Genomic DNA, 121896 nt, shown 5'->3' on the forward strand with positions numbered 1-121896 from the left:
AACCCTTCACCTGAAGAGAGTCTGCTGCTGTCAATACCTCTAACCCTTCACCTGAAGAGAGTCTGCTGCTGTGAATACCTCTAACCCTTCACCTGAAGAGAGTCTGCTGCTGTGAATACCTCTAACCCTTCACCTGAACCCTTCACCTGAAGATAGTCTGCTGCTGTGAATACCTCTAACCCTTCACCTGAAGAGAGTCTGCTGCTGTGAATACCTCTAACCCTTCACCTGAAGAGAGTCTGCTGCTGTGAATACCTCTAACCCTTCACCTGAAGATAGTCTGCTGCTGTGAATACCTCTAACCCTTCACCTGAAGATAGTCTGCTGCTGTGAATACCTCTAACCCTTCACCTGAAGAGAGTCTGCTGCTGTGAATACCTCTAACCCTTCACCTGAAGATAGTCTGCTGCTGTGAATACCTCTAACCCTTCACCTGAAGATAGTCTGCTGCTGTGAATACCTCTAACCCTTCACCTGAAGAGAGTCTGCTGCTGTTCTAACCCTTCACCTGAAGAGAGTCTGCTGCTGTGAATACCTTTAACCCTTCACCTGAAGAGAGTCTGCTGCTGTGAATACCTCTAACCCTTCACCTGAAGAGAGTCTGCTGCTATGAATACCTCTAACCCTTCACCTGAAGATAGTCTGCTGCTGTGAATACCTCTAACCATTCACCTGAAGAGAGTCTGCTGCTGTGAATACCTCTAACCCTTCACCTGAAGAGAGTCTGCTGCTGTGAATACCTCTGAAAGAGTCTGCTGCTGTGAATACCTCTAACCCTTCACCTGAAGAGAGTCTGCTGCTGTCAATACCTCTAACCCTTCACCTGAAGAGAGTCTGCTGCTGTGAATACCTCTAACCCTTCACCTGAAGAGAGTCTGCTGCTGTGAATACCTCTAACCCTTCACCTGAAGAGAGTCTGCTGCTGTGAATACCTCTAACCCTTCACCTGAAGAGAGTCTGCTGCTGTGAATACCTCTAACCCTTCACCTGAAGAGTCTGCTGCTGTGAATACCTCTAACCCTTCACCTGAAGAGAGTCTGCTGCTGTGAATACCTCTAACCCTTCACCTGAAGAGAGTCTGCTGCTGTGAATACCTCTAACCCTTCACCTGAAGAGAGTCTGCTGCTGTGAATACCTCTAACCCTTCACCTGAAGAGAGTCTGCTGCTGTGAATACCTCTAACCCTTCACCTGAAGAGAGTCTGCTGCTGTGAATACCTCTAACCCTTCACCTGAAGAGAGTCTGCTGCTGTGAATACCTCTAACCCTTCACCTGAAGAGAGTCTGCTGCTGTGAATACCTCTAACCCTTCACCTGAAAGAGTCTGCTGCTGTGAATACCTCTAACCCTTCACCTGAAGAGAGTCTGCTGCTGTGAATACCTCTAACCCTTCACCTGAAGATAGTCTGCTGCTGTGAATACCTCTAACCCTTCACCTGAAGAGAGTCTGCTGCTGTGAATACCTCTAACCCTTCACCTGAAGAGAGTCTGCTGCTGTCAATACCTCTAACCCTTCACCTGAAGAGAGTCTGCTGCTGTGAATACCTCTAACCCTTCACCTGAAGAGAGTCTGCTGCTGTGAATACCTCTAACCCTTCACCTGAAGAGCGTCTGCTGCTGTGAATACCTCTAACCCTTCACCTGAAGATAGTCTGCTGCTGTGAATACCTCTAACCCTTCACCTGAAGAGAGTCTGCTGCTGTGAATACCTCTAACCCTTCACCTGAAGAGAGTCTGCTGCTGTGAATACCTCTAACCCTTCACCTGAAGATAGTCTGCTGCTGTGAATACCTCTAACCCTTCACCTGAAGAGAGTCTGCTGCTGTGAATACCTCTAACCCTTCACCTGAAGAGAGTCTGCTGCTGTGAATACCTCTAACCCTTCACCTGAAGAGAGTCTGCTGCTGTCAATACCTCTAACCCTTCACCTGAAGAGAGTCTGCTGCTGTGAATACCTCTAACCCTTCACCTGAAGAGAGTCTGCTGCTGTGAATACCTCTAACCCTTCACCTGAAGAGAGTCTGCTGCTGTGAATACCTCTAACCCTTCACCTGAAGATAGTCTGCTGCTGTGAATACCTCTAACCCTTCACCTGAAGAGAGTCTGCTGCTGTGAATACCTCTAACCCTTCACCTGAAGAGAGTCTGCTGCTGTGAATACCTCTAACCCTTCACCTGAAGAGAGTCTGCTGCTGTGAATACCTCTAACCCTTCACCTGAAGAGAGTCTGCTGCTGTGAATACCTCTAACCCTTCACCTGAGAATTCCACCCTGGATGCAGACTTATGGGATCGTCTAAAAGCTATCTGTGAATCTGAGGAACAATTCTTATCTCCAGATCAACAACCTCACTCAGTCAGACTCTGGGCATTACAAGGTGTGCTGGACAAATGGCACAGGGTCCAAACAGAAGAACATAGACCTCACCGTTTGCAGAACTACAGGCAAGAAGCCAGTTGTAACATTTATCTAGTTAGGAGAGACAGTAGACCTGTTGTGTGGGAAGGCAAGGGGTGGTGACAATGTGACTGCCCGGTGGTTATATTTGAATATTTGGGACATCATTAGTTCCCTAGCACCTTTCTTGGAGGACGAAATGGGATGGCAAATGGTTGAGAACAGCTCCACTCTACGTATCACCAACTTCACCACTGAGGACAAGATATCTTTTGTTTTAATGGTACTGGAGCCCCAGCAATGTGTTTACAGGGAGTTGATGGAAGTGAGGCCTGAGGCAATGTATCTCCATTGCTCATTGGGAGAAAATGCAGTGCCTTGCTTTAACACTGACCCCAGTGGAGAAGAGTTGCATACTGGCAGGTTTAGAGTGAAAACACCTCTGAGGATAACCTCAAATGTACATGGTGGATGGTGGATGGTGCATGGTGGATGGTGGATGGTGCATGGTGGATGGTGGATGGTGGATGGTGCATGGTGGATGGTGGATGGTGGATGGTGGATGGTGCATGGTGGATGGTGGATGGTGCATGGTGGATGGTGGATGGTGGATGGTGCATGGTGGATGGTGGATGGTGCATGGTGGATGGTGGATGCTGCATGGTGGATGGTGCATGGTGGATGGTGGATGGTGGATGGTGCATGGTGGATGGTGCATGGTGGATGGTGGATGGTGGATGGTGCATGGTGGATGGTGGATGGTGCATGGTGGATGGTGCATGGTGGATGGTGCATGGTGCATGGTGGATGGTGGATGGTGGATGGTGCATGGTGGATGGTGGATGGTGCATGGTGGATGGTGGATGGTGGATGGTGGATGGTGCATGGTGGATGGTGGATGGTGGATGGTGCATGGTGGATGGTGCATGGTGGATGGTGGATGGTGGATGGTGCATGGTGGATGGTGCATGGTGGATGGTGGATGGTGCATGGTGGATGGTGCATGGTGCATGGTGGATGGTGGATGGTGCATGGTGGATGGTGGATGGTGGATGGTGCATGGTGGATGGTGCATGGTGGATGGTGCATGGTGGATGGTGGATGATGGATGGTGCATGGTGGATGGTGGATGGTGGATGGTGGATGGTACATGGTGGATGGTGGATGGTGCATGGTGGATGGTGGATGGTGGATGGTGGATGGTGCATGGTGGATGGTGGATGGTGCATGGTGGATGGTGCATGGTGGATGGTGGATGGTGGATGGTGGATGGTGGATGGTGGATGGTGCATGGAAGAGTGTCAGGGAATAACACCCTGGTCATCCCATCACTGATGCTGAACCACACAGGCTTCTGTATATGTTTTAACGGTTTCAGGATTCTTCAATGCTGTGACCTGCTGGTGTGCTGCAAGTCCGAGTCTCCTCAGAGGGAAGGGAAGCTGCTCTCAGCTGTAACGCTGATCTCACTCAGCCTGCTGAGGTTGTATGGTACAGACAGAGCGATCTGGTGGACGATGTCATCATGGACACACAAAACACACTGTATGTCTGCCAACGCAGAAATGATTTGAGGATATGGAGGGCCGAATGAATGCGTCTAGTCCTCACTCCTCTTTGGTGCTCTCTAACGTCTCACTGGAGGACCATGGGAAGTACTAGTGTGCTGTCATCTATGAAGACGCGTGTGTCAGTGACTAAGACCCATCTGATTTATGTTGAGAGAGATCCCTTTGTTGACGATTCCACTTACTATGCAGTGTTCTCGTCATTGCTGGGCTGTGTTCTGCTGGGGATGGCCTGCACTGTGATCACTGTGAACATGAAGACCACGAGAAGAGACTGTGCGTCTCTACAGACTCTGAGGACTGCAGCCCAGACGCAGGGACAACAGAGCAATGGAGAGGAAGAGGAGAGGGAGGAGAGAGAGAGGAAAGGGGAGGAGAGGAGAGGGAAGAGAGAGGGGAAAAGATAGAATAGAGAGTGAAGAAAGTGAGTTATAAGCGAAGAGAGAGGGGAGAGGGGAGGAAGAGAGAGAGGAGAAAGAGAGAGGGGAGGAAGAGAGAGGGGAGAAAGAGAGAGGGGAGGAAGAGAGGGGGGAGAAAGAGAGAGGGGAGGAAGAGAGAGGGGAACGAAGAGAGAGGGTAGGAAGAGAGAGGGAAGGAAGAGAGAGAGGAGCAAGAAGAGAGAAAGAGAGGGGAGGAAGAGAGAGGGTAGGAAGAGAGAGGGGAGGAAGAGGGAGAGGGAAAGAGAGAGGGGAGGAAAGAGAGGGGAGAAGAGAGAGGGGAGGAAGAGAGAGGGAACGAAGAGAGAGGGTAGGAAGAGAGAGGGAAGGAAGGAAGAGACGGAAGGAAGGAAGAGAGAGGGGAGGATGAGAGAGGGGAGCAAGAGAGAGGGAGGAAGAGAGAGGGGAGAGTGAAGAGAGAGGGAAGGACGAGAGAGGGGAGAAAGAGAGAGGAGAGAAAGAGAGAGGATAGAAAGAGATAGGAGGAAGAGAAAGGTGAGGAAGAGAGAGGACAGAAAGAGATATAGGAGGAAGAGAGAGGGGAGGAAGAGAGAGGGGAGGAAGAGAGAGGGGAGGAAGAGAGAGGGGAGCAAAGAGAGAGGGGATGAAGAGAGAGGGGAGCAAAGAGAGAGGGGATGAAGAGAGAGGGGAGCAAAGAGAGAGGGGATGAAGAGAGAGGAGAGAAAGAGAGAGGAGAGAAATAGATATAGGAGGAAGAGAGAGGGGAGGAAGAGAGAGGTGAAGAAGAGAGAGAGGAGGAAGTGAGAGGAGAGAAAGAGAGATAGGAGGAAGAGAGAGGAGGGAAGAGAGAGGGGAGGGAAGAGAGAGGACAGGATCAAGTTATGAGAGGGGGCAGGGAAGAGAGAGGACAGGATAGAGTTATGAGAGGGGGCAGGGAAGAGAGAGGACAGGATAGAGTTAGAGAGGGGAGGGAAGAGAGAAGATTGTGCAGATCATTCTCAAAACTCAGCTGAAAACATTTATTTTTCAAATTGCCTTGAATGATTCATATTAATATTTTTCAATGTGATACTTTGGTCCCATCTTTTGACTTACTTCTATGTGAACTCATGCTGTATAGGTCCCACCTCTGTTCTTATCTGTGTCTCTCCAGCAAAGTAAACATCATCCTCTTTAAAATCACATGTCCTTCATAAAGACCCTGCCGTGGTGCAACCTAACCTCGACTGACCAAAGGACTTCAATCATCCTCTTTAAAATCACATGTCCTTCAGAAAGATCCTACCGTGGTGCAACCTAACCTGGGCTGACCAAAGGACTACAGAAAGACCCTGCCGTGGTGCAACCTAACCTGGGCTGACCAAAGGACTACAGAAAGATCCTACCGTGGTGCAACCTAACCTGGGCTGACCAAAGGACTTCATAAAGACCCTGCCGTGGTGCAACCTAACCTGGGCTGACCAAAGGATTACATAAAGATCCTGCCGTGGTGCAACCTAACCTCGACTGACCAAAGGACTACAGAAAGACCCTGCCGTGGTGCAACCTAACCTCGACTGACCAAAGGACTACAGAAAGACCCTGCCGTGGTGCAACCTAACCTCGACTGACCAAAGGACTACAGAAAGACCCTGCCGTGGTGCAACCTAACCTGTGCTGACCAAAGGACTTCATAAAGACCCTGCCGTGGTGCAACCTAACCTCGACTGACCAAAGGACTTCAGAAAGACCCTGCCGTGGTGCAACCTAACCTGGGTTGACCAAAGGACTACAGAAATACCCTGCCGTGGTGCAACCTAACCTGGGCTGACCAAAGGACTACAGAAATACCCTACCGTGGTGCAACCTAACCTGGGCTGACCAAAGGACTACAGAAATACCCTGCCGTGGTGCAACCTAACCTGGGCTGATCAAAGGACTTCAGAAAGACCCTGCCGTGGTGCAACCTAACCTGGGCTGACCAAAGGACTACAGAAATACCCTGCCGTGGTGCAACCTAACCTGGGCTGACCAAAGGACTACAGAAAGACCCTGCCGTGGTGCAACCTAACCTCGACTGACCAAAGGACTACAGAAAGACCCTGCCGTGGTGCAACCTAACCTGGGCTGACCAAAGGACTACAGAAAACCCTGCCGTGGTGCAACCTAACCTGGGCTGACCAAAGGACTACAGAAAGACCCTGCCGTGGTGCAACCTAACCTGGGCTGACCAAAGGACTACAGAAAGACCCTGCCGTGGTGCAACCTAACCTCGACTGACCAAAGGACTTCATAAAGACCCTGCCGTGGTGCAACCTAACCTGGGCTGACCAAAGGATTACATAAAGATCCTGCCGTCGTGCAACCTAACCTCGACTGACCAAAGGACTACAGAAAGACCCTGCCGTGGTGCAACCTAACCTGGGCTGACCAAAGGACTACAGAAATACCCTGCCGTGGTGCAACCTAACCTGGGCTGACCAAAGGACTACAAAAAGACCCTGCCGTGGTGCAACCTAACCTGGGCTGACCAAAGGACTACAGAAAGACCCTGCCGTGGTGCAACCTAACCTTGACTGACCAAAGGACTACAGAAAGACCCTGCCGTGGTGCAACCTAACCTGGGCTGACCAAAGGACTACAGAAAGACCCTGCCGTGGTGCAACCTAACCTCGACTGACCAAAGGACTACAGAAAGACCCTGCCGTGGTGCAACCTAACCTCGACTGACCAAAGGACTACAGAAAGACCCTGCCGTGGTGCAACCTAACCTCGACTGACCAAAGGACTTCAGAAAGACCCTGCCGTGGTGCAACCTAACCTCGACTGACCAAAGGACTACAGAAAGACCCTGCCGTGGTGCAACCTAACCTCGACTGACCAAAGGACTACAGAAAGACCCTGCCGTGGTGCAACCTAACCTCGACTGACCAAAGGACTACAGAAAGACCCTGCCGTGGTGCAACCTAACCTCGACTGACCAAAGGACTACAGAAAGACCCTGCCGTGGTGCAACCTAACCTCGACTGACCAAAGGACTTCAGAAAGACCCTGCCGTGGTGCAACCTAACCTCGACTGACCAAAGGACTACAGAAAGACCCTGCCGTGGTGCAACCTAACCTCGACTGACCAAAGGACTACAGAAAGACCCTGCCGTGGTGCAACCTAACCTCGACTGACCAAAGGACTACAGAAAGACCCTGCCGTGGTGCAACCTAACCTCGACTGACCAAAGGACTTCAGAAAGACCCTGCCGTGGTGCAACCTAACCTCGACTGACCAAAGGACTTCAGAAAGACCCTGCCGTGGTGCAACCTAACCTCGACTGACCAAAGGACTACAGAAAGACCCTGCCGTGGTGCAACCTAACCTCGACTGACCAAAGGACTTCAGAAAGACCCTGCCGTGGTGCAACCTAACCTCGACTGACCAAAGGACTACAGAAAGACCCTGCCGTGGTGCAACCTAACCTGGGCTGACCAAAGGACTTCAATCATCCTCCAACTGGGAGCCATATTTCCACCTAGTTGCACCATGAGAACAAGACAAAGACCTTCAGTGCTTTGGTGTGTCAGGTCAACATGTTACTGAGATATCCAAGGATATCGGTCGTGGTCATACAATTTCTCAGCTGTTGTTTTTTTCCACCATATAAATACATTGAAATAATAGTTGGTTATCCAGAAGGTCAAGACAATATTTACCCATCCTTGAGCAGGACCATGTTAACACTGAAATGACTCTGTCAGGAGTCCTGTATAAAAGGGAAGACCAGAGTGAAAGGTGATTTTTGGGAGGACAGGGAGAGTAAGACTTAAAGCCTGCATAATGACAGCATATGTGTCAGTGGTGATTGTGGGTGCTGTGGTCATGCTTACACTGTTATGGATCCTGCTCATCTACCTCCCTGGAAAAGGAGACAAAGTTACACAGGGAGAACCCAATGGATATCGGTCAGCAGGTGATCAATACAATGCTCTTTCTTCCTGTATGTACTGTACAGTCTATGTCCTACAGGTAATCAATACAATGCTCTTTCTTCCTGTATGTACTGTACAGTCTATGTCCTACAGGTAATCAATACAATGCTCTTTCTTCCTGTATGTACTGTACAGTCTATGTCCTACAGGTAATCAATACAATACTCTTTCTTCCTGTATGTACTGTACAGTCTATGTCCTACAGGTAATCAATACAATGCTCTTTCTTCCTGTATGTACTGTACAGTTTATGTCCTACAGGTAATCAATACAATGCTCTTTCTTCCTGTATGTACTGTACAGTCTATGTCCTACAGGTAAAGGGCCAATTAGCTGTAGAAACACAGACAAAGTGTTTGGTTTAAAAGCTGAGAGATGTGGCTGGAGAAATGTCATCTCTCTCAAATTCATAGACAGAGCTATCAATGATATCAACATGATAGTTGTAACCATGTTTTGACACTCTACAGTGTTTGTTGACATTCACTTTGTTTACAAACATCGGAGTAAAACGATCTAATATTTTGGGTTCTGATGTGGAACGACAGTGGAACTAAGCTCATTAAGGCATTTCTAAGTTGTATTCTATAAGAATCAATGGGTACATATCCTTAATATCATACATTGATGGATGTAGCAACTGCTGATTGGCCCTTCAAGGGTCCAGGACAATCAATGAGTCTGTTCAACAATCTATTTTAGCTGCTTAACCTGGAACTCAGTTTATCATTAGATTATATATAGGCTATGAATAGGCCTTATGTAAACCTCAATGTAAATGGTAGTAGGACAAGTCATTTTCCATATGGGCACGTGGCTTTGCTTGATTAGCAATGGTCAACAGTAACATTATGAAGAGAATGACAACCAACTTTCCCTTTGTGTTCCTGTATGTTATCCACCTCCTCCATCCTAGCTGTTGGGTCTAGACTTCTGCACTCTTTCTATCAGTTCTTTCCCCGTTCTCTCTCTCCCTCTCTCCCTGGCCCTCTCTCTCTCCCTCTGCTGGGCAACATGCTGGAGCTGGCACACGACCACCTGCCCAGTCACCTGACCTCCCTGGCACGTCGCTATGGCAACATCTACCGCCTCAAGTGTGGCAACACAAGTAATGAAGTCACTTCCAACCAAGTGACTCAAGTTAACTCTGTTTCAAGACAGTTAGAATAGTTGTTTATACATGTAATATCCTCAGTATGTGAATGTTTTCAGTATTACAGAACTTTTGTCTTGACTCTGTATGTTGTGTTTGCTGCAGCCATGGTGGTATTAAACAGTGGTGACATCATCAGAGAAGCCTTGGTGAAGAAATGGTCGGACTTTGCTGGGAGACCACATTCTTACACCGGTGAAGAACACGTTACTAGAACCACCCAAGTTTTCCCAGCAACCATCACTCACTTCTGTTACTCTGAGAACATGTTACTAGAACCACCCGAGTTTTCCCAGCAACCATCACTCACTTCTGTTACTCTGAGAACATGTTACTAGAACCACCCGAGTTTTCCCAGCAACCATCACTCACTTCTGTTACTCTGAGAACATGTTACTAGAACCACCCAAGTTTTCCCAGCAACCATCACTCACTTCTGTTACTCTGAGAACATGTTACTAGAACCACCCGAGTTTTCCCAGCAACCATCACTCACTTCTGTTACTCTGAGAACATGTTACTAGAACCACCCGAGTTTTCCCAGCAACCATCACTCACTTCTGTTACTCTGAGAACATGTTACTAGAACCACCCGAGTTTTCCCAGCAACCATCACTCACTTCTGTTACTCTGAGAACATGTTACTAGAACCACCCGAGTTTTCCCAGCAACCATCACTCACTTCTGTTACTCTGAGAACATGTTACTAGAACCACCCGAGTTTTCCCAGCAACCATCACTCACTTCTGTTACTCTGAGAACATGTTACTAGAACCACCCGAGTTTTCCCAGCAACCATCACTCACTTCTGTTACTCTGACAACATGTTACTAGAACCACCCAAGTTTTCCTAGCAACCATCACTCACTTCTGTTACTCTGAGAACATGTTACTAGAACCACCCAAGTTTTCCCAGCAACCATCACTCACTTCTGTTACTCTGAGAACACTTTACTAGAACCCCCCGAGTTTTCCCAGCAACCATCACTCACTTCTGTTACTCTGAGAACATGTTACTAGAACCCCCCGAGTTTTCCCAGCAACCATCACTCACTTCTGTTACTCTGAGAACATGTTACTAGAACCCCCCGAGTTTTCCCAGCAACCATCACTCACTTCTGTTACTCTGAGAACATGTTACTAGAACCACCCGAGTTTTCCCAGCAACCATCACTCACTTCTGTTACTCTGAGAACATGTTACTAGAACCACCCGAGTTTTCCCAGCAACCATCACTCACTTCTGTTACTCTGAGAACATGTTACTAGAACCACCCGAGTTTTCCCAGCAACCATCACTCACTTCTGTTACTCTGAGAACATGTTACTAGAACCACTGAGTTTTCCCAGCAACCATCACTCACTTCTGTTACTCTGAGAACATGTTACTAGAACCACCCGAGTTTTCCCAGCAACCATCACTCACTTCTGTTACTCTGAGAACATGTTACTAGAACCACCCGAGTTTTCCCAGCAACCATCACTCACTTCTGTTACTCTGAGCCAACAGTGCTTTTGATTCATATGATTTACCCTTCACCTCACTCTCTTTCTCCACCCTCCATTTCACCCCACCTTCTCTCATCTCTCCCTACCTACCTCCCTCTCTCCTTCTCTCTCTCTACCCCTCCCTCCATCTCTCCCTACCTACCTACCTACCTACCTACCTACCTACCTACCTACCTACCTCCTTATCTCTCTCTACCCCCTCCCTCCCTCCATCTCTCCATACCTACCTCCCTCTCTCCTTCTCTCTCTCTACCCCTCCCTCCATCTCTCCCTACCTACCTACCTACCTACCTACCTACCTACCTACCTACCTACCTACCTCTCTCCTTATCTCATCGCTCCCTCCATCTCTCCCTACCTACCTACCTACCTACCTACCTCTCTCCTTCTCTCTCTCTACCCCCTCCCTCCCTCCATCTCTCCCTACCTACCTCCCTCTCTCCTTATCTCATCTCTCCCTACCTACCTACCTCCCTACCTACCTACCCCTCTCCTTCTCTCTCTCTACCCCTACCTCCCTCCCTCCATCTCTCCCTACCTACCTCCCTCTCTCCTTCTCTCTCTCTACCCCCTCCCTCCCTCCATCTCTCCCTACCTACCTCCCTCTCTCCTTATCTCATCTCTCCCTACCTACCTACCTCCATCTCTCCCTACCTACCTACCTCCCTACCTACCTACCCCTCTCCTTCTCTCTCTCTACCCCTACCTCCCTCTCTCCTTCTCTCTCTCTACCCCCTCCCTCCCTACCTACCTCCCTCTCTCCTCTCTCTCTCTACCCCCCTCCCTCCCTCCATCTCTCCCTACCTACCTCCCTCTCTCCTTCTCACTCTCTACCCCCCTCCCTCCCTCCATCTCTCCCTACCTACCTCCCTCTCTCCTTATCTCATCGCTCCCTCCATCTCTCCCTACCTACCTCCCTCTCTCCCTCTCTCTCTACCCCCTCCCTCCCTCCCTACCGGTCTCTCAGGAGACGTGGTGTCAGGGGAGGCCGCTCCATCTCTCTGGGGACTACAGTGAGGAGTGGAGGGCCCATCGCCGTCTTGCCCATAATGCACTGCAACGCTGCTCCCAGCAGTCGCTCCACGGGGTCATCCAGAAACAGGCCCTCCACCTGAGACAAGTAAAGATGAAACACATGACAGTTCTAAACCTGTTTTTGCTTTGTCATTATGGGGTAGTGTGTAGATTGATAAAATGTGTATTTATTTAGATTAAGGCTGTAACGTAACAACATTGGGGAAAGAGAAAGGGTCTGAATACTTTCAGAATGACCTGCATATGTACAAATTCATTGTTTTACACAATATTTGAACACATTTGATCAAAGGAAAGATTCCTGACCAAGATGGATGAATGTTTGTCATGTTGCTAGGATCCTAATCTGGGTTAAACCAGAACTAAAATATTTTGTCATTTGTTCAGATGCTTGATTAGGTTCTGTGGGTAAGCCTGTTAGAAATAAAGATTTTGGGTTTGTGAAGTATCCACCCTCACAAAAGAATCTCTCAGCTTCAGTATTCTAGAGTTCTATGTGTAATTATATGGTTGTATGCTCCTGTATAGTTTATTGCAATGTCTACTCCACGAAGACCTTCGACCTTTCTGGGGGTCAAAACATTGTAATGAACTATAATGGAGCATACACCAATGTGCAGGTATTTGGAACCCTTGCACAGAACACAGAACACTTTCTCTACCAAGGGAGGGAACAGCAGCATGGAACAAATACACTGTGTTCTGAGAAGGAATGTAAACCAGCATGTACCAGTACACTGACTGACTCAACTGGAGATTACACAATGCAACACAACCTCAGCAACATGCCAACCACAACTTCATGATGTATCACTTGTTGTACTTCTTGTTTGTGGCCTTGTGTAATGACGATGTAGTGGTTTCAAATTGGAAAAGTTGAAGTTACAAGTCAGCGGGGTAACTCCTCTTCTTAAGTTGAGCCAATCGATATTTAGTTTACAGTGAGGGAGTTTATATCTGAATATGTAATCTGTGATCCATCAGGTGCTGCTGGACTATAACGGCAGAGCTGCGGATCTCTCTGAGGATTTCACTGTAGCAGCCAGTAACATCATCACCACACTGGCCTTTGGGAAAGAGGTGAGGATCACACCTGGGTTCAAATAGTAATTGTTGTCTGCGCTTGATTGAGCTTGCCTGGCACAACGGAATCAATGGAACCGTCCCAAAAAAAGAAACCACACCCATTTGATCCGGCTGCTCCAGGCAGGCTCAATCAAGTATCTGGAAGAAACCACACCCATTTGATCCGGCTGTTGCAGGCAGGCTCAATCAAGTATCTGGAAGAAACCACACCCATTTGATCCGGCTGTTGCAGGCAGGCTCAATCAAGTATCTGGAAGAAACCACACCCATTTGATCCGGCTGTTGCAGGCAGGCTCAATCAAGTATCTGGAAGAAACCACACCCATTTGATCCGGCTGCTCCAGGCAGGCTCAATCAAGTATCTGGAAGAAACCACACCCATTTGATCTGGCTGCTGCAGGCAGGCTCAATCAAGTATCCGGAAGAAACCCACACTATTTGAAGCCAGCTATCTGTCAGTTCTTTGAGTCTGCGCAGTGTATCTGGAAGAAACCACACCTATATAGTGCACTACTTGGGCTTTGGTGAAAATCTAGTGCACTATATAGGGAATAGGGTGTTATTTGGGACATAACCCAGAATTGGAATGAAGAGAGACATCAGGTTTGGCCAAGGGATAACCATGGCGGAAATATAGTCATGTATTTGGAAGAAACCACTACATTTGGTAAGCTATCTAAAAGCAGAGACACGATAAGCAGTTATATATCACAGTTGGAAAATTGAACCAGGCTGGTTATCTAGTGGGGTTCGATCAAATCAAATCAAACTGCATTTGTCACATGTGCCGAATACAGCAGGTGTAGACTTTACAGTGACTTTACAGTGAAATGCTTACTTACAAGCCCATTTAACCCTTAATGCAGTTTTAAGATAAATACCCAAATAAATAAATAATGAAAGTAACAAATCAGTAAAATAGCAATAGCGAGGCCATATACAGGGGGCACCGGTACAGAGTCAATGTGTCTGGAGAACCAGTTAGTCCAGGTAATTGAGGTAATATGTACATAGAGGTAGAGTAGGTAGAGTTATTAAAGAAACTATGCATAGATAATAACAGAGATTAGCAGCAGTGTAAAAGAGCAATGCAAATAGTCTGGGTAGCCAATTGATTAGATGTTCAGAGTCTTATGGCTGGGGGTAAAAGCTGTTGAGAAGCCTCTTCATCTAGACTTGGCGCTCCGGTACCACTGCCATGCGGGCAGCGAAAACAGTCTATGACTGGGGTGGCTGGGGTCTTTGACAATTTCTAGGTCCTTCCTCTGACACCGCCTGGTATAGAGGTCCTGGATGGCAGGAAGCATGGCCCCAGTATCTGGAAGAAACGGACTACTCTCTGTAGTACCTATGCGGTCAGAACAGTTGCCGTACCAGTGCAGCTGTAAAACCTTTTGAGGATCTGAGGACCCATGCTAAATCTTTTCAGTCTCCTGAGGGGGAATAGGCTTTGTCATGCCATGTGCTTGCACCATGTTAGATTGTTGGTGATGGGACACCAAGGAACTTAGAATCAACCTGCTCCACTACAGACATCGATGAGAATGGGGACGTGCTCAGTCCCCCTTTTCCTGTAGTCCGCAATCATCTCCTTTGTCTTGATCACGTTGAAGGAGAGGTTGTTGTCCTTGCACCACACGGCCAGGTCTCTGACCTCCTCCCTATAGGCTGTCTCGTTGCTGTTGGTGATCAGGCCTATCACTGTTGTGTCATCGGCAAACTTAATGATGGTGTTGGAGTCGTGCCTGGCCGTGCAGTCATGAGTGAACAAGGAGTACAGGAGGGGACTGAGCACACACCTCTGAGTGGGCCCCGTATTGAGGATCAGCGTGGTGGATGTGTTGTTACCTACCCTTACCACCTGGGGGGGTAGCCCTTCAGGAAGTCCAGAATCCAGTTGCAGAGGGAGGTGTTTAGTCCCAGGGCCCAACCTGAAAGGGTTTATCAATCCTTTATAAAAGAAAAACCTATTGGTGCTTTATGAATAATGTAAAATCATGTTATAGAAGGTGGAAAAGGGTTATGCCACATATGGTAAAGCATCTCCTGTACTACTGTGTGTACTATAAATAATAATAATATTGATCATAATTATGATAATACTAGGATAATGATAATAATAATAATTATGATAATGATAATAATAATAACAAATGAGATTTTTTAAATAACTTTTCAAGGAAACAAAGACGCTATACATACAGTAGTATCAAATGGTAAATGGTATAAGTGGGACTTCCTGTAATATATTGATTAATTTGTCTGTGTTTGTGACCTTTGTCTATTTGTCTGTGTCTTTTAGTATGAGAAGAGTTCTGCAGAGCTGCAGAGACTGCATGGCTGTCTTAATGAGATTGTGTCTCTATGGGGCTCTCCCTGGATCTCTGCTCTGGACTCCTTCCCACTGCTCAGGGTCGGTCAAGTTTATACACTCATACTACACTATCAGACAGGGAAATTGCATGCACAGATAGCTACTCTGATACACAAATTAAAATGTCTAAAATGGTGCAAACAAAAGTGGGAATATGTGATTCTATTGTGTAGTTATATTGATCTGTTCCCATTTGTCCAAGAAATTGCCCAATCCGCCGTTCTCCCGTCTTCTGAAAGAGGTGGCCAGGAGAGATGACATCATCAGAACACATCTGGATGAGTACAAGGTTGGTGTGAATACTGTAGCTTCTTTTTCAAACTTATGTTCAAGTAGCCAGCAGCAAACACAAAGACAATCATGTCAAAGTTTTTAAAAAGCATCTGTAATGTAATATGGGTACATTGGTAGCATATGGAAGATATGAAATGTATTGCTGCCACAGATGCAGGCACCGAGCAAAACATCAGAGGAAGACATTGCCATCACAAGCGCTCTCCTCAACGGCCTTGGGAAGCCCCAGGACACAACACAGGGAGTGGTAGGTTCTTATCATGGTTTACAACCTGAACTCAGATGTAGACGTAAGATAGTGAAGTGAATCCGGGACACTACAATTAGTATTATAGGTTACATTTTGTATAGTATGTATTAACTGAAATTCGTACAATATGTTGTGAATTTGCAAAAATTATGATATGTTGCGTATTCTAATTTGTTGTGGCTAACGTTAGCTAGGTGGCTAAGGCTAACGTTAGAAAGGCTAGGGGCTAGGGTTAGGGGTTAAGGTTTGGAGTTAGATTAAAGAGTTCAAGTTTTGTTTAGGGGAAGCGTTAGCAAACATGCTAAGTAGTTGCAACGCATCTAAAAAGTAGTAAGTAGTTGCACAGTTGCTAATTAGATAAAAGTTATCCGTGACGAGATTCAAACACACAACCCTTGGGTTGCTAGACATTCGCGTTAAGTTACTTTCTTTCTTATGTAACCACACCAAACGTAACATATCATACTAATTTGGATTTTCCAGATTAACGTTTACTATGTCATGTCTCGTCTATGAGACCAGGCTGTGGTTTATTGTGGTAATCAATCAAAATCACATAGCAAATGCTTACAATATAAGCCTACTAATTGCTATAAATGTGTAATAGTAAGTGTTATATTGCGCATCCGAAATGGCACCCGATTCCCTAGTGCACTACTTTTGACCATGGCCCTGGTTAAAAGCAGTGCACTATATAGAGAATAGAGTGCCATTTGGGTCACACATATGCTCATGGTCTGCAGTAAGGACATGGTCCATTCACAGGTCCTGACAGACACTCACGTCCACATGGCCACTGTGGACCTTCTGATCGGGGGAACAGAGACAACAGCTGCCTGGCTCAGCTGGACTGTGGCCTTTCTACTGCACAGGCCTGAGGTACACTACAAAACTCTATACACTACACTACACCACAGAACACAATACACTACGCAACACTACAGAACTCAATACAATACGCAACATTACAGAACTCAATACAATACGCAACACTACAGAACTCAATACAATACACTACAGAACTCAATACAATACACTACACTATAGAACTCAATACACTACACTACAGAACACAATACACTACACTACACTACAGAACGCAATACACTACACTACAGAACGCAATACACTACACTACAGAACGCAATACACTACACTACACCACAGAACACAATACACTACGCAACACTACAGAACGCAATACACTACACTACAGAACGCAATACACTACACTACACTACAGAACGCAATACACTACACTACAGAACGCAATACACTACACTACACCACAGAACTCAATACACTACACTACAGAACTCAATACACTACACTACAGAACACAATACACTACACTACACTACACTACAGAACTCAATACACTACACTACAGAACAAATACACTTACACTACAGAACGCAATACACTACACTACACTACAGAACACAATACACTACACTACAGAAGAACACACATACACTACACTACACCACAGAACACAATACACTACACTACAGAACGCAAACACTACAGAACACAATACACTACACTACAGAACACAATACACTACACTACACAACACAATACACTACACTACAGAACTCAATACACTACACTACAGAACACAATAAACTACACTACAGAACTCAATATACTACAATACACTACACTACACTACAGAACACAATACACTACACTACAGAACTCAATACACTACACTACAGAACTCAATATACTACACTACACTACACAACTCAATACACTACACTACAGAACTCAATACACTACACTACAGAACTCAATACACTACACTACAGAACTCAATACACTAACTGCAAAACTCAATACAATAAACGACACTACAGAACTCAATACACTACACTACACTACAGAACTCAATACACTACACTACAGAACTCAATACACTACACTACAGAACTCAATATACTACACTACAGAACTCAATACACTATACTACAGAACTCAATACATTACACTACAGAACTCAATACACTACACTACAGAACACAATACACTACACTACAGAACACAATACACACTACACTACAGAACACAATACACTACACAACAGAACTCAATACACTACACTACAGAACTCAATACACTACACTACACTATACACTACAGAACTCAATACACTACACTACAGAACACAATACACTACACACTACATAACTCAATACACTACACTACAGAACTCAATACACTAACTGCAAAACTACACTACACAATACAATACACTACACCACAGAACACAATACACTACACTACAGAACTCAATACACTACACCACAGAACACAATACACTACACTACAGAACACAATACACTACACTACACAACACAATACACTACACTACAGAACTCAATACACTACACTACAGAACTCAATAAACGACACTACAGAACTCAATACACTACACTACACTACAGAACTCAATACACTACACTACAGAACTCAATACACTACACTACAGAACTCAATATACTACACTACACTACATAACTCAATACAATACAGAACTCAACACTAAACAAAACTCAATACACTACACTACACTAACTGCAAAACTCAATACAATAAACTACACTACATAACTGTATACACTACACAACTCTATACACTACACTACAGAACTCAATACACTACACTACAGAACTCAATATACTACACTACACTACACTACAGAACTCAATACACTATACTACAGAACTCAATACATTACACTACAGAACTCAATACAGAACTCTACAGAACACAATACACTACACTACAGAACACAATACACTACACTACACCACAGAACTCTACACAATACACAACACTACAGAACTCTATAAACTACACTACAGAACACTACACTACACTACAGAACACTACACTACAGAACTCAATACACTACACTACATAACAGATACACTACACTACACTACAGAACTCAATACACTACACTACACTACAGAACACTATACACTACACTACAGAACGCAATAGAATTAGATACAGAACTATACACTACACCACATATTATATACACTACACATCACTACACTACACTACAGAACTATACACTACACCACAGAACACAATACATACACTCTATAAACTACACTACATCACTACACAATCACTACACATAACTCAATACACTACACTACAGAACTCAATATACTACTACAGAACTATATATATACACTACAGAACTCAATACACTACACTACAGAACTCAATACACTATACAGAACTCAATACACTACACTACACTACATAACTCAATACAACACTACAGAACTCAATCACTAAACACAGAACTCAATACACACATAACTCAATACACTAACTGCAAAACTCAATACAATATATACACTACAGAACTCATCACTACACTACAGAACTCAATACACTACACTACACTATAGAACTCAACACATCACTACACTACAGAACTCTATACACTACACTACAGAACTCAATACACTATACACAGAACTCAATAAACGACACTACAGAACTCTATACACTATACTACAGAACTCAATACACTATACTACAGAACTCAATAAATACACTACAGAACTCAATACACTATACACAGAACTCAATAAAACACTACAGAACACTATACACTACACTACAGAACTCAATACACTACACATACAGAACTCAATACAATATGCAACACTACAAAACTCAATACATACACTACACTACAGAACTCTATACACTACACTACATAACTGTATACACTACACACTCTATACACTACATACAGAACTCTATACACTACACTACAGAACTCAATACTATACACTACAGAACTCAATAATACACTACATATAGAACTCTACACTACACTACAGATTATACTACAATACAATACACTACAGAAGTATATACACTACACTACACTGTTCTATACCACACTATAATACAATGCATTACACACAACACTACACTACACACATACAGAAATAACTACACTACACTACAATACAATACACTACACTACTGGCTTGCATGTTCTAAAACCAACTCATGTTTAATATGGGAGGCCAAAAGAGTGAATCTGCCTAGAATCCTATTCAGAAAGTATTCTGGGATGTCTTGTCTCTGAGGACCGCATTCATTGGGAACTAGAGGTCGACCGATTAATCGGAATGACCGCCTTGTTCAGGATTTAAGTTTTGGTGGTTGAAATATCTGTAGTTTGGGGCTGGTTTAAAGTTTGTATTTTTATTCCTTTTATTTAACTGCAAGTCAGTTAAGAACACATTCTTATTTTCGGATGGGGCCTTGGACAGTGGGTTAACTACCCCTCCTGTCTCAGGGGCAGAACGACAGATTTTCACCTTGTCAGCTCAGGGGATCAATCTTGCAACCGTACATAACTAGTCCAATGCTCTAACCATTGCACTCCACGAGTGCCTGCTTGTTACGCGAATGCAGTAGAAGCCAAGGTAAATTGCTAGTTGGCATTAAACTGATCTTATAAAAACAATCAATCATAATCACTAGTTATAACTACTAATCCAATTTAGCAGGCAATATTAACCAGGTGAAATTATGTAATTTATTTTGCAGAGTCAGGGTATATGCAACAGTTTGGGCTGCCTGGCTCATTGTGAACTAATTTCCCAGAATTTTACATAATTATGACATGCATTGAAGGTTGTGCAATGTAACAGGAATATTTAGACCTAGGGATGCCACCCGTTAGATAAAATACCAAACGGTTCCGTATTTCACTGAAATAATGTTTTGTTTTCGAAATGTTAGTTTACGGATTCGACTATATTAATGACCTACGGCTCCTTCTGTGTGTTATTATGTTATAATTAAGTCTGATTTGATAGAGCACCTGAGCCAGCAGGCCCGTAACCATTCAAACAGCACTTTCTTGCGTTTTTTCCAGCAGCTCTTGCAAAAACATCGCTGTTTTTCTGTCTTCAAGCCTATCCCTAATCCCTGGTATAACCAATGTGAAATGGCTAGCTAGTTAGCTGGGCTGCTAATACAGTTTCAAATGTCACTGGATTTGCCCTAGGACCCCGTCCCAGGCCGCTACCTTTGTGAGCATGGGATGATGCTTTGAGTTGGCTGTTGTCAATGTTTTCCTGGTTCGAGCTCAGGTGCGAGGAGGGGGAAATAGTTTTATTGATGTATATATTAAGTCCATGCTGGTCATTTATGAACATTTGAAAAACTTTTTTTTTTCTGTTATAATCTCTGCCCCTTTTGGCACAGCCAGAAAGGACTGGCCAAAAATCATAATTGGTCTACCTCTATTGGGAACTTATCCTCACATGGTTCTTAGCTCAGTTGGTTTGGCGCTTTCCAGGGAGTGGGTTCGATTCCTGAGACCACCCATACGTAGAATGTGCACACATGACTGTAACCTGTTTGGATAAAAGGCTGAAATGGCATATACATATACTGTACACTATACTACAGAACTCAATACATTACACTCCAGAACTGATGTACAGAACACAATACACTACAGAACACAATTACACTACACCACAGAACACAATACATGCAACACTACAGAACTCAATACACTACAGAAACATACACTACACTACATGTTCTGTACACTACACTACAGAACGCAATACACTACACTACAGAACACAATACACTACACTACAGAACGCAATACACTACACACAGAATGCAATACACTACACCACAGAACACAATACACTACACTACAGAACGCTACACTACACCACAGAACACAATACACTACACTACAGAACACAATACACTACACAACCAATCACTACACTACAGAACTTACACTACACTACAGAACTCTATACTACACCATAACTCAATACACTACACTGTTCAATACACTAAACTACAGAACTTAGGACACTACAGAACTCAATACACTAACTGCAAAACTCAATCAATAAACGACACTACAGAACTCTATACACTACACTACAGAACTCAATACACTACACTACAGAACTCAATACACTACACTACAGAACTCAATACACTACACTACAGAACTCAATACACTATTACAGAACTCAATACACTATACTACAGAACTCAATTGACACTACAGAACACTATACACTACACTACAGAACTCAATACACTATACTACACTCAGAACTCTACAATTGCAACACTACAAAACTCAATACACTACACTACACTACAGAACTCTATTACACTACATAACTGTATACACTACACAACTCTATACACTACACTACAGAACTCTATACACTACACTACAGAACTCTATACAATACACTACACTACAGAACTCTATAAACTACACTACAGAACTCTATACACTACACTACAGAACTCCATACACTACACTACACTACAGAATTAGATACACTATACTACATATTATATACACATCACTACACTACATAACGCTATACACTGCACTACACTACATAACTCTATAAACTACACATCACTACACATAACTCTATACACTACACTACATATTATATACACTACACATCACTACACTACATAACTCTATACACTACACTACATATTATATACACTACACATCACTACACTACATAACTCTATACACTACACTACATATTATATACACTACACATCACTACACTACATAACTCTATACACTACACTACATATTATATACACTACACATCACTACATAACATAACTCTATAAACTACACATCACTACACATAACTCTATACACTACACTACATATTATATACTACATATTATATACACTACACATCACTACACTACATAACTCTATAAACTACACATCACTACACATAACTCTATACACTACACTACATATTATATACACTACACATCACTACACTACATAACTCTATACACTACACTACATATTATATACACTACACATCACTACACTACATAACTCTATCCTCCTCACTACACTACATATTATATACACTACACTACACTCTCTATACCACACTATAATACAATGCATTACACAACACTACTCTACACACTATACTACAATAACCTACACTACAGTACAATACAATACAACACTGGCTTGCTGGGGCTCTGTGATCCCAGGGGGTGATTCACTGTTGTGGTCGGCCCTGTGGCTCCCCTACCTGGGTGCCTCATCTTTGTGGGCTATCAGAGACTTGTCTCAGGATGGAATGGTTGAAGATATCCCTCTAGTGGTGTGGGGGCTGTGCTTTGGCAAAGTGGGTGGGGTTATATCCTTCCTGTTTGGCCCTGTGTCCTCGGATGGGGCCACAGTGTCTCCTGACCCCTCCTGTCTCAGCCTCCAGTATTTATGCTGCATGTTTATGTGTCGGGGGCTAGGGTCAGTTTGTTATATCTGGAGTACATTCCTGTCCTATTCGGTGTCCTGTTATCTAATGAGTTCTCTAATTCTCTCCTTATAATCTCTCTCGGAGGACCTGAGCCCTAGACCATGCCCCAGGACTACCTGACATGATGATCCTTGCTGTCCCCAGTCCACCTGACTGTGCTGCTGTCCAGTTTCACTGTTCTGTATATCATTATGCTGGTCATTTATATTTGAACATCTTACGTTCTGTATATCTCTACTCTATATCATTACTGTATATCTTTACTCTAATATCATTACTGTATATCTTTCGGAGGACTGTAATATCACTACCTGTATATCATTACTGTATAAGATTACTCTCCAGTTTCAACATCTAAATAAATTCGACCATGCTGGTCATTTATGAACATTTGAACATCTTGGTCATGTTCTGTATAACTTTCAGCAGCCTAAAGGAGCTTAGCCCGGTTCCTTTAGGTTTCTTCCTAGGTTTTGGCCTTTCTAGGGAGTTTTTCCTAGCCAACTTCTACACCTGCATTGTTTGCTGTTTGGGGTTTTAGGCTGGGTTTCTGTACAGCACTTTGAGATATCAGCTGATGTACAGGGCTATATAAATAAATTTGATTTGATTTATTTATACACTGTATCACAGTGTCCTCAGACCTTTGATATACCTGCTACATAGTATTCCAAGATGGAACTAGACTGAAACCCACAGATGTGTTGTTGGCTTGCATTCCATTATAGACTGTAAGTCAAAACTTACGTTTGAGATCCTTAATGATGCTTCTCATTCTCTTGTCTCAATCTCTTCAGTCAGTCCCTTTATCTCTCCGTCTGTCTCTCTCCCTCCAAAGAATCATTTTTCTTTCCTCTGAGACGTCTCTCTCCCTCCACATTGATTGTCTCCCTCTGTCTCCTTATTCAGAGGGTCCATGGGCAAGACTCTCTATTCCATTGCCTTTAAATGGGGTCCCTCCATCTCTCTCTCTCTCCCTCTGTCTCTCTTACTCTCTCTCTCTCCCTCCATCTCTTTTCTCTCTCCCTCCGTCTCTCTTGGGTTTTCCCTCCACTCTCTCAATTTCCTGTAGGTGTATCAGAGTGTATGATGAGTTGTGTTCGTGCCACCACTCAAAGGACAGTGACAGACCAGGCTAGACACAGTGCTGTGTGCTGTGAACATTGAGGTCAACAGAGGCCAGCACCTGTGGCTCCGCTAGCTGTGCCTCACAGAGCCTTGTAGTCCAGGTGTCCCAACCAATTGAAGGCTGTTAGGACGGGCTAAAATGGAATAAAGGGGGTACAACTCAATATTAGGAAGGTGCTCCTAATGTTTGATATACTCAATGTATGTGCAATGTACAATTCTGTGTCTATTCCATATGTGTTCAGTATTGCAGGCTACTTCATCCCTAAGAACACTGTCATCATCCCCAATTTGTTTGGGGCGCATCATGACCCTGCAGTGTGGACGGATCCCTATTCCTTCAAACCAGGTGCTGGGCTATTGAGTGTACTGGCAATGTCCCAAATGGCATCATATTCCCTATATAGTGAACTACTATTGATCAGGGCCCATAAGGCTCAGGTTAAAAGTAGTGCACTATGTAGGGAATAGGGTACCATTTGGGATTCAGCCTAGAATTGCTTTCACTTGGCTCAGCAACATAGTTCCAGCAGCAGCTAACAGTAGACCCTCTCTCTTTCAGAGCGGTTCCTGGAGGGTGGGGGGGCCTCGACGCGTGCTCTCCTGCCTTTCGGCGGGGGCGCTCGGCTGTGTTTGGGGGAGGCTGTGGCCAAAATGGAATTGTTTCTGTTCACCGCCTACTTGTTGCGTGATTTCCAGTTCATACCTGCTGAAAGCCAGACCTCTCTACCAGACCTGACAGGAGTAGCCAGTGTGGTACTCAAAGCCAAGGCCTACACAGTCATAGCACTGCCCAGACCTGGGCCTTGACCTCTCACAGAGTTTGTTCATGTACAGTGATCACATTACATTTCTATCAATCATTCGGCTCTAGAGGAAGTATTCTTATAAGAGAAGGCATATATTGTGTAGTATTGTGCAGTAATGGTGAAGTAATTGGAATGTATAGAATAATATTTTCTACTTCTAATAAATACTTCCTCTTTTAACAACGAAGGATGCATTTCTGACTCCCTAAATTGATATACCATAGGTAGCCTGAATGAGAATGCTGATAGCTTTATTAGAAGAGGGTTGGGCTAAAGGTTAGGGGTTAACTCAGGGGTTAAAGGTTACTACTACTCTGGCAGGGCTGTAACAAACGGTTTGGGTTTGCGGAGGATCCTCATCAGGTTCCTGGACATGTAATAAGGCTTCTGCATAGTTCCATCATTCCTCTCTAGATCTTCCACTGTATGAGGGAGAAACACTGGAGTCACTCTACTACTCTACTACTCTGCTATACCTTACTATACTGTACCTTACCATACCTTAATATATTATACCTTACTATACTGTACCTTACCATACCTTAATATATTATACCTTACTATACTGTACCTTACCATACCTTAATATATTATACCTTACTATACTGTACCTTACCATACCTTAATATATTATACCTTACTATACTGTACCTTACCTTACAATACCTTAATATATTATACTTAATATATTATATACTGTACCTTACATATATACTGTGTACCATACCATAATATATTATACCTTACTATACTGTACCTTACCATACCTTAATATATTATACCTTACTATACTGTACCTTACCATACCTTAATATATTATACCTTACTATACTGTACCTTACCATACCTTAATATATTATACCTTACTATACTGTACCTTACCATACCTTAATATATTATACCTTACTATACTGTACCTTACCATACCTTAATATATTATACCTTAATATATTATACCTTACTATACTGTACCTTACCATACCTTAATATATTATACCTTACTATACCTTAATATATTACCATACCTTACCATATATACCTTAATATATTATACCTTACTATACTATATATTACCATACCTTAATATATTATACCTTACTATACTGTACCTTACCATACCTAATATATATATTATACCTTACTATACTGTACCATACCTTAATATATTATACCTTACTATACTGTACCTAATATATTATACCTACTAATATATTATACTATACTATACTTTACTATACTGTACCTTACCATACCATAATATATTATACCTTACTATACTGTACCTTACCATACCTTAATATATTATACCTTACTATACTGTACCTTACCATACCTTAATATATTATACCTTACTATACTGTACCTTACCATACCTTAATATATTATACCTTACTATACTGTACCTTACCATACCTTAATATATTATACCTTACTATACTGTACCTTACAATACCTTAATATATTATACCTTACCATACCTTAATATATTATACCTTACTATACTGTACCTTACCATACCTTAATATATTATACCTTACTATACTGTACCTTACCATACCTTAATATATTATACCTTACTATACTGTACCATACCTTAATATATTATACAATACCTTAATATATTATACCTTACTATACTGTACCATACCTTAATATATTATACCTTACTATACTGTACCTTACAATACCTTAATATATTATACCTTACTATACTGTACCTTACCATACCTTAATATATTATACCTTACTATACTGTACCTTACCATACCTTAATATATTATACCTTACTATACTGTACCTTACCATACCATAATATATTATACCTTACTATACTGTACCTTACAATACCTTAATATATTATACCTTACTATACTGTACCTTACCATACCTTAATATATTATACCTTACTATACTGTACCTAGTGGGCTAAACCGGCATCGCGGCTTGGTGGACAAAATGGGGAGAGGGGGCAGCTGAGAAGTCACTACAGAGTGATAATTATAACTATTGAAATGCCAATCCTTTACACATGAACGCTCACTCATTCGGGAACAATTGCAATCAATATATATATTTACGCTCAGTGTGTCGTCTTGATCGCTGTTGAAAAGTTTGTTTCTTTTGTAAAATTGTCCGTCTCTCTCTCTCTGTCGTGGTTATAGTGGATAGTTCAGAGTGACATTCATTCATGTTGTTGTAGAATGGATGTTTCGGCAGTTGTCGTTCTTCGCGTTCAATGATACCAAATTCCTCGCTGCAGACTAGTAATTAATATCAAAGACTTGTTCTTATTCTGTCGGTATCGATAGTCTAAGATTTTAACCATGTGGTATGGTTAAAAGATTCAGCAATGGTCGGCAACCTTTGTACTCCTGTGATTGAGAGAAACATGGTCTGCCTGAGAATTTCTCAAAGTTGGGTTTTATAGGGAATTGCAGAAAAGGGTCTGTCCCAGGATGCCCGACCCTAACTGGGCTCATGAGCAGTCCTCTGATTTAGTTAAACTCAAAAGGGAATTGGAGTTTCCTTCATTAAACAGTCCAAAATCACATTACACAATTTTACAAACAGTATCATACTCACTCATTCATGTTATACAACAATTAGATGTAAACCTCATATCTGAGGCTATTATATAAACAGCGTTATGGTAATGTAGCCACACCGTCTCCCATGAGCTTCCCCAAGTTGTAACAAACGGACCAGTTCGTAGCTGGATTCTTCACCGATCTTTTATACCTTCTCCGGAACATGTCATTTGTTTGGACCTCAAGTTCTGTGAGGTGGAAGAAATTCCTTTGTTCTCTGTGAAAATTCACTCTGTCTCTTATACTGTGTGACCATGAGGAGAACCTCAGGAATTTACGACCTCTCTCTGACCACAGCAGCTTATTTGAAGGAGGAAAGGGGGAGGCAGGGAGAGGGGGATGGGGCTTGCTATACCCAAAGAGGGCAACGTCATGACACTATATTATACTTTACTATACTGTACCTTACTATACTGTATCTTACTATATTATACCTTACTATATTACACCTTAATATATTATACCTTACTATAGTGTACCTTACTATACTGTACCTTACTATAGTGTACCTTACTATACTGTACCTTACTATATTATACCTTACTATATTATACCTTACTATACTGTACCTTACTATACTGTACCTTACTATATTATACCTTACTATATTACACCTTACTATATTATACCTTACTATATTGTACCTTACTATATTGTACCTTACTATATTATACCTTACTATATTATACCTTACTATATTATACCTTACTATATTATACCTTACTATATTATACCTTACTATATTATACCTTACTATATTATACCTTACTATAATATACCTTACTATATTATACCTTACTATATTATACTATATTATACCTTACTATATTATACCTTACTATATTATACCTTACTATATTATACCTTACTATATTATACCTTACTATATTATACCTTACTATATTATACCTTACTATATTATACCTTACTATATTATACCTTACTATATTATACCTTACTATACCTTACTATACCTTACTATATTATACCTTACTATATTATACCTTACTAGACCTTACTATATTATACCTTACTATATTATACCTTACTATATTATACCTTACTATACCTTACTATATTATACCTTACTATATTATACCTTACTATACCTTACTATATTATACCTTACTATACCTTACTATATTATACCTTACTATACCTTACTATATTATACCTTACTATATTATACCTTACTATACCTTACTATATTATACCTTACTATACCTTACTATATTATACCTTACTATATTATACCTTACTATACCTTACTATATTATACCTTACTCTTCCTTACACTACTGTACCACAAGACCACCTTACCCTGTTAGAGTTATAGTGGTGTAGGTATTGGAGGGTTAGGTGGTGTTGTGGTGTTGGAGGGTTAGGTGGTGTTGTGGTGTTGGAGGGTTAGGTGGTGTTGTGCTGTTGGAGAGTTAGATGGTGTTGGTACTCACAGAAGCAGAGAAACAGGGTATCAACACACATGCTGTAGACACTGAAGAAGCCCTGAGCGATGAGGTAGGCTCCGGCCATCACTGTCTGCAGAGCAACATTACGACAACATACCTGCATGAGTTCTAACAGCACCAATCAATACACTGCTGACAATACATACAGTAAATGTAACTTTAAAAATACACGGCAGTTAGCAACACAGGCTACTGCGTTAATAGTCTCATATCCGCCTCCCGAGTGGCGCAGTGGTCTAAGGCACTGCATCGCAGTGCTAGCTGTGCTGCTAGCTGTGCCACTACAGATTCTGGGTTTGAGTCCAGGATCTGTTGCCGCTGGCCGTGACTGGGAGACCTATGGGGCGGTGCACAATTGGCCCAGTGTCGTACGGACTAGGGGAGGGTTTGGCAGGGAGGGATGTCCTTGTTCCATCATGCACTAGTGACTCGTGTGGCGTGTTGGGCACAATGCACGCTGACACGGTTGCCAGGTGTACTGTGTTTCCTCCGACACATTGGTGCGGCTGGCTTCTGGGTTGGATGAGCGCTGTGTTAAGAAGCTGTGCGGCTTGGTTGGGTTGTGTTTCGAAGGACGCACGGCTCTTGACCTTCCCCTCTCCTGAGTCCGTACGGGAGTTGCAGCGATGAGACAAGACTAAGTGCCAAATGGAAACCACGAAATTGGGGAGAAAAGGGGCTAAAAGATAAATAATCATCTCATATCAAAGGAGGTTCTACTAAGTTCAACAGTGAAAGAAACTAAATGAAAATCAGCCATTTTCATGATCTCATTTCTAAATCCATTTCAAACCTGCATACAACATCTAATCCAGGGTTTCCCTAACTCGGTCCTCGGCCCCCAAGGAGTTCATGTTTTGGTTTTTGACCTAGCATTACACAGCTGATTCAAATGATCAACTAATCATCAAGCTTTAATCATTTGAATCAGCTGTGTGGTGTTCGGGTAAAAAACTAAAGTTGCACCCCTAGGGGTCCCGAGGAGCGAGTTTGGGAAACGCTGGTCTAATGTGTTCATGGAAAATAGAATGTCAATGAAGAACGGTGAGTGTTGAGTGTTTGGTAACAACACTGTCGCATGGACGTACCAGGATGGGAACCCAGTAATAGTTGAGCATGGACGTACCAGGATGGGAACCCAGTAATAGTTGAGCATGGACGTACCAGGATGGGAACCCAGTAATAGTTGAGCATGGACGTACCAGGATGGGAACCCAGTAATAGTTGAGCATGGACGTACCAGGATGGGAACCCAGTAATAGTTGAGCATGGGACCAGGATGGGAACCCAGTAATAGTTGAGCATGGACGTACCAGGATGGGAACCCAGTAATAGTTGAGCATGGACGTACCAGGATGGGAACCCAGTAATAGTTGAGCATGGACGTACCAGGATGGGAACCCAGTAATAGTGACCAGGATACCAGGATGGGAACCCAGTAATAGTTGAGCATGGACGTACCAGGATGGGAACCCAGTAATAGTTGAGCATGGACCAGGATGGGAACCCAGGATGGGAAGCCAGTAATAGTTGAGCATGGACGTACCAGGATGGGAACCCAGTAATAGTTGAGCATGGACGTACCAGGATGGGAACCCAGTAATAGTTGAGCATGGACGTACCAGGATGGGAACCCAGTAATAGTTGAGCATGGACGTACCAGGATGGGAACCCAGTAATAGTTGAGCATGGACGTACCAGGATGGGAACCCAGTAATAGTTGAGCATGGACGTACCAGGATGGGAACCCAGTAATAGTTGAGCATGGACGTACCAGGATGGGAACCCAGTAATAGTTGAGCATGGACGTACCAGGATGGGAACCCAGTAATAGTTGAGCATGGACGTACCAGGATGGGAACCCAGTAATAGTTGAGCATGGACGTACCAGGATGGGAACCCAGTAATAGTTGAGCATGGACGTGGGAACCCAGTAATAGTGAGCATGACCAGGATGGGAACCCAGTAATAGTTGAGCATGGACGTACCAGGATGGGAACCCAGTAATAGTTGAGCATGGACGTACCAGGATGGGAACCCAGTAATAGTTGAGCATGGACGTACCAGGATGGGAACCCAGTAATAGTTGAGCATGGACGTACCAGGATGGGAACCCAGTAATAGTTGAGCATGGACGTACCAGGATGGGAACCCAGTAATAGTTGAGCATGGACGTACCAGGATGGGAACCCAGTAATAGTTGAGCATGGACGTACCAGGATGGGAACCCAGTAATAGTTGAGCATCTCGGCCTGGAACGTGTCGCCAGGCAGGCGGATTTGTCCAGAGAAGAAGAAGAAAGCCAACACACCTGATAAAACAGAGACAGGTCAGCCATTAGATCATTATATTAGTCATACTTCCTTAGTGAAGGAAAACAAGATGCTGATACAAACAGACACAAACAGACTGGATTTCAGGTTTAATGAATACTGAGTTTAATATATTGTGTCTGGACTTCTGATATTATAAGAATCTTCATACACATGAAATAGTATAAGGCATAGTACTGTAACTATTGTGTTGGCCATTTTATCTTCAGTGGTTGAAGATATCAGAAGTCCAGACACAATATATTAAACTCAGTATTCATTAAGCCTGAAATCCAGTCTGTTTGTGTTTATTAGTTAACCTTTATCTATCTAGGCATGTGAGTTAAGAACAAATTCTTATTTACAATGACAGCCTACTCCAGTCAAACCCAGACAGCACTGGGCCAATTATGAGGTGCCCTATGGGACTTCCAATCACAGCCAGATGTGATAGAGCCTGGATTTGAATCAGGTACTATAGTGACACCTCTTGCACTGAGATGCAGTGCCTTAGACCACTATCAGGAGTCATAGTAACAAGTTTGGCATGACAAGGACTGGCAAGTAGAGGAATGTTGGCAGAAACAGACTGGATTTCAGGCTGCTATTCATACTTAAAGTTCAAACAAATGTGAGTTCAGGTAAACTTCTCTTACCAACTATTGCCACCACTAGTAGTTTGCCAAAGAATATGAGCATGTCTGTCACTCTGTCCAGTAGCACCACCCTGTGGCCAACGAGAGGATGACACATTAAAGAATCTTGACAACCCGGAAGCATCTTACATAGAAACCAATATCAATGTCTTTGACTATATTGGAAGTAAAGGAAAAATAAAAATAAATGAGAGAGCAGAAGATCGACCAACCAAATAAACCCAGTCTTACCGTCCGATGTGCCTCATCAACAGACTGTATGCATTTTTGGCTGACACACAGAAGCTCTCCCCGTAGATGGCGATCTATCAGTCATTCAGAATGATGCATTACTGACATTACTGACAAGGATGAACTGCATGTTCCTACACCAAGAATAAATGACCAACTGAGCTAGGTGCATGGATGTTAATGGCTGCTAAAAGGAATGCCAGACAGTCATGTGACTGACCATGATATAAGCGTTCCTGTTGAGTATCTTCAGGAAGTATTCCAGACACCAGAAGCAGCATCTGAGACAGTTTAACAGGAACCGACCACAGGCACTCTGAGAACCTGGAGACACATCACAACATGGGATTCCCTTTAGTCAATGACTGTGTGTGCATGTGTGTGTGTGTCGTGAGTGCATGTGTGTGTGTGTGCGTGAGTGCTATTTGTGTGTGTGTGTGTGTGTGTGTGTGTGTGTGTGTGTGTGTGTGTGTGTGTGTGTGTGTGTGTGTGTGTGTGTGTGTGTGTGTGTGTGTGTGTGTGTGTGTGTGTGTGTGTGTGTGTGTGTGTGTGTGTGTGTGTGTGCGTGTGTGTGTGTGTGTGTGTGCGTGAGTGCGTGTGTGTGTGTGGCCTTACCCCTGGTCTTATGGTTCAGGTACTCCAGCACCAACCTGACTAGCTGGAAGCAGGTGAGGAGGAGGGCTCCGAATGCCAGAGAGCCCACGTGGTACCTTCCAGGAATGGAAGAAATAAAGACATTTCATAATGAACTCCATATGAACACACGAGCAGAACCCTGCTACTGAAATACACCACATTAGACTCTCAGTCTAAAAAGATATGACATCAAACATCTCTTCACACTGACCCATCATTATCAAATCAAATCAAATCAAATTGTATTTGTCACATACACATGGTTAGCAGATGTTAATGCGAGTGTAGCGAAATGCTTGTGCTTCTAGTTCCGACAATGCAGTGATAATCAACAAGTAATCTAACTAACAATTCCAAAACTACTGTCTTATACACAGTGTAAGGGGATAAGGAATATGTACATAAGGATATATGAATGAGTGATGGTACAGAGCAGCATACAGTAGATGGTATCGAGTACAGTATATACATATGAGATGAGTGTGTAGACAACGTAAACAAAGTGGCATAGTTAAAGTGGCTAGTGATACATGTATTAGGGGGAGGGGATGCAGTCGATGATGTAGAGTACAGTATATACATATGCATATGAGATGAATAATGTAGGGTAAGTAACATTATATAAGGTAGCATTGTTTAAAGTGCTTAGCTTATCTACTACAACTAGTGCCCTCATATTCAAGGTAGGTAAGCTTTGTGGTATTTTGGTATTTTATTAGGATCTCCATTAACTGTTGCAAAAGCAGCAGCTACTTTTCCTGGGATCCACACAAAACATAATACAGATCATCAATAGACAAGAACAGCTCAAAGGCAGAACTACATACATTTAAAACAGGCACATGTAACCTACATATCAGTAGATACACACAAACTATCTAGGTCCAATAGGGGAGAGGCGTTGTGCTGTGAGGTGTTGCTTTATCTGTTTTCTGAAACCAGGTTTGCTGTTTATTTGAGAGATATGAGATGGAAGGAAGTTCCATGCAATAAGGACTCTGTATAATACTGTACGTTTTCTTCAATTTGTTCTGGATTTGGGGACTGTGAAAAGACCCCTGGTAGCATGTCCAATGGGATAAGTGTGTGTGTCAGAGCTGTCTGGCTTAAGGCACAATCCTATGTCCCCACCCACAGAAACCCTTAGTCCCTCATGTCTTACTGTAGAGTGCGTATGAAGCACTGGGACAGGGCGAAGGGTGAGATTTCTGCAGGCTTGCTGAAGGCCCAGTAGTATGAAGCGAAGGTCCCAGCCAGGGTACATTGGCCCAGGGCGATGACAAAGTTCACACACCACAGGAAGGCAAAGATGTTGAAGAGCTGCAGGTAAACCAGGTTCTGCTGGAACAGGCCTGTGTCATCGTACCTGAAGAAGATGCAGCGCACCGACGGGCAGTATGGGTAGGCCGAAGAGTTGAACGTCTGGGTAGGGAGAGGAGAGGACAGGGGAGGAGGAGAGAAATATGAGACAAGTGGGAGGCAGTGTTTCCCCTAGTTTACCTCATTTCAAGGTGGGTTGCAAACATGGGGTTCTGACATCAGAATCATTTGTCAATTGAAACCAATAGAAGCGAAGCCATCTACCTGTGGCTTGCAGGTCTCAGAGCCGTTGATGAGACTACACTTATCTACAGAGGGGTCGCTAAGAGACACCACTCTGTAGAGAGGGGCCCCTGATGTGACCAAGTATCTTTGGGGAGCCTCGAGTCAAGGACCCAACCAAACTAAGGGCAAAAACCAGGGGTTGGAAACAAAATGATTTTCCAATCATTTCGTTCTGAACAGAACCATCATTTTTTTGTTTCCGTTCAACTGTTCCAACCAGGAAACAAAAGTTCTGAATCGGTTCAAAGTCATTGTTTATATCGTTCCTTTCTCTTCCTTTTTAAACCTCTGAAATGTTTTTTTTACATTTAGCTCGACTTTACCAATCAGTGTGGATAGAGCAGCTTGCTATGGAGTGGGAAAACTATACAGTAGACTATACTTCAAAGGGGGAGGGGCTACAGTAGACTATACTTCGAAGGGGGAGGGGCTACAGTAGACTATACTTTGAAGGGGGAGGGGCTACAGTAGACTACTTCGAAGGGGGAGAGGTTACAGTAGACTATACTTCGAAGGGGGAGGGGCTACAGTAGACTATACTTTGAAGGGGGAGGGGCTACAGTAGACTATATTTTGAAGGGAGAGGGGCTACAGTAGACTATACTTTGAAGGGAGAGGGGCTACAGTAGACTATACTTTGAAGGGGGAGGGGCTACAGTAGACTATACTTTGAAGGGGGAGGGGCTACAGTAGACTATACTCGAAGGGGGAGGGGCTACAGTAGACTATACTTTGAAGGGGAGGGGCTACAGTAGACTACTTGAAGGGGAGAGGTTATACTATACTTGAAGGGGAGGGGCTACAGTAGACTATACTTTGAAGGGGGAGGGGCTACAGTAGACTATATTTTGAAGGGAGAGGGGCTACAGTAGACTATACTTTGAAGGGGAGGGGCTACAGTAGACTATACAGGGGTAGACTATACTTTGAAGGGGGAGGGGCTACAGTAGACTATACTTTGAAGGGGAGGGGGGTAGCTACAGTCGAGGGGCTATACTTTGAAGACTATACTTTGGGGAGGGGTTACAGTAGACTATACTTACTTTGAAGGGGAGGGGCTACTTTGAAGGGGAGGGGCTACGGTAGACTATACTTCGGAGGGGAGGGGCTACAGTAGACTATACTCCAGATGGGGAGGGGTTACAGTAGACTATACTTCGGAGGGGGAGGGGTTACAGTAGACTATATTTCGGAGGAGGAGGGGTTACATTCGACTATACTTTGGGTGGGAGGGGCTACAGTAGACTATATTTCGGAGGGGGCGGGGCTACAGTAGACTATACTCCGGATGGGGAGGGGTTACATTAGACTACACTTTAGGGGGGAGGGGCTACAGTAGACTATGCTCCGGATGGGGAGGGGTTACAGTAGACTATATTTCGGAGGGGGAGGGGCTACAGTAGACTATACTCCGGATGGGGGGGTTACAGTAGACTATATTTTGGAGGGGGAGGGGCTACAGTAGACTATACTCCGGATGGGGAGGGGTTACAGTAGACGATACTTCGGGGGGAGAGGGGCTACAGTGAACTATAAATAAACTCCGGATAGGGAGGGGTTACAGTAGACTATACTTCAGGGGGAGAGGGGCTACAGTGAACTATACTCCGGATAGGGAGGGGCTACAGTAGACTATACTTCGGGGGGAGAGGGGCTACAGTGAACTATACTCCGGATAGGGAGGGGCTACAGTAGACTATACTTCGGGGGGAGAGGGGCTACAGTGAACTATACTCCGGATAGGGAGGGGTTACAGTAGACTATACTTTGGAGAGGGAGGGGCTACAGTAGACTATACCCCGGATGGGGGAGTTACAGTAGACTATACTCCGTGGGGTGGGGGGGCTACGTAGCCTATACTTCAGAGGGGGAGGGGCTACAGTAGACTATACTTCAGAGGGGAAGGGGAGGGGGAGGTAGCCTACACACACTGGTAAAGATTTTCAGTTGGCAGGCAGACACTGGAATACGTTTCTGAGTGACAGAGACGCTTTGCATAGGTGCTTTGTTGCGTTTTTTTGTGGGACTGTAAAAAAATGCCTGGAACCTGAAAGAACGTTATTAACCGGTTCCCATACTTTTAAAATAACGGTTCTGGTCCAGAACAGTATAGATCACTTTCGTTCCCGATTCTCTCTCTGTTCCTCTAAAAATGTTGTTCTTTTCTCGTTTTCTGTTCTGTTCCAACCCCTGGCTAAAACACACATGACAAAATAAGCAGTGAAAATAACCAGTTAGCTTATACATTAGAAAGCATTGGAAATGGAAACCCCATGTATGATGGGTCAAAGGATACAGGGAGGTCATTCCCCAGTAGGCCACACACACCACCAGCAGAACAAAGGTAAACAGAGGGTAGAGCAGGGTGGACATCAGGTAACCCACCACCCTGCCGACAGAACACACACATTACACATCATTTCATACAGGATCAAACACTCAGAAATACAATAAATATAATCTGAGGCAATGTCCGACCTGCTGGACTCCTCCATGAGAGCAACAGCAACAGAGAGTCTCCTCCTGAGACAACTAAGCACCAGAATCAAAATGGACTCCCACACGCACAGGATGATCACTGAGGAAAGAAAGAAATAGTGTTTTTTATTGAGCTGGCCAGGTTTCCCTTGTAAAAGAGGTCCTCTGACCTCAATGGGACATTCTGGATAAAAAAGGTTCAATTAAATAGAAACATATGCCAATCTTTAGACACAAGAGGCTGGTGGCACCTTAATTTGGGAGGATGGGTTTGTTGTAATGGATGGAGAGGAATGAGTGGAATGGTATCAAATACATCAAACACATGGTTTCGCTTCGTTCCAGATACTATTACGAGCTGTCCTCCCCTCAGCAGCCTCCACTGATATAGGCCCAGTATAACCCATAGACAGTACATAATGATCAAACTCACAGAAAGCAAGCCAGGTCTCTTTGACTTGAAGGTAGACTGAGATATTTGTATTGAAGCTTAGATCACCGAACTTCAGTTTAGAAGTGCTGAAATGGTAGTATTCTGAGTAGCAGTGCCATATTCCTGGGGAGGAGAAGAACCCATTATGCAAATTCTGTCATAATTCTAGATTTAACAGAAAACCAGATAAGGCCAGTATGTGAGTAGAAAATAGTGATTGCTAGATACAAAAGATTGGAAAGTCAAAATAGTAAGCAAAGCATGTTGACCCTTGTCTTTCTTGTCTGCAAGCAGACAGACAGACAGACAGACAGACAGACAGACAGACAGACAGACACCACCACCACTTTATCCCTACATATGATCCACATAATCTAGTCCAGGCCAGGCTGCAGGGCTGTATGAGCCAGACTTACCGTAGCCTCCCACCACCAGAAGTCCTACCATGAGAATCCAGACCAGGACAATGGCCAGGTACCTCAGCAGCAACAGGAACACCACACTGACTAGCAGAGCCAGCGTCAGACCACTGCAAACACAGCACGCAGCAAACTGTTGGAGAGCAGCTGAGGCATGGTATGGGCATGCTAAACACTCTGACTGACTGGCATTAGTGTTGGTTGGTTGACAAGCAACTGTCCAGAGCAACCACCAGAGCAACCACCAACCACTGCAAACAACTAGACATCCAATGTCTATACTGACATACCACTTCTAATACATGGTCAACACATTGCTTCATACTAAGTGGTAGGATAGTGTGGATATTGGAACAGAGACAGCTCAGGCATGGTATAGACATACAGTGTAAAACACCAGTGGACTAGTTGGTGCTGGTAGACTGACAAGATTTACTGTTGGTTGGTATACTAGCGTTAGTACCGGTTGGCTGTTGACGGTTGGCGCGGCTGGTAGCCTAGCGGTTAAGAGCCGACTAGGGGAAAATCTGCCGCTGTTCCCTTGAGCATGACACTTAACCCTAATTGCTCCTGTAAGTCACTCTGTTTTTTAAAATCTGATTTTACTGCTTGCGTGAGTTCCTTGATGTGGAATAGAGTTCCCTGTAACCATGGCTCTATATAGTACCATGGCTCTATGTAGTACCATGGCTCTATGTAGTACCATGGCTCTATGTAGTACCATGGCTCTATGTAGTACTATGGCTCTATGTAGTACTATGGCTCTATGTAGTACCATGGCTCTATATAGTACCATGGCTCTATGTAGTACTATGGCTCTATGTAGTACCATGGCTCTATGTAGTACCATGGCTCTATGTAGTACCATGGCTCTATGTAGTACCATGGCTCTATGTAGTACCATGGCTCTATGTAGTGCCATGGCTCTATGTAGTACTATGGCTCTATGTAGTACCATGGCTCTATGTAGTACCATGGCTCTATGTAGTACCATGGCTCTATGTAGTACTATGGCTCTATGTAGTACCATGGCTCTATGTAGTACCATGGCTCTACATAGTATCATGGCTCTATGTAGTACCATGGCTCTATGTAGTACCATGGCTCTATGTAGTACATGGCTCTATGTAGTACCATGGCTCTATGTAGTACCATGGCTCTATGTAGTACCATGGCTCTATGTAGTACTATGGCTCTATGTAGTACCATGGCTCTATGTAGTACCATGGCTCTATGTAGTACCATGGCTCTATGTAGTACCATGGCTCTATGTAGTACCATGGCTCTATGTAGTACCATGGCTCTATGTAGTACCATGGCTCTATGTAGTACCATGGCTCTATGTAGTACTATGGCTCTATGTAGTACCATGGCTCTATGTAGTACTATGGCTCTATGTAGTACCATGGCTCTATGTAGTACCATGGCTCTATGTAGTACCATGGCTCTATGTAGTACCATGGCTCTATGTAGTACCATGGCTCTATGTAGTACCATGGCTCTATGTAGTACTATGGCTCTATGTAGTACCATGGCTCTATGTAGTACCATGGCTCTATGTAGTACCATGGCTCTATGTAGTACCATGGCTCTACATAGTATCATGGCTCTATGTAGTACCATGGCTCTATGTAGTACCATGGCTCTATGTAGTACCATGGCTCTACGTAGTACCATGGCTCTACATAGTATCATGGCTCTATGTAGTACCATGGCTCTATGTAGTACCATGGCTCTATGTAGTACTATGTACCCACTGTGAGATAGTTGGAAGCTCAGACTTACAGTAAGATCCAGTACCAGGAGGAGGCAAAGTCCTCAAAGACCCTCACTCCTACGGCCTTTCTGTTGAAGCCTGATATCAGTGAGCTGGAATAATGGAAAGATATAGTAGGTTTAGGGGACAGTGATGATCTGTTTAGCTACACATATTCTGTGTCCCAAATGGCACCTTATTCCCTATGGGTCCTGGTCAAAAATAATGCACTACACAAGGAAAAGAGTGCCATTTGGGACACAGGCATATAGTATCTACAGGAGAATATTAGTTCATTGGATGAATGATAACCCCATGGCACTTCTGATGCTGTTGACTGTCTCGTTGACGGAGGCCATTCCGGGCAGAGTGAAGTTGGAAGGAGCACTTTTGAGAGCATGTAGACTGGGCAAACACCTCCCCAGAGCTGTAGTGATTCAAACGGCAACATATGGACGAGTAGAGTGAGGAAAAGGTTCAGAGTGGATTCACCTCAGTTTCCTGCTGTTTCACTTCATCCTCTGTACCATGATTATGTAGATATCCTTTTTATTTGATTTAACCTTTATTTAACTATTATTTCATGTACACATTAACAGTCCTGTCAGTAGATGTGAGGATGGATGCCATGTTAAACTACTTCACCTGATTTACTTGGAACAAGGAAGGACGGACAAAGTTCAGCATCAAGGATCTCTTGGACAGTCTGAAAGAGAGAGTACAGGACCAAACATGACTAGAAGGATGGCCAATATACAGAAGCACTGTATAACATGACGCAATCATGTAGAAACTACGTCTGTTTCTAATCAATGCCTCAAATTAAAATGTTTTCCAATCAACCAAACCCTTTAACTCAGAATGAAACACAGACATAAGCTACACTGTAATGTAGCTATGCTTGACAGATTGCTTGGGACTAATGGTCCCACACACCCAGTTCCAGTCTCTACAAGCACATTGATAACAGTGTAAAATGCCCTGTACCCAGGTGGTGGTAGTCAGGTTGAGGCTGTGGTCACAGTACTGCTGATGGAAGAAGTCTTTGGGATTGGCGTCGGGGTCATAGGCAGCAGCAGACAGCATCCAGAAGTGAGACGGACACTTAGGGACACACACCTGCAGAGGAAGGGACAGAGAGATGGGAGGGACCAGACATTAGTGTACGGCAAACCTTGATTTCCTGCAGTCTCACATTTGACGTATCACAGGTAACGAAAGTGTGAGTGAAACCATCAAGAGAGAGAGTGAGTCAAATCTCAAATGAAACCCTATTCCCCAAATGATGTGGCCTCATACTGTTGACTATTACATGAAGTGGTATGTATCCTAAGCTACATGTTGTACCCTATGCAGTATGTCCTATCTGTGACTTCATATGTCCTACGTGACTCTGGTCAAACGGACGGGGACAGGTAGGATGTGATCGTACAGATACAGTTTGAGTCTGACCTGTGTGGTGGGACACTGTGTGCCTCCGAGCGCTGCTGCCATCACCTTGGTGGTCGTGGAACACTTCAGTATGTCCACATAGATCATCCTGGGCTGGTCTCTGACAAGACAAAGTTAAAAACAAAGACTGAGTTGTCTCAACTTGATCGCTTTCAGACACTCAGTGAGTTAGCATACTGCACATCCAGGTCAATGTTACAGCATCCTGACAGGCACCCTTTATCCCTTTAGAGTGCACCACCTTATAGGTCTGTTTAGGACTCATCCATGTTTTCTGATGCTTGGCCTGTAGCTAGGTACAGTAACATAGGACCTATAACTAGGTAGACATACAATAACATAGGACCTATAACTAGGTAGACAGACAGTAACATAGGACCTATAACTAGGTAGACATACAGTAACATAGGACCTATAACTAGGAATACATACAATAACATAGGACCTATAACTAGGTAGACATACAGTAACATAGGACTATAACTAGGTAGACAGTAACATAGGACCTAACTAGGTAGACATAACATAGGACCTATAACTAGGACCTATAACTAGACATACAGTAACATAGGACCTATAACTAGGTAGACATACAGTAACATAGGACCTATAACTAGGTAGACATACAGTAACATAGGACCTATAACTAGGTAGACATACAGTAACATAGGACCTATAACTAGGTAGACAGACAGTAACATAGGACCTATAACTAGGTAGACATAACATAGGACCTATAACTAGGTAGATATACAGTAACATAGGTAGACATAACATAGGACCTATAACTAGGTAGACAGTAACATAGGACCTATAACAGTAACATAGGACCTATAACTAGGTAGATATACAGTAACATAGGACCTATAACTAGGTAGACATACAGTAACATAGGACCTATAACTAGGTAGACAGTAACATAGGACCTATAACAGTAACATAGGACCTATAACTAGGTAGACATACAGTAACATAGGACCTATAACTAGGTAGATACAGTAACATAGGACCTATAACAGTAACATAGGACCTATAACTAGGTAGACATACAGTAACATAGGACCTATAACTAGGTAGACATACAGTAACATAGGACCTATAACTAGGTAGACATACAGTAACATAGGACCTATAACTAGGTAGACATAACATAGACCTATAACATAGGACCTATAACTAGGTAGACATACAGTAACATAGGACCTATAACTAGGTAGACATACAGTAACATAGGACCTATAACTAGGTAGACATACAGTAACATAGGACCTATAACAGTAACATAGGACCTATAACTAGGTAGACATACAGTAACATAGGACCTATAACTAGGTAGACATAACATAGGACCTATAACTAGGTAGACATACAGTAACATAGGACCTATAACTAGGTAGACATAACATAGGACCTATAACTAGGTAGACATACAGTAACATAGGACCTATAACTAGGTAGACATACAGTAACATAGGACCTATAACTAGGTAGACATACAGTAACATAGGACCTATAACTAGGTAGACATAACATAGGACCTATAACTATAGGACCTATAACTAGGTAGACATACAGTAACATAGGACCTATAACTAGGTAGACATAACATAGGACCTATAACTAGGTAGACATATAACAGTAACATAGGACCTATAACTAGGTAGACATAACATAGGACCTATAACTAGGTAGACATACAGTAACATAGGACCTATAACTAGGTAGACATACAGTAACATAGGACCTATAACTAGGTAGACAGTAACATAGGACCTATAACTAGGTAGACATACAGTAACATAGGACCTATAACTAGGTAGATAGACAGTAACATAGGACCTATAACTAGGTAGACATACAGTAACATAGGACCTATAACTAGGTAGACATACAGTAACATAGGACCTATAACTAGGTAGACATACAGTAACATAGGACCTATAACTAGGTAGACATAACATAGGACCTATAACTAGGTAGACATACAGTAACATAGGACCTATAACTAGGTAGACATACAGTAACATAGGACCTATAACTAGGTAGACATAACATAGGACCTATAACTAGGTAGACAGTAACATAGGACCTATAACTAGGTAGACATACAGTAACATAGGACCTATAACTAGGTAACATAGGACCTATAACTAGGTAACATAGGACCTATAACTAGGTAGACATACAGTAACATAGGACCTATAACTAGGTAGACATACAGTAACATAGGACCTATAACTAGGTAGACATACAGTAACATAGGACCTATAACTAGGTAGACATACAGTAACATAGGACCTATAACTAGGTAGACATAACATAGGACCTATAACTAGGTAGACATACAGTAACATAGGACCTATAACTAGGTAGACATACAGTAACATAGGACCTATAACTAGGTAGACATACAGTAACATAGGACCTATAACTAGGTAGACATACAGTAACATAGGACCTATAACTAGGTAGACATACAGTAACATAGGACCTATAACTAGGTAGACATACAGTAACATAGGACCTATAACTAGGTAGACAGTAACATAGGACCTATAACTAGGTAGACATACATAACATAGGACCTATAACTAGGTAGACATACAGTAACATAGGACCTATAACTAGGTAGACATAACATAGGACCTAACATAGGACCTATAACTATAGGTAGACATACAGTAACATAGGACCTATAGCTAGATAGACATAACATAACATAGGACCTATAGCTAGGTAGACAGTAACATAGGATATACATAGGACCTATCTAGGTAGACATACAGTAACATAGGACCTATAGACATACATAGGACCTATAACATAACATACGGCTACATCACCTATTCATAGACACTCAGTAACACAGAACATTAGGTGGAGTAACATAGGGAAGAGAACATGGCGAGGGTCTCCAAACAACCAGGCTGATGGAGGGAGAGAGAACCAGAGGAAATCATATCACACACTTCCATGACAGGGGTTTAATTTTGAGTTCCTGTGAACTTTCAGAGTGGTTCGGTCGATGTAGCTAGGCCTACTGTGCTGTACACTAAAAAGATGGCCGAACAGTATACAGGGGAATCGTCTCTCTCATTGTCATGTTGACATTGACAATCAGATACGGACTTTTTAGATGAGCAAGGGATAAAACAGATATCATATGATGACAGTCATGCCATCTTCAAACGATGATGAAGACTTCCCTACCCAGAACTCCCATGACCATGTAACCAGCTATGACAGCCAAGAACAGTATGCAGCAGATCAGATCTGTGCAGCTCCTGAAATGACACAAAGAAATGAAATCAGCTGATTCATATGCTTGAACAAGGTGGACTTAATCCACATGACAGCTAGCTAGCATGTCCGCATTCAAAAGAGTTGTACACAAATCTAAGATGTAATGTGAGCATGATTTTGTATGTGTGCTTCTGCATATGCTGTGATTTTAGCAGTGCATTTTTTAAATCTATGCTAGAACAAAATACAAATGGTATGTATATGTCCCAAATTTCAACCTATACAGACCCTGGATAAAGGTACTGCCCTAGTGTAGGGAATAGGTTGCTAATTGGGACGCAAACCATAAATAGGCCAAATGGAAATCGAGATTGAATGAAGGCAAACAACCAATGATGAGTCTGCACAAACCTCTTTCGTACTGGTCCACTGAAGAATGGATCGTAGGGAGCGGCATAGCCTAAAATGAAAGAGAACAGATTAAGCACACAGGGTTCTTTCGTACTGGTCCACTGAAGAATGGATCATAGGGAGCTAGGGAGCGGCATAGCCTAAAATGAAAGAGAACAGATTAAGCACACACAGTTCTTTCGTACTGGTCCACTGAAGAATGGATCGTAGGGAGCGGCATAGCCTAAAATGAAAGAGAACAGATTAAGCACACAGGGTTCTTTCGTACTGGTCCACTGAAGAATGGATCGTAGGGAGCGGCATAGCCTAAAATGAAAGAGAACAGATTAAGCACACAGGGTTCTTTCGTACTGGTCCACTGAAGAATGGATCGTAGGGAGCGGCATAGCCTAAAATGAAAGAGAACAGATTAAGCACACAGGGTTCTTTCGTACTGGTCCACTGAAGAATGGATCGTAGGGAGCGGCATAGCCTAAAATGAAAGAGAACAGATTAAGCACACAGGGTTCTTTCGTACTGGTCCACTGAAGAATGGATCATAGGGAGCAGCATAGCCTAAAATGAAAGAGAACAGATTAAGCACACAGGGTTCTTTCGTACTGGTCCACTGAAGAATGGATCATAGGGAGCAGCATAGCCTAAAATGAAAGAGAACAGATTAAGCACACAGGGTTCTTTCGTACTGGTCCACTGAAGAATGGATCATAGGGAGCAGCATAGCCTAAAATGAAAGACAACAGATTAAGCACACAGGGTTCTTTCGTACTGGTCCACTGAAGAATGGATCGTAGGGAGCGGCATAGCCTAAAATGAAAGACAACAGATTAAGCACACAGGGTTCTTTCGTACTGGTCCACTGAAGAATGGATCATAGGGAGCAGCATAGCCTAAAATGAAAGAGAACAGATTAAGCACACAGGGTTCTTTCGTACTGGTCCACTGAAGAATGGATCATAGGGAGCAGCATAGCCTAAAATGAAAGACAACAGATTAAGCACACAGGGTTCTTTCGTACTGGTCCACTGAAGAATGGATCATAGGGAGCAGCATAGCCTAAAATGAAAGACAACAGATTAAGCACACAGGGTTCTTTCGGATGGAAAATTGGTCAAAGGACTTTTACTTTTGCAGCAGTTTTCACTGTTGCTGTAGGTCTACTGTAACTGCAAAAACGAGAAGGCCAACAACATTGGCTTTGGTTTGACAAAAGAATTTCAAATATTGACAGGGGTGTAAAGAAATTAAGTAAAAATACTAGAAAGTACTTCTTACGTCGTTTTTTGGGGTATCTGCACTTTATGTTACTATTTCTATTTTTGAAAACTTGTACTTTTACTTCCCTACATTCCGAAAGAAAAGTATGTACTTTTAACACCATACATTTCCCCTGACACCCAAAAGTACTCGTTACATTTTGAATGATTAGTAGCACAGAAAATGGTCCAATTCATGCACTTATCAAGAGAACATCCCTGGTCATCCCTACTGCCTCTGATCTGGGGGACTCACTAAACAGAGAACATCCCTGGTCATCCCTACTGCCTCTGATCTGGGGGACTCACTAAACAGAGAACATCCCTGGTCATCCCTACTGCCTCTGATCTGGGGGACTCACTAAACAGAGAACATCCCTGGTCATTCCTACTACCTCTGATCTGGGGGACTCACTAAACAGAGAACATCCCTGGTCATCCCTACTGCCTCTGATCTGGAGGACTCACTAAACAGAGAACATCCCTGGTCATCCCTACTGCCTCTGATCTGATGGAATCACTAAACAGAGAACATCCCTGGTCATCCCTACTGCCTCTGATCTGGGGGACTCACTAAACAGAGAACATCCCTGGTCATCCCTACTACCTCTGATCTGGAGGACTCACTAAACAGAGAACATCCCTGGTCATCCCTACTACCTCTGATCTGGGGGACTCACTAAACAGAGAACATCCCTGGTCATCCCTACTGCCTCTGATCTGGAGGACTCACTAAACAGAGAACATCCCTGGTCATCCCTACTGCCTCTGATCTGGGAGACTCACCAAACAGAGAACATCCCTGGTCATCCCTACTGCCTCTGATCTGGGGGACTCACTAAACACACATGCTTTGTTTGTAAATTATGTCTGAGTGTTGGAGTGTGCCCCTGGCTATCCTTACATTTTTAAAAACAAGAAATTGATGCCATCTGGTTCGCTTAATACAAGGAATTTTAAATGGTTTATACTTTCACTTTTGATCGTTAAGTATATTTTAGCAATTACATTTACTTTTGATACTTAAGCATATGTTAGCAATTACATTTACTTTTGATACTTAAGCATATTTAAGTTAGCAATTATATTTACTTTTGATTCTTAAGTATATTTTAGAAATTACATTTACTTTTGATACTTAAGTCAATTTAAATAGTAATTTCCTGGGTGACTTTCACTTTTGATATATTATGGTATTTTACTCAAGTATGACAGTTGGGTACTTTTTCCAACACTGAATATTGATTAGTGACTGCCTATACTGAAATTGTTGAGATGGTTAGAATAACTCACCCTTCTCTTCCGTCCTTTTACTGGTTCCTTTCATTTTCATGACCTTGCGCCGAAGAAACGGAGCGTTTGACTCGAAATGGCCGCGCACGGGTTTACGTTCAAGGCCCAATTTAGCTTTGTTCAATCCAAACATCTGGACGTCTTTTCCGCGTTGATAAACGGTGACGTCATATAGGTCTACCTGTACAACCGTAGCCAACAGCGCGACCCTGTCATTATGACATACATTTTGGAATGTTGCTGTATGATTGCTAGGAAAACAGTTGAACTCGTGGCCCCATTCAAAACATGTAGCCTCTTCCTGCTATTCTGATTTAATTCAATAAATCAATCAATGAGCAGGCTGAATTGTTTAAATACAGCTAATAAATGTAATATGGGAGAATAGTAGAATATTCTTTACAGTCATGGAATTGATATAACATCCGTTTGGTGGGAAATGCCATAATTTTCTGCATGCATCTCAATTCGTTAATTTTTTTCGCCTCATACAGTCTTGTGTTTGTAGGCTAGGTTATAAAACATAAGATTTCAAATAGAACTGAATGGAAAGGGGAAGAGTGAAAAAAGCAGGCCTACTTGGTTGAAAAATACCAGGACATGATGGCTGGTATTTCTAGAAGTTGGTGAAAAAAGAGAAGATGAGTGAGAACTTGTAATTTCCTGAATGACAACACATACTGTCAAAAGAGAATCACAAGACGGAGAGATGTGTCTGTACATAAAACTGTGTCTCTGCATGCTTTTACAGACTAGACTTGGACTCCAGTCATCTGGTAAATAAGATTCCTTTAACATTATATATTTTTTTAACATATTTTAAATAAAATATTTATTGATTCCCTATTAATTTTGTTATGAGAAATGTTGTAACACTTGTTTTTACACTATTCAAAAGACCGTAGGCCCACAAGAATCTTTGCTTCAATTGGAGACAGTGTGCGTTTACCATGTGGTACATCCTACATCAATTCCTGCTCCTCTGTTACCTGGAGTATAGTGAAAGATGGGTTTCCTAACCAATTAGAACTATCAGGCAAGGTGAAAGCGGATGGTCCAAACTCAGGAAGAGCCAGTCGACTGAAAGTGGGACATGACTGCTCTCTACATATTCAAACTCTTGAAATAGACGATGGAAGAGTTTACACCTGTGGAGATGGGGCTACTAGTTCAAGTGTTTCTCTTCAGCTTCTCAACAGTATGTTACCATTTATGATCAACCTACATTGTCCGTCTTTATACACACTATTTCTGAGTGAGTGTTGTCACCATTATTTACATTTTTTTACCAGTTACTCTGGCAACAGACACCAATACAGCACCAGAGATGGATATCAAGCTCCAATGTTACCTGAATATATTCTCAGGCCTTGTCCCACAATGCAACGATAGTGAAATAAAGCTGAATTGGCTGAATGAGGCCAATACAGTGCTACAGGGAGAGAGATTTCAAACCGAACGTTCATCTGCTTGCCTCTCTACGCTGACCATCCGAGGTGTAAGGAAGACAGACCATCACAGGAAGTGGCGGTGTCAACTGATTGAAGGAGAGGTTGTGAAGACGTCCCTCAGCTATACCACAGAAATTACAGGTACGTTTGGAACTATGTATTATTGCATCATATTTGCATTAACACAGTAGTATATTGCAACCAAATTCCCCTCCCTCCTCTCTCTCTATCTCACTCTCTCTCTCCCTCTCTCTCTCTCTCTTTCAGGAGGTATAGAGGAAGTGTTTGTCGCAGTGGGTGAGTCAGTATCACTTCCCTGTGCCACCCACTCCTCTCTCGAGGTGGGCAGCAGATTCCAGTGGACTCTGGGTCAAAGGTCACTGTCCAGTCTGTCTCGGTCAGGCGATGTCTCAGCTGGAACTCAGGGTCACCTTCCTGCATCTCACATCAGCCAAGACGGGTCTTTGGTCATCAGCAATGTGAAAACACTGCATTCTGGGCTCTACAACTGCTCGCAACAGAACAGAATCCTACTACACACTCTGGATGGTGAGTGTCAATGGGTTGTACCATTGAGACATAAATAAGTGCCTTACACTATGTATAAACTTAGTAAATTAGGGTAACGGCACAAAGTACATCACTGATGTTGGTCCTTCTGTAGCTCAATTGGTAGAGCATGGCGCTTGTAACGCCAGGGTAGTGGGTTCGATTCCCGGGACCACCCATACGTAGAATGTATGCACACATGACTGTAAGTCGCTTTGGATAAAAGCGTCTGCTAAATGGCATATATTATTATTATTATATTACTGATTTGTCCTGATATCAAGTAGATCTTGTTGTTCTACTCAGTATCTGCAGAGTATGCTACCACAGACGGAAACAATCTCACCCTGACCTGCTCACTCACCTGTGTGGAAGATTGTGGAGACTTCAATTTATCCTGGATTCACAGTGGCCAGGATGGGTTGCAGAGTGGCCCTATAGGACATAACAACACCCTCATCTCCAAACTCTTCCTCCCTGACCGCCAGGGCACAGAGAAGATAGCCTGCGCCGTGCTCAGAGAGGGGTTGAAATGGCTGTAAAGGAGTGGACCATCCAGAGAGGTAAGACATTTGAAAGTAGTTTGGAACAATGCATAGCCATGATCTGTGTTGAGGCTGTATTCTTTCATTACTGTGATGTTGTGATAAGATATTGAGTTGTAATACAGTATCTGTGACTTTATACGTCTTTGCAAATAGGTCGTGTTCTACCTGCAGTGGGATGGTCAGTCCTTCTGCTACTGCTGCTCTGTGCTGTTGGAGGGGGCGTGTATTGGAAGAGGCAGGGCAAGGGAAGTGCCGCTCGTACGTATTTGTTCACTGGTTAGATTGTGTGTGTTACAAAACTGCAATTTGGATGTTGCATCCTTGATTAAACCTACAGTAATGAACAGCAGTTTAAAGGAAAGCCATATCATCGGAATTAAATTCATGTGAAATAAAGCTGACATTTGTCCCTCTTTGCCTATAGAAGGAGAAGAACAGCAGACACCTGTTGGAATGGTAAGGATTCAATAAAACACAACTATGTCATTCACTAACGAGTGAAGCCCAATAGAGTATGCCTACAACGTCTTCAGCCATGTCTTCTAACCCTTTCACCATGTTGGGGAACTCAATTCAACTGGTTTTACACATTCCATCTTTTCTTCGCAGACTCATCTCTATGACGAGATTCAAGATCAACCAATTCAACCTTCCGGAGTAACCAACAACAGTTTCTATGATCTTCTGCAGGCTGGGAACTGAGTGTAATGTCATGTCCTCTATCTTTAGGCTATTAGTTGAGTTTTAAATCTAATTAGACTACTTTGTACTTTGCATTGTTTTGTGGTTTGGAACATTATAAGTGTCACCATGACATCAAGTCTATGCAGGTTGTTTTTTATGATGGAAATAAATTCATAAAAAGAAAATAACCTCTATAGAATATCACCAGTTACCACAGTTAAAAACCCCGACATAAGTTGGTTACAGGAACACATTCAGTATGACTCCTCAGTGTGGGGGGTTGATGGCTAAGTCAACCCACCTCCTGTCTTGAACATCACTCTGCTGACTTTCACATCCCACATGAAACCTGGTAGCTTCTCTTCAGCAGTGTAAAACTGTAGATGTATGGGACTGAGACAAGACACATAATACATGAGAGTGAACAGATAAGTGTGTTTATTTAATACAGGATGGCAGTGCGTGAGCATTAGCAATACAAGTAAAAACCCCAGAACAGCATGTCTCTCTGTCTGGAACAGCTCCCAACTACACATCATTTGGTGTAGAAAAGCGTCAGCAAAAGTTGTTCCACCATGGGGTCACAAATAAAGGAATATGTCCAATCAAATCAAGCTAAATACAATTGGTCACCTCATCCATTTGATTATTTCACAACTAAGATTGTTATTGTGTAATACTATGTAGGCTATACCAGGGGTTGAACGATAAGATTGTTATTGTGTAATACTATGTAGACTATACCAGGGGTTGAACGATAAGATTGTTATTGTGTAATACTATGTAGGCTATACCAGGGGTTGAAAGATAAGATTGTTATTGTGTAATACTATGTAGGCTATACCAGGGGTTGAAAGATAAGATTGTTATTGTGTAATACTATGTAGGCTATACCAGGGGTTGAACGATAAGATTGTTATTGTGTAATACTATGTAGGCTATACCAGGGGTTGAACGATAAGATTGTTATTGTGTAATACTATGTAGGCTATACCAGGGGTTGAAAGATAAGATTGTTATTGTGTAATACTACGTAGACTATACCAGGGGTTGAACGATAAGATTGTTATTGTGTAATACTATGTAGACTATACCAGGGGTTGAACGATAAGATTGTTATTGTGTAATACTACGTAGGCTATACCAGGGGTTGAAAGATAAGATTGTTATTGTGTAATACTATGTAGGCTATACCAGGGGTTGAAAGATAAGATTGTTATTGTGTAATACTACGTAGACTATACCAGGGGTTGAACGATAAGATTGTTATTGTGTAATACTATGTAGGCTATACCAGGGGTTGAAAGATAAGATTGTTATTGTGTAATACTATGTAGGCTATACCAGGGGTTGAAAGATAAGATTGTTATTGTGTAATACTATGTAGGCTATACCAGGGGTTGAACGATAAGATTGTTATTGTGTAATACTATGTAGGCTATACCAGGGGTTGAAAGATAAGATTGTTATTGTGTAATACTATGTAGGCTATACCAGGGGTTGAACGATAAGATTGTTATTGTGTAATACTATGTAGGCTATACCAGGGGTTGAACGATAAGATTGTTATTGTGTAATACTATGTAGACTATACCAGGGGTTGAACGATAAGATTGTTATTGTGTAATACTATGTAGACTATACCAGGGGTTGAACGATAAGATTGTTATTGTGTAATACTATGTAGACTATACCAGGGGTTGAACGATAAGATTGTTATTGTGTAATACTATGTAGACTATACCAGGGGTTGAACGATAAGATTGTTATTGTGTAATACTATGTAGGCTATACCAGGGGTTGAAAGATAAGATTGTTATTGTGTAATACTATGTAGGCTATACCAGGGGTTGAAAGATAAGATTGTTATTGTGTAATACTAAGTAGGCTATACCAGGGGTTGAAAGATAAGATTGTTATTGTGTAATACTATGTAGGCTATACCAGGGGTTGAAAGATAAGATTGTTATTGTGTAATACTATGTAGGCTATACCAGGGGTTGAAAGATAAGATTGTTATTGTGTAATACTATGTAGGCTATACCAGGGGTTGAAAGATAAGATTGTTATTGTGTAATACTATGTAGGCTATACCAGGGGTTGAAAGATAAGATTGTTATTGTGTAATACTATGTAGGCTATACCAGGGGTTGAAAGATAAGATTGTTATTGTGTAATACTATGTAGACTATACCAGGGGTTGAACGATAAGATTGTTATTGTGTAATACTACGTAGGCTATACCAGGGGTTGAAAGATAAGATTGTGAATATCATAAAAGCATTTACAGATGTTTTGTGAAGGGTTGTAAGACATGATTGTTGATTGGAAGATGTTTTGTGAAGGTTCTAAGACATGGTGTGTTGATTGGAAGATGTTTTGTGAAGGGTTCGGTAAGACATGGTGTGTTGATTGGAAGATGTTTTGTGAAGGGTTCGGTAAGACATGGTGTGTTGATTGGAAGATGTTTTGTGAAGGGTTTGGCTATACCATGGGTGTTGATTGGAAGATGTTTTGTGAAGGGTTGTAAGATATGGTGTGTTGATTGGAAGATGTTTTGTGAATTCGGTAAGACATGGTGTGTTGATTGGAAGATGTTTTGTGAAGGGTTCGGTAAGACATGGTGTGTTGATTGGAAGATGTTTTGTGAAGGGTTCGGTAAGACATGGTGTGTTGATTGGAAGATGTTTTGTGAAGGGTTCGGTAAGACATGGTGTGTTGATTGGAAGATGTTTTGTGAAGGGTTTGGTAAGACATGGTGTGTTGATTGGAAGATGTTTTGTGAAGGGTTCGGTAAGACATGGTGTGTTGATTGGAAGATGTTTTGTGAAGGGTTCGGTAAGACATGGTGTGTTGATTGGAAGATGTTTTGTGAAGGGTTCGGTAAGACATGGTGTGTTGATTGGAAGATGTTTTGTGAAGGGTTCGGTAAGACATGGTGTGTTGATTGGAAGATGTTTTGTGAAGGGTTCGGTAAGACATGGTGTGTTGATTGGAAGATGTTTTGTGAAGGGTTCGGTAAGACATGGTGTGTTGATTGGAAGATGTTTTGTGAAGGGTTCGGTAAGACATGGTGTGTTGATTGGAAGATGTTTTGTGAAGGGTTCGGTAAGACATGGTGTGTTGATTGGAAGATGTTTTGTGAAGGGTTCGGTAAGACATGGTGTGTTGATTGGAAGATGTTTTGTGAAGGGTTCGGTAAGACATGGTGTGTTGATTGGAAGATGTTTTGTGAAGGGTTCGGTAAGACATGGTGTGTTGATTGGAAGATGTTTTGTGAAGGGTTCGGTAAGACATGGTGTGTTGATTGGAAGATGTTTTGTGAAGGGTTCGGTAAGACATGGTGTGTTGATTGGAAGATGTTTTGTGAAGGGTTCGGTAAGACATGGTGTGTTGATTGAAAGATGATTATTCTTTTCACTGGCATTGAACTGAAATAAATAAAAAATAAATACAATGTAATGAAATGTTAATTGTTTACAGAACTGAAGGTGTTAGAAACATTTGAACCTGGACTCAGACAGTGACCAGAACCTAGATTCAATCCAGATCGCGAGAGATCCGCATTTTAGCATGCTTGATGTTTAAAAGTGAGTGCTATATCCGCGAACCAGGAAGCATTGCCTTTAAATGCCAATTGTGCTATAACGCGGATCTACTGTGGTCCGGATTGAATTGAGGCCCAGGTTAAACATTTTTTTACAAAAATATTGTGGGAAAAAACTCACAAGTGCCTAGGTTGTCCTTCTGGTCAAACTCTGCAAGTGAATACAGACAATTGGGTCCCGTTGCTGTGAAAAGAATAGATGAAGACGTTATTTAGGTGGACCAGGAGCCCTCTGAGCACATTCAGGATGAGACATAATCAACAGGCTTACCTGGGTCTTGTACATCTTCATAAGTATTCCAGTCAGACTCATCTCCATCTGAGAAAGAGAGAAAGGCAGATTCACAATACAATAATACTGTGTGTTTCAAAACATTTAGCCTTAATTTCCCAGGTCAATATCAACCAGAGTAGTGGCCGTACATACCTGAGTGTCTGCGGCGTCTGAGGCAAATGATCAATCCCAGCGTAAGAGCCATTATGACAATCACACACATGGATGAAGCCGATATAGTAGCCGTTCCAACTGTAGCAGTCGCAACTCTTTCTGGACTCTGACTGGCAGTAACGGCTGAGTAGAGCATAAATATAAAATGATGACAGTCATTCATGGTCTCATTTGATTGAACTGAGTGTAAAGCCTGTCGTGTGTCTCTTGTCCTCTAAACCCAGTGGTGATAAACATGTCCACAAATATATTCAGTAGAATTGTTATTTTAAATAAATTAAAGACACAAATAAGAGAACAACATTGTACACCTACTAGGGTTTGTTAGTTCAGTTGTGGTGACAGTCCTAACAACCAGGTTCTCCTCTTCCTGTTCTGATTCAATGGTAGAAAATGATCATTATAGAACATCAAATTGCTAATGCAATGGTTGACAAATATAGATACAGTGCATTCGGAAAGTATTCAGGCTCCTTGTCGTTTTCCACATTTTGTTACGTTACAGCCTTATTCTAAAATGTATCAAATTGTTTTTTCCCCTCATCAATCTACACACAAGTTGTCCCATTAGGACAAAGCAAAAAACATTTTTTAGAAATGTTTGCAAATTCATTAAACAAAAAAAAACAGAAATATCACATTTACATAAATATTCAGACGCTTTACTCAGTACTTTGTGGAAGCACCTTTGGCAGCAACTACAGCCTTGAGTCTTTGGTATGGCGTAACAAGCTTGGCACCCTTGTATTTGGGGAGTTTCTCCCATTCTTCTCTGCAGATCCTCTCCAGCTGTCAGGTTTGATTGGGAGCGTAGCTGCACAGCTATTTTCAGGTCTCTCCAGAGATGTTCGATCGGGTTCAAGTCCGGGCTCTGGCTGTGCCACTCAAGGACATTCTGAGACTTGTCCCGAAGCCACTCCTGTGTTCTATTGGCTGTGTGCTTAGGGTCGGTGTCCTGTTGGAAGGTGTATCTTCACCCCAGTCTGAGGTCCTGAGCGTTCTGGAGCAGGCTTTCAACAAGGATCTCCCTGTACTTTGCTCTGTTCATCTTTCCCTCGATCCTGACTAGTCTCCCAGTCACTGCCGCTGAAAAACATCCCCACAGCATGATGCTGCCACCCCCACAGAGGAACTCTGGAGCTCTTTCAAAGTGACCATAGGATTCTTGGTCACCTCCCTGCTCAGTTTGGCCAGCTCTAGGAAGAGTCTTGGTAGTTCCAAACTTATTCCATTTAAGAATGATGGAGGCCACTGTGTTCTTGGGGACCTTCAATGCTGCGCAAATGGATTGGTACCCTTCTCCAGATCTGTGCCTCAAAACAATCCTGTCTCTGAGCTCTATGGACAATTCCTTCAACCTCATGGCTTGGTTTTTGCTCTGACATGCACTGTCAACTGTGGGACCTTCAGTGGCGATTTTAGCATGTAAATCTTGATGGGGCAACAACAAAAAAGAAGTGGGATGCATGCCAGCAAAGCCACTACACAACACAACACTAAACAATATATTAATTGCACTATACCAGTGACAAACGGAGCCCACAAACTGTTAGGGCCTACATAAAGCTGTCCAAACACCAGAGCCCCAACAGCAGTCCCAACACCTTACCACGGCTACGCCTGGTTATCAGCAGAGCCTTGTCTGGCAGCGAAACAGTTCATTCAGCCACATTTATTGCCTTAAAAAAAACAGAGCTGATATGGCTGACTTGCTGACTTGCACAACTGTGAATTCTACTGACAATTGATATGTACAAACTAGGTCATAAGGGACAAGTGCATAAGAGTCAATCCAGAATTTCGATTAAGACATTCATGAGCGAGCTAGGACGGACGTAGTCAATCTAACTATTTGTTCAGCACTTTTAAAATGTACAGTGACAGAATTTAGAACATGGGCCTTTCTTACAGTGATCTCCCTGTACACCAAGTCAGAACCGTAGGATATATAAAGGGGGCATATAAGCAGACAATGAAAGTTCTTACAAAATTAGATGATTACATTTTAAAGGCTACATGTGCACCACCAAGTCAGAACAATAGGCAAAATTAAGAGGTGAAAATATACCAAATTATTAGTATGAGGCACATGGGCTACTAACAGCTTACTACACAACATACAGTGTACTACTTTCTTAGCTACACTATATATATCTCCCTGGCATATTACATCATTTATGCAACAGCATACAAGACGTTTTTGGACTCACCTTGTTGTGCTGTGCTCACCTGAACAGGATGGTGGCCCAGCGGTCCTTCGTGGACATACCGTGGACAGGACTTATTTTCCCAGTCATAGCTCGTTTTCCCAGAGTCTTCAACAGATTTTGCAGTTCCAAGTTAACAGTTGTTTTGAGCACGGCACAAATCATGCTTCATTGACAGCATGGCCAATGTTGAACATTTATCATTTTAAACTATGAAAAGAGACCATTAATCTTAGACTTGGCACCCCACAGCCACTCCACTGAATAGCAGGCTAATGATTGTTTTCCAATGCTTACAGTTAACCACTGATTCTTTCCAAACCACTCATTGTTGAATTTGCGATTTCCAACTTGTTGTGTAATGTTTATTTCCAATGGCCGATGAGTACTGATATGTTTTATCCATAATTTCCCTTCATTATTTCTCTTCATATGACAAGGATTAAAAATGAATGACTGGTAGCCACTGGGGGCTTTATGTAGACAGGTGTGTGCTTTCCAAATCATGTACAATCAATTTAATTTACCACACTGCAATCAAGTTGTAGAAACATCTCAAGGAGGATCAATGGAAACAGGATACACCTGAGCTCAATTTTGGGTCTCATAGCAAAGGGTCTGAATACTTATGTAAATAACCTATTTATGTTTATGTTTTTTTAATAAATTTGCAAACATTTCTAAAAACCTGTTTTCGCTTTGTCATTATGGGGAATTGTGTGTAGATTGATGAGGAAACAAAACAATTTTAGAATAAGGTTGTAACGTAACAAAATGTGGAAAAAGTCAAGGGGTCTGAATACTTTCCGAATTAACTGTATATTCCAAATAAGAATGTACTAGCACATACTCACCTTTAACCTGCAGCTTGACCTCAAAGCAGCGTTCATTTTGTCCCATCTGCAACCTACATCTGTACCATTGGCTGTGACTGTACTCCACCATGGAAAGAGTCAAAGATGCATCTCCTGAACTGAGATTCCCTCCAAAGCTCACCCTTTTTCCTAGGAATGTTTGGTGGGAGATATCTGTAGGGTATTGAAGTATTTGGATCTCACTGTCTCCCTTGATCTCTGCCCAGGTCACTGATGATATTTGGGGATTTCCTGTTGTCATGTTCAACAGGCAAGGCAGGGTAGCTATCCCGTTGGGTGCTGCCATAACTGAATGTAGAATTTTGCATTCTTTGGAGGAGAGAAGAGGATTAGTCAAACAAGGTTGACTCTATTTTTATTTGACACTTACATAGAAATGGAATATATCATTTTACCTTTCACTTTTAGAGTGATGTTTTTCACATGGACACAACTCCATCCCAACCAGACCTTGCAACTATAAAGCCCTTCGTCAGATTTCCTTACATCTCTTAGAGACAGGGACAGGTTTCCAGCCACCACAACATCCGCTCCCGACTCGAAGGCCACACGTTCTGATTTATGGGCCACAGATGGATTATCAGGCCACACCAAGATGTCCTCAGGTTTAAGTGAAAGTTTTGTCCATTTCACTCTGGTTGCTAAATCTTTGTGGATTGATGTGAAACAGGGGAGGACAGCTACCTCTTCCTGAGTAGCTGTGATGAATTGTGGCGCATCTACATGAGAACAAGACTCAGCACCTGGGAAATTATGGAAAAAAATAGATCAAATTAGCATATTAACTTTTTAAATATGCATACTGCTCTAAAAATTACTTTCAGAAAATTAAATCAAGTGTAATTTAATAAAAAATGACTACTCACCAGCAAACTGTGTTCTAATGATCAACATAAGTATTGATAACCCTTGTGACTGAAACAGTGCCATTATCCATGTGAGTGTGTGAAGTTCCTTATCAAGTTAGTCTCTCATCTCAGAGTCCAATCTCAGTTCTCCAAGGCCTAGTTTCTATATGGGTCATGAATACACATTTGCGGGGAAACATTTATTGACTTCCCACATAAAAATAATGTTGTTTTGAAGATTATATGCTTAGCAGTGCCATCTAGTGTCAAAGACTGAGAACAAGTTATTTGCTTAAAATAATATACATATATTTAAACAGACAAGCCAGTGAAGAACAAATTCTTATTTACAATGACGGACTCCCAATCACTGCCAGATGTGATACAACCTGGATTCGAACCAGGGACTGTTGTGACGCCTCATTCACTGAGATGCAATGCCTTAGACCCTGCGCCACTCAGGAGCCCTGTAATTTTCACATTTATCCAATTAGTTCTACATTACTTAGCCTAACCGTACTGTTACATGTTACATCCCGAGTGGCGCAGTGGTCTAAGACAGTGCAAGAGGCATCACTGCAGTATCTGGCTCAAATCCAGACTGCATCACATCTGGCTGTAATTAGGAGTCCCATAGGGCTGCATCACATCTGGCTGTAATTAGGAGTCCCATAGGGCTGCATCACATCTGGCTGTAATTGGGAGTCCCATAGGGCTGCATCACATCTGGCTGTAATTAGGAGTCCCATAGGGCTGCATCACATCTGGCTGTAATTAGGAGTCCCATAGGGCTGCATCACATCTGGCTGTAATTAGGAGTCCCATAGGGCTGCATCACATCCGGCTGTAATTAGGAGTCCCATAGGGCTGCATCACATCTGGCTGTAATTGGGAGTCCCATAGGGCTGCATCACATCCGGCTGTAATTGGGAGTCCCATAGGGCTGCATCACATCTGGCTGTAATTAGGAGTCCCATAGGGCTGCATCACATCCGGCTGTAATTGGGAGTCCCATAGGGCTGCATCACATCCGGCTGTAATTGGGAGTCCCATGGGGCTGCATCACATCCGGCTGTAATTGGGAGTGGGAGTCCCATGGGGCTGCATCACATCCGGCTGTAATTGGGAGGGAGGGCTGCATCCATCTGGCTGTAATTGGGAGTCCCATAGGGCTGCATCACATCCGGCTGTAATTGGGAGTCCCATAGGGCTGCATCACATCCGGCTGTAATTGGGAGTCCCATAGGGCTGCATCACATCCGGCTGTAATTGGGAGTCCCATGGGGCTGCATCACATCCGGCTGTAATTGGGAGTCCCATAGGGCTGCATCACATCCGGCTGTAATTGGGAGTCCCATAGGGCTGCATCACATCCGGCTGTAATTGGGAGTCCCATAGGGCTGCATCACATCCGGCTGTAATTGGGAGTCCCATAGGGCTGCATCACATCCATCTGTAATTGGGAGTCCCATAGGGCTGCATCACATCCGGCTGCATCACATCCATCTGTAATTGGGAGTCCCATAGGGCTGCATCACATCCGTCTGTAATTGGGAGTCCCATAGGGCTGCATCACATCCGGCTGTAATTGGGAGTCCCATAGGGCTGCATCACATCCGGCTGTAATTGGGAGTCCCATAGGGCTGCATCACATCCATCTGTAATTGGGAGTCCCATAGGGCTGCATCACATCCGTCTGTAATTGGGAGTCCCATAGGGCTGCATCACATCCGGCTGTAATTGGGAGTCCCATAGGGCTGCATCACATCCGGCTGTAATTGGGAGTCCCATAGGGCTGCATCACATCCGTCTGTAATTGGGAGTCCCATAGGGCTGCATCACATCCGGCTGTAATTGGGAGTCCCATAAGGGCTGCATCACATCCATCTGTATTGGGAGTCCCATAGGGCTGCATCACATCCGTCTGTAATTGGGAGTCCCATAGGGCTGCATCACATCCATCAGTCCCATCCATGCATCACATCCGGCTGTAATTGGGAGTCCCATAGGGCTGCATCACATCCGGCTGTAATTGGGAGTCCCATAGGGCTGCATCACATCCGGCTGTAATTGGGAGTCCCATAGGGCTGCATCACATCCTGTAATTGGGAGTCCCATAGGGCTGCATCACATCTGGCTGTAATTGGGAGTCCCATAGGGCTGCATCACATCCGGCTGTAATTGGGAGTCCCATAGGGCTGCATCACATCCGGCTGTAATTGGGAGTCCCATAGGGCTGCATCACATCCATCTGTAATTGGGAGTCCCATAGGGCTGCATCACATCCGTCTGTAATTGGGAGTCCCATAGGGCTGCATCACATCCATCTGTAATTGGGAGTCCCATAGGGCTGCATCACATCCGTCTGTAATTGGGAGTCCCATAGGGCTGCATCACATCCGGCTGTAATTGGGAGTCCCATAGGGCTGCATCACATCCGGCAGTCCCATAGGGCTGCATCACATCCGGCTGTAATTGGGAGTCCCATAGGGCTGCATCACATCTGGCTGTAATTGGGAGTCCCATGGGGCTGCATCACATCCGGCTGTAATTGGGAGTCCCATAGGGCTGCATCACATCTGGCTGTAATTGGGAGTCCCATAGGGCTGCATCACATCCGGCTGTAATTGGGAGTCCCATAGGGCTGCATCACATCCGGCTGTAATTGGGAGTCCCATAGGGGCATCACATCTGCTGTAATTGGGAGTCCCAGGGCTGCATCATCTGGCTGTAATTGGGAGTCCCATAGGGCTGCATCACATCCGGCTGTAATTGGGAGTCCCATAGGGCTGCATCACATCCGGCTGTAATTGGGAGTCCCATGGGGCTGCATCACATCCGGCTGTGATTGGGAGTCCCATGGGGCTGCATCACATCCGGCTGTGATTGGGAGTCCCATAGGGCTGCATCACATCCGGCTGTAATTGGGAGTCCCATAGGGCTGCATCACATCCGGCTGTGATTGGGAGTCCCATGGGGCTGCATCACATTTGGGAGTCCCATAGGGCTGCATCACATCCGGCTGTGATTGGGAGTCCCATGGGGCTGCATCACATCCGGCTGTAATTGGGAGTCCCATGGGGCTGCATCACATCCGGCTGTGATTGGGAGTCCCATGGGGCTGCATCACATCTGGCTGTAATTGGGAGTCCCATAGGGCTGCATCACATCCGGCTGTAATTGGGAGTCCCATAGGGCTGCATCACATCCGGCTGTGATTGGGAGTCCCATAGGGCTGCATCACATCCGGCTGTAATTGGGAGTCCCATGGGGCTGCATCACATCCGGCTGTAATTGGGAGTCCCATAGGGCTGCATCACATCTGGCTGTAATTGGGAGTCCCATAGGGCTGCATCACATCCGGCTGTAATTGGGAGTCCCATAGGGCTGCATCACATCCGGCTGTAATTGGGAGTCCCATAGGGCTGCATCACATCCGGCTGTAATTGGGAGTCCCATAGGGCTGCATCACATCCGGCTGTAATTGGGAGTCCCATAGGGCTGCATCACATCCGGCTGTAATTGGGAGTCCCATAGGGCTGCATCACATCCGGCTGTAATTGGGAGTCCCATAGGGCTGCACACAATTGGCCGAGGTAGGCCGTCATTGTAAATAAGAATTTGTTCTTAACTGACTTGCCTAGTTAAGTAAAAATAATTATATGCATTCCTTCCTTGTACCTAAATCTATACGGGGTAGCCTAGTGGTTGGACTAGTAACTGAAAGGTTGCAAGGTACACTGAGCTGACAAGGTACAAATCTGTCATTCCGCCCCTGAAAAGGCAGTTAACCCACTGACCAGCCCGAATAACCTGGTTTCTTCCTAGGTTTTGGCCTTTCTAGGGAGTTTTTCCTAGCCACCGTGCTTCTACACCTGCATTGCTTGCTGTTTGGGGTTTTAGGCTGGGTTTCTGTACAGCACTTTGAGATATCAGCTGATGTACGAAGGGCTATATAAATACATTTGATTAGATGACTTGCCTAGTTAAATAAATAAAAAAGACATGAAAAGTGATTGCATGTTTTGCTGAAAGGACTTGAATAGTTTAAAAAATATGTAGACAATAATGTAGTGTGCAGTGTTTATGTGGTAGCCTAGTCTAGCGTATGTCAAATGCAAACCCCCTAGTTCATTGTCCCCTCCATAGACTCTCTTTGTTCTCTGTCTGTTCCGTCTGCTGTGAGTGGATGTGAGAGGGGAACTTAGCAAATGACCACACTCTAACTTTAACTCCCCACACTTCCTCTTCTGTCACAAAATACAGATACATACTTTACACTTTCAGTGTTCATGACACAACGCTCAGCCACCCCTGGTCCCTTTGACTACTCTATGATCCACCAGATAACAGCAGATTGACATGGACAAACATTTACAAGGTAAGTCTCTGTGTCATACGTCTCATCTCACGCTGTCAGTCCGTCTGTCTGTCTTTCTGTCGATATGCACTCCACAGATTTTATAAACAATTTATTAAAGAAATACAGTGTTTTAGCTAAATCAATCAATTAAATCAAATCTGTTATCTTTAGTTAGATCCTGTGAATGTGTGAGGGTTGTGTGGATAGATCACCAATAAGGAAGTGAGTAGTAACACGTTTTCTGAGTTGATCCTCATATAATTTCAGGAGGGAAAGCATTTGGATTCCTCAAGTCTCAGCAGGATGTGAAACTGAACTCCATCAATGAGGTCTGTTGTTCATCTGTCTATAAATGTTATTATGGTAGTATTATCTAGCTATAGCATTATTAGCATCTGATTATCTATGTACACTATCCAGTGGCGATTTTAGCATGTACATCTTGGTAGAGGAAAATAAAATTGTGGGATGCATGCCAGCAAACCAATACACAACACTAAACAATACATTAATTGCACAATATCACAGCTACACTTGGCTATCAGCTGAGCCTTGTCTGGCAGCGAAACAGTACATTCAGCCTCATTTACTGCCTTTAAAAAAATATCTATATATGTCTGACTTGCTTTAACAAATGTGGTTTCTACTGTCAATTGAGATGTACAAACTATGGCATAAAGGGACGACAAGTTGATAAGAGGCAATCCGTCATTTTGATTAAGACATTAATGAGTGAGCTAGGATGGATGTAGTCTATATAAATATTTGTTCAGCACTTTTTAATTGTACAGTGACAGAATTCAGAACATGGGCCGTTCTTACAGTGATCTCCATGTACACCAAGTCAGAACCGTAGGATAAAAAAAGAGGCATAAATGTAATCGATGATAACATTGTCAAAAACAGGTTATAGGCTACATGTGCACCACCAAGTCAGAACAGTAGGCAAAATGTTTTAAATGATTAGGGTGAGGCACATGGGCTACTAAGATCTTACTACATGACATACACTTAGTATTACTTTCTTAGCTACAGTATACATATCTCCCTGGCATATTACATCATTTTTTCAGCAGCATACAAGACATTTTTGGACTCACCTTGTTGTGCTGTGCTCACCTGAACAGGAATGTGGCCCAGCGGTCCTTTGTGGACATATTTTGTCATCAAACTTTGTCATCAAAGTCTGGCATTCTCTGAATTTATGGTTCTTTCAAGACAACTGGGAACTTGGGAAAATAATGATGACAACAGTGATGTTCAGGTCGTAGCTCTAGAAAGAGGGCCGAGTTCCCGATTTACAAATCTGAATTGGATGAAAGTTCAAAACGTATTTTCCCAGTCGTAGCTTGTTTTTCCCAATTTCCCAGTTGTTTTGAACTCACCAAAATCAGGTTTTGCAGTTCCAAGTTTAACAGTTGTTTTGAGAGCGGCACTATGATTTCTTTGATAATGATTGGTTTGGAAAACTTGCAGTTAGCCACTGATTCCTTCCAAAACACTCATTGTTGAATTTGCGATCCCCAACTTGTTGTGTAATGTTTCTGTCCAATGGCCGATGAGTACTGATATGTTTTATCTATCATTTCTCTTCATTATTTCTCTTCACAAGACAAGGATTAAAAAGGATTTGCCAGTAGATTGTCGACTTGATTCATGATGATGACTGATAGCTAAGATTTTGAAAGTATGATGTTGACATGATCAGTCCAATCAAAGCTACTGTAGATATAACGTGATTTGACGTCATGTTATCTGTGGCCAATGACTGTGAGCCTACTTGGATGGGCACTTCTAATGTAACTCTATGGCAGCACCCAAGGGGCTTGAATTTTCGAGTTTTACCCTTAGACTTGGCCGTGACGTAGTGTACCCATGAGTGACAGAACACTGAATCAATCATGGCGCAATGCTCTATATTTTGTGCTGGCTGCCCCACCACCACAGAAATCACTGAACTAGGCTGAAACACCTGCATTTTGGAGCTGCCTTACTCAAGAAAACAAAAAGAAGACCATGTTTGTATGCGACTTTAAATTATATATATACTTTTTACATTGTAAAACAAGGTTTGCAAACAAGGTTGCCAGGTGCACGGTGTTTCCTCCGACACATTGGTGCGGCTGGCTTCCGGGTTGGATGCGCGCTGTGTTAAGAAGCAGTACGGCTGGTTGGGTTGTGTATCGGAGGACGCATGACTTTCAACCTTAGTCTCGCCCGAGCCCGTATGGGAGTTGTAGCGATGAGACAAGATAGTAGCTACTACAACAATTGGATACAACGAAATTGGGGAGAAGAAGGGGTAAAAATTCAAAACAAAAAAACAAAAAAAAATTCTCCAAAATCAAATCTAGAATCGGCTTTCTATTTTGCAACAAAGCCTCCTTCACACACGTTGCCAAACTTACCCCCGTAAAACTGACTATCCTACCGATCCTCGACTTCGGTGATGTCATCTACAAAATAGCTTCCCATATACTACTCAGCAAACTGGATGCAGTCTATCACAGTGCCATCCGTTTTGTTACCAAAGCCCCTGAGACCTGTATGCTCTAGTCGGCTGGCCCTCGCTACATATTCGTCGCCAGACCCACTGGCTCCAGGTCATCTACAAGTCTCTGCTAGGTAAAGCTCTGCCTTATCTCAGCTCACTGGTCATGATAACAACACCCACCCATAGCACGTGCTCCAGCAGGTATATCTCACTGGTCATCCCCAAAGCCAACACCTCCTTTAGCCGCCTTTCCTTCCAGTTTTCTGCTGCCAGTAATTGGAACGAATTGCAAAAATCGCTGAAGTTGGAGACTTATATTTCCTTCACTAACTTTAAACATCAGCTATCTGAGCAGCTAAGATTACTGCAGCTGTATATAGTCTGTAAATAGCCCACCCAATCTACCTACCTCATCCCCATATTGTGTTTATTTACTTTTCTGCTCTTCTGCACACCAGTATCCCTACTTGCCGATCATCATCGTTCTTTTTTTCCTATTGTGTTGTTGACTGTACGCTTGTTTATTCCATGTGTAACTGTGTTGTTGCTTGTGTCACACTGCTTTGCTTTTTCTTGGCCAGGTCGCAGTTGTAAATTAGAACTTGTTCTCAACTAGCTTACCTGGTTAAGTAAAGGTGAAATAAATCAAATAAAAATAAAAATAAATGTTTTCATTGTTTGCAAACTGATATGTGACACATACTAATGCCAAAGTAACATGCAAAACATGTTTGTTTTTTTGCTAAAAATGTGTGGCTGAATGACAGGTCACCACTGACACGATCTAATCTCAATGTCTGCCTTGTGCTATTCTATTCTTAAGGTTTTTCTCACAGATCCTAAATATGCAGAGGAGGAGGACCTCAGCTCAAAACTGGAAATGTTTAAAAGTGAGATTTCAAGTCTTTTAAATGCACATTGATCAGACAGTTATGTTTCCTTATTGAATGAATCAACAATTAAATAATAATTGTAATGTGTTCTATATTGTTTTACAGACAAATACATGGAATTTGATCTCAATGACCAAGGAGACATTGGTAAAATTGCCTTATTTTTTTACGACAATCCTGATGAATAACAAGATTAGGCTAATCATGAGGACAACATAGTTCACATGGATGGCTCAATCTTTGTCACAGCCTTTCTCTCTCTCTCTCTGTCACGCTCTGACCTTTAATATCTCTGTTTTCTTTATATTTTGGTTAGGTCAGGGTGGGTATGCTAGTTTTTGTATTGTCTAGGGTTTTTGTATGTCTAGGGGTTTTGTAGGTCTAGGTATTTATATGTCTATGGTGGCCTGATATGGTTCCCAATCAGAGGCAGCTGTTTATCGTTGTCTCTGATTGGGGATCGTATTTAGGTAGCCATTCCCCTTTTGTGTTTGTGGGTTCTTATTCTATGTTTAGTTGCCTGTCTGCACTAGCCGTATTAGCTTCACGGTTTGTTCTTTGTTAGTTTGTTCAGTGTTCATTCTTATATTATTAAAGAATGTATGCATACCACGCTGCGCCTTGGTCTCATTCGTATGACGAACGTGACACTCTCTCTCTATCTCTGTGTCACAGACATGATGGGGCTGAAGCGCATGTTGGAGAAGCTGGGTGTGGCAAAGACTCACTTGGAGCTGAAAAAGATGATGTCAGATGTGGTTGGCGGTGCTGCACGAGACACGTTCTGTTACACAGACTTTCTCAATATGATGCTAGGGAAGAGGAATTCCATACTCCGACTGTAAGTTAGAAGGAAACTGACACTACATTTAATGAAGGCATTACATTTGACCTGAAATGAATTTTCTGAATACGATTCTGAACTTTAGTAATCCACTGTATTTCCTTTAAGGCTATATGTCTTTTTGCTACATGACTTGTGTAATAATTTGTTATTTTATTTTCTCTGCTGAAGGATCTTGATGTTTGAGGAGAAAGGGAAAGACCAGGAGCCCAAAGAGAGTGGACCACCGCAAAGAAAGACTTTTTCAGATCTGCCCTGAATGCAATTAGTTATGGATCCAATCTGTTCATATAAAAACTGAATGTCAAATGAACTGGGTTATACAGGTTTCATTGTAAGGAATAAAGAAAGGTTTGATTGATCCATAGGCTTGTCCATTTGTTGGTGAAAAACATGTGTGCAGCTGCAGAACCTCATATCAAGCAATTGATCGAATATACTTAACAAAGTATATCAATTGTCAGCATTTCTGATAAAATGATAGAATCCCATAACATATTTGAGTGTTTGTGTAATGGTGAAAAACATCACTCAAAGTGAAAAGTAAAATGATATATTCCATTTCTTTCTATGTACGTGTCGAATAAAAATAGAGTAAACCTTGTCTGAGTAAGCCTCTTCTCCTCCAAAGAATGCACAATTCTACATTCAGTTATGGCAGCACCCAACGGGATAGCTACCCTGCCTTGCCTGTTGAACATGACAACAGGAAATCCCCAAATATCATCAGTGACCTGGGCAGAGATCAAGGGAGACAGTGAGATCCAAATACTTCAATACCCTACCCGGGGCGGCAGGGTAGCCTAGTGGTTAGAGCGTTGGACCAGTAACCGGAAGGTTCTGCCTCTGAACAAGGCAGTTAACCCACTGTTTCTAGGACGTCATTGAAAATAAGAATTTGTTCTTAACTGACTTGCCTAGTTAAATAAAGGTAAAATAAAAAATATCTCCAACCAAACATTCCTAGGAATGGAGGGAATCTCAGTTCAGGAGATGCATCTTTGGCTCTTTCCATGGTGGAGTACAGTCACTGCAGATGGACAAAATGAACGCTGCTTTGAGGTCAAGCTACAGGTTAAAGGTGAGTATTAGCTAGTACAGTTGTGGCCAAAAGTTTTGAGAATGACACAAATATTAATTTTCCCAAAGTCTGCTGCCTCAGTTTGTATGATGGCAATTTGCATATACTCCAGAATGTTATGAAGAGTGATCAGATGAATTGCAATTAATTGCAAAGTTCCTCTTTGCCATGCAAATGAACTGAATCCCCCCAAAAACATTTCCTCTGCATTTCAGCCCTGCTACAAAAGGACCAGCTGACATCATGCCAGTGATTCTCTCGTTAACACAGGTGTGAGTGTTGATGAGGACAAGGCTGGAGATCACTCTGTCATGCTAATTGAGTTCAAATAACAGACTGGAAGCTTCAAAAGGAGGGTGGTGCTTGGAATCATTGTTCTTCCTCTGTCAACCATGGTTACTTCCAAAGACGTGCCGTCATCATTGCTTTGCACAAAAAAGGGCTTCACAGGCAAGGATATTGCTGCCAGTAAGATTTCACTTAAATCAACCATTCAAGGTGAGCAGTTCAAGGAGAGCAGTTCAATTGTTGTGAAGAAGGTTTCAGGGCGCCCGAGAAAGTCCAGCAAGCGCCAGAACCGTCTCCTAAAGTTGATTCAGCTGCGTGATCGGGGCACGACCAGTACAGAGCTTGCTCAGGAATGGCAGCAGGCAGGTGTGAGTGCATCTGCACAAACAGTGAGGCGAAGACTTTTTGGAGGATAGCCTGGTGTCAGGAATGGCAGCAAAGAAGTCACTTCTCTCCAAGAAAAACATCAGGGACCAACTGATATAGGACTGGGGTAAAGTAATTTTCTCTGATGAATCCCATTTCCGATTGTTTGGGGCATCCGGGAAAAAGACAAGGTGAGTGCTACCATCAGTCCTGTGTCATGCCAACAGTAAAGCATCCGGAGACCATTCATGTGTGGGGTTGCTTCTCAGCCAAGAGAGTGGGCTCACTCACAATTTTGCCTAAGAACACAGCCATGAATAAAGAATGGTACCAACACATCCTCCGAGAGCAACTTCTCCCAGCCATCCAGGAACAGTTTGGTGATGAACAATGCTCTTTCCAGCATGATGGAGCACCTTGCCATAAGGCAAAAGTGATAACTAAGTGGCTCGGGGAACAAAACATTGATATTTTGGGTCCATGGCCAGGAAACTCCCCAGACCTTAAATCCCATTGAGAACTTGTATAATAATGAGAACTTGTATATAATGACGAGATGCTCATGTCTCCTCTCTTCATTGCCACTTCGTTTGTCCCTTGGTACGTTCCATCGTGAGGAGCGCAAGTAGAGTTGCAGGCAGTGAATGGACCCTGAGAGCTTGTTTGAAATGGAAAAGTGTCGCGGTAGCTTTTGATAAAGAAGAACATCAAGACGAAGCAGCTGCATTATAAGTGGGATGCACTGTTGAGCGCTACATCCCGAGGTGTTCATGCTGACTGTACCAGTAGATCTGTACCAGTACAGAGATCTGGGAGGGATCCTGAGAGGAGTGTTGTGAGTAGTATATCTGTACCAGTACAGAGGAGGGATCCTGAGAGGAGTGTTGTGAGTAGTATATCTGTACCAGTACAGAGGGAGGGATCCTGAGAGGAGGGGTGTGAGTAGTAGATCTGTACCAGTACAGAGGGAGGGATCCTTAAGAGGAGTGGTGTGATAGAGTAGTAGATATATACCAGTACAGAGGGAGGGATCCTGAGAGGAGTGGTGGGAGTAGTAGATCTGTACCAGTACAGAGGGAGGGATCCTGAGAGGAGTGGTGGGAGTAGTAGATCTGTACCAGTACAGAGGGGGGGATCCTGAGAGGAGTGGTGTGAATAGTAGATATATACCAGTACAGAGGGAGGGATCCTGAGAGGAGTGGTGGGAGTAGTAGATCTGTACCAGTACAGAGGGAGGGATCCTGAGAGGAGTGGTGGGAGTAGTAGATCTGTACCAGTACAGAGGGAGGGATCCTGAGAGGAGTGGTGGGAGTAGTAGATCTGTACCAGTACAGAGGGAGGGATCCTGAGAGGAGTGGTGGGAGTAGTAGATCTGTACCAGTACAGAGGGAGGGATCCTGAGAGGAGTGGTGGGAGTAGTAGATCTGTACCAGTACAGAGGGAGGGATCCTGAGAGGAGTGGTGGGAGTAGTAGATCTGTACCAGAACAGAGGGAGGGACTGAGAGGATCTGTCCTGAGAGGAGTGGTGGGAGTAGTAGATATATACCAGAACAGAGGGAGGGATCCTGAGAGGAGTGGTGGGAGTAGTAGATCTGTACCAGTACAGAGGCCAACAAGTGATGTATGTTTCAGTAAGATTGGATTTTTAGCATTTATAGCAATGGTTATCAACTGTACTGCAGGGATGGAATGTAAGTTGCAGAAAATTGAGGTTGTGGTGGCAGCTGCAGAGGTATATGGGTGTGCGAGGCTTAACATCAGAAGAGTTACAGGGTGTGTTATGTGGTGATGTCCAATCCTTTCAGGTTGTTGGCATGAGGTCGGATTAAATAGATTTAAAATAGTGGAGTAGGATGGTGTTATTTAGATTTTAATTATTTTTTTTTGTCAGTAGTGTTATGTGGTAGGGTATTTTTTTAATAATTGTTTTAAAGCAAAGTATAGGGAGTTCTATTCCAGTCTAGTAGGTGGCGGTAATGCAACATATTGGATGCCAACCACCGTTAAACCTCATTGAAGAAGAAGTCTCCACCCTAACAAGTCGAATCGTTGTCCCAATGGCGGAAGGTAGGGGACAAGTTTAGGTCCAAAATAAGCCTATAGAAACGCATTGGGCTAATTTACGACAGATTTTGGTGAGAAAGAAACCTCTCGCCTCTTCCACTGGCGTGGATTCCTCTCTAGCAGAAGACCATTCAAAACAGGTGATGCGGAAGTCTTCATACTTTCCCAGCGCATTGGCTTCCGGAGCCAACTGGAACTCATGTAGAGATGGGCATTCCGGCTCTTTTCAGTGAGCCTTTGGCTCTCAAACGTCTCTTTAAAAATATATGTTTTGTATTTTTTCAAGTCAAACAGTTTGCGATAGCAATTCTAATTAAATGATTCAATTAAATCACACTCTACCTAAACACAATGTATTTAAAAATGCATTGGTTTGTTGTGAAAAAGAATGCTATTAAACTTTTGCATTTAAAGTAGAACTTTTTAATGTATATAAGCAAAGTGCATATAAATCTAACAATTATCAACCACTATCACTAGCAGGCCTGCTAGTTTCTCAAAGCTCCACTACAGCTAGCTTCACAGTTGGGTGCACAGTTCGCATATGCCGTGGTAGGTTGTGCGTAGAACCTGCTTTATATGAGATTTTTGGGGGCAAATTCTACACTGTGCTCTAACATTGTCTACATTATTAAAATGCATCCAACTGCTACTGTGCTTCTGACTCATTTTCCAGCTGTTTTCACAGCTGTCCCTCCTCTCTCTCATGGCTGTATGAGGCATCAAAGCCAAAGGAACTGAGTAACATTAAGAAATGCTATAGATGGAAGGAATGCAGTTTGGAAACCTACCAAAAAACAATTAGGCAACAACAAATTCAATCCCTTTTAGACAATTTCCTGGGTAAAACGTTCCACTGTAATAGTGAAGGTGTAAACTTGGCAGTAGAACATCTTAACAGTATATAATATCTCTCAGCTTCCCTATCAAATCTAAAAATCTCCAATAGAAAACCGAAGAAAATGAACAACAATGACAAATGTTTTGATGAAGAATGCAAAAATCTAAGAAAGAAATTGAGAAACCTGTCCATCCAAAAACATAGAGACCCGGAAAACCTGAGTCTACGCCTTCACTATGGTGAATCACTAAAACAATACAGAAATACACTACGGAAAAAGAAGGAACAGCACGTCAGAAATCAGCTCAATGTAATTGAAGAATCCATAGACCCGAACCACTTCTGGGAAAATTGGAAAACACCAAACAAACAACAACAAGAATAATTATCTATCCAAAATGGAGAAGTATGGGAAAACCACTTCTCTAATCTTTTTGGCTCTATAACAAAGAACAAAGAGCAAAAACATATACATGATAAAATACAAATCTTAGAATCAACTATTAAAGACTACCAGAACTCACTGGATTTTCCAATTACCTTGAATGAGCTACAGGACCAAATAAAACCCTTCCAACCCAAAAAGGCCTGTGGTGTTGATGGTATCCTTAATGAAATGATCAAATATACAGACAACAAATTCCAATTGGCTAAACTAAAACTCTTTAACATCATCCTCAGCTCTGGTATCTTCCCCAATATTTGGAACCAAGGATTGATCACCCCAATCCACAAAAGTGGAGACAAATTTGGCCTCAATAACTACCGTGGGATGTGCGTCAACAGCAACCTTGGGAAAATCCTCTGCATTATCATTAACAGCAGACTCGTACATTTCCTCAATGTACTGAGCAAATGTCAAATTGGCTTTTTACCAAATTACCGTACAACAGACCATGTACTCACCCTGCACACCCTAATTGACTATCAAACAAACCAAAACAAAGGCAAAGTCTTCTCATGCTTTGTTGATTTCAAAAAAGCCTTTGACTCAATTTGGCATGAGGGTCTGCTATACAAATTGATGGAAAGTGGTGTTGGGGGTAAAACATACAACATTATAAAATCCATGTAGACAAACAACAAGTGTGAGGTTAAATTGGGCAAAAAAACACACACATTTCTTGCCACAGGGCCGTGGGGTGAGACAGGGATGCAGTTTAAGCCCCACCCTCTTCAACATATATATCAACAAATTGGCGCGGGCACTAGAAAAGTCTGCAGCACCCGGCCTCACCCAACTAGAATCTGAAGTCAAATGTCTACTGTTTGCTGATGATCTGGTGCTTCTGTCACCAACCAAGGAGGGCCTACAGCAGCACCTAGATATTCTGCACAGATTCTGCCAGCCCTGACAGTAAATCTCAGTAAGAACAAAATGATGGTGTTCCAAAAATGGTCCAGTCACCAGGACCACAAATAAAAATTCCATCTAGACACCGTTGCCCGAGAGCACACAAAAAAACTATACATACCTTGGCCTAAACATCAGCGCCACAGGTAACTTCCACAAAGCTGTGAACGATCTGAGAGACAATGCAAGAAGGGCATTCTATGCCATCAAAAGGAACATAAAATTCAACATACCAATTATGAACTGGCTAAAAATACTTGAATCAGTCATAGAACCCCCAAGATTTCAATAAATGGGACAAACACCAAATTGAGACTCTGCATGCAGAATTCTGCAAAAATATCCTCTCTGTACAACGTAGAACACCAAATAATGCATGCAGAGCAGAATTCGTCCGATACCCACTTATTATCAAAATCCAGAAATCCAGCCATCACCTACAGAGAGATGAACCTGGAGAAGAGTCCCCTAAGCAAGCTGGTCCTGGTGCTCTGTTCACAAACAGACCCCACAGAGCCCCAGGACAGCAACACAATTAGACCCAACCTAATCATGAGAAAACAAAAAGATAATTACTTGACACATTGGAAAGATTTAACAAAAAAACAGAGCAAACTAGAATGCTATTTGGCTCTAAACAGAGAGTACCCAGTGGCAGAATACCTGACCACTGTGACTGACCCAAATGTAAGGAAAGCTTTGACTATGTACAGACTCAGTGAGCATAGCCTTGCTATTGAGAAAGGCCGCCGTAGGCAGACATGGCTCTCAAGAGAAGACAGGCTATGTGCACACTGCCCACAAAATGAGGTGGAAACTGAGCTGCACTTCCTAACCTTCTGCCCAATGTATGACCATATTAGAGACACATATTTCCCTCAGATTACACAGATCCACAAAGAATTCGAAAACACACCCAATTTTGATAAACTCCCATGTACATAATATGACATTTGTAATGTCTTCATTCTTTGAAACTTCTGTATGTGTAATGTTTACTGTTGATTTGTATTGTTTATTTCACTTTTGTATATTATCTACCTCAGTTGCTTTGGCAATGTTAAAACATGTTTCCCATGCCAATAAAGCCCCTTGAATTGAATTGAGTTGGCTCGGCCCTCCCTCACGCATCTTTGGTTCATTGGTTGACACTACGTGTCTGATTGACAGGAACAACAGGTGAGGCTGTTAGTCTTAGCACAGTCAGAACGAAAGTATGCGCTTGAGCATTTAGGCCTATATCGTAAAAATAAAAATAAATCGTTATTTGAATTAGTTAATTATATTAATTTAAATCTTTGTATTATTAATATCTTATTTTTTTTAAATATTTGTATAAATAGATTGGGCTCTTCTGATATGCTCTTAGAGCCGACTCGTTCGCGAACGACCCATCACTAATACTCGCGGTTTGACTGGAACAACAAACTGTTCATCAACACAGGTCGGAGAAGCCGAAGATTCCACCGGAAGTAGCATTCTTGTTTAAAGCAGTTAGCTAAGGTGTTAGCTAGTTAGCAAAGTAGCTACCGGTAGATATATCTAGCTAACATAAAAGAGGGTGAGTAAACGTGTGCTGACACAACACATTTGGTTTTACACAGTACTAAATTCATTGTTTACTTTCAAATCAGTATGTATTTCATGCGTGTGGAAAATGTCCGTTACCTAGCTAACGTTATTAAACTAATGTAACTAGCTAGTAAACACGGGGTTAGCTAGCTAGTGTTATCAATGTAGCTAACGTTAGCTAGCTTGAGTTCTTTATGCATAATTTGACTAATAACAATAGGTTTTTGCTCTAGCGCAGTACTAACACATCTGGGCTTGATGATTTGATGAATTAGCTAGCTAACATCTGGGGCAGAAATAAAGCCTGCAGTGTGCACATACTTCAGGTCCCTGGATCAGAATGGAATACACCACTAGCTAATATCACATTTTATTGGTCACGTACACATGGTTAGCAGATGTTATTGCGAGTGTAGCGAAATGCTTAGCCCAGCTAGCTTTATATTCTAGTACTACAATGGAAATTCTGAAATACATGTAATTTTTGCATGCCGTTGCACCATCACCCCCACTTGTTCAGAGGATGAGCAGCTCGGAGGAGGTGTCCTGGATCTCCTGGTTCTGTGGCCTGAGGGGGAATGAGTTTTTCTGTGAGGTGAGTAGATAGCTAGTTATGTCAGAACATCAAAGCATGAGAAGGACAGACAGGGGAAATACTATTGCTCTGACTTAGCCAACTGTTTGTGAAGCTAGTTGATCCTTTGAAATACAGAATGAACTGTTACAACTACCAGCCAAATATACCCAAAACACAGATGGAGAATTCCATGTGAAAGAGGACCAAAACACAGTGTTTAAAGTCGTGGGGTGGTTTTGTATTGGTGCCATAGTGTGTAACCGTGACATAAGCTTGTTATGGCGTGGTGGTAGCTTCTGATATTCCAGCACAGTGCACCGTGTAGGCTACGTTGCTTAATTCTACCTTTAACTCTTCTGCTTGTCTTAATTGCCAATACTGAAGTAATCCCTTTAACCTGTTATGCAATTGACCAACCTTGGCCAATTCATAAAGAGTAGTAGACTGTGTTTGGCAGCTGAAAGCTACTAACCATGTTGATCCATTCCACTTTACCAGGTTGATGAGGACTACATTCAGGACAAGTTTAACCTGACAGGGCTCAATGAGCAGGTGCCTCACTACCGCCAGGCCCTTGACATGATCCTGGACCTGGAACCAGGTGAGCTCATCACTACACCGTCTGGCATGACTTCACACTGACACTTCCTATAGGCTAATTTATCACTTCTGTTTGTATTTACAAGTGCCTTTCAAAAGACACAAGGACACAGTACTGTGACTACATACTTTGATTCAGTGCATCTATAGGTTGAAGTCTACCTTGTGTTGATCTGAAAGCCTGACTTATGTGTGTGTGAATATAGACAGGAAAGACCTGCATATGCTATAATGCTGCCTCCCAGTGCTTTATTCATGCACCATGTCACTATAGGCTTCTGTGTACCTTGTGTGTTGATCTGAAAGCCTCACTGTCATGTCTGTCTGTCAGATGAGGAGTTGGAGGACAACCCCAACCAGAGTGACCTGATAGAGCAGGCAGCAGAGATGCTGTACGGGCTGATCCACGCACGCTACATCCTCACCAACAGAGGCATCGCTCAGATGGTAGTAAACCCTAGATCTGTATATATTGTTCTGGAGTTTGGATAATCTCTATATCAGTGGTCTCCAACAGGTAGACTGTGAGCTACCAGTAGCTCGCAGCCCACCTAGGAGTAGCTCGCCAATCAATTCTGAAATTACATGCATTTTCTTCATGTGTTCTGTGGCAAACTGTCATAAATGTGAAGCTCCCGGCTATCAAAGCCACAGTGACATTGTCCAACCCCTAGTTAGCCACTATTGGCTTAAAAAGCCACGCGTAACACAATCTGCCAATTTAATTTCCAGCAATATTGCCCCTGTCTGTTTAGGGCGCTCATTTGTCTGAGTCTGTGTGTAGCTAGATAGCGACCGGAAGTCTTTTGGGTAGACTGAAAAAACGTTCAATTAAATGCATATTGCAAAGTAGGCAGAAAGTCTGACAGAACTATCATGATGATTATTTGTATCAATGAGGTGCTGATTTGTTTTGCAAACTCTGTCATGACGTGCTGCAGCAATAGGTAACAGCAGCAACATCACTAGACTGACACATTCCTCTCTTGCGAGATGTGCAATTAAAGGGTACATTACACTCAAATTAAAATGTGTTTGTTTTTTTCCTAGACCTCAAAGGGTCTTCTCATGTGATTTTAAGCTTTGACATGGACTCAGAACATCCATTTTCCATCTTTCTCTATGAACAATTGTAATATTGAGCAAATGTAAAAATTAAAAATAAATCTCAAACCAGGAGAAATAAAACAGCGAAAAGAGAATTCAGGAACGTTTTAGTGGGTCCACTTAGTTGTCTATTAACCGTTATTTTGCCAGGTATATTGACAAAACAACTATTTGAAAGCTATAAAATAAAAATGTAGCTTGTGACCTGCTTCATTTTTTTTGTTTTAAGTAGCTCGTGCTAAAAAGGTTGGAGACCCCTATTCTAAATTCTACCTGTCCGTTTATGTAGTTAGTTTGGCCTTCTTGGACTAGCTGTGTGACCATGTTACACACTGAAATAGTTTTTGGTTTGCAGCTGGATAAGTACCAACAAGGGGACTTTGGCTATTGCCCAAGAGTGTACTGTGAGAATCAACCCATGCTTCCTATTGGTGAGTTTGACTTTAATGTATTCATACTCCTGTTCATTTACAGAACATGCCTCTTCTCTTTTCATGGAATTGAACCATTTCTCTCCAGTCACATTTTGAACTATATCACAGATTGTCAGCAGTATTTCACACAGGTCTGAGGGAATCTTCAAAAAGATTACTCTTGCTTGCACAGTAAATATATTTGATCAATATTTAATTGCCAGCTGACAGCAGAATAGATGTCTGTGCCCTCAGCGGTGTTACATAATGTTGATCTCTCCTCTCCCATAGGTCTGTCAGACATCCCAGGTGAGGCGATGGTGAAGCTGTATTGTCCAAAGTGCATGGATGTGTACACCCCCAAGTCCTCCCGGCACCACCACACGGACGGGGCCTACTTTGGGACAGGCTTCCCCCACATGCTATTTATGGTGCACCCAGAGTACCGGCCAAAACGACCTGCCAACCAGTTTGTGCCAAGGTTTATTTCTATAATTATCTTTATCTTTGCAAATTCATCAAGATGCTCTGTTTACCCCATTTGATTTGTTCGTGTTATTACTTAATTCATGTTCAGCTGGGAACTGTAACAAAAACCATTTGCTTGATTTGAAGATTACATTTTCTTCCCTCGGTAAGGAGATTGAGACATGTTAGCATAATGTCAGCCTTCTACAATCCACACGGTTATTGTGTTGTAATATTTAGTTATTGTTTTTTCTCAGGCTATATGGCTTCAAGATCCACCCCATGGCTTATCAACTCCAACTCCAGGCTGCCTCCAGCTTCAAGAGTCCTGTGAAGGCTATTCGCTAGAACTTACACACCCGGCCGGGAAAGAGACATTTTGACTTGGTTGGAATGAAAGAAGTGGATTATGTAGCTCAATAAATGCTTGTTAAAAACACATTCTGACAGATACAATACATACATGTAGATCAGGGATGGGAAACTCCAGTCATTGTAGGTCGCAGTATTACCCTTCATAGCAAACACAGCTGATTCAACACATTGTATTCTAAACTGATGATCATGATGAGTTAATTATTGAAGTCAGGTGTGTTAGCTGCAGCAAAAATATGGCACCAATCAGGCCCCAGAAGGACTGGAGTTGACCATCCCTGATGTAGTTAATGTCGACGTCCGGACCAGGCCATCATCTGTTACACAGGATGCTCTTTGGTGATTGTCTCCCTCTGTGCTTTAGCCGATCATAACCCTACTGACTACAATCGTGCAACTCTTCCCCTCTCCTTGACAGGACCCAATCTTTCAAACCTGTTTTCAGTTTGGCTCGCTAAGGCAGGGTTTTCCAAACTCAGTCCTGAGGCCCCCCTCAGGTGCACGTTTTGGTTTTTGCCCAATTCTGATCTTTTGCCCACGTATTGTCAAAAGAGCTGATGTGATTGGTCAGAGTTGGGCAGCCTGTGTGAGCACATCCTAATACCTGTTGTCACACTACCATGCTGACCTGCACAGTATTGGGCTGGCTCAGATACATTCTCTACGTGGTTGCCTTTCCTGCATGGTTCCATTACCGAGGGTGGACACAACTTAGCAGTGTGAAAAGGCTGATATAAAACGATCTTCAATGATTGTTCATATCCAGATGATTGGCTGAGAATCCAATTAACAACCAGTTTGATATGTATTATAGATTCTGCACAAATTACATTTAAGACAAGAGTTTATTAGATGTATAAGATATGTTCTCAGGGTGAATGGCAACATGGGTTTGCTTTGTGCTGACATAAAATACCAGTGCTGGGACACTCACTGTCCCAAAGTGAAAATGTTTGGGCCACTTAAGCCATCATTAGTTGTGAACATGTCCATGACAGCAGAGTTGTCTCTTGACTGGACACTGAGACGCATGGTTTCTCTTGCATTGGTCTGTTACAATATTAAGTGGTATTGAACACACAGGTGGATGTCTTTCATGTTGATAACCTATAGCTACAAACAGTTTACATTATGGTACTACATTTTACATTAATAATGTTTTTCTTTCAGTCTACAATTCCAGTGGTAATGCTATTATTGATTTTCTGAAGTCTGTATGCAAGCATCTGGAATTAAGAGTTTTTAATAAAATTGTATTTCTTACAATTCTATTGGTCACCTTTTATTAAAACATGTTCTTACTGTGACTGAAATCCTGCTCAGACAGACACTACACACCACCTGATAATTCATCCTGATTTTATTTAATTTTAAAGACAGGGATATGTCACAAAAGCAATAAGTTTACATATCTAAAAGCGAATGCTTCCGCTGAGATTCTAGTTTATGACCTCAAGATCTTTCGAGCTAATAGTTTGTGCCACCTTCACAAACTTCTTCAGAGGGGAAGAAAGGTCTGCTACCAATTGTCATTCTCTAAAAGGGTTCTCATACAAGTATCTTTATCTGATCTACAAAAGGACAGGGTACAGCAACTGGTAGAGGAATCTACTCTAAAACAGGTGGTAAGAAAGATTTACAAACTAGATGATTATTATGAATGTGACTGTGTCTAAAAGCCTGCGAACAGGCGTGTTTTAAAAAACATCCCAGTACAAAGAATCACATGAAACAGTCTCTACTTTACAAAGAAATTATGGTAGAACATGTACAAAAGGACTAAATATGTTCCCCTGTATGAAAGAAAAGCCACACACTGGGACAGCTGCCTTTTGATAGTGATAAATACATCTTGCACAGGAACTACTGTGTTTAAGAGCTCAGAATCATTTGGACCCATCTGCAGGGCTAGAATGTACATCAAGACTGAACATTCTTCATACAATCATATACAGAAGGGTTTTGTCCTGCAGTATTGATAAAGACATAAAACCTGAGAAACAGACTAAAGCATTGTTTCATCAAATCAACAACAACAGGTTTGAAAATCAATCACGTTTCTATCTAAAATCATTTTCAGGGACAAAACATATGTACAGGACTTTCCATTGCTCTCACATCAGACTGCATGGGGCAGTCCTAGAGGTCAATGGTGTGTTAAAAGAGGAACAAGAAACAATGCTGAATATGTACTGGGAAACATAGGGTCACTCCCATTGCTCTCACATCAGACTGCATGGGGCAGTCCTAGAGGTCAATGGTGTGTTAAAAGAGGAACAAGAAACAATGCTGAATATGTACTGGGAAACATAGGGTCACTCCCATTGCTCTCACATCAGACTGCATGGGGCAGTCCTAGAGGTCAATGGTGTGTTAAAAGAGGAACAAGAAACAATGCTGAATATGTACTGGGAAACATAGGGTCACTCCCATTGTTGCATGGGGCAAGAGAGGAAGGTCAATGGTGTGTTAAAAAGAAAAGAAACAATGCTGAATATGTACTGGGAAACATAGGGTCACTCCCATTGCTCTCACATCAGACTGCATGGGGCAGTCCTAGAGGTCAATGGTGTGTTAAAAGAGGAACAAGAAACAATGCTGAATATGTACTGGGAAACATAGGGTCACTCCCATTGCTCTCACATCAGACTGCATGGGGCAGTCCTAGAGGTCAATGGTGTGTTAAAAGAGGAACAAGAAACAATGCTGAATATGTACTGGGAAACATAGGGTCACTCCCATTGCTCTCACATCAGACTGCATGGGGCAGTCCTAGAGGTCAATGGTGTGTTAAAAAAAAGAAACAATGCTGAATATGTACTGGGAAACATAGGGCCACTCCCAAAAGTAAAAAAAAAAAAAAGACAATATTGATATCAGACTGATGGGGCTACTATTGTGTAGGATATGAACAATGCTCAATATGTACTGGGAAACTTAAACACCTCTAGAGGTCAATGGTGTTTGAACAAATACTATAAAAGCAGTAATGCTATAAAATAGAGTAAACATTTCAAAACAGATAGTTGTCATCACGTCAAAGTTTATACCGAGGGTCATCGTTTTGGCCTGACATAGTAGTATTACACATGTTAACATGGCTGGTTAAGTAAGAGATATTTTACCTGAGCAGAGAACAAAACCAAAACAGACATGGTTGTTGGAGTATGCAATATCTTTGTTCAATACTTTTAAGTGAGGTATGTCATTTCAATTTGAATATTCAATAAAAAAAAAGAATATTCCTCAATTATAAACATAAACTCAAAGGAGTTATCCCTTTCCAAAAATACATCTAGTTTCTGTCCAGCATCTTAATCTGATTAATCTGAAAAAGTCTGATAATGTTATTACTTAAAGCCCAGTTGAAAACAGTGCATTTCTGTCAAAATGAGCATGTTAAAGGGAGACTCAGTAAAATGCCTCGACCAGCACCGCAGATACTGAGATGAGCGAGACGCAAGACTTTGCTCTCACACAGTATCTGCGCATGTGCACGGGTTCACTTCACTCTGTTCACAGCGTTGGAACCATGGCACCAAAACAGCAGAGAAATCGAGCCTCTTGCTTCAACGCTCTTAGTTGTTTGGCTGAAATTGACCCACTACGCTGTTTACTTTCTGCATCTGCGTCATATCGCTGAGTCCACACTTAAACTCAATGATACAGTAGTAGCAATACAAACAACAGAAAAATATGTTGTAAATAAACATTTAAAAGAAAATGACCTAAATGCTCTTAGAACTGAAATGGTTCATCTTTCCTACTATAATAATTTAAAAAAAGAGTAATTTGGCGAAATATGAGGTTTGAGTGGAATAAACCAAAATGAAGCCACCATACAGTCAGAACAGCAGTATGGAAAGAGAGGACACAATAGGCTTTCTCCCTGGCCTGTTCATATCCCACTGGGCAGGGAGACACCAGGATGCATCCCAAATGGCACCATATTCCCTTTATAATGCACTACTTTAAACCAGGGCTCTGGTCAAGAGATGCAACCACAGTGGTTCTGGAGGGGACCAGTCAGGACACAATGTCCGTATGGGTTGAGGAGGTGGGGGTGGCTCTGGGACAGGGAGGTTAGTCTGTACTACAAAGCTCTGGTGTCTTGAGCATCAGATCCATAGGGCTCCCTGACTGTGTGTTGATCTGAATCACATTGCTGTTGCTCCGCCATCACTTCCCTGCAGGAGACAAAGCTTCAGTTAACCTCCACCTAGCTGGTTGTACACATTATGACAAAAATGTGTCACAGAGAAGCATTGTGTTTGACCAGGCCTTGGTGTGTGTAGAAGGAGCCGTCATAGACACCGTACTGTACCTGGTCATCCTCTGAGTCGGCAGTGATGACGATCCTCTTCTCCACTCTGGTCGCTGACGCTCCTCCTTTCACCACCTGGGACAAGATAAATAGTCAGAGGCCATGACACAGCTGAGGTGTGTGTGCGGTCTATGGTGTGCCCTTACCTTGGAGATGTGAGTGGTGGTGGTAGTAATGGAGGTGCCACTGGTTTCCCTGCTGCTCTCTGAGGTAATGGACTGAATGCTGCTCAGTGCTGTGGCCTCTTTCCCCCAGTCTGTCCCATCAACTGACACCTGAGAGGAAACAAACAGAAATAATGGCTCCATGGTAACACCTCAGTCATAGGTGCACTGTACTGAACGTTTCAGAATGAAATGCCATGTATAGATCCCTGAACACGGCCCTGATTGTACCCTGTGGAGGTGGAACCACAGAGTTCCCCAGCTGTAGCATCATCTATATGATCATGGGTTGGCTACCTCTGCAGACTCGTAGCTGATAGTCTGGGTCTGAACGATAGGGACATCCTTAGTGGAGACGTCAGTAGGGAGGGAGATGGACACGTCTGTGATGGTGACTGTCTGGGTCTGCACCAGAGGGGGCTGGGGTGGGAGGAGAACACACTCCAGTCAGTTTGACTGAACGTTGCACATCGACATGAGAAGAGCCGACATGGTTCCTTTCTTCTATACATGTCAAACAGACATATAGGCTCTATATCATATCATTATATCTGAACCTTACATGATGTTGTGTCCAGTGTTTATATACATTATTGGTTGTGCCCAATTGAACATTGCACAGCTGTAACTTTCCAATGTTTCATCAACCACGCCCCTCAAACCACACCTCTCTTTTCATTCACAACTGATTGGGTCCCTCGTTCCCACTCCCCATTCTAGTTTTACCAAGATGTCCTTCCCACCACCACGAGGTTTGAGAGAGAAAGACAATTCATCTAGTGTGTGTCAGAGAGAGAAAGACAGTTCATCTAGTGTGACAATTCATCTATCAGAGAGAAAGACAATTCATCTAGAGAGAAAGACAATTCATCTAGTGTGTGTCAGAGAGAGAAAGACAATTCATCTAGTGTGTGTCAGAGAGAGAAAGACAATTCATCTAGTGTGTGTCAGAGAGAGAGAAAGACAATTCATCTAGTGTGTCAGAGAGAGAAAGACAATTCATCTAGTGTGTGTCAGAGAGAGAAAGACAATTCATCTAGTGTGTGTCAGAGAGAGAAAGACAATCTAGTGTGTTCAGAGAGAGAAAGACAATTCTATCTAGTGTGTCAGAGAGAAAGACAATTAATCTAGTGTGTGTCAGAGAGAGAAAGACAATTCATCTAGTGTGTGTCAGAGAGAGAAAGACAATTCATCTAGTGTGTGTCAGAGAGAGAAAGACAATTCATCTAGTGTGTCAGAAAGAGAAATACAATTAATCTTGTGTGTCAGAGAGAGAAAGAGTCAGAGAAAGACAATTCATCTAGTGTGTGTCAGAGAGAGAAAGACAATTCATCTAGTGTGTGTGTGTGTCAGAGAGAGAAAGACAATTCATCTAGTGTGTGTCAGACAATTCATCTAGAGAGAAAGACAATTCATCTAGTGTGTCAGAGAGAGAAAGACAATTCATCAGAGAGAGAAAGACAATTCATCTAGTGTGTCAGAAAGAGCAATTCATCTAAGAGAAATACAATTAATCTTGTGTGTCAGAGAGAGAAAGACAATTAATATTGTGTGTCAGAGAGAGAAAGACAATTCATCTAGTGTGTCAGAGAGAGAAAGACAATTCATCTAGTGTGTGTCAGAGAGAGAAAGACAATTCATCTAGTGTGTGTCAGAGAGAGAAAGACAATTCATCTAGTGTGTGTCAGAGAGAGAAAGACAATTCATCTAGTGTGTGTCAGAGAGAGAAAGACAATTCATCTAGTGTGTGTCAGAGAGAGAAAGACAATTAATCTAGTGTGTGTCAGAGAGAGAAAGACAATTCATCTAGTGTGTGTCAGAGAGAGAAAGACAATTCATCTTGTGTGTCAGAGAGAGAAAGACAATTCATCTAGTGTGTCAGAGAGAAAGACAATTCATCTAGTGTGTGTCAGAGAGAGAAAGACAATTCATCTAGTGTGTGTCAGAGAGAGAAAGACAATTCATCTAGTGTGTGTCAGAGAGAGAAAGACAATTCATCTAGTGTGTCAGAAAGAGAAATACAATTAATCTTGTGTGTCAGAGAGAGAAAGACAATTAATATTGTGTGTCAGAGAGAGAAAGACAATTCATCTAGTGTGTGTCAGAGAGAGAAAGACAATTCATCTAGTGTGTGTCAGAGAGAGAAAGACAATTCATCTAGTGTGTGTCAGAGAGAGAAAGACAATTCATCTAGTGTGTGTCAGAGAGAGAAAGACAATTCATCTAGTGTGTCAGAGAGAGAAAGACAATTCATCTAGTGTGTGTCAGAGAGAGAAAGACAATTCATCTAGTGTGTGTCAGAGAGAGAAAGACAATTCATCTAGTGTGTGTCAGAGAGAGAAAGACAATTCATCTAGTGTGTGTCAGAGAGAGAAAGACAATTCATATTGTGTCAGAGAGAAAGACAATTCATCTTGTGTCAGAGAGAGAAAGACAATTCATCTAGTGTGTGTCAGAGAGAGAAAGACAATTCATCTTGTGTCAGAGAGAGCGCTTGAAAGAGAGGAATAGCGACACGGTCCTTATCTCTTCCCATCACCCCCAACACCAGAGAAAACACCATCACTGTGCACCACCTCTGCAGCCGGCTCTAGCAGAACTCAACCATCCTGACCAACACCAGTATGACTACAGTACAGATTCAGTGTTTACAGTTTGGATTCCTTGTAGCCATGCTGCAGAAGGGTGAGTGTACACTGTCCCCCATGGAATCACCCAGACAGAGCAGAGGACAGGCAGAGTACAGGTAGAGGACAGGCAGAGGAGTCAATCAACAGGAGCTGGTCAGGGCAGAGGGAGGGCTACCTGGAAACAGCGTATGACATGGGGAACACCGCTCACGAAATAGGAGGTGTGGGAGGCTCCAGTTATCCTCCCAGACTGCTCCCCCCTTGACCCTGGGTCTGCCGGCTCCTCCTCCTCCAGCACTGTACCCTGGAGCTGATAGGAGTGGGGCAGCTGTGCCCTCTCCACCTCAACGGTGGTGGTCCCAGAGCTAACATGCTCATCATCCTGATCACATGGCCCTGCCACCCCAGGTGCATCATGGGATTTGGAGTCAACCCTATCAGGCCCAGTTTCTGTGCTAGCAGGGCTGGGGCTGGGCCCCCCCGATGGTCTTACAGTGCTGCTGGACTCGTCCTGTTGTAGCGCTGCCTTAGTGTCCAGCTCTTCCCTTATAGGAGTAATACACACACTCTAGAGGAAAGACACAGCACACATATATCCACTGTGTGAACAACAGCAGGGAATGAAACAATGTTTTCCACCATCAAACATGTTCAGCAAGAATTTATTGCATTTTTGGGGGCGGTCAAAATTGATTGTCAAAGGGGCATGCAGCAGGACAAAATATATTGCAGTTGACAAGAGTGTTTTACCAAATACCAGTGAACGAAACATAGGTCATGTATACTATAACATTTGATCAAGCTGCCCCAAAGTTACCTCGTCAGTGTTAGATGTGCCTAAAAAAAAATAACAGTGAATTGTGATGAGGTATACACTGTATACTCAAAAATACACTGTAGCTGTCCACTAGTGCAGGGTTCATGTGCTTTTGTAGACTTCATACATGAAATACCACAACACGCCACTAACTAATCCTACTATGACATATGACAACATTGATGTCTGTCTGGATGTGTACAAAAACACCTATTAGTGGAACCTGCACATATCAAAACTGTTCCTACTGTAAAAAGCCACCTGACAACTGTCATTGTCAGACGCACCTCGTCTAGTCCAGATAATCAGATATACAAAAACAGAAGTGGGGTCATCGTCAAGTCTTTAAACTTTTTAGGAAGGAACAACAGTCTGTAGGAACAGTCAGGAAGAGTTGGGGAGGGGGGGACTGAGCAAGATACACAGGAAGTAAGAGTCACATGACACGAAGCAGCTTCTGAAGTAGAAGAAGATGATGATGAAGAGCTGTGATGAAGAAGAGAAGAAGAAGGAGCTAGAGGTTGATGGCCTGCCTACACACATCCCTCTCTCTGGTCCTCTCCCTCTGGGCTGGCTCGAGGGGCCCCTAGGATGCCACCTCAGCTGCGTTTAGAGTAGAAGTCTTGCAGGGGGCCACGCGGAAGGCGGATGGCGAACTGAGGGGAGAAGGGTGAGGGTGGAGAGGGGGAGAGAGATGAGAGAGGTAGGGGATGTTGAAATGTCTGATGGGTAATGGATAGGAAGGCTATGCAAAGCTGTGTCATGGTCTAAGAGAGGAAGAATGGAGAACGCATGTCTGAGTTGGACTAGGTGGTTATGGGTAACCTGTGGGCCTTCAGACTCTTCAGTTGTGGGCTTGGGGACAGGAGTATCAGTACACGGAATAGCAAAGCAAAGTGAGAAAAAGGAAGTGTGGGAAAGCAGAGTTAGGGAAAGAGGGGCAGTATTTGGGAGAAGGAGGCAGGATGGAGAACATGAAGCAGAAAACAAGCACATCACTGAGGGAAAGAGGAGACAGGAGGACAAGCACACAGGTCAACTCTTCTACTCCAAGGTCATGATCTTCAAGTCACAGGGTCATGCAGTTTCTCTGTCCAATCAGGTCTGGTTGTCATGCACTGAGGGGAGGGTCAGACTAAGGGACAGCCAATGAATGAGGAGGTAAAGACAGAGCTGGGCTTAGAAACCTGACCAATAGGCTCAGACACCACATGCCCAAACCATAAGTCCCTTCCTCACAACAAACAGCTGAACATCCAGACAGACTGGGCCATAAGGTGAACAGACTGATCTGTTCCAATCAGTCTGGACAAGGTGTTCTTCAGTTGGCCCATGCAAACAGAAATCTTTCCATTTTAGTAGGGTAGTAATGACAGAAAGCCTTTCATAGACTAGATGGGTCCGGTTGAAGACAAAAGGCCTTGCTCAAAGACATGCAATAAGTGTTTGCATCGCATCAACACAAACCAAGAGGAACAAAAAGTAGAACCACAGGATGGTGTTGTGGTTCTCCACCCCAACACATCAACTCAGAGAACACAACAGACAGCCATACAGAGGGAAACGTGTGGTAGGGTACTTCCATTCAGTCAATTCAGGAATATATTCACACATTTAAATTTCTCCTCATCTCCCAAATTGACTTGCATTGAAATGTGTGCTAACATCCATTCCTTCTCTGTGGAATGGGAGAGCTGGGAAGCTGGCGTGAACTACAGAGAACTGAGGGGAGGGGTGTGTGGTGGGGTACGGCACAGTGTCTGGTCTGAGATGGTACTCACCCCGTCGGCATCAGGTAAAGGCTGTCCGTTGATGCCCAGGCTGCGGAAGGGGGAGTGAGTAGACAGGCGCTTGTCCCATTCACTAGGCCCCCGGAACTCTGGGACAGACGCCATGAAGTTCCTCTTCAGCTCACTGATACTAGTATGATGCCTGATGAGATCCTCCTGGGGCTTCTCAAAGTCCTGGAGGGAGGGAGAAGTGGAGAGGGAGGGAGGAAGGAGAGGGGGAGTGAGAGAGGAGAGGAGGAAAAGGGAGGGGGAGAGAGGTAGTGAGAGAGGAGAGAGAGGGAGAGAAAAGGGAGGGGAGAGAGAGAAGATAGGGGGAGGGAGACGAGGAGAGAGAGAGAGAGAGAGAGAGAGAAGAGAGATGAGAGGTAGAGTGACAGAGTAGAGAGAAAGTGGAGAGAGAGAGGTGTCAGAAACAATGTCACTAGAACATGTTTAGATAATAAACAATGTCAACCAAGCAGAGACTTTTGCTGTTCTATTTAACTCAAAGCTACAGCGTTAAAGCAGGCAGGAAGGTCAGATCGAGATTCTCTGAGCTCTCATTGATAAATCAACCCGTTCAATTAGTGAGCAGTAGAGATCAGGAGGTAGCGAGGTGATGAGAGGTCACAGAGAGAGGTAGAGAGAGGTATCTGTGGCTGGAGAGTGATGAGAGGTAGAGAGTCATTTATTCACAATGAGGTAGACTGGGAAGAGAGAAAGGGCCACAAATAGAGAGAGAAAGAGAGAGAGAGAGAGAGAGAGAGAGAGAGAGAGAGAGAGAGAGAGAGAGAGAGAGAGAGAGAGAGAGGTAAAGTGGAAAATGACAAACATTTGGTTTGGAAAATAGGTGGAGAAGAGGAGTGACAGAGTAGATGTGTAGAAAGTGGAGAGAGAAAGCAGGTGTGTCAGAAACAATGTCACTCATATGAACATGTTTAGATAATAAACAATGTGGCCTGCCCAAGCAGCAGGTGACTTTTGCTGTTCTATTTAACTCAAAGCTACAGCGTTAAAGCAGGCAGGAAGTCAGTTCATCAGATCGATTCAAAATAAAATGGATTCTCTGAGCTCTCATTGATAAATCAACCCGTTCAATTAGTGAGCAGCACTATATAGAATCTGATCAGGTTACAAATCACAGCGGATGAGAGCGAGGTGATGTTAGCACACATTACTTTGGTCACAGACGCAGATGGTCACTATGCAGCAGACAGCAGCATCCTGTATCTGTGGCTGGATGAATCTTATGGTGATGAGAGCAGTGGAGCTCTTAGACGTCATTTATTCACAATGACATGAATATATGACTGGGAAGACATCATAAACTAGATTCAGAAAGGGCCACAAATAGTGGAGGAGCTGGTGAGTGGAAATGGAGATAGTGGTGGTGCCTATATGGAGTATGGAGAGGGAAGGTTGGTGGTGGCCTGCCCTATATGGAGTATGGAGATGGCAGAGTGGTGGAGGGAGGGTATGGAGATGGCAGAGTGGTGGAGAGGGAAGGCTGGTGGTGGCCTGCCCTATATGGAGTATGGAGATGGCAGAGTGGTGGAGAGGGAAGGCTGGTGGTGGCCTGCCCTATATATATGGAGATGGCAGAGTGGTGGAGAGGAATGGATGGATGGAAGAGTGGTGGAGAGGGAAGGCTGGTGGTGGCCTGCCCTATATGGAGTATGGAGATGGCAGAGTGGTGGAGAGGGAAGGCTGGTGGTGGCCTGCCCTATATGGAGTATGGAGATGGCAGAGTGGTGGAGAGGGAAGGCTGGTGGTGGCCTGCCCTATATGGAGTATGGAGATGGCAGAGTGGTGGAGAGGGAAGGCTGGTGGTGGCCTGCCCTATATGGAGTATGGAGATGGCAGAGTGGTGGAGAGGGAAGGCTGGTGGTGGCCTGCCCTATATGGAGTATGGAGATGGCAGAGTGGTGGAGAGGGAAGGCTGGTGGTGGCCTGCCCTATATGGAGTATGGAGATGGCAGAGTGGTGGAGAGGGAAGGCTGGTGGTGGCCTGCCCTATATGGAGTATGGAGATGGCAGAGTGGTGGAGAGGGAAGGCTGGTGGTGGCCTGCCCTATATGGAGTATGGAGATGGCAGAGTGGTGGAGAGGGAAGGCTGGTGGTGGCCTGCCCTATATGGAGTATGGAGATGGCAGAGTGGTGGGAGAGTGGGGAAGGCTGGTGGTGGCCTGCCCTATATGGAGTATGGAGATGGCAGAGTGGTGGAGAGGGAAGGCTGGTGGTGGAGATGGCAGAGTGGTGGAGAGGAAGGCTGGTGGTGGCCTGCCCTATATGGAGTATGGAGATGGAGAGTGGTGGCAGAGGCTGGTGGTGGGAGAGGGAGATGGCAGAGTGGTGGTGGTGGCCTGCCCTATATGGAGTATGGAGATGGCAGAGTGGTGGAGAGGGAAGGCTGGTGGTGGCCTGCCCTATATGGAGTATGGAGATGGAGATGGCAGAGTGGTGGAGAGTGGGAAGGCTGGTGGTGGCCTGCCCTATATGGAGTATGGAGATGGCAGAGTGGTGGAGAGGGATATGGAGATGGCAGAGTGGTGGAGAGGGAAGGCTGGTGGTGGCCTGCCCTATATGGAGTATGGAGATGGCAGATGGAGAGGGAAGGCTGGTGGTGGCCTGCCCAGAGTATGGAGATGGCAGAGTGGTGGAGAGGGAAGGCTGGTGGTGGCCTGCCCTAGTATGGAGATGGCAGAGTGGTGGAGAGGGAGGCTGGTGGTGGCCTGCCCAGAGTATGGTGGAGAGTGGGAGGGAAGGCTGGTGGTGGCCTGCCCTATATGGAGTATGGAGATGGCAGAGTGGTGGAGAGGGAAGGCTGGTGGTGGCCTGCCCTATATGGAGTATGGAGATGGCAGAGTGGTGGAGAGGGAAGGCTGGTGGTGGCCTGTGGAGTATGGAGATGGCAGAGTGGTGGAGAGGAAGGCTGGTGGTGGCCTGCCCTATATGGAGTATGGAGATGGCAGAGTGGTGGAGAGGGAAGGCTGGTGGTGGCCTGCCCTATATGGAGTATGGAGATGGCAGAGTGGTGGAGAGGGAAGGCTGGTGGTGGCCTGCCCTATATGGAGTATGGAGATGGCAGAGTGGTGGAGAGGGAAGGCTGGTGGTGGCCTGCCCTGGAGTATGGAGATGGCAGAGTGGTGGAGAGGGAGGCTGGTGGTGGGCAGATGGGTGCAGAGTGGTGGAGAGGGAAGGCTGGTGGTGGCCTGGAGTATGGAGATGGCAGAGTGGTGGAGAGGGAAGGCTGGTGGTGGCCTGCCCTATATGGGTATGGAGATGGCAGAGTGGTGGAGAGGGAAGGCTGGTGGTGGGCCCTATATGGGTATGGAGATGGCAGAGTGGTGGAGAGGGAAGGCTGGTGGTGGCCTGCCCTATATGGAGTATGGAGATGGCAGAGTGGTGGAGAGGGAAGGCTGGTGGTGGCCTGCCCTATATGGAGTATGGAGATGGCAGAATGGTGGAGAGGGAAGGCTGGTGGTGGCCTGCCCTATATGGAGTATGGAGATGGCAGAGTGGTGGAGAGGGAAGGCTGGTGGTGGCCTGCCCTATATGGAGTATGGAGATGGCAGAGTGGTGGAGAGGGAAGGCTGGTGGTGGCCTGCCCTATATGGAGTATGGAGATGGCAGAGTGGTGGAGAGGGAAGGCTGGTGGTGGCCTGCCCTATATGGAGTATGGAGATGGCAGAATGGTGGAGAGGGAAGGCTGGTGGTGGCCTGCCCTATATGGAGTATGGAGACAAGATGTCAGGAATGTAATGGCTGGTGGTGGCTTGCTAACACTCAAATGGCCGAGTATGGAGATGGCAGAGTGGTGGAGAGGGAAGGCTGGTGGTGGCCTGCCCTATGGAGTATGGAGATGGCAGAGTGGTGGAGAGGGAAGGCTGGTGGTGGCCTGCCCTATATGGAGTATGGAGACAGAACAACATCTCAGCTGCAGTGGTGGAGAGGGAAGGCTGGTGGTGGCCTGATCAGTAACAGTATCTACAAACACCACAAATGAAACACTCCTGGCTCCCTTTCATGGAACAGAGTGGTGGAGAGGGAATGGTGCCTGATGGAGTATGGAGATGGCAGAGTGGTGGAGAGGGAAGGCTGGTGGTAGCCTAATGGTTAGGAGCGTTGGAAACACTTTCTACTGTATACCGAGGAGAGAGGTGAAACAAGATGCAGGAATGTAATGGTAATGCTTCTACTAACACTCAAATGGCCGAGCTGGAGACAGAACAACATCTCAGCTGGTACAGTAAAATCTCAAATGTCTGGCTCCCTTTCATGGAACTGCCCAGGGTAGCCTAATGGAACAGGCAGTTAACCCGAGCTGACAAGGTACAAACTGTTCCTAGGCTGTTCCGTCATTGAAAATAAGAATTTGTTCTTAACTGACTTGCCTAGTTAAATAAAGGTAAAAAAAATAAAAATAAATGTCTGGGGAGAAGAGACCACAATCCCAATCATATACTTCACGAGAAGCAATCAGGAGATATCAAGTACTCAACAACATTTCCCTGAAACAAGTAGCTCGCTGTGTTGAGTTAATATCACCACACACAAAGCAAATTAGAGGTTACACTGTCAAAATCATCTACTAGCAAAAGCAAAGACGACTATGTAATACACAAGATGTGAATCAGTAATGTCACATGCAAAGCAGCCTGTTGTATTATAGCAGCCAGTAGCCAAAGAGCACGAAAACAGTGTACAGAGACAGATCTCCAGAAGACGGGGAAACAAACCTCCAACATTAAAAGACTATGTCTGATATAAATTGAGTCACCCTCAGTTCTCTTAGCTCTTTTCTGTGAAGGAACAAAAAAGGAGAAAGGTGTGGGTTACACAGGTTCCACGTGACATCATAGCAGACGGCACAACGTGGACATGCATTGTTGCATGGGGAGGGGGGTGGTGAGGGGTCTGCATGCAGAGTGGCCTGGGGCCACAAGGGCCTTGGAATCCCAGATGTGCAAAGCAGGGGACCCAAGACAGGGCTATTAGAGTGGGTGTCTTGAAGGGGTGGGGGGGTAAAGGTGAAGGGTCAGGCAGGGATACAGTACTCGATAGAAACACTAGTCATCATGAAAACCTAGTCCTGTGTCATGCATGTAAATGCAGCAGCCAATGAGGAATCTTCTTTCAACATTCATTCCTCAAAGGCCCTAACTTTTCTTCCTGTCTGGACTGATGTGCAAACCAAAAGCATATGTAATGTATCTCATATACGTCATCTCAGTCTGCACATGACCAATACCAATGCTGTTGTCATAGACAATGTCTGACTTGAACATGAGGTCAACTCAAAGACCTTGTAGTTTGTGAGCAGTATTCAAGTGAAACCAGGAGAATAAAACGAGGAGAGGGTGAAGTTAGTCTTATGGATGGGAGACTTGGCACTGGTGTAAGTTAGAATGGGAGTGGAGTGACTACAATACTAATATAGTGCGCAAGCAGGAGTCGGGACAAGGTCAAAGGTCTGACCTTCCTCATTTGAACCGGCTCCTCAGTGTCCGTCTGCTCAGACTGGAGTTACCCCAGGCATGGAGGAGGAGAGAAGGTATAATGGTGTTAGAATCCTCCACGAGGAGCCTCGTCCCCGTCCATAGCAGAGCCACCTGAGGAACTTGTGATCTGAGGTGTGTCTTTGTTACACGATCATTACTGTGACCAATGGAGGGCAGAAATGATGATGCACAGCTATTCTATTTATAACTATAGAAAAATCAGCATTTTATACTTCTCTTATAAATAATACTATGTGATGAATATAGCAATATCGCTGCTGAGACCAGTCTATCTGTAACTTCTATGACCAGTATATCTGTGTGTGAGGGTGAATGATGATGATCCCTGTACGGCAGGGGATTGTGGGAGTTGTAGTTCCTAGGTGCAGTACCTTGACCTCGGCTGAGCCCTCGTCCACTGCCTCCACGGTGACCTGCAGCTTCCTGTCGTCCTGGCGGGCTGGCAGCCTGATGGGGTGGAGGTCTGGGGCTGCTGGAGGTCCAGGGGGCCATGGGGATCCCTGCTTCCATCAGGGCTGCCTGGGAGAAGACTGGGGCGCTGACCGGACAGAGGGAGTGTTAGTATTTAGATAGTGGTTTTGGGCGGCCTTGTGGGTGGCCAGGAGAGAGACCACTGGCAGGAGAGAGACAGGACAGAGGGAGTGTTAGTATTTAGATAGTGGTTTTGTATATAGGGCAGAGGGAGTGAGAGAGTGGTTTTGACAGGACAGAGGGAGTGTTAGTATTTAGATAGTGGTTTTGTATATAGGGCAGGAGAGAGACAGGACAGAGTGTTAGGAGTGTTAGTATTTAGATAGTGGTTTTGTATATAGGGCAGGAGAGAGACAGGACAGAGGGAGTGTTAGTATTTAGATAGTGGTTTTGTATATAGGGCAGGAGAGACAGGACAGAGGGAGGTAGTATTTAGATAGTGGTTTTGTATATAGGGCAGGAGAGAGACAGGCGTGCTTTGAGACCATCAAACCCGGTGTAGTGACAGGTAAACACACTGACAGAGCGCAGAAGAACATCTTGAACATCCACATATACAAAACAAACTTATAATCAACTCCACACACACACACACACACACACACACACACACACACACACACTGAGGCCAGGGCACACACAGACTTCAGGTACACACTGTACCTTCACAGGCCAGCTCAGTCTAGTCTAGAATGAGACTAGCAAGGGGAAAAGCTTGTTTGTATATAGGGCAGGAGAGAGACAGGACAGAGGGAGTAGATGAGAAGCAACTGTTGGTTTTGTATATAGGGCAGGAGAAGCAACTGTTCACAATATAGAACAGGCAGCAAAGCATGGCCATTACTTCTCAACCGTAGCCAACGATGCAAATAGCAGAAGTTGTCCTGACTCATGGGGTTAATAACCAACGATGCAAATAGCAGAAGTTGTCCTGACTCATGGGGTGGTATTTATAAGCTAGTGGTTTTGAGCACGCCTCACTGTGGTATAGTATTCTGTATTTAAATAAAGCCGTTAAAAGGAAAACTAAATATGTAAATAAGCAAAGCATAACCAAAGACCCATTGGTTCGTCAAACAACGTATTTTTTCAGGGGAAAATCCCATGACAGAGCACAACCACGTTGTAAAAGTGTTGGACGAATGTTAATGACTTAAATGTAATGTAATGTAGTCAGCTTTTGTGGTAAGTTGAGGTTGGAGAGCGGGTGTGAGATCAACATATTGTTTTAGGGCAGCACGCAAAAACTCAAGATGCAAAGTACCTGCAACCGATTTTTTCTCCCGCAACACAAACCAATGGTCATCCACATCTCTCTGGGGTTGTGTTGTTCTCTTCTCCTCCTCAACCACCACTCTGGGTTTGGGCTGAGCGGCTGGACCTTTGACCACAGTTATGTCAGTATAGACCTGGAGACGCTCACGTTGAGCAACTGATACAAACACACAAACAGAGCTCTTATCTAAGACACAGCTTACATGCATCGTTAAAGTATCAGTAGAAGACCATTTTGCAAATCTCAAAAAAATTCAAAACAAGCAATAGTGATCTCAATCTGCGATTGAATTATTCCAAATAGGTATGCCGGACAAAATGAACTGATATTTTTGGTAGTTTCAGTCTTTTGGTAGTCTCAGTCTGCAGCTAAAATGAGCCGGAAAAGCAGGGGATGGGGAAATGAAGAGATGGAGGGGTACCTAATTCTTTAGGGGCAGCATCCAGCAGGACAAACCAGTCATCGTCCACTCTCTCTGTCTCTGAGGCAGTCTCTGCTGCAGGGTCCTCTCCTCTCTCCACCTCTCCTCCACTATCGTCACCCTTTTCTGGGTTCTCTGCTCTGTGCTCGTCACCATCACATCAACCACAGGGGCAGGTCTAGTTACCACAGCAACTGATACAGACAGACACAGAGTACCCAGGAGACTTGACTATGATACTCTTACCATTCACAGATTATAACACACACCATCTGATTGTGGCCAAAGCTGCACATATCTGATTAGAGACCCTTTACGACACATCATTATAAAAAATATATAGGGGAATGTGAAGCACAACCGAGCTCAGGATGATGTGGTCAGTGGGTACCTGTTGGCATTTTCACAGGCTCTTGGCGAGAGGCTTCAAAGAGCATGAACCAATCATCACCCTCCCCTCTCTCTTGGGGAGGCAGTGTTTTCACCAATTCAACCTCCGGTTGACGTCTGTCCTCCACCACTCTATGTGGTTTCCTAGTTTCCTCCACCACAATCACTGTTCTCCGGGGTACCAGCTCTATAACCTCTCTGTCTACATGGAACGCTGAAATAAAACAAGGATAACAGGCTTATCAATGCCAAGTAATACACAATCTGGGTTCAGCGTTTTACCAAAGAAAAGGGGCAGACGGTGGTCAAGCAGCAATACCCTTGGGTGTGGTCAGTATCTTGGAGGGAGCGCGGTCCCAGAGCACAAACCAATCATCATCCACTTCTTTAGGTGTTACCACAGGCCCCTCCTCCATCTTAACAGTCTCTTCCATGATCCTCACGGTCTTTGGTGGTTTCTGTTCCACTATCTCCTTCACCACCGTAACAGCTGTGGTGCTCACATCAGAGTAAATCACCACCACTGGTGCAGCTGATAGAGACAGAAACACAGCCCAACAGTCCACAAGGGATCAAGTCTTTTACTAGAACATGTAAATATAATAGTGTAATCCTTGCCAAAAGCTTTTGTGGATAGTCAATAGGCTCACACAACAATTGAGAGCCTTTGGATGCAAGATAAGGGTTGGTATTTGTATTTCGAGTGGCCAACAGCAAGCTTAGAATGGTCAAAGTACCTGCTACTGTAGGGGCAACATCCAGCTGCAAAAACCAATCATCATCCTGCTCTCTCTGCTGTTGTGTTGCCTTACCCTCCAGGGCAACGTCTTCAGGAAGTGATTGGACTGCTTCCACCACAAACACTCTTGGTTCAGGCTCAATGGTCAGATGTTTGGCTGGCACAACCTCTGGGTATACCCTATCGCTAACAGCCAGGGAAACTGGAGCAAAAAGACACACAGCGAGCTTGATATACCACAACTACTATTTGAGGGTCCTGTTGATGATTAACCAGTCATAACCCAAGAGATATCATATTCCTAATTCACACAAGAAAAACACGTAGGTTTGGTTAGTTAGCTTGTTGGCAGTACTGTATGTCCGAGGTACCTGGTGGTTAGTTAGCTTGTTGGCAGTACTGTATGTCTGAGGTACCTGGTGGTTAGTTAGCTTGTTGTTGGCAGTACCTGGTGGTTGTATGTCCAGTACTGAGGTACCTGGTGGTTAGTTAGCTTGTTGGCAGTACTGTATGTCTGAGGTACCTGGTGGTTAGTTAGCTTGTTGGCAGTACTGTATGTCCGAGGTACCTGGTGGTTAGTTAGCTTGTTGGCAGTACTGTATGTCTAGGTGTCTGTATGTCTGAGGTACCTGGTGGTTAGTTAGCTTGTTGGCAGTACTGTATGTCTGAGGTACCTGGTGGGTTAGCTTGTTGGCAGTACTGTATGTTGGTACCTGGTGGTTAGTTAGCTTGTTGGCAGTACTGTCTGAGGTACCTGGTGGTTAGTTAGCTTGTTGGCAGTACTGTATGTCTGAGGTACCTGGTGGTTAGTTAGCTTGTTGGCAGTACTGTATGTCTGAGGTACCTGGTGGAGGTACCTGGTGGTTAGTTAGCTTGTTGGCCGTAGTGTGTATGTCTAGTTAGCTTGAGGTACCTGGTACCTGTGGTTAGTTAGCTTGTTGGCAGTACTGTATGTGAGGTACCTGGTGGTTAGTTAGCTTGTTGGCAGGTACCTGGTGGTTAGTTAGCTTGTTGGCAGTACTGTATGTCTGAGGTACCTGGTGGTTAGTTAGCTTGTTGGCAGTACTGTATGTCTGAGGTACCTGGTGGTTAGTTAGCTTGTTGGCAGTACTGTATGTCTGAGGTACCTGGTGGTTAGTTAGCTTGTTGGCAGTACTGTATGTCTGAGGTACCTGGTGGTTAGTTAGCTTGTTGGCAGTACTGTATGTCTGAGGTACCTGGTGGTTAGTTAGCTTGTTGGCAGTACTGTATGTCTGAGGTACCTGGTGGAACCCCAGCACGTTCTTCACGGATGGCATCCAACAGAACAAACCGTCCATTTCCCTCCTCTCTCTCTGCTGGTGGTCTCTGCTCTGGGATGATCATCTCTGACTGGAGGATCTCCTCTTGCTCTCCCCACCTCTCTTCAACAATAGTCACCCTCTTCTTAATTGTTCTTTCTATGGTCGTCACATCAACTACAGAGGTGGTCTGGCTTAAATCTGGATATACCGGAGTATGCTCACCAAGAGCAACTGATACAGACAGGGGAAAGTCCTTTAGTTTAGGGACTTTACCATGTTCTCCAAAGTTACAAAAAACATAGTTTATTCTCAGTCAAAGCTGGGAAATGTACACATCTGCAACTGTACAAAGATTGTGGCAATTAAGCAGGAACGGTACCTGGTGGTACAATGATCGGCTCCTCACGGACATCAGCAAACAGTGTAAACCAATCATCATCTCTCTCTGGTTGTCGCTGCCACTCCTCTACTTCCCGTTCCTGTTGTGGCCTCGTCTCCTCCACCAGAACCACCACTGGCTTCTGCTGTTCAGCCTTTACCTCAACCACAGGGCTGATCACATCTGGAGAAACCGGTGTTGGCTCTGCTGGAGCGACTGATACAAACACACATAGTACATACCCTTCAGATTCAGCTAGATTTGTTTGGCTCACAAAAAGCCATGTCATCAAAGATCATATTCCCAGATAAACATTCCAAAGTTCATATGGGAAAAGCACTACGGTTAGTCTGCGAGTTTGGTGAGGTGAGTTGAGTTGGGTATATTTTTGATGGAATCAGGGGCTGAGGCGCAAAGCCTTGAATTGTATGGGGTACCTGGTGGTATATAGGATGTTTCTCTGAACACGACATCCAGTTGCACAAACCAGTCATCGTCCATCTCTCTTGATGGCTGTGGTGGAAGTATAACTTCTTCTTGACGTCGCTCCTCTTGCATTACAGTCACCCTTCTCTCCTCTCTCTGCTCTACTGTCGTCAACTCAACCACAGAGGAGACGCTTTCCTCAGGGTATACCGGAATACGCTCTTCCACAGAAGCTGATACAAACACACATTCCTCAGATACTGGAAGATAATTGAAATTACTACACAAAGCAATGTATCTGAAGCCCTTCTCTTGGTGGATAGTCAAATGTCTTGTTAGTTATTCTTATTTTAAAGTTTTCTGCAGCGTATGAAGCACAGGCTCAGGGGAGATGTTGTTAATATTGTGGTGGGACTGGGAAGCAGTGCATGAAAATCATGGAAATACCTGACGGAATCACAGATGGTTCTCTGGGAACAATGTCCAGCAGAACAAACCAGTCATCTTCCATCTCTCTCTGTGACGGTTTCTGTTCCAGACGGCTCTGGTCTTCCTGTACCTCCATCTCCTCCACTACAGTCACCCTGGTCTCCTCTCTCTGCACCACTGTCATCACTTTAACCATGGAAGAGATGGTTTCATCTACGTACACCTGAACTTGCTCTTGCAAAGAAGCTGATACATAAAGACACCATGAACCGTGAGAGACATGAAGTTCAAAGCCTAGTTCGATGATTAATCAGTCATTGTAGGCCAGTTGTTTCAATCCATAAAATACCAATAATTGAGGCATAGCACAAGCAGCAGGGCTTGATGAAAGTTCTTCATACCTGAAACTGGTGTGGTTGGTACACCTGAAGGAACACGATCAGCCAGGTCCAAGAGCATAAACCAATCATCTTCCTGCATTTGCCACGGTCTCCGTGCTTCCACCAATCCCGTTTCAGGCTGTTGCTGTGTGGCCTCCACTTCAATGCATTCCCTCTCTGGTGCTCTCTGCTCGACCGTGTCTACTAACACCACAGATAATCTTGTGGAGACCACAGGCACCAGAGCGGAGTCGGCTGGCATGACTGACAAAGTAGAGACAGCAGTTCTCTCAGCCACACAAATCCATACTGCACCAAAGGTTTATCTTTCAATTGAAATGGAAATTTCAAGAGCTGGTTATCTTTGCGGAGGGAATGTTTGAGATGGAATTGTCGGTAATTGTGTGGGTGGTGGTAAAGCAAGCGTTTCCATAACGGTTTCAATGGTGACGGGGAGAAGCAAAGCTGATTGGTTGATGGGACCTACCTGGAGGCTTATAAAGAGTCTTGTGTGGGAGGCTGTCCAGCAGCACAACCCAATCGTCCTTGTCTTCTGGCTGGGATGGCTGCATATTCACTTCCACTACCTCTTCTTCTTCTTCTTCTTGGGGCTTCTCCATTTGTCTGACTCTATGTGGAACCCTCTCCACATCCTTTCTGAATTTCACCAAAACTTCCCCCTCTGTATAAAAACCATCACCCAGCCTTTCCTCTGATAAAATGTCATCTGATGACTTTTCCTCGAGTGTCTTCTGTGTTCTCCTCATTTCTTCCATTATTCTCACTGTTTTCTTGGTTTTCACCACAGTCTGCTCTCCCTTTGGCATCCTTTCCTCCGACATCTGCCGCATCCTATCCTCTAGACCTCCTTTCACCTCTATCAATCCCTCGCCTGAAACTTTCACCTGTTCCACTCTCTCCTGTTTCTCCTCCCTGACCTTTTCCTGTTCTTGGAGCCACTCCTGCTGAATTGTAACTATCGGTAACCCTAACTTCTCTGCCGCAAATAGTTCATTGAATTTCACCATAAGTTGTCCCTCTTTATAAAAATGGCCTCCTATCTGGTCCTCTGACAACTTCTCAGATGCTTTCTGCTCTAGTTCATCTGGAAGACTCTCATCCTGTGTCACTATAGTCACCTTCTTCCTCCTCCTTTCCACTCTTATCTCTCCTCTCCTTTCCTCAAGCCCCTCTGTCAACCCTTCCACCAAAGCCTGATGCTTCCTCTCCTCTAACCATCCTTCATCCTCTTTCAATCCCTCGTCTGAAACCGCCACCTGTTCCACCGTCTCCTCCTCCATCCCTCCTTCTTGTTGCCTCATCTCTTTCACTATAGTCACACTATTCTGGGTCCTCAAATCTACTCTCCGTACCATAGAGGTGCTCGCCACATTTGACCACCCTTCTTCAGACTCCTCTGCCTCTTCCATACTCTCCTCTTTTAGTCCCTCATCTTCCCCTGACTCATCTGGCAGCAATCCTTTGAGAAACACCTCCTTTATCTGCTCCTCCAACTCATCTACTTCCTCCACATTCTCTTCCGCTGCCTCTACCACCTCCTCCTCTACTTCTACCCCTCCCTCCTCCTCCTGCTGCTGCCTGGCCTCCACCTCCTCCTGTATCCTCTCCTCCAGCTCATCCACCTCCTGCAGCCGTTCTTCCAAAACCTTCACCTCCCTCAGTCTCTCATCCAGCACCTCTACCTCCCTCAGCTTCTCCACCAGGAACACCCCTTCCTGGAGCCTCTTGATCACCTCCCTCCTCTCCTGCCTAGTCTCCTCCTTCTCCAGGGAGACTGAGGGAGAGACTGAGGAGGGGCAGATTGGGGTTATCAGTATAGGAAGAAGAGGAGTGTAGCCTATTTAGTGTGGTGAAACGTTCAGAATGTTAGACAGAAATGTATGATTCCCTGTTCTACCAGACAGACAATCATGTCTGTTCTGCAAAACTCTATTTCTGTGCTAATGAACAACCGCTAGTGAATGTATATAGTATGACGACTCACATGGAGGTGTGTCTGCAAACTCAAAGCTGCGGTCCAACTGCATGACCCAGTCATCACTTTGTTCCTGCCTTGGCTGTAGCAGCCTCTTCAGAATGTTGGCCGTGGCCACCTTTGCCACCTGGGCAGAGCGGTATTTGACTGAGGACATCACAGAAACATTTAGAACAGAGCGGATCCCTTACATATGGAAAAATAACGTAGCACGTGAGCACACTGCAAACAGAGGATCATCAGCAAAGCATACTTACCACAGTATCACAGCTCTACATCAATGAGGGCCAAGCACCATTGATAAGATAGCAACATTAAATAAGCCAGTACATGACAGAGCAACATCTTTAAAGATGTCATCACGGTCAGTGGCGAGCTTAGCAGGTTCACCTTCCAACACTGTAAACTTCTAAAGCACACCTCGACGGAGGATTCATTGTCAAAGCGAGGATGCACACAGCGACAGCTACACCAGGTACAGAATGAGGTTAACAACAGATACCTGGCGGTTTCATCATGGGGTAGGGGACATAGGGAAGGGAGGGTCGTCTGCCCAGCAGGACAGACCAATCCTCCTCTTTCTCCTCCTCCAGTCTCCCCTGCTGCTGTTCATCAGACACTCGTCCCTGCCATGTCTGACTGACAGTCCGACTGACCGTCCAGCCTGTCTCAGTCTCCTGCCATGCCTGTCTGACTGTCTGGACAGACTTGCCATCATCCCAGCTCTGAGTAGAAGTCTCCACAGAGAAAGTCTCCCCCCCTCTGGCTGTTGATAGAACATGAGGTAATGGTGTTACTGCAGGAGTTAATGGTGAAGTTCGATGGAGGAGAGAGTAAGGCAAAGCTCCCCTCCACAGCTCTGCATTTCAGGGGCTTTCAGAGCAAAGCTCCCCTCCACAGCTCTGCATTTCAGGGGCTTTCAGAGCAAAGCTCCCCTCCACAGCTCTGCATTTCAGGGGTTTTCAGAGCAAAGCTCACTGATTTAGTAAGCAAAGGGAATTCAATGTATCTGGCAGGCAGATAGCAAATTAAGTTAGTACGAGACTACCACACAATTCTCTGATCTGCAGAGCTAGACGTTTAGTTCCAAGCACAGGAACGACAGTCTCCTGGACACAATGATGTCCATCATCAAGCACGAACCAAAGAACTGAAGGCTCTCTTTAACAAGCAACACAACACGAACCAAAGAACTGAAGGCTCTCTTTAACAAGCAACACAACACGGACCAAAGAACTGAAGGCTCTCTTTAACAAGCAACACAACACGGACCAAAGAACTGAAGGCTCTCTTTAACAAGCAACACAACACGGACCAAAGAACTAACAAGCAACACAACACGGACCAAAGAACTGAAGGCTCTCTTTAACAAGCAACACAACACGGACCAAAGAACTGAAGGCTCTCTTTAACAAGCAACACAACACGGACCAAAGAACTGAAGGCTCTCTTTAACAAGCAACACAACAACACGCTCTCTTTAACAAGCAACACAACACGGACCAAAGAACTGAAGGCTCTCTTTAACAAGCAACACAACACGGACCAAAGAACTGAAGGCTCTCTTTAACAAGCAACACAACACGGACCAAAGAACTGAAGGCTCTCTTTAACAAGCAACACAACACGGACCAAAGAACTGAAGGCTCTCTTTAACAAGCAACACAACACGGACCAAAGAACTGAAGGCTCTCTTTAACAAGCAACACAACACGGACCAAAGAACTGAAGGCTCTCTTTAACAAGCAACACAACACGGACCAAAGAACTGAAGGCTCTCTTTAACAAGCAACACAACACGGACCAAAGAACTGAAGGCTCTCTTTAACAAGCAACACAACACGGACCAAAGTACTGAAGGCTCTCTTTAACAAGCAACACAACACGGACCAAAGTACTAACAAGCAACACGCACGGAAAAGAACTGAGCTCTCTTTAACAAGCAACACAACACGGACCAAAGAAGGCTCTCTTTAACAAGCAACACAACACTGACCAAAGAACTGAACTTTAACAAGCAACACAACACGGACCAAAGAAAAGGCTCTCTTTAACAAGCAACACAACACTGACCAAGGCTCTCTTTAACAACAAACAACACGGACCAAAGAACTGAAGGCTCTCTTTAACAAGCAACACAACACGGACCAAAGCAACACAACAACTGAAGGCTCTCTTTAACAAGCAACACAACACGGACCAAAGAACTGAAGGCTCTCTTTAACAAGCAACACAAAGGCTCTCTTTAACAAGCAACACAACACGGACCAAAGAACTGAAGGCTCTCTTTAACAAGCAACACAACACGGACCAAAGAACTGACCAAAGCTGAAGGCTCTCTTTTAACAAGCAACACAACAATGGAGAATCAAAGAACTGAAGGCTCTCTTTAACAAGCAACACAACACTGAGACCAAAGAACTGAGAGGCTCTCTTTAACAAGCAAACTACAGTATGACCAAAGAACTGAAGGCTCTCTTTAACAAGCAACACAACACGGACCAAAGTACTGAAGGCTCTCTTTAACAAGCAACACAACACGGACCAAAGTACTGAAGGCTCTCTTTAACAAGCAACACAACACGGACCAAAGTACTGAAGGCTCTCTTTAACAAGCAACACAACACGGACCAAAGAACTGAAGGCTCTCTCTTTAACAAGCAACACAACACGGCCAAAGAACTGAAGGCTCTCTTTAACAAGCAACACAACACGGACCAAAGAACTGAAGGCTCTCTTTAACAAGCAAACACGGACAACACTGAAGGGCAACACAACACGGACCAAAGAACTGAAGGCTCTCTTTAACAAGCAACACAACACGGACCAAAGAACTGAAGGCTCTCTTTAACAAGCAACACAACACGGACCAAAGAACTGAAGGCTCTCTTTAACAAGCAACACCAAAGAACACGGACCAAAGACTCAAGAGCTCTGAAGCTGCTGTTAGTCAGTCATAAGCTGTTAGAAGTGAATGGAGAATCAATGTAACTGTGATTGATTGGCAGGTCATTCTGAGCTGCCCTTGGTGAGACACCAGCGTTGACCCAAGCTGGCCTGAGATTAGGCCTCAGCATAAGGGTTGGAACTAATGAGATGAGAGGACTGACAGAGCGCAGGGTTAGATCAAGCTGACTCAAAGCTACAGTATGTAGTTCTCTAGCAAGGCTGAACTGAGGTTGCTCTATGTAAGCGGAGTCAAAGCTTCAATGATGGTCCACATGGTTCCTGATTGGCTACCTGGTGAAAAGAAAGTCTGGGGTTGGTCAGATCCCAGCATGAAGAACCAATCGTCATCCTCGGTCTTGTTTGGACTAGCAGAGAGCTGCGAGGCTTGGAGATCATCATCTCCAGCTACAAGAATGGGACAAGTTGGTGAGAGACTGATCCTGAAGTCGTGCGCGCTGGCATGAACACACACATTCCCACACACAAAAAAGCACATACTGTAATACACGCATACACACACCCACACCTTCGTCGATGGTGCGGGACAGCCTCTTGCTGGCGGACCGGGTGAAGCGCGGGGCGGGCCGGGCGATCATGGAACTGGCCTGGCGGGTCTGGGCCTGGGTACGACCACTGTACCTGAACTTTGACCCCAGCGCCAGGAACCGGGAGCGGGACGACGGGGGCTCCACGGACGACACCCTGGGGGAGGAGAATCACGCAGTCACTCACAGTTTCTAGACATGCTTATTATAATGATTTGGTTTCATAGTTCATAATAGCTTGGCCAGTGATGTGATGAATCAATAAATCACATCACTGGGCCAGCCGAACTCCAGCTTTAGTAAAAGCTTAGTCATGTTCCTCCAATGGCATACGGCCAGGTGATTTAGACCAACCTCATGTTACCTGAACCATCTTAATCCAGAGCTCCTCCTGTAAGACGGACTTGTCACGTACAGTGCTGTGAAAAGGGTTTTGCCCTTTTCCTAATTCTAGACTTTGTATATTTTAATACTGAATGTTATCATATCTTCAAACAAAACATAATATTAGATAAAGGTAACCTGAGTGAACAAATAACACAACAATTACATACTTATTTCATTTATTTCATGAACAAAGTTATGCAACACCCAATGTCTCTGTGTAAAAGTAATCGCCCCCTTACACTCAATAAATGGTTCTTCCACCTTTAGCTGCAATGACTCCAACCAAACGCTTCCTATAGTTGTTGATCAGTCTCACGTCTCTGTGCAGGAATCCCCTCCCCCAAACCATCACACTACCGCCACCATGCTTGACCGTTGGCATAAGGTTCTTACTGTGGAATGCAGTGTTTGGTTTTCGCCAGGCATAATGAGACTTTGACTCATCTGTCCATAAAACGTTCTTCCAAGAGTCTTGATGATCATCCAGGTGCTTCTTGGCAAACTTGAGTCATCTTTTTGGACAAGATGGGTCCCATTATGTCTGGCGAAAACCAAACACTGCATTCCACAGTAAGAACCTCATACCAACGGTCAAGCATGGTGGTGGTAGTGTGATGGTTTGGGGTCAGGATGGTGGTGGTAGTGTGATGGTTTGGGGTCAGGATGGTGGTGGTAGTGTGATGGTTTGGGGTCAGGATGGTGGTGGTGGTAGTGTGATGATTTGGTGCTTTACTGCCTCAGGACCTGGACAACTTGCCTTAATAGAAGGAACCATGAATTCTGCTCTGTATCAGATAATTCTACAGGAGAATGTCAGGCCATTCGTCTGTGAGCTGAAGCGTAGCTGAGTCATGCAGCAAGACAATGATCCAAAACACACATTCAAGTCTACATGAAAATGGTTAAAAAGCAACAAATTTGAAGTTTTGTAATGGCCTAGTCAAAGCCCAGACCTAATCCAAATGGAGATGTTCTGGAAGGACTTGAAATAAGCAGTTCATGCTTTGAAAACCCACAAATGTTGCTAAGCTAAAGCAGTTCTACATGGAAGAGTGGAACAAAATTCCTCCACAGTGAGAGATGTGGTTGAAGATCTGATAACATTCAGTATCAAAAATATACACAAATAGAGAAAATCCGTAAGGGGGCAAATCATTTTCACAGCACTGTAGCAGAGTTAAACTACCAGCGGTGCTAATAGAGTTACTCTCAGAAAGGTTATGCTGCAGGGGCCAATTAGAATGCACAAGGGATTGGTAACCTGAGAATAGCCCCCTGTTGTCGGGCAGTAATGGGGGCAGATGACAGAATTAAATAGAACACATTTATTGTATCTCTATGGAGCAGATGATCCAGGAAGTGGAGTAGGTAGAAGTTGCCCGCCCGTAACCGCTGATATGGGATCAGATATTGTTTTAACGTCCTAATGGTTAAGGTCAGGATTGGGGAGTAGGATAATCTGATCCTAGATCTATGGTTAAGGGTAACTTGTTAGTTGGAAGCAGGGTGAGTAGTGGTGTAGCGGAGGTTAAATGCACGTTGGCTCGACTGAACATTTTAGAAGAAGAGAAACGTTTGCATTTATAAGCCAATTTCCCGAAATTCTACAAATTTCTCCATGGAGCGAAGAGACATTTTTGCAATTGTAAGGCGAACTTCCTGCAATCCTACACATTTTGCCATGCAGCTAAAACGGTTGCAGTTTTAAAGCAAATTTCCTGGGATTCTACATATTCTGCAATGGGAACAGAGAGATTATTTTGCCATTTAAAAGCAAATTTCCTGGGATTCTACATATTCTGCAATGGGAACAGAGAGATTATTTTGCCGTTTAAAAGCAAATTTCCTGCAATCCTATGCATTTTGCCATGGCTAATGCTGTGTTCTTTCCCTCAAACATAACGAAATCTCTACTGTTAAATGAATTGTTTAGGGATTTGTCAATTCTCCCTGACTATCTGGTTTTTGTTTAGCTGATTGTTAGTTCTCAAAGATAATATTATTAGACCATTATAGGCAAAGCCCTGTCTAACCCGGGGGAGGGGGGTCTACTAAGCTATATGGAATTGTTTTAAGAAGATCATACCAAGGATCATTTAGCTATTTGATTTTTAATTTTAAGACCCTTGAAGTATACATCTTTTATTATTATGAATGAATTATTTGATGAAAATGTGTATTTGGCCTTACTGCTATTAGCACATACAACACATAGAATAACAGATACATGGAGCAACAGATAATCCCCCCCAGAACATCTAAAGGAAGTTTGTTCTAACGTGTCTGTCCTATATCTGAGAGATAGAAGATAGATCAGGAAACATGTATTTAACCCCTAAACAGTCTCAATATATAGTTCCATTCATTTTTTCAACTTAAAGTATAAGGAAATGATTTTACTCACCGTGAACAGCGATCACGGTTTACCCCACCAGCTATTTATTCACCACTGTATCACTGAGGGACAGTGAGTTTCTCACCTGAAGAAGGTATGGTGTTCCACTGAGGCCTTCCACAGCTTCTTGGAGGCCTTGTAGTTGGGCAGCTTGAAGCCGATTGTGCTCTCATACTGTTCTTGTTCAGCGGGACGGATCTTGATGAAGAAGCTGCTTCGCTTGTAGGAGATCTTGAGGACTTTGGGCCAGGGGAAACGATTGATCCTCAGCTTGTCCTTATATACCATGAGACCACCAGAACACACCCCTAGAGTGATGTCCACACCCTCAAGATCCTGTGAGCATGTAGAAAAAGTACATTCGGTAAAGATGATCAATATGTTCTATATACCCTCATCATATACACTATAGGCATCTTTCCGTCACTGTTATTCCTGCATTTACCTCAACATGCCACTAGGAGGCAGCCTCTGCTAGCACAGATTAATCTCTTGTTTGATGATGACAGCGATTTTGTAATTAAAAATCTATGGCTGCTAGAGTTGCCTAACCTTGTTATTCCCAAATCATGCACTTCGATTTGATAGTTTTCTACTTTTTCTGACCGCTCTTAAAAATATATATAAAAAATGTTCCTTCTATAGATAGAAGTGTTCCAGTCCTAGATTCCAGAACATTCTAAAGTGTACCTTGGCTTGGTGCAGATCCACTCCATACATAGACAGCTTCTTGGCATTCTCCAGAAACAACATGTCTGCCTGGGCTGGACTCATGGATCTGGAGACAAACACAGAGATGGGTACAGCAGGTAGCCTAGTGGTTGGATCGTTGGACCAGGAATTGAAAGGTTGCTGGATTGAATCCCTGAGCTGACAAGGTAAAAATCTGTTGTTCTGCCCATGAACAAGGCAGTTAACCCACTGTTCCCCAGTAGGCCGTCATTGTAAATAAGAATTTGTTCTTAACTGACTTGCCTAGTTAAATAAAGGTTACATAGAAGAAGAGGTAATGTAAACAGGTCTGGTGCATGGTGCTTGCAACGCCAGGGTTGTGGGTTCGATTCCCACACAGGGGACAATTACAATAATGTTTGCACTCACAACTACTGTAAGTCTCTCTGGATAAGAGCGTCTCCTAAATGACTCAAAAGTAAACATGTAAGGATGCAAGTTATCAGCTATATAAGTGCAGTTATCAGCTATATAATTACATGTTCATGGTGTGTGTCATCTGTACATACAGTGCACGTGTACAGCAAGGCTTGCCATGTGTAAAACTAGCATATACACAGAGTCTGCTGCTCTTTCCTCCTAAAACCCCACATCTGACCTGTATGTGACATTCTGCCGCTCCATTCTTTATCAGAGCTCAAGTATTTAGTCTGGTCTTTTCTACATTACTCCAGTATATAGTCAGTCCTCCCTAGTCTTTTCTTCATTACTCCAGTATATAGACTGGTCCTCCCTGGTCTTTTCTACATTACTCCAGTATATAGTCTGGTCCTCCCTGGTCTTTTCTACATTACTCCAGTATATAGTCTGGTCTTTTCTTCATTACTCCAGTATATAGTCTGGTCTTTTATTCATTAATCCAGTATATAGTCTGATCTTTTCTACATTACTCCAGTATATAGTCTGGTCCTCTCTGGTCTTTCTACATTACTCCAGTATAGTCAATTCTCCCTGGTCTTTTGTATACTACTCCAGTATATAGTCGGGTCCTCCCTGGTATTTCTACATTACTCCAGTATAGAGTCAGTCCTCCCTGGTCTTTTGCACATTACTCCAGTATAGAGTCAGTCCTCCCTGTTTTTTGTACATTACTCCAGTATATAGTCAGTCCTCCTTGGTCTTTTGTACATTACTCCAGTATATATTCCGGTCCTCCCTGGTCTTTTCCACATTACTCCAGTATAGAGTCAGTCCTCCCTGGTCTTTTCTACATTACTCCAGTATATAGTCTGGTCCTCCCTGGTCTTTCTTCATTACTCCAGTATATAGTCTGGTCCTCCCTGGTATTTCTACATTACTCCAGGATAGAGTCTGGTCCTCCCTGGTCTTTTCTACATTACTCCAGGATAGAGTCTGGTCCTCCCTGGTCTTTTGTACATTACTCCAGTATATAGTCTGGTCCTCCCTGGTCTTTTCTACATTACTGCAGTATATAGTCCGGTCCTCCCTGGTCTTTCTACATTACTCCAGGATAGAGTCTGGTCCTCCCTGGTCTTTTGTACATTACTCCAGTATATAGTCTGGTCCTCCTTGGTCTTTTCTACATTACTGCAGTATATAGTCCGGTCTTTTCTACATTACTCCAGTATATAGTCCGGTCCTCCTGGTCTTTTCTACATTACTCCAGGATAGAGTCTGGTCCTCCCTGGTCTTTGTACATTACTCCAGTATATAGTCTGGTCCTCCTTGGTCTTTTCTACATTACTGCAGTATATAGTCCGGTCTTTTCTACATTACTCCAGTATATAGTCTGGTCCTCCCTGGTCTTTTCTACATTACTCCAGTATAGAGTCTGGTCCTGCCTGGTCTTTCTTCATTACTCCAGTATATAGTCTGGTCCTCCCTGGTATTTCTACATTACTCCAGTATAGTTCAGTCCTCCCTGGTCTTTTCCACATTACTCCAGTATATAGTCCTCCCTGGTCTTTTGTACATTACTCCAGTATATATTCCGGTCCTCCCTGGTCTTCTCTACATTACTCCAGGATAGAGTCTGGTCCTCCCTGGTCTTTTCTACATTACTCCAGGATAGAGTCTGGTCCTCCCTGGTCTTTTCTACATTACTCCAGTATATAGTCTGGTCCTCCCTGGTCTTTCTACATTACTCCAGTATAGTCAATTCTCCCTGGTCTTTTCTACACTATTCCAGTATATAGTCTGGTCCTCCCTGGTCTTTTCTACATTACTCCAGTATAGAGTCAGTCCTCCCTGGTCTTTTGCACATTACTCCAGTATATAGTCGGTCCTCCCTGGTCTTTTGTACATTACTCCAGGATAGAGTCTGGTCCTCCCTGGTCTTTTCTACATCCAGGATAGTTCCAGTACTCCAGTATAGAGTCAGTCCTCCCTGGTCTTTGCACATTACTCCAGTATAGAGTCAGTCTCCCTGGTCTTTTTCTACATTACTCCAGTATATTGTCCTCCCTGGTCTTTTCTACATCATAGTTCCAGTATATAGTCAGTCCTCCTGGTCTTTTCTACATTACTCCAGGATAGAGTCTGGTCCTCCCTGGTCTTTTGTACATTACTCCAGCGGTCCTCCTGGTCCTACATTACTCCAGGGGTCCAGGCCTCCCAGGTCCTTGTACATTGGCCAGAGTACAAAGAGAGTCCTCCCTGGTCTTTACATTACTCCAGGATAGAGTCTGGTCCTCCCTGGTCTTTTCTACATTACTCCAGATTCTCCCTGGTCTTTTGTATACTAGTAGATGAAGATTCTGGTCCTCCCTGGTCTTTTCTACATTATTCCAGTATAGAGTCTGGAGAGGAGAGAGAGAGTCTTCCTCCCTGGTATTTCTACATTACTCCAGTATAGAGAGAGAGTCTTTTCCACATTACTCCAGTATAGAGTCTGGTCCTCCCTGGTCTTTTCTACATTACTCCAGTATATATTTCTGTCCTCCCTGGTCTTTTCTACATGATAGTTCCAGTATAGAGTCTGGTCCTCCCTGGTCTTTTCTACATGATAGTTCCAGTATAGAGTCTGGTCCTCCCTGGTCTTTTGTACATCATAGTTCCAGTATATAGTCAGTCCTACCCTGGTTCTTACCTGTATGTGGTGCAACTCCATGACCTTGTCCTCCAGCTCTTTGCCCTGTCCCGGGGCCAGCCTCAGCTCCTTGGTGTAGTGAGAGCCGTGGACCTCTGGATCATACTCCCCCAGCTCAGACTGGGCCGGGTAGGAGCCTAGCATGGCCAGAGTTACAAAGGAGCATGGCAGCAGGCCACCAGATGGGGTGGAGCTGTAGACAGGAGTACCTGCAGAGGGAGGGAGAGAGAGGGAGGGGTGAAGATGAGAGGAAAGAGAGAGAGAGAGAGAGAGAGGGTGGAGAGACGAGAGAGAGGGGGTGGAAGATAGAGAAGGGGGTGGAGGGTGAGGACAGAGGGGGGAGAGAGCAGGAGCAAGAGAGCAGCGGGGGTGGGAAAAGAGGAGGGGGGTGAAGGTGAAAAAGAGAGAGAGGGGTGAGAGGTGGAGAGAGAGAGAGAGAGAGAGAGAGGAGGGGGTGGGGAATGGGAGTGGAGAGGGAGAGGGAGGGGGAATAACCACTGACACCCTGAAATTGAGTTAACGGCAGATATTTAGATGTGTGTGTAGATTAACCTGGTGAGGTCTTCTGTGAGCTGAGCTGGATCAGGAGGGTAGAACTTCACGTTGAAAGTGAACTCGTATGTATAATCTGGAGATGAAAATACAGTGTGAGTACTGTTGGTCATTTGAGTTAGAAACATGTATTTACTGTAGGTCATCGTATTGACATCACCCACCTGCCACCTGTTTCCGGATCTCTTTGGAGGCGTCCAGCCATGTCTGTAAATGACAGCGGGAGAACAGACTCAATGAACGCCATCGTACTGTAAGAAAGTCATTTTGCCCTATGTGGTGAAACTGCACCTTCCATCCTATAGGTACTGTTTCTCTAATGGGCAAGAACATGCAGTCAAACTACACGCAAAAAACAACACACTCACTGAACATATCTTTCTCCCAAAGGAAATCTCCACAGATGAGATGCCATCTACCCTCCTTTCACTTGGAAGGTTAAGATTACTGTTCACCACTTCACCCTAGATTAGCACCCCATTCTTAAACCAGGCAAAGTTTACTGTACCCTGGAAGTGGGGGTATCCCAGACGGCCAGGCCACAGTAGTCTCTCTCCAGCAGGTTGAGGTGGTCACACACCTTCACAAACAGATCCGAGCCTGTCGCATGTTTCTACACAGGGAGACAGAGAGGAGATCAATCACACAAACATTCAGTAAGAAAGAAATATTACTGGTTGTACGCATAACCAATCACAAATAAGCATTCAGTAAGGAATAAATATTACTGGTTGTACTCATAACCAATCACAACTATGCATTCAAAAAGATTAAGTCAGAAACAGAGTTGATGGGCAATTATTTGAAGTGTAGAAAAGACTAGAACAAGGCTGAAAAGACAACGGTGTATTTGAGAAGTGTCTTACACCGAGCTCACACTCAAACAGAGTGTCGTCCAGGAGGGTGACTTTACACTGCATGATCCGCTGGGCGCTTGGAGGTTTGGCCTCCTCTGCTAAAGCCATCTTGTCTTCTCCATTAGTGTTCTCCCCTTCCCCTCCGTCGCTCTCCCTCCTCCTCCTCCTCCATCTGCTCGGCTGGCTCTTCCTCTGTTTCTTCTTTCTTCTCTTTCTCCTCTACTCCCGCCTCCTTCTCTTCCCCCCTCCTTCTCTACCTCGGCGTTCACCTTCTGCCCGCCTGTGCTGGCTAGGGGGTCACAGAAAGGTCATATGACAGACATGTTGTCAGGATGTTTCATTTCTAATTAAAGACAGTTATATTTATGTAATAGACAGAGTGACTCAAAATATAATGCAGTCATTATCCTCAGGAAATAAGGACAAGTGACTTTCAGTGTAGCTGTTAGAGAGAAGAGCATGGCACGCACTGTAGTCCTTCTTCTGTGTTATAACAAACAACTTTCATACCGCCATGCTCTTCTGTCTTCCAACTACACTACACGCACTGTAGTCCTTCTTCTGTGTTATAACAAACAACTTTCATACCGCCATGCTCTTCTGTCTTCCAACTACACTACACGCACTGTAGTCCTTCTTCTGTGTTATAACAAACAACTTTCATACCGCCATGCTCTTCTGTCTTCCAACTACACTACACGCACTGTAGTCCTTCTTCTGTGTTATAACAAACAACTTTCATACCGCCATGCTCTTCTGTCTTCCAACTACACTACACGCACTGTAGTCCTTCTTCTGTGTTATAACAAACAACTTTCATACCGCCATGCTCTTCTCTCTTCCAACTACACTACACGCACTGTAGTCCTTCTTCTGTGTTATAATAAACAACTTTCATACCGCCATGCTCTTCTGTCTTCCAACTACACTACACGCACTGTAGTCCTTCTTCTGTGTTATAACAAACAACTTTCATACCGCCATGCTCTTCTGTCTTCCAACTACACTACACGCACTGTAGTCCTTCTTCTGTGTTATAACAAACAACTTTCATACCGCCATGCTCTTCTGTCTTCCAACTACACTACACGCACTGTAGTCCTTCTTCTGTGTTATAACAAACAACTTTCATACCGCCATGCTCTTCTGTAGTCCTTCTTCCAACTACACTCCAACACGCACTGTAGTCCTTCTTCTGTGTTATAACAAACAACTTTCATACCGCCATGCTCTTCTGTCTTCCAACTACACTACACGCACTGTAGTCCTTCTTCTGTGTTATAACAAACAACTTTCATACCGCCATGCTCTTCTGTCTTCCAACTACACTACACGCACTGTAGTCCTTCTTCTGTGTTATAACAAACAACTTTCATACCGCCATGCTCTTCTGTCTTCCAACTACACTACACGCACTGTAGTCCTTCTTCTGTGTTATAACAAACAACTTTCATACCGCCATGCTCTTCTGTCTTCCAACTACACTACACGCACTGTAGTCCTTCTTCTGTGTTATAATAAACAACTTTCATACCGCCATGCTCTTCTGTCTTCCAACTACACTACACGCACTGTAGTCCTTCTTCTGTGTTATAACAAACAACTTTCATACCGCCATGCTCTTCTGTCTTCCAACTACACTACACGCACTGTAGTCCTTCTTCTGTGTTATAACAAACAACTTTCATACCGCCATGCTCTTGTCTTCCAACTACACTACACGCACTGTAGTCCTTCTGTGTTATAACAAACAACTTTCATACCGCCACTCTTCCAACTACACACACGCACTGTAGTCCTTCTGTGTTATAACAAACAACTTTCATACCGCCATGCTCTTTTCCAACTACACTACACGCACTGTAGTCCTTCTGTGTTATAACAAACAACTTTCATACCGCCATGCTCTTCTCTTTCCAACTACACGTCAACTCGTCCTTGATTATAGTGCTGAGAATTGTTTTTGTTTTTAAGTCGGGTTGGTTTCTGGTCCGATTATTTAAAAATAATCTCAGTTTTTGATTTCGGTTTCTATAAAACATTTTTTACAATAAATGCAGCATGCATTATGTGGGTTAAAGGTTGTAACAACACAGAATCAAACCATTAATAAAAGTCCCATGATGGTAATGACTGACCTTTGCTTATCACTTATTAACCATTTCTTCACAGTCATTTACTTTAATAAAATATTTGATGACTTTATTACTTCATTCCAAGTCATCATCTCGTCTGTACAGAGCTGCTGCCTATGCTGTCTGACAAAATCACTCATTTAGTAGTTCTTTAAAGTAAATAAGGCATACTTTTATGCTTAATACCAACTATCAACCACTTAGATGATGTATTTTCAGGTAGAGATACCTCACAAAGCAACTGCTCTCTATCCCTCTCTCTTGTTCTCTCATCTCTGCTCCACACAGACAGAGAACAGACAACCAATGGATTGTTCATTGTAGTTAATCACCACATTTCTGCTGTAAACTGTCCAATTTTGGTCTGTTGGAAACTTCAACTCCCTACTACATCATCACACAAACTGAGCATCAAGTTGTTGTTTTTTTCGCTCAGCACTACTAGATTAGTAGTACTAGACTACTATGTAACAGCAATGTTACTTCAGTTATTAAATAATTACTTGAAGCGGTACTTTTCCTAACGCAGACTAGATCTAGGCAGCTCTAGACCTGCACAGAGCAGCTAGTCAGTTCTACTGAGTCAGCAGCCCAGTCAAGCACCAAACTAGTTGATGTTCTGTCCTGTACCTCTCTCCTGCTACGCTGAGTGTCTTCAGTGTAGCTATTCTCTGAATGCTATGTTGTTGATCAGACTCTGGGTAACATGTTCCTTCAGTTTCTGTGCTTGATGTTCACTTCACTTATTTTTACTCCAGTCTCTCACTTGAGACTCATTGGCCTACATCTTCAGTCTGCTGCAATGCAGCCCCTCAATGTGCAAAATAATAACAGCATTGTAAAAAAATACATTAAAAAATGGGAAGGCAACTCATTGACACGTTTAATAATATACTGAAGAAAAATATAAAACGCAGCAATTTCAGTTACAGTTCATATAAGTTAAAAAAAGTCAATTCAGCATGGCAACAGCACACTCCCTCAAAATGTGAGACATCTGTGGCTTTGTAGCCTTTTATTGTCCTTAGCACAAGGTGCACCTATGTAATGATCATGCTCTTTAATAAACTTATTGATTATACCACACCTGTCAGGTGGATTAATTATCTTGACAAAGGAGAAATGCTCACTATCAGGATGTACAAACCAATTTGTGCATACCATTTGAGAGAAAATAAGCATTTTGTGCATATGGAACATTTCTGGGAGCTTTTATTTCAGCTCATGAAACATGGGACCAACACTTCACATGTTGCGTTTATATTTTTGTTCAGTGTAGGTATGATAATTCTGCATTTTTTTTTTTGCACACTGCAAAAGCTGTCTCCCACAATCTAAATCAGAACAAAAAACCCAGCAGGATAGCATTCCCTAGGAAGAGAGTTGTGCACCCATGCCCTAGGTGAGAAGTTCACTGTGTCTGTCTCCTCACTCACCTGTGTCTCTGCACTGCTGATGGAGTGATGGTCCTGGGCCTCTACCGGCTCCTCCTGCCTCTCCTGCTCAGCCTCCCCCTCCGCCTCTGCTCTGAGCTCTGGCCCGGGGGCCGCGATGGGGGCTTTCACCTGCACCTCTGTTGTGGACTGCTCCCTGTTTTGTGCTCCTCCCCTGCTTTCTTTTTGCCCTTCCGTTTTTTCTTACCTCTTTATTCTCCTCGCTCTTCTTTACCTCTTTATTCGCCCTCTGCTCTTCTTCCCTTCTCCTCCTCTTTTATTTTCTTTCTTCTTCTTCTTCCCCTTTTGTGTTTTTTTCGTTGTCTTTTCCTCCTTTCTTTTCCTCCTCTTTCTTTGCTGCCCCTTCCTCCTCTTTCTTCTTCTCCCTTCCTCCTCTCTTTTCTTCTCTCTGCTTTGTTTGCTTCCTCTTCTTCCTCTTTTCTTTGTTTCCTCTTCCTCCTCTTTCTTCTTCTTGTTCTCTGCTTTCTTTGCTTCCTCTTCCTCCTCTTTCTTTGCCTCTTCCTCCTCTTCTTCTCCTCTTTCTTTGCTTCTTCTCCTCTTTCTTTTTCTGCTTTGCCTCTTCCTCCTCTTTCTTCTTCTTCTTCTGCTTTCTTTGCTGCCTCTTTCCTCCCTGCTTTCTTTGCTGCCTCTCCCTCCTTCTTCTCTGCTTTCTTTGCTGCCTCTCCCTCCCTCCTTCTTTGCTGCCTCCTCCTTCTTCTTCTTTTGCTGCCTCTCCCTCCTTCTTCTTTCTCCTCCTCTTTCTTTGCTGCTTCCCTCTCCTCCTTTATCTCCTCTTCTTTGCTGCCTCTCCCTCCTTCTTCTTCTCCTCTTTCTTTGCTGCCTCTCCCTCTTCTTCTTCCTCCTCCTCTTTCTTTGCTGCCTCTCCCTCCTTATCTGCTTTCTTTGCTGCCTCTTCTTCCTCTTTCTTCTTCTCCTGCCTCTTTTCTTTGCTGCCTCTTTTCTTGATTCTGCTGCTCTGCCTCCTTCTTCTTCTCTGCTTTCTTGCTGCCTCTTCCTCCTCTTTCTTCTTCGCTTTCCTTTGCTGCTTCTTCCTCCTCTTCTTCTTCTTCTTTCCTCTGCTTCTTTGCTGCCTCTTCTTCCTCTTTCTTCTTCTTCTCTGCTTTCTTTGCTGCCTCTTCTTCCTCTTTCTTCTTCTTCTCTGCTTTCTTTGCTGCCTCTTTTCTTCTTTCTTCTTCTTCACTGCCTCTTTCTTTGCCGCTTCTTTCCTCTTCTTTCTTCTTCTTCTTCTCTGCTTTCTTTGCTGCTTCTTCCTCCTCTTTCTTCTTCTCTGCTTTCTTTGCTGCTTCTTCCTTCTTTCTTCTCTCCTTTCTTTGCTGCTTCTTCCTCCCCTTTCCTCTCTGGCTCTTTCTTTCCTCCCCTTGGCCTGCTCTAACTTTTCCTCCTTTGTTCCAGCCTCTGCCTTCTCTTTCCTGTCCTTCTCCGCCTTCTCGACCTCAGCCCACTCTACGTCTGAGCACTGCGAGCGCCGCTTGAGGAAGGAGGAGAAGAGGCGTGAGAGGGGCCCCGGCTGGCTGAGGTGCGCTGGCGGGGCTTCGCTAGCTGCTCCTCCTCAGTGGTGGTGGTGAAGATGGGGTCTCTGTGGAGCCAGGCTCTGAGGCCTGCTCCTGGGTCTTCTGGCTGGGCTTCTCCTCTGGCTCCGCTGCTGCTGCCTCTGGGATCTGCTTGTTCTCCGGTTCTCTCTCTCTGTTTCTGGCTCTGGGCTCTGATTGTTCTCCAGGTGTATCTCTGCCTCCGAGCTCTGCTTGTTCTCCGGTCTTCTCTGCCTCTGCTACACTGGGCTTCGGCTTGCCCTCTGTGTCCGCCGCCCACCGCGCTAGCCTCTGTTGTCATGGTACACACTGCAGAACATGACATGGAGGAGTCAGTGATAGGAAAGAGAAAGCTTGCGTGTGTTGTCATGTTGATGATGCACAGCAACATACACACAAGCAATACATGATTTGATTATGGAAAGTCAACAGTGATGCACTGGTGCCATTCTATAGCATGAGCTACTACTACATTTTCTCAGACTGAGTACTAATCAAATATGCCACAAACACTTTTTCATATGAGTTATGAGTGTATCCCACTCCACAATGGCACCTCTTGTTGAATGAGTGTGTGTGTGTGTGTGTGTGTGTGTGTGTGTGTGTGTGTGTGTGTGTGTGTGTGTCTGGGAGGACCTCTTGAGAGACAGGCAGCTCACTACAGTGTGTGTGTCTACCAGAGGCTCATTAGAAACACACAATGGAGTCTTTCTGCACTAACCCAACACGGCTCTTCACTGCCCGCGCAGACTGGAAGTCTATTAGTACAGCTCCAGTCAGTGGAGAAGTAAATCATCTGTGTTCAGCACTAACCCAACACGGCTCTTTCATCCGTTCATCCGCTAGTAGGCCCCGTTAACAGAGCTTCATACTTAGGTGGGCCAAGATGTCCCACATCTAACATTGCATGACAATGCAGCTAAATTGGTTTAGAAACATCTAGGCAGGACATACAGGGCTTCTGAGAAGTAAATGGCCAGTTACTGTGTTCACTTCACTAGGGGTGAACTTGTCTTGCAGTTGTGAGGCTGTCATTGAAAGAGTTGCAGCAGCATCAACGTACTTGTGTTAGATCATAGCAGTTCATCATCATGTCTAGTAGCCCTCCATGCAGTGTTAACAGAGATTGCATCTACTTAGCCCACTGTTAGCATCTAGGCTAGTCTGATGCTGCTAGTTGTTGTCATTGCTCAACATCTAGGCTAGTCTGATGCTGCTAGTTGTTGTCATTGCTCAACATCTAGGCTAGTCTGATGCTGCTAGTTGTTGTCATTGCTCAACATCTAGGCTAGTCTGATGCTGCTAGTTGTTGTCATTGCTCAACATCTAGGCTAGTCTGATGCTGCTAGTTGTTGTCATTGCTCAACATCTAGGCTAGTCTGATGCTGCTAGTTGTTGTCATTGCTCAACATCTAGGGCTGATGCTGCTAGTTGCTGTCATTGCTCAACATCTAATGATGCTAGGCTCAACATCTAGGCTATGCTGCTAGTTGTTGTCATTGCTCAACATCTAGACTAGTCTGATGCTGCTAGTTGCTGTCATTGCTCAACATCTAGGCTAGTCTGATGCTGCTAGTTGTTGTCATTGCTCAACATCTAGGCTAGTCTGATGCTGCTAGTTGTTGTCATTGCTCAACATCTAGGCTAGCAGTTCATTAAATGTCTAGGTCTGCCATACAGTGCAGGGAGACAACACTAGGCTAGATCTTCCAGCTGCACACACACGGCCTACCCCAGAGGGTGCCTGACACACACACAGTGCTCCATCGCTATAGGGACAGCAGGGGCATGGGGAGGGAGAGGAGGGGGACCACAGAGACCAAATCCTCTTTAGTCCTCCCATTGTTTGTGTCTAGTGACCAATAACTGTGGTGCACTCTAACTAATCCTGCCCTTCCCTTCCCCCACCGCAACAACCCCCCATAGGCCTGTTCCCTAGGTCAACCCAAACACACACACACACACACTCACACCGAGCAGCGTGGTGTACGCCTCAGTGCTCAGGATCTCCTCTGGGTCTTTTAATGTAGCGTAATCTCAATGGTAATAGTCAGGAAACAGACATGGTGTTAATGGACCAGATGAGATGTCTTGTGTCTGCTGCTGCCTCCTGCATGACTGCCTCCTCCATTGTCTTCACTAGGTAACATCTAGATTCTCTGCTAAAGGCCAGGTGAGCAGCTCTGGTCTGGCTTCTAACCTGGGGAAGTAACAGGGACTCTCACAACCACACTGTGTCCCAAATTGTACCCTATCCACTATGTAGTGCACTACATTTGACCAGGGCCCAACTACCTTTGACCAGTCAAAAGTAGAGCAATATACAGGAAATAACGGTAATTCTGCCAATCTTGATCAAACTGGTGCCCTTTTGAAAACACTTTTCCATAGTGCATAGAGGCCCTATAATTTCTCACGTCTATAATGTTCTACCTCCAGTAGGCCAGCTGACATCCCGATCATCATTACTACTGTATACATCAACCATCATTACTACTGTATACATCAACCATCATTAGACTAACTAGCTGCCAGAGATAAAGATTGCCCTGCAGAAATGGGTGAACAGCGTGTTCAGCTGTTGGGTCAGGTGCACGTCAGATGCTCCGACCATCTGTGTCTCCCAAATGGCACCCTATTCCCTTCATAGTCCACTATGGCCCTGGTCAAAAGTAGTGCACCATGTAGGGAATAGGGTGCCATTTGGGGTGCACCTATGACTAAACAAAGGGAAGGGGGGTTTGAATAAGATGCTATATTAAAGGAGTTCAGATGACGCCGGAGAAGAAGGCTGACATTTTACGTGTTTCTATCCAATTGGGCTTTTGTTTGTTTCTTTGCCTTTTTTGTAACTTTAAAAAAATATATATTTTGTACATAATGTTGCTACTACCGTCTCTTATAGCCGAAAATAACTTCTGGACATCAGAACTGCGATTACTCACCACGAACCGGGAGACAGATTTTTTTCTTTAACGAGTCCGACGAGCCCGACGTGAATGACATACTGCTTTCCCGGGAACAGGCCCAGATCCCTGTCATTTGCGTGAAGAGAAGGCTGAGAAAAAGGGGCCTTCTGAGAATTAGTAGGCGATCGAATAAACCCCACTGCCTTCCATTCTGCTAGCAAACGTGCAATCTTTGGAAAATAAAATCGATGACTTACGCGGAAGATTAAAATACAAACAGGACATTCAGAACTGTAATATCTTTGCTTCATGAAGTCGTGGCTGAGCGACCACATTATCAACATACAGCTGGCTGGATATACGCTGTATCGGCAGGATAGAACAGCCGCCTCTGGTAAGACAAGGGGCGGCGGACTATGTATTTTTGTAAATAACAGCTGGTTCACGATATCTAAGGAAGTCTCAAGGTTTTGCTCGCCTGAGGTAAAGTATCTCATGATAAGCTGTAGACC

The 121896-nt window shown here is 43.8% G+C and overlaps 7 protein-coding genes, 3 long non-coding RNA genes and 1 pseudogene across 17 annotated transcripts; 7 read left to right on the forward strand and 4 right to left on the reverse strand.

Annotated features, from left to right (window-relative positions):
• The first annotated feature begins 8261 nt into the window (after window positions 1-8261).
• LOC127927556 (steroid 21-hydroxylase-like) lies at window positions 8262-17202 on the forward strand (annotated as a pseudogene).
• Window positions 17203-24668: 7466 nt separating this feature from the next.
• Window positions 24669-25505, forward strand: LOC118377979 (steroid 17-alpha-hydroxylase/17,20 lyase-like). Its single transcript, XM_052514102.1, has 2 exons — window positions 24669-24862; window positions 25076-25505. The coding sequence occupies exons 1-2, from the start codon at window positions 24697-24699 to the stop codon at window positions 25321-25323; spliced, it is 414 nt and encodes a 137-aa protein (XP_052370062.1). The 5' UTR covers window positions 24669-24696; the 3' UTR covers window positions 25324-25505.
• A 1445-nt stretch (window positions 25506-26950) lies between these two features.
• On the reverse strand, window positions 26951-27221 carry LOC127927557 (uncharacterized). The gene is made up of 3 exons (XR_008128006.1): window positions 27186-27221; window positions 27091-27145; window positions 26951-27010 (listed from the first exon to the last, which is right to left on the reverse strand). It is a non-coding gene; the product is annotated as an uncharacterized LOC127927557 (long non-coding RNA).
• Window positions 27222-29317: 2096 nt separating this feature from the next.
• LOC118377981 (choline transporter-like protein 4) lies at window positions 29318-41444 on the reverse strand. Its single transcript, XM_052514106.1, has 17 exons — window positions 41358-41444; window positions 40893-41024; window positions 40551-40611; window positions 40218-40332; window positions 39935-40018; window positions 38147-38259; window positions 37731-37853; window positions 37298-37397; window positions 37116-37208; window positions 34799-34904; window positions 34377-34636; window positions 33194-33288; window positions 32799-32902; window positions 32579-32652; window positions 32348-32418; window positions 30693-31690; window positions 29318-29449 (listed from the first exon to the last, which is right to left on the reverse strand). Exons 1-17 carry the CDS (start codon window positions 41442-41444, stop codon window positions 29318-29320), a joined length of 2748 nt encoding a protein of 915 aa, XP_052370066.1.
• A 6576-nt stretch (window positions 41445-48020) lies between these two features.
• Window positions 48021-51565, forward strand: LOC118377980 (uncharacterized). Of its 3 annotated transcripts, none has more exons than XM_035764909.2 (8): window positions 48021-48333; window positions 48456-48755; window positions 48925-49149; window positions 49276-49557; window positions 49864-50120; window positions 50259-50363; window positions 50530-50561; window positions 50715-51565. In XM_035764909.2, the coding sequence occupies exons 1-5, from the start codon at window positions 48225-48227 to the stop codon at window positions 50097-50099; spliced, it is 1152 nt and encodes a 383-aa protein (XP_035620802.2). In that variant the 5' UTR covers window positions 48021-48224; the 3' UTR covers window positions 50100-50120; window positions 50259-50363; window positions 50530-50561; window positions 50715-51565. The 3 variants fall into 3 exon arrangements, with proteins under 3 accessions (XP_035620802.2, XP_035620801.2, XP_052370040.1); XM_035764908.2 differs by having other exon boundaries at window positions 48032-48333; window positions 48850-49149; XM_052514080.1 differs by having other exon boundaries at window positions 48037-48333; window positions 48558-48755; window positions 48850-49149.
• A 2484-nt stretch (window positions 51566-54049) lies between these two features.
• Window positions 54050-58937, reverse strand: LOC127927567 (uncharacterized). The gene is made up of 8 exons (XM_052514116.1): window positions 58793-58937; window positions 58322-58669; window positions 57906-58235; window positions 55160-55219; window positions 54824-54967; window positions 54668-54715; window positions 54518-54580; window positions 54050-54220 (listed from the first exon to the last, which is right to left on the reverse strand). Exons 1-8 carry the CDS (start codon window positions 58854-58856, stop codon window positions 54207-54209), a joined length of 1071 nt encoding a protein of 356 aa, XP_052370076.1. The 5' UTR covers window positions 58857-58937; the 3' UTR covers window positions 54050-54206.
• Window positions 58938-62992: 4055 nt separating this feature from the next.
• LOC127927568 (allograft inflammatory factor 1-like) lies at window positions 62993-67729 on the forward strand. Its single transcript, XM_052514117.1, has 6 exons — window positions 62993-63155; window positions 63405-63466; window positions 66455-66521; window positions 66630-66671; window positions 67200-67365; window positions 67540-67729. Exons 1-6 carry the CDS (start codon window positions 63137-63139, stop codon window positions 67625-67627), a joined length of 444 nt encoding a protein of 147 aa, XP_052370077.1. The 5' UTR covers window positions 62993-63136; the 3' UTR covers window positions 67628-67729.
• Window positions 67730-74464: 6735 nt separating this feature from the next.
• On the forward strand, window positions 74465-79741 carry LOC118375632 (casein kinase II subunit beta-like). 2 transcript variants are annotated; one of them, XM_052514120.1, is made up of 7 exons: window positions 74465-74542; window positions 75456-75530; window positions 76011-76113; window positions 76444-76559; window positions 77575-77650; window positions 77924-78113; window positions 78358-79741. In XM_052514120.1, exons 2-7 carry the CDS (start codon window positions 75459-75461, stop codon window positions 78446-78448), a joined length of 648 nt encoding a protein of 215 aa, XP_052370080.1. In that variant the 5' UTR covers window positions 74465-74542; window positions 75456-75458; the 3' UTR covers window positions 78449-79741. The 2 variants fall into 2 exon arrangements, with proteins under 2 accessions (XP_052370080.1, XP_052370079.1); XM_052514119.1 differs by lacking the exon at window positions 74465-74542 and adding an exon at window positions 74580-74924.
• Window positions 79742-80626: 885 nt separating this feature from the next.
• LOC127927569 (uncharacterized) lies at window positions 80627-81228 on the forward strand. Its single transcript, XR_008128015.1, has 2 exons — window positions 80627-80836; window positions 81038-81228. It is a non-coding gene; the product is annotated as an uncharacterized LOC127927569 (long non-coding RNA).
• Window positions 81229-81632: 404 nt separating this feature from the next.
• LOC118375631 (uncharacterized) lies at window positions 81633-113422 on the reverse strand. Its single transcript, XM_052514107.1, is given in 32 exon segments — window positions 81633-82662; window positions 82800-82874; window positions 82946-83074; window positions 83261-83383; window positions 85769-86161; window positions 88192-88374; window positions 92919-92981; window positions 93658-93699; window positions 94073-94173; window positions 95437-95604; window positions 95872-96063; window positions 96261-96473; window positions 96579-96791; window positions 96997-97200; window positions 98261-98512; window positions 98661-98876; window positions 99098-99319; window positions 99534-99761; window positions 99917-100159; window positions 100383-101753; window positions 101901-102038; window positions 102394-102657; window positions 105132-105245; window positions 105367-105542; window positions 108253-108503; window positions 108858-108948; window positions 111950-112132; window positions 112134-112157; window positions 112501-112576; window positions 112665-112707; window positions 113009-113113; window positions 113367-113422. Coding segments are annotated over 32 exon segments (6180 nt in total). The 5' UTR covers window positions 113421-113422; the 3' UTR covers window positions 81633-82632.
• On the forward strand, window positions 97207-98254 carry LOC127927565 (uncharacterized). 5 transcript variants are annotated; one of them, XR_008128009.1, is made up of 4 exons: window positions 97207-97410; window positions 97473-97562; window positions 97749-97838; window positions 97987-98254. It is a non-coding gene; the product is annotated as an uncharacterized LOC127927565 (long non-coding RNA). The 5 variants fall into 5 exon arrangements; XR_008128011.1 differs by having other exon boundaries at window positions 97473-97517; XR_008128012.1 differs by having other exon boundaries at window positions 97207-97365.
• Window positions 113423-121896: the final 8474 nt, after the last annotated feature.

Source organism: Oncorhynchus keta, unplaced genomic scaffold, assembly GCF_023373465.1.
Source record: "Oncorhynchus keta strain PuntledgeMale-10-30-2019 unplaced genomic scaffold, Oket_V2 Un_scaffold_1526_pilon_pilon, whole genome shotgun sequence".
NCBI lineage: Eukaryota > Metazoa > Chordata > Actinopteri > Salmoniformes > Salmonidae > Oncorhynchus > Oncorhynchus keta.

Excerpts from the sequence above, each read along its gene's own strand:
- LOC118377979 (XM_052514102.1), top strand. The coding sequence starts at position 24,697 with ATGTTTGATATACTCAATGTATGTGCAATGTACAATTCTGTGTCTATT. Across the intron at positions 24,863-25,075 it reads TCCCTATTCCTTCAAACCAG|AGCGGTTCCTGGAGGGTGGG; the intron begins GTGCTGGGCTAT and ends TCTCTCTTTCAG.
- LOC118377981 (XM_052514106.1), bottom strand. The coding sequence starts at position 41,444 with ATGATCTATGTGGACATACTGAAGTGTTCCACGACCACCAAGGTGATG. Across the intron at positions 37,398-37,730 it reads AGAGACCTGGCTTGCTTTCT|TGATCATCCTGTGCGTGTGG; the intron begins GTGAGTTTGATC and ends TTCTTTCCTCAG. Across the intron at positions 32,903-33,193 it reads CCTGAACCATAAGACCAGGG|GTTCTCAGAGTGCCTGTGGT; the intron begins GTAAGGCCACAC and ends ATGTGTCTCCAG.
- LOC118377980 (XM_035764908.2), top strand. The coding sequence starts at position 48,225 with ATGACAACACATACTGTCAAAAGAGAATCACAAGACGGAGAGATGTGT. Across the intron at positions 48,756-48,849 it reads TTCTCTTCAGCTTCTCAACA|TTACTCTGGCAACAGACACC; the intron begins GTATGTTACCAT and ends TTTTTTTACCAG. Across the intron at positions 49,558-49,863 it reads CCTACTACACACTCTGGATG|TATCTGCAGAGTATGCTACC; the intron begins GTGAGTGTCAAT and ends TGTTCTACTCAG.
- LOC127927567 (XM_052514116.1), bottom strand. The coding sequence starts at position 58,856 with ATGGCACTGTTTCAGTCACAAGGGTTATCAATACTTATGTTGATCATT. Across the intron at positions 58,236-58,321 it reads CATCACTCTAAAAGTGAAAG|AATGCAAAATTCTACATTCA; the intron begins GTAAAATGATAT and ends TCTCCTCCAAAG. Across the intron at positions 54,716-54,823 it reads CAGACGCCGCAGACACTCAG|ATGGAGATGAGTCTGACTGG; the intron begins GTATGTACGGCC and ends TCTCTTTCTCAG.
- LOC127927568 (XM_052514117.1), top strand. Across the intron at positions 66,522-66,629 it reads AAAACTGGAAATGTTTAAAA|ACAAATACATGGAATTTGAT; the intron begins GTGAGATTTCAA and ends ATTGTTTTACAG. Across the intron at positions 66,672-67,199 it reads CAATGACCAAGGAGACATTG|ACATGATGGGGCTGAAGCGC; the intron begins GTAAAATTGCCT and ends TCTGTGTCACAG.
- LOC118375632 (XM_052514120.1), top strand. The coding sequence starts at position 75,459 with ATGAGCAGCTCGGAGGAGGTGTCCTGGATCTCCTGGTTCTGTGGCCTG. Across the intron at positions 76,114-76,443 it reads GATCCTGGACCTGGAACCAG|ATGAGGAGTTGGAGGACAAC; the intron begins GTGAGCTCATCA and ends TCTGTCTGTCAG. Across the intron at positions 76,560-77,574 it reads ACAGAGGCATCGCTCAGATG|CTGGATAAGTACCAACAAGG; the intron begins GTAGTAAACCCT and ends TTTGGTTTGCAG.